Source organism: Amblyraja radiata, chromosome 4 (assembly GCF_010909765.2).
Source record: "Amblyraja radiata isolate CabotCenter1 chromosome 4, sAmbRad1.1.pri, whole genome shotgun sequence".
Lineage (NCBI taxonomy): Eukaryota > Metazoa > Chordata > Chondrichthyes > Rajiformes > Rajidae > Amblyraja > Amblyraja radiata.
This window is the reverse complement of record NC_045959.1, coordinates 51,300,397-51,422,292: the sequence shown is the minus strand read 5'-3', so window position 1 is coordinate 51,422,292 and position 121,896 is coordinate 51,300,397. Positions and strand designations below refer to the sequence as shown.

Below are 121,896 nucleotides of genomic sequence, written 5' to 3'. Positions count from 1 at the left end.
AAATTGTGGAATACAGAGGGAAATAAATAAATGATGGGTCTTTGTCCCAAACATTATGGAGGGCACCGTATCAGTCATATCAGGCCAAAAGCAGGATTTCCTTTTGAAATGCCCTTGTCCACCAGTCAGTATTCAACTTATCTGCTGCCTGTAGTACACATTTTCATATTTGTATGTTAGATGAGTATTGATATGCTCCAATTCAGTCAACATTTGTGAACACTATCAATAACAAAGTTTTTTGGCAACAAAAATACTATTTAAAAATATTTTTTTAATTAAAGACCAAATTCACACAAATAAAAACACAATATCTATTAGTACTTCTGGAAACTCATTTCTTACATAACCAAGTATGTGCTGCAACTGTAAGTTACTGAGCCTTTAGTGAACATCGCCCCTTCACATCATCATCTGTGAAAATAAGTCCTCAACGCAGAATTTAAAATCTTTCTGTCATGAAGCCACCATCGTTTTAAAGGGTAATCCACACTCAACTTGTTGGATCTGCAAGATCAGAAGAGCGCCGGTGGAATGCCACTGCCAAATAGTAATCGCCAAGAACTTGGAATCTTCCACTGCGGCTGAGACATGGGCTGCTGATCATTCTGAAGGGGAGAAGCATCATCATTAATGAAACAGTTCCATCCAATCAATATACAACAGAACAACAAATAATTCCCCATTTTGAATTTAAAAATGTTAAACCAATGTTAACTAACAATCCAAAGACCACTGACTCCAAGATTTTATCTGTTGAGGCAGATATTTTTTCCCACTGCTCATCCAACACAAGGAATGTTGTGCTCTTAGTTCTTAGAATTGAAAAGGCAGCATTAAATTTCCAAGCATTAGCAAAACAAATGCACTACCCAGTAGTGACAGGATAAGTTTGAGAGTTCACAATTAGGATGAAGCATTCTCAAAGAGTGGATGACAACGTGATTCATTTCAAATGAACAGAACTCAAATAAATAAATAAAGTTGGTGGGTTCAGTAACATTCAAGTTCTGAAAGAAACAGTTGCCAACAACTGGAAGTAGAAACGTTATCACATTCATCTCAAAACCTCAGCCAAAAAAACTGATATACCTAACCTGCATTAATTTTGCTGCATGTTATCTAGTAATGTATTTACCCCATCCCAACATCTTCTCAAGATAAGCAACTGTCATATAAATGAGATCCAACATTGAATGCAAGACAATGGAAAATAATGCAGATAGAAACATAGAAAATAGGTGCAGGAGTAGGTCATTCGGCCCTTCGAGCCTGTGCATTGATTGTGCATTCAATATGATCACGGCTGATCATCCATGATGTGAAAGTAGTATGCTCACGTATTATAATGAATGAATGAATACGTTTATTGGCCAAGTATTCACAAACAAGGAATTTGTGCAAGGCAAATTATAACAAAAGGAGAATAAAGAAAATATGCAAACGGCACAGATTTGCCTGAGAAAATAGCAATAAGACGAGTTCAACAACAGTTTAGATGGCTCCACTATTGGAAGTTTAAATCTATTTTACTTCAAAATGGAAAGATATGTTGAAAATGGTACAGGATTTGAAAGTGTTGAATTATGAGGACATGTTACATAAAATGGGCTTATACTTCAAAGTTAGAAGGGCAAAACAAAGACCCATATTAGTGAATAGTATGACAAGGGGCTGTCCCACTGTACGAGCTAATTCAAGAGCTCTTCCGAGTTAAAAAAAAAATTGAACTAGTAGTAAGGATAAGTAGCTTAAGGATAAGGGGGAAATCCTTTAAAACCGAGATGAGAAGAACTTTTTTCACACAGAGAGTGGTGAATCTCTGGAACTCCCTGCCACAGAGGGTAGTCGAGGCCAGTTCATTGGCTATATTTAAGAGGGAGTTAGATGTGGCCCTTGTGGCTAAGGGGATCAGAGGGTATGGAGAGAAGGCAGGTACGGGATACTGAGCTGGATGATCAGCCATGATCATATTGAATGGCGGTGCAGGCTCGAAGGGCCGAATGGCCTACTCCTGCACCTAATTTCTATGTTTCTATGTAAGCACGTAGAATGTACGGAGCGGGGACGCTCGGGACGTCTCTTAGCGGCTCGTAACGCTAACAGCAGGTACTCGGGAAATGTTCACGAGAACCCCGATTACCTACGAGCGGCCATTACTGTAATTCTCCGAGTTCGAATCAGGGGAAACTCGGGAGAACTCTTGAATTAGCTCGGACAGTGGGACAGCCCATAAGAGCATGTTACCAAATGGGTTTCAAATGGGTTCAGGAACAAGAGAAATGAAGTATAAGCAAGTTGAATTCATAATCAGGTTAAGACAGAGAAAAAATAAGACTGAGAAATGAACCAAAAAGAGTGAAAAAAATACTATTTTTAGAGGATTTTTAAATCTGTAATACTGCTGTAAGAACAGTTTAGAATGTTTTCTTTCTGGTCTGCAAAAATTGATTGTGCATGCATAAAAAAAGATTTCATGCGCCATTAATAAGCCACCAGCTTTCAGCATAATTTCATGACAATTGTGTGCAAATCCGGCAACTTTTAAAAGTAATGAAGTCAAGTTCAAGATGCTATTCATGCAGAGAAGCAAAATTTGCAATTTGCGCAGCATCTTCCATGCCCAGAGCCCAGAGCTAGCGTGAATATCTCCTTCATAAATGACACAAGCCACACCTCCATTATTGATTTCTTGGGATGTGGATATTGCTTGGAGACAAGCATAATTTACCCATCAAAATGATGATAATGAGGCACCTTCTTGAACGGCTAAAATCCTCCTTGAGAAGGTACTCCCAGTTTTAATGCGTAGAGCACTCCAAATTTTAAACCCAACAACAATGGAAGAATGTGATTTTATGCATTTCATACAAAGCACTCACTTCATACTCCAACCACATGTACTGGTGGTAAAACAAATTCAAATATCCTGCAAGCCATCAGGTTTGTTGGGGCTGATCTCAACTGTAGAGTGTTCTGTGTACGAACCTGTGTTTTTTGTATCATGGAAAGGCTTAGGTAGTGAATTAGCCCCCTACCTCTGACTTCCTCCTGTGGCCATGTTCTTAAGTTCTAGGAGCAAAATTAGGCCATTGGGCCCCATCAGGTCTACTCTGCCATTCAATCACAGTTGATCTATCTATCTTAACCCCAACACGTCTGCCTTTTCCCCATAACCCCTGACACTCGTACTAATCAAGAACCTACCAATCTACACCTTAAAACACAATTGACTTGGCCTCCACATCCTTCTGTGGCAATGAATTCCAGATTCATTACCGTGACTAAATAAATTCCTCATCTCCTTTCTAAAAGTTACGTCCTTTTATCCATGTAAATCTATTACTGGTCCAGTTGGGTTTCTGGTGAACAGGAACCCCAGTGAGTTGACGGTGGGGAACTTACTGATGGTAATGCCATTGAACATCAAAAGTTAGGTGGCTAGATGGGATTGGTCATCACTTGACATTTTTTCCAGGGACAATGTTATTTGCCACTTATCAGTCATGTTGTTAATGTTGTCTGCCTTGCTGTGGGCAGCCATAAACTGATTCCTATGCTGAAGAGTTGCAAATGCATCCCTGCACTTGAAAGGAAGGTCATTGAAGCAGCTAAACATGGCCCAGAATACTCTCCAGATGAATTCCTGCAGAGATACCCAAAAGCTGAAATGATTGACCGCTAACAACCATTGTGCAGAGAGTGACTCCAACCATTGCAGTATTTTCCTCTTGTCATACAGCATGGAAACAGGATCATTGGCCTACCTTGCCCACACCGACCAACATACCTCATTTATACTAATCCCACCTGCCTACGTTTGTCCCGTATCTCTCAACCTATCCTATCCATGTACCCATCTAAATGCTTCTTAAACATTGAGATAGTACCTGGCTTAACCACTTCCTCCGGCAGTTCTATATACCCATCACCCTTTGTGTAATAAAAGGTTACCCTTGAGTTCCCATTAAATGTTCCCCCCTCACCTTAAACCCATGTACTGTGGTTCTCGATTCCCCTACTCTTGATGCCATCAATTTCAGTTTTACTGTTGCAACATTTGGTCAAATATTGACCTCACCTTAGGAATTCAGCTCTTCATTTCACAATTAGACCCGATTGTGATGAGATCAGAATGCTAAAGGTCCAGGCAAAACACACTTTCCACCATCAAGCTGATGATCAGAGAGAAATTAGGATTGGCCCTACTTTTTCTAGTTGGGATACATATACAATCTACCACCCAGTTTTTGGGTAGATGCCAGTGTTGTGCCTATCAGGGAACATAAGATTTGAGCAAGAGTAGGTTGTCCTGACATTCAAAGAAGCCATGGCTGACCTGCCCCAGGCTTCATCTCCTCTTGTGCCCAAACCCTCCCGGAAGGATTTTTTTTTTACATGCAGTGGCCTTGTATGAGGGGACAGCATTCTTTAAACTTTAATATTTGTCTACACAAAAGTAACAAATAACACATTGCAATTGTTGATAATGTGCACACAATCTTGTGAGTCGTAACTTGCAGCTACACCACTTACTGGCTTTGCTATTAGCTGGATCCACTCATTCAGGAAATTGAGAAGCTTCAATGCATCTGGAATATTATCCCCTTCGGAACAGAAAATAAGCAGCACTGCCAATGGGATACCTTCAGCGCAACTGGATAACGAGAACAACCATGAAAATCAGCACAAGCTACAGGAATATTTCATCTTGCTGCAGATTTATTTGTTCTACCCTTTAATCATAATTAATACCATGTTTAGCAGGCCAAAGAGGCTATTTGGAACTGTCAATATTCCCTCTTGTAGGACTTTGAGTGTAGTCGTACCCTTAAAAGGTTTTGTAACAAAGGGCTCCCTCTGGTGATCCAGCTGGGAAGTGCCCCAAAACAATGGAGGCTTGAGCGCACATTACAGCACAGGAACCTTCAGTCTACCTTCAGTCCACAATGTCTATGCTGAACACAATGTCAATTATATTAATCTCCTCTGCTTACACGTGATCTACATCCCTCCATTTCTAAATAGAAGAGAGACCACCATTAACATCTTGCTTTCTATAAATTCCTGACCTGATGGTCAGGAGCTCTCGAAGGCCGAAAAACAAAATCTCGGAGGACCTCCGTTTCCACCAAACTTCTTGCCAAACTTAGCTTAATGGGAAAAGGAATGGGTGACGTTTCAGGTCGAGACAATTCTTCTTTCCTTCTCTCCAGAGATGATGCCAGTCCCGTTGAATTACTCCAGCATTTTGTATCTATCGACGGTGTAAAACCAGCATTTGCAGTTCCTTCCTACACATGAGAACATCCTGTCAGACAGAAGCCAAAACCTCTGACAATTGGCGAAAGAGACCAAAGTCACGACAAAAACGTAACCCCTTCTTCATTAACTGCGGCTACTCACATGGGCTGAATTAGGCTATAGTCCTAGTGCTCTTTTCAACTAAGTTTCAGACCACTGCAAGGATTACATGTTTCTAAAACATCAAAAGTCTTCAATCACTGAAAAAAGCTTTACCTCTCTCAAGTCAACTACCTCTGAAATATCCATTTTAGTGTCAAACATGTACAAATTCTAAATCATCCAAACCTGACCGGCACTAGACCCCCCACAGTGCACAAAGCACAAGCTACAGAATAACTCAGTGGGTCAGGCAGCATCTGTGGAAAGTCGATGAAACATGACCTGTACCAGACTCCTCTCCTAACTAAACGAACCCACAATGTAATTAAAATGTCACCTGTCCATTCCCTCCACAAACATTGCCGGACCCGCTGAGTTCCTCCAGCAGCACGTGCTTCGCTCAAGATTCCAGCATCTGTAGCTCCTCATGTCTCCCTCTCCTCATTATGTGGTAGCATTCCTTAACTGTGCCTACAAATCTGTTTGTCCATCTGTGGCATCCTTGCCCTTCAACCCATTGACTGGTATCCCAACCACCCTTCTCTCTCAGTTTGAGAGATAGGAATGGAGAACTTTATTGTCACATGTGACAAGGCACAGTGAAATTCTTTGCTTGCATTATGCAAATAGTCACCACATACAGTGCTGACATAGTTACAAAGTACCCCAGCCGGCTCCTCCTTTGTCCTGCCCCTCACGGCAGTCCCCCCCATGCCGGGTCCTCCATTGTTCTTCATATAGCAAGGAAGCAGTCCCTTTGGCCCTTCGAGTCGATACCGACCTTCGATCGCCCGCTCACTTTCCTTTGGTTAGCACACAACAAAAGCTTTTCACTGTACGTCTGTACACGTGACAATTAAACTCAGCTCAACACTCTCCGCGACAGCTTGAAGTTCCTTTCGTATTTGGAGATTTTGCACAAAATCCTTTTAATTCACTACTCTGTCTTTGCAAGTAGACACATTGTCACAATTAAGTTGTTGTTCACCTCTCCTAACCCTCCTGGCCAGATTCCCAGTTTTCTTCAAAAGACCCTCTGTGTAAAATAAACCTAGGAGTGTTGAGAATATCTTCAACAGCCAGAACACACTGCGCCTTTCCAAGTGTGAACGTCTCAAGAATGCAAGTTAATAACTTATGATTTACAATTTTACAAATGAATCTTTACAATCAGAAACGACAGAAGATTGTACCAGTCATTGGCATGAAGGAGATCAAAGATCAGTAAACATTTAGAGAGAGGCTGCCACACATTACCAGAGACCTGATTTAACCCTGATTTCGGGTGCTGTGTGGTGTTTGCATGTTCTCGCTGTTACCTCCGGGCTTTTCCTCCGGGCTCCCACATACCAGACTTTGTAGGTTAATTGGGCTCTGAACCTCTCTCAGTGAACACTATTAGAACTCAGTTTCAGCACTTTGAATTTATATCCCCCTACCTGTCAGTATAGAGTGACTTTGTGATCCCTCCGCCTGGGATAGAGAGCTCTTGTTCCACCTCGCTGATTCCCGGGAAGGCTGCCACCTTTTCCATTTCTTTCCATTTGAGGATCTGGAACTCATTTTCCATGATGTTCTGCAGAGCAGGCGTTGCTAAATATCGTAGTGGAGTGCTGTGAAGATGGAACAGGTTCTGAATGAAGAAGGGTCCCGAACCAAAACGTCACCTGTCCATGTTCTACTGAGATGCTACCTAACTCGCTGAGTTACTCCAGCACTTTGAGTCCTCCACAGATTTTGAAATATTTGATCCGCTCCATCCTCTCAGAGATTCCATTTTGACCTTTGCTTACCTGACTTTTTCTGCTACTTAAAACTTGTTCTACTTATAACTTCAAAGTTGTAATACAAGATCAGACAAAACATTAATTTTTGCTTATTCCTTTCATAGAAGTTGGAAGACAATTTTAAATTCTACTCAGCATGACAGCATTTTAAGTTTCACACAGATTTTTCATCTAAATTCAAGCAGCAATCAAATGCTAATCTTCATGACAGTGACAACTGATGATCTGCTGCCCCAGAGACCCAGGTTTGATCCTGACGTTGGGTGGTAGTGTGGAGTGTTTGCAGACTATCTCTGTCTCCGTTGCACGTTCACCCTGCGTAAGTGATAACATCTATCACTTGCCAGGCATTTACCCGCCCCACCTCTCGTCCAGCTTTCTCCCCCCCCCCCCCCCCCCATCTCTTCCCACAAGACAATCGACTGAAGAAGCATCCCGCTCTGAAATGTCATCTATCCATGTTCTCCAGTGATGTGGCCTAGCCCGCTGAGTTACTCCAGCACTGTCCTTTCCAAACAAAACATTTGGGGTTCACAGACAGGAAGGTTTTGGGAGATATGGGCCAGGGCCTATATGCCCTGCCACAGAGGGCAGTGGAGGCCAAATCACTGGTTGGATTTAAGAGGGGGTTAGAGTTCTAGGAGCTAGTGGAATCAAGGGATATGGGGAGAAGGCAGGCACAGATTATTGATTGGGGACGATCAGCCATGATCACAATGAATGGCGGTGCTGGCTCAAAGGGCCGAATGGCCTCCTCCTGCACCTATTTTCTATGTTTCTATGGGACTAGCTTGAATGAGAATTCTTGGTCAACGCGGACAAGTTGGGCCGAAGGGCCTGTTTCCATGCGGTGCGACTCTACTTGGGTTTACTTTCTTCAGATCCTGATCTAGGCCCTAGAACTCTGGCAGCTAGTCAAGCAACCTTGACTATTGGTTAAGATGTGGTAGTCTATACTACCACATCTTAACCCCTTAGCTGCATTGCAACCTCTCCCCACCATCACCTCTTCTGAAGGTTCGAAATTGATAAACTCTCTGAACACTTGTAATTGCAAAAGTTTCTTACTAAAAGCATTTCTATCCCCAGTTTGTTCTAAAAAAAAAAATCAGAACTGAGTAAGTCAACAAGCCATAAACATCGTTGCAAGGTCAGGTTTGTAGGATTAAATGTTTCTCATGAACTGTGACTGCAATAGCAAAGCAGAAATGTATTACTCAGAAAGTGACACCAGGGCACTGAGCAGATAACAGGAATGGGCAGAGCCAGCATGATTTACCAAAGATAAAATCACATTTGACAAATCTGTTGGAGTTTTGAGGTTATAACCAGAATAGATTTATGGAAAACAGGTGTTGCATATTTTTACAAGTGCTCACAAAAAAGAGTTCTCATCAATAAACAAAACTAGATATTATCTGAAAAATCATTGAGTGTTGCCGTATTAGCCTTCAGGGTTAAAACTGAACACCAAGAGTAATTGAAACGGTGCAAGAACTTAAAACTATGTTGGAGTTCCATAATAACATAGGCATAGATAGGGTAGACAGTCAGCACCTTCTTTCCCCAGGGTGGAATATCCAACATTAAAGGGCATGTCTAAAGTTAGTTTAGGTGTCTCCTATTGTGTCTTGTGTGGGGGGTGGAAGGGGGGATCCGCTTTCGGTCAGCTCCTCAACAGAGAGGTGACTTTTTCCATGTCGCCTCCATCGTGGCCTAACAGCATGGATTGGAGCGGCCTTTCCCGGAATCGGGCCTGGAGCATCAGCAGCAGCGTGACTTTTCCATCGCGGAGTGGGGCGAACCCTTGCCGGGGGTTGTCAGAGAGGAGTGCTCCGATCGCTGGCCCAGTGACTTTGACATCATGAGGCTGTGGTCTGCGGAGCTTCTAGCCGCGGGCGGGGCATGGACTTACCATCCGGAGTCTGGGATCCCTTGCCGGGGATCGCCAGAGAAGAGCTCCGACCGCCGGCCTATAACATTCTGAAGCCGCGGTCTCCGGTAGGAAAGTGCCAATTCGGGACCTCCAAGCCGCGGAGTGTGTTTCCGACGTTGGAGGTTTGATCATCCCGACGAGAGGGCCTGTACATCGGGCCGTCCGTAGCAGCGACTACGGAGGGGTTATGGCCCCGACCACCGGTGAACTAAAGAGGAGGACTGGCTAAACCTTGTTGCCTTCCACCACAGTGAAGAATGCTGTGGTGGATGTTTGTGTTAAATCTTATTATATATTGTGTGTTCTTTTTAAGTGTATCGTTGCTGGCAAATTCATTTCACTGCACCTTCGGATGCATGTGACGAATAAAATTCTACAGAAGGGAGAAATGTTTCATGGAGATGTCGGGGGCAAGTTTTTTTTAAACAAGTTCAAGTTCAACAGAGAGGTGAGGATCTGAAACACAATGCCAGGTGTGGTGATGGAGGTAGATAAGATAGTAGTATTTAAGAGGCTTTTAAAAGACACATGGAAGTGCAGGGAATGGAGGGATAAGCGTCACGTACAAGCAGATGAGATCAGTTTAACGGCATCATATTAGCACGAACATTGTGGGCCGAAGTAAAGCGCACAGGAACAGGCCCTGTTCTATGGTCTATGTTCAAAACCATTTTCCTATCCAGAAATCCAGACTTTTAAGTCCTTTTGGAAAGAATGTCACCCACACCCTTCAGAATCCAGCCGGAGATGTAGTGAAGCTGCCAAAGTCCTTGCTTGGATCAGAACTGAGCTCCAAGGCTCAGGATACTGTTCATCCACTGAACCTACTGAAGGTTAATGTTAGCGTTCTCAAGTGTTAAATGTTATGCAAGATGCCAAGCTTACCCAACGAGCTGCTGGTCAACACGGTGATGGGCAAAGCTGCTGGACAGGACGACAACCCGACTGAACTCATTCTCCTTAATCCACGATAGGATCTGCTGTCGGAATGAGCGCTGTTTCCCCTACAAAAGGCAGCAGAAACACTGGCTGCAACATCAACATTTCAAAAGGAAACAGGTCAATTTACACATGCACACTGGAGTTTTGTTTAGTTTGGAGATAGTGTGGGAACAGGCCTTTCAGCCCAGAGTTTGCATCGATCAACATTCATCCTGTTCACACTAATTGAATGTCATCCACTCCCTGCACACTAGGGGCAATTTACCGAAGCCAATTAACCTACAAACCTGCACGTCTTTCGAGTGTGGGAGGAAACCTGAGCTCCCGGAAAAACTCATGCAGTCACAAGGAAAATGTGCAAACTCTGTACAGATAGCACCGTAGCCAGGATCAAACCCAGGTTGATTTCTCCAATTTCAAGTACCTCCTCCATTCCCTCTCCCTCTCCCACCCAAGTTATCCTACTAGTTCCACTGTTCACGCCCTTGTATCCCTTCATTATCACCTCTTCCCAAGCCAACAATGCGTCATTATGGGCTCCACCTTTCTTTGATCATCAGTTGTCAATTTTGTGACTGACATATGATGAAAGAATGGGCCGACTGGGCTTGTATTCACTGTAATTTAGAAGGATGAGAGGTGTTCTTATAGAAATAGATAAACTTCTTAAGGAATTGGACAGGCTAGATGCAGGAAAAATGTTCCCAATGTTGGGGGCGTCCATAACCAGGGGTCACAGTTTAAGAATAAGGGGTAGGCCATTTAGGACTGAGATGAGGAAAAACTTTTTCACCCAGAGAGTTGTGCATCTGTGGAATTCTCTGGCCAATTCACTGGATTTGTTAGAGTTAGATAGAACTCTTAGGGCTAATGGAATCAAGGGATGTGGGAGAAAGCAGGAACAGGGTACTGATTTTGGATGATCAGCCATGATCATATTGAATGTCAGTACTGGCTTGAAGAGCTGAATAGCCTACTCCTGCACCTATTTTCTGTGTTTCTCATATTTCACAGTGTCATTCCTTCTCAGTGGGGTCCTGACTCTAAACATCACCTATCCATAGATAGACACAAAGTGCTGGAGTACCTCAGCGGGTCAGGCCTTTTCTTACCTCCAGTTCCCTCCCCTCTACTGTCAGTCTGAAGAAGGGACCAGATCCGACCTGAAACGTCACCCATCCTTTTTCTCCAGAGATGCTGCCTGACCCGTCAAATGTACCCTTCTTTGGGTCCAGCGATCAAAATTCAAGCACACTCTGAATTAAATGTACATCAAGTTCCTTCCTTTTGTATTGAATCCCTTCACTGTAAAGGCTAACACAGCATTTGCCTTTTTAATTTAAAAAAAGTTTAAGGTAATCAAATCAGTCAATGTGGTCTAATGAAAGGCAAATTATATTTGACAAATCTGCTGAAGTTCTTCGAAGGATGTTGGGAGCAGGGTCGATTGAGGGAAACCTGCATATGTGGATTTCCAGCAGATTAAAGAACAAGGTACCACGTAAAGGGCAGGTGCACAAGGTAAGAGTCCATGGTAGATCTCTTCTCAGAGAGGGTGGTGCATCTCTCAAAACCTCAACGGGAGAGGGGTGTGAATGCAAGATGACTGGAGTTATTCAAGAAGCTGTAAATTATTTTTTGTAAGATCAGGGCATTTAGCCCATGTTTCCCTAAACCTTTCCTATTTATGAACCTGTCCAAGTGTCTTTTAAATGCTGTTATAGTACCTGCCTCAGCTACCTCCATATATCTACCAAGAATGGATATTATTGACCCTCAGGTTGCTATTAAATCTTTCCCCTCTCGCCATAAACCTGATTCTTGATTCCCTTATCCTGAGTACAGGACAATGTGTTCACTAAGATTGTCCCTCAGCCTCCTGCACTCCAAGGAATAAAGCCCTAGCCTGCCCAACCTTTCGCTATAGCTCACACTTCCTATTCCTGCTTCTATTTTCTTGTGTTCTTGCTGACTCTACCTGAATGTTGAGATGCTGAGCCCCACAAACCACATTAGTTCTGTACCCCAACATTTACTAATTCCTCACCTCATTGTTTATTTAGCCTTTCTTTCAGCATGCAGCTAATTTTCACTGAACTTTGTATCCCAACACACCAATCATATTGTTAATTCAGATTATAATTTAAATCAGACAGAGCATCACTTAGAAGCAGTGGAAAAAAGAGAAATTATTGTAAATTCATCCACAAAGGGGAGACATTTCTCTATTATGGATTTCACAGATTGATAAATGACAATATTTTGGAATGACCTTTGCCAGACAACTGATTGCTTCGTTTTTCAGTTATTCTTAATGTGGAGCTTGGATCTCAAGACAAAAATTATAGAAAATAACTTGTGATTTATTGGTGTGAAAGGCTTCTGAAGTTTAATCAACTCCAATTAGTCACTCTGGTGTCCTTGGGTTTCAAAGACTTAGGTAAATGTATGAATGCCATGTTTCACTCGGTATACATTAAAACTAACCCTTTGAATCAAAACTACTTTTTTGTTCAAATAAGTCATTTGGGTGTCTCTCAGGCCCCAATTCCATATTGGTGAACAGTTTCCTGTAGATTTCAACAGATTGAATTCAGCAAAGACAAACAACCCTTCCGATTATATCAGAAGGGTCTCAACCCGAAACATGACCCATTCCTTTTATCTAGATATGCTGCCTGACCCGCTGAGTTATTCCAGCATTTTGTGTCTTTCTGATTTTATAGCTCTAAATACCTGAACAATTGGCGATCGGATCTGTAGGACAGCCAACTTCCGGTCTGCCGATGCATAAACTGTTAAATGAAAATAGCAACACATGAGGCTATCGTTTTTATAGTGAGGTTTTGAAATTATAATCAAATTATTTTCAAAAATAATTTATGCTCATAAAGTAATCTAATACATTTGAAAGAAATGACCAGTTATTACATTCAACTACCTCACAAATACACTATTTCTCAGCAGCAGACTTCCACATTCAGTAGTCTGGAAATCTAAATTTAAAAGAGAAAACGTTTAAAATACTCAGCAGGTCAAGCAGCATCTGTGGGGAGAGAAATGTTTTAGATAAACTTTCATAAGATTCAAGATATGCTTAGTTGTTCATTCAGATTTGTATTTTTATTATCACATGACATGTCACAGTGAAATTCTTTGTTTTGTACACAAGGTACGCAGAGTCGCTATGTATAGGGTGCCAACAAAGTTACAAAGCATTCAGGCCGCCCGGAGCGGCTACAGCGAAGGGCTCGGGAGGCCCTGACCACGGGTGAACATCAGGAACATTAGAGGAAGATGACTGACTTTGGTGCCTTCCCTCACAGTGGGAAACTTTGGATTCTGCTGGGTGGGGATGTTTTATGCTGAACTCTATCGTGTGTTGTGTTCTTTATTTTTATTGTATAGCTGTATGGTGATCACATATTTCACTGTGCCAACTGGCACATGTGACAAATAAATGTATCTTGTATCTTGAAGTCCCAATCAAAGTCATAGAGCAGAGCTGATCTTTGGTCCCAATGGGCCCTCTTTGTGCTCATCTAGAAATTTGCCCCAATGTCAGTCTACCTTTCATAATCTAAAAAATGTATTAAATATCCAGAATTTCCAGTTCTCCAGGCACATTACTCAAACTTTTACATTAAAATCGGCCACAATCTCTTTGCTTTTTTCAATGCAGAAAGTTACTCCACTCACCCTCACAGCTGGTGCACATTTCTGAAGAGTTCTCAGAAGTCGTTGCATACGGATCGTTTCCCACCACTGGTACAAGGCCATCACTGTGGATATAACCGACCCGTGGCAGACCAAGTGTGGAGATGATCAGATCCACTGATAATTGGCCAACATTTCCCACAGAAACAACTGGCTGCAACCACAAAAGATGAGTTCACCATAACTTAGAAAAATAGCGTATTATGCAATTACTTTGGAGCCAAATCCTAATTACTCCTTAACCTACACTGCCCCCTCACAAAATGATAGATATTGTTATGGATATCATTAGACTCAAGCCCAACGTATATGCCTCCATGAAAAGTGTGTGAGCAAAGACAAAGACTATAGGAACAAGCCATACAGCATGGAAACAGGCTCTTCCTCCCCACTTACCCACAGTGACCAACATGTCCCATCTACACTGGTCTCACCTACCAGCATTTGGCTCATATCCCTCTAAACCTGTCCTATCCATGTAACTGTCCAGGACAAGGGGTCACAGCTTAAGGATAAGGGGGAAATCCTTTAAAACCGAGATGAGAAGAACTTTTTTCACACAGAGAGTGGTGAATCTCTGGAACTCTCTGCCACAGAGGGTAGTCGAGGCCAGTTCATTGGCTATATTTAAGAGGGAGTTAGATGTGGCCCTTGTGGCTAAGGGGATCAGAGGGTATGGAGAGAAGGCAGGTACGGGATACTGAGTTGGATGATCAGCCATGATCATATTGAATGGCGGTGCAGGCTCGAAGGGCCGAATGGCCTACTCCTGCACCTAATTTCTATGTTTCTATGTTTCTATGTAACTGTCTAAATGTTTCTTAAATTTTGGCCCAGCAGTCACGGACTAGATGCTGGGGTCACACTTCCCAGGAACATCAGAAAGGCAGATCTGTCGGTGATGTTCCTGTGGCTGACATTCCTGTCCTCGCCTGCCCTCTCAGAATCCATGGCACTTGCTTGAAAAAGATAGTTCTCAGTGTCCTAACATCGTTTTTTCCCACCAATAAACAGCACAAGGTTATCAGGTGATCTTGGAGGCACGAGAGACTGCAAATGCCTGAATCTTGAAAAAAAGGTGCTGAAGGAGCTCAGCGGATCAGGCAACATATGTGGAGGGAAATGGATAGGTAATGTTCTTGGTGGAACCCTTTACTTTTTTCTAGATTAAAGATACTGCATAGAATCAGGCCTTCACTCTACACCAGCCATCAATCACACTAGTTCTGTTACTCCACGTTCGCATCCATTCCCCTCACACACGAGGCCAAGCTGCACTTCTTTGGAAGGACCAGGATGAAACCCACGCAGTTACAGAGAAACGTGCAAATTAACCATTAACGTTTCGTTAAACTAAACTACACTCCACACAGAACACACCCGAGATCACGATCAAACCCGGGTCTATTGCACTGAGGCGGTGGTTTTATCAGTTGCATCAATCCTTCTGTAGTCTAATCATATACAGCAAAGTAGTGTTTAGCTTGTAATTACATCTTTCCGAGCCTTGTGCACAATTCCAGTTGCTCAACAATAAAATGCGAGTGCAAACACAGTCCTCTTTGGCATATTAAACTGCACACTACATTACATGTGCTTCTTCTTTCCTCTTTAGTTCTCAGTTGTGGACAAAGAACCGAGTTTTACCAAGCTGCTCCTCTGTCATTTCCTCCACAGATGCTGCCCACCTGCTGAGTAGGTGAACTGGAGGAACAGCACCTCAATTTCGCTTGGGCAACTTACAACCCAGCTGTATGGTGATTTCACTCATTTCAAGTAACCCCTGCATCCCCTCTCTCTCTCTGTTCCTCTCCCATCTGGGTGGTCATACTAGTTTCAATGTCGTCCTGGTGAGCTTCATTGTCTGTATAACTCATTAACATGTACCCCACAGCCAACAATAGACTATTGTGGGCTCCACTTTTCCTTGATCATCTTACTTTTTTGCATATATTTCATTCATTCTATATCTCTCTACATCACCGACTATATCTTTCGTCTGCTCTCCCCTAACTCTCTGAAGAAGGATTTTCAATCCTAAACGTCACCTCTTCCTGAGTTACTCCAGCATTTTGTGTCTATCTTTCCTCGAGCTGTTGGTCTCTGCTGATGACCTCAAAAGGTGAGATCTTGCTGTGTAAAAGACCGCCAACCCTTTCCCACCGCGAGTGGGGATGCAACGGGCGCTACACAAACACGATCGTATCGAGGACGGGGTGAGGGGGAGAGGACGGGGTGAGGGAGAGAAGAGGGGTGAGGGGGAGAGGAGGGGTGGAACAATGGGTGAGGAAGGTTGGGTGAGGGGGGGGAGGAGGTGTGTGGGGTCAGGGTGTGTGGGGAGGGGGAGGCAGAGGTCCTCAGCAGGGGTATATATCGACCATGACCAGGAGGGGTGAGGGCCTGTGAGGTGGTGTTTCTCGGCCGGGGTGTGTTTGTGTGTATATAATGTATAAGTAAGAACTGCAGATGTTGGTTTAAATCAAAGGTAGACACAAAAGGCTGGAGTGAAGCAGCAGGTGAGGCAGCATCGCTGGAGATAAGGAATGGGCGACGTTTCAGATCGAGACCCTTCTTCAGGCTGATGTATATGACGATGACCAGGAGGGGGGGTTGGGGTGGGGTGAGAGGAGTGGTTGAGGGGGGTGAGGGTGTGTGGAGGGGGGGGAGGGGGAGAAGGTGCGGGTGCTATCGGGGGTGTGGAGGGAGTGAGGGGGAGGGGGGTGAGGGTGTGTGATGGGGGGGGGGAGGGGATTGAGGGGGGGGGGGGGGGGGGGTGGGGGGGGGGAGGGGGGGGGGGGGGGGGGGGGGGGGGGGGGGGGGGGGGGGGGGGGGGGGGGTGGGGGGGGGGGGGGGGGGGGGGGGGGGGGGGGTGGGGGGGGGGGGGGGGGGGGTGGGGGGGGGGGGGGGGGGGGGGGGGGGGGGGGGGGGGGGGGGGGGGGGGGGGGGGGGGGGGGGGGGGGGGGGGGGGGGGTGGGGGGGGGGGGGGGGGGGGGGGGGGGGGGGGGGGGTGGGGGGGGGGGGGGGGGGGGGGGGGGGGGGGGGGGGGGGGGGGGGGGGGGGGGGGGGGGGGGGGGGGGGGGGGGGGGGGGGGTGGGGGGGGGGGGGGGGGGGGGGGGGGGGGGGGGGGGGGGGGGGGGGGGGGGGGGGGGGGGGGGGGGGGGGGGGGGGGGGGTGGGGGGGGGGGGGGGGGGGGGGGGGGGGGTGGGGGGGGGGGGGGTGGGGGGGGGGGGGGGGGGGGGGGGGGGGGGGGGGGGTGGGGGGGGGGGGGGGGGGGGGGGGGGTGGGGGGGGGGGGGGGGGGGTGGGGGGGGGGGGGGGTGGGGGGGGGGGGGGGGGGGGGGGGGGGGGGGGGGGTGGGGGGGGGGGGGGGGTGGGGGGGGGGGGGGGGGTGGGGGGGGGGGGGGGGGGGGGGGGTGGGGGGGGGGGGGGGGGGGGGGGGGGGGGGGGGGGGTGGGGGGGGGGGTGGGGGTGGGGGGGGGGGGGGGGGGGGGGGGGGGGGGGGGGGGGGTTGGGGGGGCGGGGGGGGGGGTGGGGGGGGGGGGTGGTGGGGGGGTGGGTGGGGGGTTGGGGGGGGGGGGGGGGGGGGGGTGTGGGGGGGGGGTGGGTGTGTGGATGTGGGGGTGAGGGTGTGTGGAGGGGGGGGGGTGTGTGTGTGTGTGGGGGGGGTGATGATGTTACCGGGTACATGTATAATATAACGTATATTGACCATGACCAGCACGAGGCCCCGCAGGTTAACGGCGGCCCCGCGCGCCACGAACAGCGGCGACATCCTGGCGACCCGTCGCTCCCTGATGACGCGTCGCGGTCCTGTCATTGCACCCGGCGACCTCAGGCTATCCGGCGCCGCTCTGGGCCCCTACTCCCCCTGCCTGACGACATTTATTCAGGGACTGATATGCAGGTAAAATTCAGGGGGTGATTCTGTACGGATTTTATCCCGAAGGTGTATGTGGGTTAATTTAAACTAAACGAATCAATCAGTCGATGCAAGCGGCGGTTCCCGCCCGGTTTTGGCGCCAGTTTTGAACGCGGAGCGAGACCACGCGACGGTTGGGAGCGGCGGGTCCTGACGTCACGTGAGAGTGACGCACGGGGGGGCAGTGACGTTAGCGGAGGGGCGTGGCTTGTGCATCGGCGGGCGTTTGGGGGGATGGGCCTGATGACGTCTGACCGACGTGTAACTTCGGCAGAGGGGCGTGGTCTGGCACACCGTCGTGCGATTGGTGAAGGGGGTTATTGACGTCAAAGCGGAGGCCTGTCTTGGGGGTTATGGGCGGGGCATGCTGACGTAGGGCCGTGACGCGTGCGGAGGGCGTGGCCTCAGGGGTCGACGATGTCAGCGGGGGCGGGGCCTGTTGGCCGTGGAGACGCGGTGGAGCCGCCGCCTCTCCCGCCCAGAGCCGCCGCTACACCCGGGCAAAGGCCGAGGCTGGCATGGCGCTGCCGCCCGAGAAAGCCTCCGAGCTGAAGCAGATCATTCGCAACCAGCTGTCGCAGGTGAGCCCGTCCCCCGAAGCTGCTGTCGGCCGCCTGGCCGAGCCCGGGGTCCGCAAGAAAAGTGCCAGAGGGACTGGAGCAAAGTTCTGGAAACTCACTCACTTAGCGGCTCAGGCAGCATCTCTGGAGAATGAGGGCTGTCTGTCCCGCTGAGTTACTCCAACCTTCTCCAGATTTTGTCTAATCTTGTACATAACGATGTAACAAGTAGAATGTATAAGGGAGAGCCGGTGGATGTAGTGTATCTGGACTTTCAAAAAGCCTTTGACATGGTCCCACACAAGAGATTACTGTGCAAAATTAGAGCACTTGGCAGACAGGAAGCAAAGAGTAGGAATTTACGGGTCCTTTGCAGAATGGCAGGCAGTGACTAGTGGGGTGCCGCAAGGCTCGGTGCTGGGACACCAGTTATTTACAATATATGTTAACTATTTACACAAAGTAATTAAATGTAACATCTCCAAGTTTGCGGATGAAACAAATCTGGGTGGCAGTGTGAGCTGCGAGGAGGATGCTATGAGGTTACAGGGTGACTTGATTGGGTGAGTGGGCAGATAGATGCAATATAATGTGGATAAATGTGAGGTTATCCACTTTAGTGGCAAGAACAAGAAGACAGGTTATTATCTGAATTTTCTGTCAGATTAGGAAAAGGGCAGGTGCAACGAGACCTGAGTGTGCTTGTACACCAGTCCCTGACAGTAAGCATTCAAAAGGGAACTGCAGATGCTGGAATATCGAAGGTACACAAAATTGCTGGGGAAACTCAGCGGGTGCAGCAGCATCTATGGAGCGAAGGAAATAGGCGACGTTTCGGGCCGAAACCCTTCTTCAGACTGGAGATATGGAGAAGAAACCCTTCTTCAGACACCGAGTCTGAAGAAGGGTTTCGGCCCGAAACGTCGCCTATTTCCTTCGCTCCATAGATGCTGCTGCACCCGCTGAGTTTCCCCAGCAATTTTGTGTACCTTCCTGACAGTAAGCATGCAGGTACTGCAGGCAGTGAAGAAAGCAAATGGCATGTTGTCCTTCATAGCGAGAAGATTTGAGTATAGGAGCAAGGAGGTCCTGCTGCAGTTGTACATATGATGACCGAATGGGTCCACCGGGCTTGTATTCACTGGAATTTAGAAGGATGAGAGGATATCTTATAGAAACATATAAAATTCTTAAGAGATTGGACAGGCTAGATGCAGGAAAAATGTTTCCCATGTTGCGGGAGTCCAGAACCAGGGGTCACGGTTTAAGAATAAGATGTAGGCCATTTAGGACTGAGATGAGGAAAAACCTTTTCACCCAGAAAGTTGTAAATCTGTGGAATTCTCTGCCACAGAAGGCAGTGGAGGCCAATTCACTGGATGTTTTCAAGGGGAATTAGATTGAGCTCTTAGGGATAAAATCTCAATGTACAACAATATTTTGTTATCTTGCATAGTTTAAAAAGTAGAGACATGGGAACTGCAGATGCTAATTTACGAGGGGAAAAAATAAAGTGCTGGAGGAACGTCGGATCATGCAGCATCTCTGGAGAACATATTCTTTAGCGATACTGCCTGTCTTGCAGAGTCACTCCAGCGTTATATGTCCTTTCAGTTTTTAACCATATAACCATATAACAATTACAGCACGGAAACAGGCCATCTCGGACCTACAAGTCCGTGCCGAACAACTTTTTTCCCTTAGTCCCCTTAGTCCCACCTGCCTGCACTCATACCATAACCCTCCATTCCCTTCTCATCCATATGCCTATCCAATTTATTTTTAAATTATACCAACGAACCTGCCGCCACCACTTCCACTGGAAGCTCATTCCACACCGCTACCACTCTCTGAGTAAAGAGGTTCCCCCTCATGTTACCCCTAAACTTCTGTCCCTTAATTCTGAAGTCATGTCCTCTTGTTTGAATCTTCCCTATTCTCAAAGGGAAAAGCTTGATCACATCAACTCTGTCTATCCCTCTCATCATTTTAAAGACCTCTATCAAGTCCCCCCTTAACCTTCTGCGCTCCAGAGAATAAAGATCTAACTTATTCAACCTATCTCTGTAACTTAGTTGTTGAAACCCAGGCAACATTCTAGTAAATCTCCTCTGTACTCTCTCTATTTTGTTGACATCCTTCCTATAATTGGGCGACCAAAATTGTACACCATACTCCAGATTTGGTCTCACCAATGCCTTGTACAATTTTAACATTACATCCCAGCTTCTATACTCAATGCTCTGATTTATAAAGGCTAGCATACCAAAAGCTTTCTTTACCACCCTATCTATATGAGATTCCACCTTCAAGGAACTATGCACGGTTATTCCCAGATCCCTCTGTTCAACTGTATTCTTCAATTCCCTACCATTTATCATGTACGTCCTATTTTGATTTGTCCTGCCAAGGTGTAACACCTCACATTTATCAGCATTAAACTCCATCTGCCATCTTTCAGCCCATTTTTCCAAATGGCCTAAATCACTCTGTAGACTTTGGAAATCCTCTTCATTATCCACAACACCCCCTATCTTGGTATCATCTGCATACTTACTAATCCAATTTACCACCCCTTCATCCAGATCATTGATGTACATGACAAACAACAAAAGACCCAACACAGATCCCTGAGGCACCCCACTAGTCACCTGCCTCCAACCCGACAAACAGCCATCCACCATTAGCCTCTGGCTTCTCCCATTCAGCCACTGCTGAATCCATCTTGCTATTCCTGCATTTATACCCAACAGTTTAACCTTCTTAACCAACCTTCCATGAGGAACCTTGTCAAAGGCCTTACTAAAGTCCATATAGACAACATCCACTGCTTTACCCTCGTCAATTTCCCTAGTAATCTCTTCAAAAAATTCAAGAAGATTAGTCAAACATGACCTTCCAGGCACAAATCCATGTTGACTGTTCCTAATCAGACCCTGTTTATCCAGATGCTTATATATATTATCTCTAAGTATCTTTTCCATTAATTTGCCCACCACTGGTTAAACTAACAGGTCTATAATTGCTAGGTTTACTCTTAGAACCCTTTTTAAACAATGGAACAATATGCGCAGTACGCCAATCCTCGGGGACTATTCCCGTTTCTAATGACATTTGAAATATTTCTGTCATAGCCCCGGCTATTTCTACACTAACTTCCCTCAATGTCCTAGGGAATATCCTGTCAGGTCCTGGAGACTTATCCACTTTTATATTTTTCAAAAGTGTCAGTACTTCTTTTACTTTGAAACTCATAGTATCCATAACTACTCTACTCGTTTCCCTTACCTCACATAATTCAATATCCTTCTCCTTGGTGAATACCGAAGAAAATAAATTGTTCAATATCTCCCCCATCTCTTTTGGCTCTGCAGATAGCTGCCCACTCTGTTACTCCAATGGACCAATTTTATCCCTCGTTATCCTTTTGCTATTAATATAGCTGTAGAAACCCTTTGGATTTACTTTCACCTTACTTGCCAAAGCAACCTCATATCTTCTTTTAGCTTTTCTAATTTCTTTCTTAAGATTCTTTTTACATTCCTTATACTCCACAAGCACCTCATTTACTTCATGCTGCCTATAATTATTGTAGATCTCCCTCTTTTTCCGAACAAGATGTCCAATTTCCCTTGAAAACCAGGGCTCTTTCCAATTTTTACTGTTTCCTTTCAACCGAACAGGAACATAAAGATTCTGTACTCTTAAAATTTCCCCTTTAAATGTCCACCATTTCTCTTCTACATCTTTCCCATAAAACAAAATGTCCCAGTCCACTCCTTTTAAATCATCTCGCATCTCATCAAAGTTAGCCTTTCTCCAATCAAAAATCTCAACCCTAGGTTCAGTTCTGACCTTCTCCATAATTATATTGAAACTAATGGTATTGTGATCACTGGACCCGAAGTGCTCCCCAACGCATACCTCCGCCACCTGTCCCCGCCAGGATATTGGTCCCCCTCGGGTTCAAGTGCAACCCATCCTTTCTGTACAGGTCCCACCTTCCCCAAAAGAAGTCCCAATGATCCAGAAACTTGAATCCCTGCCCTCTGCACCAGTCTTTCAGCCACGCATTTATCCTCCACCTCGCTCCATTCCTACTCTCACTGTCGCGTGGTACAGGCAGTAATCCTGAGATTGTTACCTTTTTGGTCCTTTTCCTTAACTCTCCTCCCAACTCCCTAAATCCTCCCTTCAGGACCTCTTCACTTTTTTTACCTATGTCATTTGTACCAATATGTACCACGACCTCAGGCTCCTCTCCCTCTGATTTCAGGATATCTTGGATGCGTTGAGACACATCCGAGACCTTGGCACCAGGGAGGCAGACCACCATCCTGGTCTCCCGACTGCGTCCACAGAAACGCCTATCCGACCCCCTAACAATAGAGTCCCCAATTACTATTGCCCTCTTCTTTTTTTCCCTACCTTTCGGAGCAACAGGGCTGGTCTCTGTGCTGGAGGCCCGTCCGCTGTTGCTACCCCCGGGTAGGCTGTCATCCTCATCCGTACTCAAACAGGAGTACTTATTTGCAAGGTGTACCGAAATTGGAGTACTCCCTCGTTCCTGCCTCTGCCCCTTGCCCTTCCTTAGCGTGACCCATATGTCTCTCTCCCGTGGTTTTGGAGTGACCACCTCCCTATAACTCCCCTCTATGACCTCGTCACTCTCCCTGACCAGACAGAGGTCATCGAGCTGCTGCTCCAGGAACCTAATACGGTCCCTTAGGAGCCCCATCTCTCTGCACCTGGTGCAGATGTGGACGTCTGGAGGGCCATCCGACACCATGACCTCCCACATCTGAAGAAACTTTTTTAAATTGTTTTATTTTTCATTCTATCTTCCAAACTGAATAATTCCACATTTTTAGCCCATCATGGGTGTTGTAGCCCATCTGCTACATGTCCACCTACTAAAGCTATCCATGTCCCTTTGGATGTGTAATGTAAGCACTTTGCAAATATCTTCCTTCAGTATGATGATTCCTTCAGTATGTGATTTCAGTGCCTGTCACTTTAATTCTCTTTACACCTACTGTGACCTCTTATTGGCCTGAAATACTTCAATGATGCCCAACGTTGGCGCTGTTGGGATTTAATAAGATACAAAATAAAAGACGAAGCACGCTAGCCAGCCCACTAAACTCGCATTTCCATTCATTAAGATTGTGGTTGATTATCCACCTTGATGCCATTTTCCACCACTATTCTAGTTTAGTTGACTATTGTCACGTGTACTGGGGTACAGTGAAAATACTTTTGTTGCATGCCATCCAGTCAGCGAAAATACTATACATGATTACAATCAAGCTTTCCACAATGTACAGATACAGGACAAAGGGTACAATATTTAGTGCAAGATAAACTATTCTAAATGTAAAGTCTGATTAAAGGTAGTCCGAGGTTCTCCAATGAGGTAGATGGAACGTCAGGGTCACCCCCTAGTTGGTGATAGGACGTTTCAGATGTGAAAGAATAGACAGTGAAGCATCCACAAGGTGATTTTCAACATCAGTAACCTTGGGATTGAAACTTACTAGAAATAAGTTATTCTCTCGCTTCAACGGGCTGGTCAGGTTTTGAGGTCCATAGTAGAAGTACTGGCGCAGCGGTGGAGTTGCTGCCTTACAGCGCCAGAGACCCGGGTTTGAACCCGACTACAGGTGCTCCCTGTGCAGAGTTTGTATGTTCTCCCCGTGACTGCATGGACTGCTTCGATTTCCTCCCACATTCCAAAGGTGTGCAGACTTGTAGATTGATTGGCTATGGTAAATTGTTCCTAATGTGTAGGATAGTGCTAGTGTACGGTTGATGGCTGGTCGGCGCGGACTCGGTGGGCGGAAGGGCCTGTTTCCGCGCGGTATCTCTAAACTAAACTATGTATTTGCTTCCTTTGTGACATTTGTAAATACAAATACACAATACGCAGAGGGAGGCATTGGCACTTACTTGCCTTTCTAGTGCTTGTTTTTCAGTTTTTGTAGATTGGCAAGAGTATACTTGTCATGATATGACATTTTTGAAGAAGCTTTGAAAGATAACGTACTTCTTGTTCGTTCATTTTAATGTTAATTTTAAACTGGAAATCAGATTTGAAAATGTCCTATGGTAGTAGCTTGCTGAATATTTTTTCACCAGATGAACATCCATGGAAAAATCAGGGATATATTATCGGAGTCAGTCCGGGAGGAATTGGGCAAGAATTCGCAAGGTTTGTCTGAGGCAGATCTTATACAAGCTTTACAACGCCGGGGCATTGTAGATGATGTCATGAAGGAACTCAATTTCTTAACAGTAAGTATTTTACTGCAACCAATGGCATATTTAATCTGAGCAAAATATATGATGTTGTGAAGCTAGAAAGTGTACAGAAAATATTTCTACGTGTGTTCTACGCTATGATTTGAGGACCAAAGCGATAGGGAGGGTTGAGCAGGCTAGGACAGGAGGAGGAGAGGTGATCTTATAGAGGTGTACAAAATCATAAGAGCAATAGATGGGGTAAATGCATTGTATTTTACCCAGAGTTGGGGAATCTAGAACCAGTGGACTTAAGTTTGGGGTGAAGGGGGAAAGATCTAATAGGAACCCGAGGGACAACATTTTTTACACAAAGGGTGGCGGTTGCATGGAACAAGCTGCTAGAAGAGGTAGTTGAAACAGGTAATATCACAATGTTTAAAAATATTTAGACCGACACATGGATATAATAGGTTTAGAGGGATGTGGGCCAAACACAGGCTAGTGTCTAGTGTAGATGGGGCATGTTGGTCGACGTGGGTAAGTTGGGCCAAAGTGCTTGTTTATACAATGTATGAGTCTCTGACTTAAAAACTAAAATTTGAAAACATTGTTGATTTGTTGTCACTGCTATTAGTGTACAGTGTTTCTTTTAAATTATGACAAAGACCGCATTATTTTTTCATCACCTGTTGTGTCCTCTTAAGGGATATTTAATAGTTTTTGGTAGACAAAAATGCTGGAGAAACTCAGCGGGTGAGGCAGCATCTATGGAGCGAAGGAAATAGGTGACGTTTCGGGTCGAGACCCTTCTTCAGACTGATGGGGGGGGGGGGGGAGGGGGCCGGGAAGAAGAAAAGAAGAGGCGGAGGCTGTGGGAGAGCTGGGTTGGGGAGGAGGAGGAGGGAGAATGCAAGGACTACCTAAAATTGGAGAAGTCAATGTTCATAACGTTGGGGTGTAAACTGCCCAAGCGAAATATGAGGTGCTGCTCCTCCAATTTGCGGTGGGACTCACTCTGGAAATGGAGGAGGCCCAGGTCAGATTCAGAATGGGAGGTGGGGGTTGAAGTGCTGAGCCACCGGGAGATCAGGTTGGTTAATGCGAGCTGTGCAGAGGTGTTGGGCGAAGCGATCGCCAAGCCTGCGCTTGGTCTCACCGATGGAGAGCAGTTGACACCTAGAGCAGCGGATGCAATAGATGAGGTTGGTGGAGGTGCAAGTGAACCTCTGCCTCACCTGGAAAGACTAAGCTAGTCTTAGTTTTTGATTATTTTTAAGTTATTTAACTATTAGTTTAAACTATTTTGAGTAGTTTTAACAGTTTTTGATTATTTTTGGATAAATAAAGAGCAAATAGCATAATTGTTTTTAACAAAAAAGGTAGCTGCACAGGTAGATTGGGTGGTGAAGAAAGCCTCACTTGGCTGCGGCAGAGAATATAAAGATTGTGTTACAGCTTTATAAAACAAGTTAAACCACAGCAGGTGGACAACAGTTCTGTTCACCGCCCTAGTGGAACTTGCCATTGGACTGCAGAAGGTGCAGAGGAGGTTCACCAGGATGTTAACTGGATGGAACATTTCAGTTGAGGAGAGGATGGGTTGTTTCTCGAAGCAGTGGAGGCTGAGGTATTGGAGGGGGGGGCGGGGGGCAAAGGAGGAGAAAACATGAAAATGGTACACAAAACTGAGCAGAGATACAGTAGATGTATGGAAGATTTTTCCCAATTGCTGGGGTGTCTACAACTGGAGGACATGGGTTTAGTGTAAGACATATGAGGTGTTCTGACGAAGATATTTTCACTCAATGTTTTGCTTGAACTGGAATGCAGTAACGATGGGCTGGTGGAGACAGGCACTCTCATAACATTTATTGAGTACTTGGATGGCCACTTAAATCGCCACAGTATCGAACGCTTTTGCCCAAATTCTCAAAAACGAGATTAGTGTAGAATGTTAATGTTTGGCATGGAGATGCTGGGCTGAAGGGCCTATTTCTATGACCTTTTCATGAAAATGTAACCATATTGGTAATGGGAATGCTTTAGCAAAGATGAATTTGGGGGGGGGGGGGGGGGAATAGTAAAATGCTTCTTGGTGATCTGAAATTAAAGAGTGTGATATTAAAGGAAGTGTGACAACGTAAAAGTCAACAATAGGGAATTGAAAAGAATCATAATAATCATTGATCTTGTGTGGACTGGTGATAAATAATAGTGATGTCTCTGGAGAATCTGTGTTAGGATATTTGATCCTACCTTTTCTGAACTGGGCTGTACGAGTATAAAAGGACAGTGGTAATTATTGGTTAAACTATAGTTAGCATCTGCTATCTGTTAGTGTAGGAAGCATCCAAACACTGGAAGTATATTGCAAAAGGGATTCATGATAACAACAGATGTGCGAGGTTTTGACTGAACAGAGATTTAAGCGATAAAATGTGAAACGGCTGATTGTTTAGGACTACATTCAATTGGTCTGAAGAAGGGTCTCAAACCAAAATGTCGCCTATTTACTTTGCTCCATAGATGCTGCCTCACCCGCTGAGTTTCTCCAGCATTTTTGTCTACCTTCAATTGATCACAATTAGTTTAGTTTTGTTTTAGAGATGCTACGCGAAAGCAGGTCCTTCGGCCCATGGATTCCGCGCCAACCAGCGATTACCCCGCACAAGAGCACTATCCTGCACACTAGGGACAACATCATTTTACCAAAGCCAATTATCCTACAAACCTGTATGTCTTTGGAGTGTTGGAGGAAGCCGGAGATCCTGGAGAAAACCCAGGCAGGTCACGGGGAGGACGTACAAACTCCGTACACACAGCAAGCGTAGTCAGGATCGAACCTGGGTCTCTGTCGCTGTAAATTAATAAAACTTTCCTAAAATTCGGGTGTGGGAAAAGCGTTGATGAATGGCAGACAGTGATGAAAGAGGAAAGCGAAAAATAAGAAAAACGATGGTGATAATCGTATATCCTGAAGCTGATGGAAATCACTGTCAAATGTATTTGTGAAGCTCGCACGAGTGGTAGGTTAGGTAAATACTAGAAAGAGGAAATGTCAGAAATTGCAAGGAGAGGGCAGTGAATAAAATGGATGATTCTGTTAAGGGGTTCAATTTTATAATTCTACGGGATTCTAAAATACACCTTGAGTATTGCGGCAGTAAAACCGCAAGGTTGTTGTGAAATTGTTAAATCATAAGCAATTTTGATTGATTTTGCTTCCAAAAATGATCATGATAGAATGCCTGATTTTAAAGTGGATGACTGCTAAGTTAATTACATTATGATTTGGTTCCTTGCCAAGTTTTTGTAGTGCTATGATATTGATTTGTGAGGTATTTCAGTTTCTTAACACTTCTCTGTGATATGATGGCAAACTAAAAGTTGAAATACTAAAACTGAGATTGCTTAAGAGTCGGGATGTCAAAGGTACATAAACGAATGGATATTAAATCCTAGGTAGACACAAAATGCTGGAGTAACTCAGCGGGTCAGGCAGCATCTCTGGAGAGACGGAATGGGTGACATTTTGGGTCGAGACCCTTCAGACTATTCAGATATTAAATCCTGATATTGTAATCTCCCAACTGTAATGACCACAGTACAGTTTAACAAAATGAAAAAAAATTAAAATCGGTGTGAAGTTTGCACATTCTCTCTGACCCTCATTTGTTTTCTCCCACATCCCAAAGATGTATATTTAGGTTAGTTGGCCTCAGTAAATTGCCCCTAAATGGGTGAGAAAGTGGGACAACATAGAACCAGTGTGAACGTGATCGATAGTTGGCATGAGCCGAAGGCCTGTTTCCACGCTGTATCTCTAAACTAAACTAAACTATTTAAAAAGGAAAAGATTAGTTAAACATGGTGGACCTATTACAGCCTGAGACAAGTGAAATTATATTGTGGCAATGGCAAATAAATTAAACATTGTTTATTTGTCTTCACACAGCCACCACAAACATCCTGACATAGTGATGAAAACAGTGAATGAGAAGTGCAAAGAAATACACACTAGATAACAAAAAAAGTCAATAAATCCCCACCAAATGACTTTACTTCCAAAGCTTTGTAAGAATAGCTCTGGAGATAATGATGCATTACTTGTCAATTCTCAAAATACGAAATACTTTAGAATGGTTCCTACCGATTGGAAGTTTGCAAATGTAACCTTACTATTTAAGAAGGTAGAGAGAGAAATTGTGGGATTACAGATCAGTTGAACAAACATTAATCCCAACAAAATGGGTATTATTGATGAAATGGTAACAAAGAACTTGGGGAAATATAAATGAGATTAAGTGGCGTCAACATAGATTTACGAAAGGGAAATAATGCTTGACCAAGCTATTGGAATTTTTTGATGTAACTCATGGAAAAAACATAAAGAAAAACAGATTACGTGGTCTGTCTTCAGAAGGCTACCTTTAAGTGGGTGCCACAGCAGAATAAGCAGAATTTGAGCACAGGATTAGGGATAATATGCTGGTATATTGGTTGAACATAAAAACAAATTAGGAGCAAATTAGTCAAATTTATGTTGAGTATTAGTATTGGTTTATTATTGTCACATGTACCAACATACAATGAAAAGTTTTTGTTTGTGTGCTATGCAATTAAATCACTAATACTATACATTATAATACTATACATTAGTATAATCAAGCCATATACAAGTGCAAAGGAGTAGTATGAAGTATCATGTACATAACCAGAGTGCAGAATATAGTTTTGTAGCATTGTACCATTACAGTTCCAGAGGAAAAAGTCCAATGTCCACTATGTGGTAGGTTGGAGGATTGGGACTACACCCTAGCTGATAAGAGGGGAAGAAGCTGTCCCTGAGCCTGATGATGTATGCTTTCAAATGCCTGTATCTTCTGCCTGTAAAGAGAGGGGAGAAGAGGGAATGACTGGAGTAAAAAAGCATCTTGATTATGTTGGTTGTTTTTCTGAGGCAGCGTGAAGCGTCGATGATGGGATTATGATGGATCAGTGTTCAGAACAAGTCGTTCACACCTACATTATTGGCTTAGATGGGAGGATTAAGTAATAATATCTGTGTTTTACTGATGCTAATGGGCCTGTCCCACTTAGGCAATTTTTTTGGCGACTGACGGCGTCTATCATAGCCGTGGCAGGTCGCCAAAAAACCGGCGACTGGACTAATGGGCCTGTCCCTTTAGGCAATTTTTTTTAGGCGACTGCCGGCGAATATGACATTGAAATTCATCGAAGTCAGCAACGTCGACAACTGACGACATCCTAGCGACTGCCTACATTAACCTGGCGACAACCTACGATAGCACCTACGTCAAGCTATGCTCATTTGGCATCAAACCCAAGGTCGCCACTGTCGGCGAAAATCTCTCCACACGTTAAATCAAATTTGGCGACCAGAAAGACGCTACGACTCTGGGCGACTGAGTAGACTACTCGCGAGCATACAGGCAACATCCCGGCGACCATGTGGCGACCGCATAGTCTCCTGTAGTGACCTAAAAAGTCGCCTAAGTGGGACAGGCCCATAAGTATCAGCGGGGCGAGTGATGAGACGCGTCAAATCCAGGCTTAAAATATATATAGACAAGAATAGTGACAATTCAATGGATATAATTTAATGCAGAAAAAGATGGCTTTGAGAGGAAATGTGGACATGCAGTGTATTTTCAACGATTGCAAGGTGTTGCTCAGAGGCAGATGGAGATCCTTGTAAACAAAGCGCAGCGTCAATGTACAGGTGCGACAGGCAATTAAGACAAACCATTTGTTGGATTATTAGCAAGGATAAAAATGCCTTGCTTCGATTGTAAAGACTAATCATGAATATTGTGCACTGAACAGGTCTTTTATCTATGAAAGTTCACCAGATTCATTTCTGGGTTTGAGGATTTGTCTTTTGACCCTTGACATATTGGACCCTTGCTATCTCAATTTAGAAGAATGAGCATTCTCATTGAAAAGTACAAAATCCTTTCAGGGTTTCACAAAATTGATGTTTCCCCTTGCATGGGTATCTAGGATACTCTCACAACTTAAGGGGCTAGCAATTCATAATAGAAAAATTTCTTCTGAGGATAGTGAATCTTTTGCGTTTTCTACGCTATGATCTGGGGGCTCACTCACTATACATATTTATGACAGCTTTCGATAGACCTTTAGAGACTTGGGGAGTGCAAAATGGGATGAATGTAGGAAAATTGTGCAGAATGAAAAAATTCAACTATAGCCTTAACGGGCTGTCCCACTTGGGTGTCATTTGCGCGTCACGCAGGTGGCGCGCGAAGATTTTGTGAATTCCAAAATCCTGGGGCGGCGCAGGCGTCACTGCCTACGTCACCACGCACCATGCGCGCGTAATGCATGCCATGCGCGCATCACGTGTGCGTCGTGACGAGTAAATGATGTCGCGTAAGTGACGCCCAAGTGGGACAGGCCCTTTATTTAGTTGAGGAACAAGTTTAAATGGCCAAACTAAGCTTGTTTCAGCTCTCTGGAGAAACAGTGCTACATATTTTTTTGGGGGGTAACATGGGCTTTGGTGTCGGGATACTAGAATACACCAAAGACGAGGATATTGTAGTGTCTCTTTTTTTATATAAGCCATGTATTTTTTTCATACCCAAGTGAGGTATTTTATTTGAAAGAAAACAATTCAGTGAATGAATTTAATTCAAAACATTAACTGGAATGGCACATCTGTCTTAAGTAATTTGCCCCATGTCACCTGCCTGTGAAACCGAGTTATGCAAATTCAGAGTGGACAATTTTGAAACTTGGACATCTAATGTTTTTGCTAATTTATGTTCCATTATCCTTTTCGTATTGTGTACATCACATTCTCACTGATCTGTAATCTTTGTTGCCTTCTTTGTGTTTCGTACAGAAAAAGCAATTTCCAATTTAGAAGCTGGAAATCGTACAGTGCTGTTTCCTTTATGTGAAATTAATTGCATTGCAACTATTTTTAATTTCCAGGAGGTGCAGGACAAAGAAGCTACAACCAGTTCAAAGCCAGCCACACATTTTGTAGACAAAGAGCCAGCAGAATTAAAAAAAAGTGAGTGGTTCTGGTATTTTATTAATTTGAACACTTTACATTAAAAAAAAACTTTGTAATTAAAAATTTAATTTGATTGCTGTTTGAATTGGGAATAATGTTGAATTTTTGGTCATAGTGTCTGTCCCGAGACTTAAAGCAGTTCAGTCTAATATCACTGCGCAGCTTTCCCACTCTATACCCCTTAGAATTCCACGTTTTGAAGCATAAATCCAGTTTGATTTTGAAAGTTGTTGTGGAATTTATTTATTTTTCATGTTTTGGGTAGTGCAGCCGAAAATTTCACAGACTTACTGACTGACAAAATTCCACCTTGATTCCCATCTTGTTCTTTACTTGTTAATCTCTGACCTCTGGTTACCTGCCCATTTGCCATATTAAAACCCTAACCGTGTCTGCTAAATGTCTGTTAATACGGAATGGAAACATTAGTCTGTAGGAGGGCAAAATGGAGAGTAATTATCTGAAATTGGAGGAATGTGGGGTGAATGTGTTGATCTCCCTCTCCGGATGGAACAAGGACAGAGTTCCCCTGTTCCTCTCACCTTACACTCCACCAGCTTCTGTATCTAACACATCATTCTCCAACATTTCACCCATCTTCAACATGATCCCACCACCAGTCACAACTGCCCATCCACTCCCCTTTCCCCTTCCTCAGAGACCACTCCCTCCGCAACTCCTTAGTTCACTCATCACTTCCCACTCAAACCACTCCCCAAGTACTTTCTCCTGCAGCTGCAGGAGATGGAACACCTGTCCCAATGCCTCCTCCCTCATGTCCATCCAGGGACCCCAGAGTCCTTCCAGGTGTGATGGAGGTACACTTGCACCTCCTTGAACTTCACCTCCTGATGTGGTCTCTTTCACATCGACGAGACCAAACGTAGACTCAGCAAACATTTCGCCGAACACTTGCGCCTTGTCCGCCGACGCCTACAGGATCTCCCGGTTGCTAACTATTTTAAATCCTCTTCTCATTCCCTACTGACCAATCTTTCTGTCCTGGGCTGCCTCCTTTATCAGAATGAGGCCACAAGCAAACTGGTGGAACAGAGCCTCGTATTCCGCTTGGGGAGCTTACAAGTAGGTATGTTGCAAAGCCTACCTGAAGCGTCTTTCAAAATCTGCCGTTGCGGGTGTGCGTGATTTTGGCGCCGTTTAGAGGGGGCGGGTTTAAAACGCGATTTTCTCCAGGCTGTTCAAATCGAAGATGTTCAGCCTAGTTAATTATTAACGAAAAATCGCTGAAAGACCCCGTCGCAAAAGCTATTATTAGGTTTAAAGGCCTTGAATAATAGTTATAGTAGTTTAAAAATCAATCTCTAAACCCGCGAACGCCAGCAAACGCATGGTCTCATAAAGCAAATAGCAGAAGTTAGGTTGTATATTTTAACATTAAAAAGGGCTTCTGAAGATCCCTTTATACAAAATTTAATATTGCGAGTAGCTCATTTTGGGTCCATTATATCGCGCAGTATTTTTCTGGGCATTTGGGGGCACAAATCTACCGCAATGTGAACGTTCTAAACCAGCGCGTTCACAGGATCCCACTAGAAAGCTGATTTAAATGGGCATTTATTTACAGCAATTGAACACTGAATTCCTTCCATTTGGTCTATAAATTAATGTAAATGAGATTTAAAAATCATGTTTTATCGTGAATTATTTGTGAATATTATTTGGACATTTAGGCTATTTAAAAATGTTAATAATTTATTAAGAAATGGATAGATGTTTAGATCTAGTAATTGAAGTCTGAAATTAGCTACAATTAGGTAACTAACTAATTATATGCTTTAATTTCAGGTCATCCAAGTAAGATTATTTTATATTTGTTTCAGAATGCTTCAATCTATGATAACTGAAAATTTCATTCAGTTTTCTTAATTTTTAAGAAAGTTATGGGCTTTTGACTGTTCACGATCACAACTTTTTTGTTATGTCCATAGAAAATCAATAGGGAACAAGATGCTCATTTCCGAGTATGAAAATGGCCATAACTTTTTAAATACTTGAGATATGAAAGTGAATTAGGTGTCAAATTAAACTTATTTTTATGCTTTATCTGATGGGATAAATTACAGACTTGATTTTTAAAATCTCAAAATTTTGTAACATTGCTATTACAAGCTAATGGTATGAACATTGAATTCTCCAATATTTAGGTCAAGAAGCATCAAACCCCTTTCTCACTACCCCCTCCCCTTCCCCCCTTTCCTGTGCCTCACCTGGATGCGCACCTGTTTCTCTCCTCGGCCTTCCATTAAATCTACATTCCTTTTTCTCGCTTCATACTTCTTCTATCCTTATCTCACACCTTGTGCCTTTTCATTTTTGACCTTTGCCCAACCATGCGCCTATCAAAACCTCCCATCACCTGTATCCACCTATAACTCACCAGGCTTTGTCCTGCCCCTTCTCCTAAAATTTTCTCATATCATTTTATATACCATGTTTCCCGGCAATGAAGACGCTATTTTTTACCCAAAAATAAGGCACGAGAATTTACCTGCGTCTTGGAGGTTGTTAGTCAAGAAAGATAGACTGTGGACTCGACCTGGGACTGCAGCTAGGGATCTGGGAACTGAAGCCAGTCCTGGGGACATGAGGGATCTGGGAACTTCAGCTAGTCCCGGGGCACGCAGGCGATGTTGCCGACCCCTAGACTAAACCAAACCCTTGATCCTGTCCCGCCATCCTTTTCTCAAATTTTAGCAATTTAAATTGGAGGTGCGTCTTCATTGCCAGGAAATACGGTACTTCTTATTAGGTCTCCCCTCAGCCTCTGATTTGGATGCATTCTGACAGTTTCAACAGGGGCACTGAGAGAAGGTCTGTAATCTACTTTTCTAATGTTGCTAAGCGGATTCTAGAGCACTTTGAACTAGAGAACTAGAATCGGACTCTAGGACACGATCTAGAAGACAAAATTAGACCACTTTGAGTGCGGCAGAATTTGAGAACATTAAATCATTTGAAGTTACATCGTGAAAACAAGTCATTTATTGCAATTTAAAAGGAAGCACATTTTCAAGTGGTAGATTGAGGAGCTCTGAGATGGAATGGAGGAGGAGCTGTGAATCCTTGAGCATGGTTGATTTAAGGCTAGTCTGCAGGAGCAGCAAGTAATTAGTAAAGCTAATAGAATCTTATTGTCTATTACAAGGGTGGTGGTTTGCCTAGACGATTTGTGGAGTACTGTTACAGTATTGAATGCCTTATTTAAAGAAGGAAGCTAATGCATTAGTAACTATATCCCTGTCATTCCTGAAGTCTGAACATAACATCTATACTAGCTCTCTAGTGCAGTGCAGGTGAAGTGCTCCATTGTCTGAGGAGGCATCTTTACTATGAGGCATGAAACTGAATCATTGTCTGCTATATCAAATGGACAGAAAAGAATAGGAAAGATGTCCCACATATATTCTCAGCCATTATCTTTCAGCAAACCAACATTAGATTAAAAACAAAACATAAAAATGAGGGCAGCACTTGGCACACCGTAGTGCCACTGCCTCACAGAGCCATAGTCCCCGTTCGTACCTGACCTCTGTGTTGAATGTTTGGAATTTACACGTTCTCCCTGTAACCACATGGGTTTCCTCCCACATCCCACCTCTATAATGGTGGGATGTGAGATACCTCTATCACTGGCTTCCCATCTCCCACCGGATCACCTACAAAATCCTGGTCCTCACCTACAAAGCCCTCCACCATCTGGCCCCAACATATCTCATTGACATCCTCTCCCCCTACCAACCCTCACGGTCCCTCAGATCCACATCAGCCGGTCTCCTCTCCATCCACAAGTCCAACCTCCGCAGTTTTGGGGACAGAGCCTTCTCCAGGGCAGCTCCCAGGCTCTGGAACTCCCTCCCCCAACTGATCCGTAATTCCGTGTCCCTCCCCATCTTCCAGTCCCGCCTCAAGACCCATCTCTTCACCTCTGCCTATCCTTAGCCCCACATCCCCGTCCCTTTTCATCTGTGCATTAATTGCCTCATGCTGTGTTTTGTATTGAATTCTGTCTTTACTTTGTGTACTAGTCATGTCTCTACTATTTATTTCATTCCCCTTACATGTTTTTCCTATACATGCTCAATTTTTGTAAGGTGTCCTTGAGACTCTTGAAAGGCGCCCATAAATAAAATGTATTATTATTATTATTATTATTATAAATTTGCCCTAGTGTGTAGGGAGTGGATGTGAAAGTGGGATAACATAAAACTAGTGTGAACGAGTGATTGGTGGTCGGTGTGGACTCGGTGGGCTGAACGGCATACTGTATCTCCATGCTTTATCTTTAAAACAACAAAAAACTAACTGATCAAGCAGCATCTGTGGAAAGAAATAACATTTTAGGTAGATGATAGCAAATTAACTGCTTATTATCTCATTGCATTTTATGGTATCAGTCTATGCAATTTGACTGTAGTGGTTTGGATTACAAGGCAATACAATGACAGTTCACTTTGAGCTTAGATTATTGGCTGTGGAGCCCTTTGTGTCATTGTGAACTTGTGAATGGTAATAATTAAATGCAAATTCTTTAAGTAGAGCAGAGATGTTTATGTTTTGCCATTCATATTTTAGCAAAAATTGATCCCACGAGAAGAAACCTGTACCTTCAGGTTTTGGGTGGTCGAGCATTCCTGGAGCATTTACAGGAACCGCTGCCGCTACCAGGGCAAGTGTGCGCCACCTTTACACTTTACTTGCATTTCCGAAATCAGCGCTTCCGTTCCAAGCCTGCAGCATGTGCCTGTGAACCTGATCTGCAAGATGGGTTTCTGTTGGAAGTTCACAAAGACAGCTTGGGTGAGTGATACCAAAGGTTTATTTATATATATATATAGTTTTTATAATCTATTCAGGGAGTACACCCAAAAAAAATTAGTTGGGCTCCCTTCACTGGCTCGTGCTTTAATTGAGTTGAGAGATACAACATGGAAACAGGCCCTTCGGCCCACCGAGTCTGCGCCGACCAGTGATTGCCCGTACACTCTTATCCTACACACAAGGACAATTTGCAGAGTAAATTAACGTACAAACCAGTAGGGAGGAACTCCTGCAGTTGCTGGTTTGAACTGAAGGTAGACACAAAAAGCAGGCAGCATCTCTGGATAGAATTAATGGATGACGTTTCTTCAGACTGGAGAAGGGTCACCCATTCCTTCTATGCAGAGATGCTGCCTGTCACATTGAGTTACTCCAGCATTATGTGTTTAACCTACAAACCTGCACATCTTTGAAATGTGAGACGTGGCCGGAGCACCCGGTGGAACCCCACATGATAACAGGGGGCACATGTAAACTACAGACAGCACCCACAGTCAGGATCGAAACTGGGCCCTGTAAGGCAGCAGCTCTTCTGTGTGCCAGATGTTTAATGAATGGGCCTCTGATACTGAATTATGTAGGCATAAGATCCTGGGTACATTGCACAGTCTGTATGTTGTCAAGTATCTACAGGAGTAATAGTTAGCCTGTGAAAGGTTCGAGTGTCCCAAATTAGTCAAGAAGAAAGCTGGTTAGGGTTGCTGTTCTAACTGCCTGCTCTTCTTAACCAACAGCACCACTATGCGTCAGTGCTTTCTGAAAACATGATGATTTTGGATAGATAATGTTTCAGGTCAGGACCCTTCTTCATAATCATTTCTTCCAGAGATGCTGCCTGAGTCGCTGAGTTACTTCAGCACTTTGCGTTCCACACAAGATTTCTGCATCTGCTATTCCTGGGGTCAACTTTGTTTGACTAAAACCTGAAACGTCGCCTATCCATGGTGTCCAGAGATGCTACTTGTGTTCTACTAAAACAAAACTGATGCTTTTTCAATAACACTGTCCATAAAAATACAAACCGTGGTCCTCCAGCTCCTCGTGATATGTTTTCAATAATCCAGCTAACATTTCTGTTTCATAATTTCATGATCTGCAGCAATATTTCTTGATATGAAAAATTCCTCAATATCCAATTGTTTTGAAGATTTTTTCAGTCAAATAACACATTAAAGGAGGTGATAGTGGAAAGATTTAACAAGTAAAATTCTCTACTCTTGAAAGCACTATCTTATTTCTGGATTTGTATGAAAAGTGCTTTTAAACTGGGGAAACCATGTGAACCTATGTGAACATTGCCCCTTGTGTTTAGAATTCCATTGGTACTTCATTTTGGATCCAAAGAAACTGCTGGGAATTTCCTTAGGCTTTCCACCCTCTCCGATGCTGTAACTTGTAAACTTTGCTCTCTCTCAAAAGAGAGTACACTCCAAACTTTGAAGGAATGGCAGAAGCCTGAGGACAATAAAGATATTAATGGTGGAAAGTTTTATTAAGTTGTAGATTTCTTTATTAGATTTTAAAAGTTGTCTACATCCTACCTGTACTAAAAACAGATTTTACTTCACATTAATCACAATTCTTATTGCAGTAACACAGTGTCCCAGCTGGGCAGCAGGTAGTGCTGTTGCCTTGGCTCCTGCGGCCTAGGTTCAATGCTGACCTCTGGGACTGTCTGTGTGGAGTCTGCACATTTTCCCTGTGCTTGCTTGGGTTTCGCTGGATGTTCCATTTTCCTCTCAATTCCCAAAGATAAGGGGGTTGGTAGTGTAAGTCTCCCCTAATGTAGATGGCTGATGGGCGAATTGAGCATGTGGGAGTGAATAAATTACAGGGATATGTGGGGGAAAGTGGGATTGCTTTGAGTGCTGGCATACACTTGATGGGCCAAATGACCTGCACACTTTATGAAAATATGGCCTGCATTTATGTGATCCGACTTTTTATCTTGCTATCGGATCATGTCCAGGTGATGGCAGTAGGATGGCTGATGCAACAACTTTATTATCAATCTGTGATCCTGTGCACATGGTTCTTATAAAGACAGATACTTCTAGTGAGAAAACACTGATTGCATCGCACTACTTGGAATGGCGGTCTGTGCTGAGTTCGCCAGATGGAAAAATGAGCATATCTGTAGAGTTATTGGGTGTAGGTAAGATCTTTTTGTTACTTTGATTAAATATTTTAATTTAATATTTGATTGGCTTTTATCAGTGTCTAAATGGACCACTTGCTGTTGGATTGCACAATCTGTCCGGCTCTTTAGTCCAATTTCTGAACTGTGCACTTGCTCGCAGGATCTGCTTTGACAGGCACCCCGACATGTTGTTTCTGTGGAAGCTTGGTTAAAAATGGAGTGTGACACCACCAGATTTTACTATGTAGGTGCTTCATTGACCAGAGGAAAGGATATAGAACAGACAGAATATCACAGGATCAGACCTTTCAGCCCACAATTTCTGTGCCGAACATGATACCAAGGCTATCATCTATATACCTGCACATTACCCATATCCTTCCATTCCCTGCATATCCATGTGCCTATCCAATAGCCTTTTAAATGCCACTAACGTATCTGCTTCCACCACCAGCCCCCGCAGCATATTCCAGGCACTCACCACCCTCTGTGTAAAAAAAACTTGTCCTGCACATCTCTCTAAACTTTGTCTCTCCCATCAATGCCCGCTGGCATAAATTCCAACACGGGGATCACTGTATAAATAATTAACTACCGGAATATGGCTTTAACATTTTTTAAACATTTTTCTTGTATGGCATACAGGCAATAATTTCAATATGGTTGACAAAATAGCAGGAATGACACTAATTTTAAAAAGTTCTAACGTATCTTTTTTAGATTCCTTCCCCATGTATACCTATATACTTGGCCTGTGAAAAAAATTAGATTCATTTGAATATTCAAATCATATGTAAATCTATGAATTTACCATGGTTGAGGCATTAAAAGAAGAAATGTATTCCAATAACACCACCTTTCTACTCTGAACAGCTCCAACCAGCTTTGTAGCCTAAGAATTACTTTTGAAGTGTGGTTGCTGTTCACTATTTTAGGCAGAGTGCAATTAATTTACACACACAATACCACAAATGGTAATAGATAACCAATCAATATCCACACTGTCTTAAGACGAAGAATATATATTAACCTGGAGATCCTTCCTGTTGTAATTTAGACAACGACGTTTGAATTCTGTGTGCTCACTTCAGAGAGCAAATGGCAGTGAAACTTAATCTGCCCCCTTTGAAACAATGCCGCACTTCCTTAGTGGTGCAATGTAGTGTTAATCCAGTTAATGTGGTCAAATACTGGAGAGAGGCTTGAATCCACCTATGACCTTCTCACCCAAATGAATGAGCTACTATGAAGCCAAGCCTCCATTGGAATTATATCTTGTCATTAACCTACCGCCACAGGTGCTACTGCTCTGTGTTTTCTGCCAAGAAGGATAACCTCATTTTTCATTTCATATTTAATTTGTGTCTCCTCGTCCATTAGCTCTGACATCTCTCTGCATCCTCCTCACAAATCCCATTCCATTACTTGCACTGTCATTCCATACTTTGGTGTGCACGTTTAAACTTTCAGAAACGCAGAGTTTGCATTTTTGAGTTGTTATCTTTAATGAAAAAGTAAATAGATAAATAACAAAAGCAACAATTCTAGAGCTTGTGGGTTGATTTTTTACTGTCGATAGAGCTGGCACAGACTGCAATCAATTGGGATGACTCAGAAAAGTCAGTGTAAATGTGGCTTTGGATGACTTGCTGATCAATTACATTGTAGATTAATTCATTTTACATAATAAGTACACCGGGTTCTGGAAAAAATTGGGTAGCTATTTTATAAAGCCAGTTAAGGCTTGGCCGGTTGAATGGTTGCCACCTTTGTCTTGTGCGTCTATATCCCCAATAGTCTGATTATATATGTGAAAGAAAGTAATATAGGAGATATTTCCACTTTGGCTTTTTTTAATCTCCATCGTGGAACACATTTCACTAGTGACAAAAACATTCTTTGAATATGACATATATCATTATATAAATGAAGATATCTGCAACAAAAGAAAATGAAGGATGAATTTGCATTATCTTGTCTTTTAAATTAGCACAAAAAACACTGATCCTGGATGTGCTGTGAAGTGAAAATAGCCATGTTTTGTTTAACTGGCACATCGCGGGGGGGGGGGGGGGGGTCTCAAACCTAGCCTACACTCACCCCGTCTCGCACCCCACACCTATCCCACGCATCTTAATCTGTTTTTAGTCTCAGAGGCTTGATGATAACATTGTATGTTGTTTTTGTTACATTATGAATCCAAAGTTTAATTGGTATGAAGACCATAGCTTTGGAACACACTTATGACACCGTTTACTCACATTCTTTCAGGCACAGAGTCTAAAGTTCCAGTTGGAGTTTTAAATCTAAAACTTGAAATATATCCTCATCTGACTCAGCCACTGAGCAAAGAAATAGTTGACACTCAGGTAATGTATCTATTACAAACTTGGGTATAATTTCCTGATTTTACAATGAATTGGAAGAAAACTAACCCTGAAAAAAGAGCACGTGCAGAAGTGCTGTATATAAAAATCTGCTTATGCTGCTCTAATTATTTTCCAATCAGTGAAAATAGAAAGTTCAGAAAAGGCAGCTATTGTGCTGCTTGGTTCAACATTTTGGAGAAATTGTTATCCAGATTATTTCTGATTTTGTGGAAATATAAGCATTTGTCATATTTACAAATCTTATACCTAGTACTGGTTAAATATATTGTCCTATATAAACTCCCATTCCCAAATTACCCTTTCTGCCCTGGGCCTCCTCCATTGCCAAAGCGAGACCACATGCAAACTGGATGAACAGCACCTCACATTCCACTTTAGTTGCTTGGAGCACAACAGTATGAACATTGAGTTCTCCCATTTCTCCAAACTCCATAGAAACAACACCCGAGATCAGCATCGAACAGAGTCTCAGACACTGAGGTTCAGAAAAGGTTCGAACAGAGTCTCAGACACTGAGGTTCACAGCTGTGTGACCCTAATCATAGCCTGCCAATCTGAGAGAGACCTATTTACTTTGCTTTTTATTAATTAGTTCTGGGACAGAACCAATATATTGCTCCGATCCAGAAGGCTGATCCTTCCAAGTCTTAATAAAGGTGGTGATCCAGGGAAATAAAGCAGCAACGAGCAGAATCTCTAATTTCTCTAGATAATGAACAAGCTGAGATATTCCAAACTAATTTCCCCTTATCCTCAAAGACGCCATTAGATTGGTCAAATACAATTTCCCTTCATAATTCTATGGTGGCTCTGCTCTGTTATCTTTCTCGAGATGTTCTATAATTACTCTTTAATTATAGATTCCAGTATTTCTACTACCATCATTGCTGGGTTGAATAAATAGTAGATGCTCGTTTCCATCTTCCTCGTCTTAAATAGTTTGATCATGTTTGCTGGTCTCCAATTGCCACAATTTAGAATATCATGTTCTGGGGTGTAATTGGGCATCCAGCTTCTCTGGTAGATCCAATCAGCTGTGTGGAGTGAAGCTGAGTTAAGATTTCTGGTCAACATCCTTCATCGGTACCAGAGATCCCTTCACATTTACAGCACTTTGATTTCAGATTTGTAACCTCATTTCAACACTCTTATAGTTGGTTTGCATTAGTTCCCTTATAGTTGTTTGGTTTTTTTTGCAGGTCTTTCTGGACAGTCAAACTAAATTTTTGCATCCTCTCCTTGGATAGAATAAGCATCCTTATTATCCATTTTCTTGGTCAATGCAGGATGAAAAATAAATGACCAGGAGGATGTCCAAAGATCCAATTAAAGATGTTATAATAGTGATATAAATGCCTCCAGCACTAATAATAACTAGGACGATATAGCTGCGAGCTATGGTGTCGGGTGTGTGTGTGTGTGTATATATGTGTGTATATATATGTGTGTATATATGTATGTGTGTATATATGTATGCATATATGTATGTGTGTATATAGGCATGTGTGTGTGTGTATATATATGTGTATGTATGTGTATATATATGTGTATGTATGTGTGTGTATGCTTATATGTGTGTGTGTATGTGTATATATATTGCTGCCATACTATAAATAGTTTCAATGGCTTCCCAGTAGATGCCAGCAAGGGCTCAGAACCATTGCCTGACATTAGCAGGCTAATCTTTTCAGAATTGGATTATATAATCATCAACAAAATGTGTTCCATGATGTAGTCTGACCAAAAATTGATATTTGAATGTTCATCATCTCCCATAGACGGTAGGATGACAACCAACTATTAAATGATAGCACAGCCTGAGGCATTTGCCAAGATTGTCTGATTTTTATCTACATTTTGATTTTGCATTGGATTCTCTTGCTTGTCCAGAAGATGGAGCCAATTGCTTTCCAGTGAATTTAGCTGATTGTAAATTTTAAACAGATTTTTTTTGAAAGAATAAATGAATATTTTTTCCAGTGAGCTACTCCTTGTACAACAAAACAATATACCTATATTAGAAGCTAATCTCCCATGTTGGTGATCCTGGATTATTGAGAGTGACTGGATCACTGGACACCTTACTGGTCATATCACTTTCTTTAATCCTGCTTCACTGCCACAATGTAGACTCTATAAAGTGGCACAAGTCAAGACGACAAGTAATGTGTTTAGTTTATACAGCGCGGAATCCGGCCCTTCAACCCACCAAGTCCCCACCAGTCACCCGTCCCCAACCACTAACACTATCCTACACACTAGAGACAATTTACAATTATACCAAGCTAATCGGCCTACAAACCTATATGTCTTTGGAGTGTGGGAGGAAACTGGAGATCCCGGCGAAACCCCACGCAAGTCATGGTGAGAAAGTACTAACTCCGTACAGTCAGCACCCGTAGTCCAGATTGAACCCGAGTCTGTGGCGCTGTAAGGCAGCATCTCTATTCGTGCACCACCGTGCCACACTTCTTCACGGTATCCTAAGATTGTGAGTTTTTGCCCTGGTTTGGAATATCTCAGCCTGCTCATTAACTAGAAATTGAGAGAGCTTCTGCTTCTTACTGCCTGACAGTTCCTTGGACCCATCTCTACTGAGACTGGGAAAAAACAACTATTTGGATGAGGACTTAAACCAAGGCCCAAGTGATATTATATGAGAAGGAGACCAAGTAGTATTATATGAGAATAATTCCTCAGTGTCTTAGCTAATATTGGACTACTTAAAAAACAGATTATCCAAATGTAATTGTTTAAGAAAGAACTGCAGATGCTGGAAAATTCAAAGGTAGACAAAAATGCTGGAAAAACTTAGCCGGTGAGGTGGCATCTATGGAGAGAAGGAATAGGCGACGTTTCGGGTCGAGACCCTTCAGTCTGAAGAAGGGTCTCGACCGGAAACGTCGCCTATTCCTTCTCTCCATAGATGCTGCCTCACCCTCTGAGTTTCTCCAGCATTTTTGTCTACATCCAAATGTAATCAACTTGTTTGTGAGATCTTGCTGTCTTGTTTACTGTACAAGAACACTGATTACAGTTCAAAAATGCTTAATTTTGTGTAAATATGCAAAAGGAATTTCACTGTGCAGTTGCCCATTTGACGAATAAAACGCCATTGAACCATCAGTTGCGTGGTTCACTGCAACTTCACGATAGACAAATGTAAAGCGATCCTGAAGTCATGACATGTGACAAAGTCTTCCTCTTGTTAACCAATGGCAGCTTTCCATGTTTATCTGAAGTTTGAATTTTTCTGGGCAGAAGCTTGTGGCACCGATCTTGTCCATTAATTAAACATCGGTGGAATGTTGCTGCTGTACAAACGACGCAGCAAATGGCAACACATATCTACAGCTTCATTGCAACTGTTCCCAAAATGATCCCAAAACATAATTTCCATCCAGTTTGTATACCAGGTCATTTGTTAACCCAGCTTAAATATATGTTCTTGAATAATGGGTAGAATTCTGTAAACGAGGCACATGTGAGGCTTCACTACACCACTTGCAGCCGATTGTCACTTCAAAATGCTGGAGATGGCAGCAATGAACTCTTGCAACACAATCACATTGACAAGGAAGTGTGTATGATGGTGATCTTCTGCGGCAAGAATCGCTGCTTTTTTTAAAGAAATATAAAATTGCCATAATAAAAACACTCGTGACCCTACGAATACATTTAAAATCTGCCACATTGAAATCGCAATGATAGCACATAATACCTCTGCTCTGTAAGAATTTTGTCATGCCACGGTGTCCATATTTTGCTACATGTTTTTATCTTGAAATTTGCAGCTAATCTTAGAACGCCAAAAGACTGCAGAAAAAGAACGCTTGTACCTTATATATGCCAAACAGTGGTGGAGAGAGTATCTTCAGATCAGACCTTCACATAACACCAGACTTGTGAAAATCTTTGCACAGGTGTGTCTCTAAGGACAGGTCCCAAATTATTATTTAAAGTCATATTTCAGATACTGTACTGGTTTTGCAAGTAACTCCAACTTACATATGGTTTTGTACAATGCTATTACAATGTGTTTAATATACACTGTGCAATATAGTGCATGACTACATCTCAAATGTTTGTTGGAAAATGAGGCACAAATTGCTGGAGAATGACCCCGACCCAAAATGTCACCTATTCATCTTCTCCAGGGATGTTGCCTGACCCTCTGAGTTACTCCAGCACTTTGTGTCTTTTTTGCTAAAGAAGCATCCACAGTTCTTTGTGTCTCCATTTGATTGTTGGATGCTGGCAAACTGAGTTGATCTTTGTTTAGGAGCATTTCTTTTGAATTATTTAAATACATTAAAGTAAATTAGTGGGTTAATAAGGGAAGAGGAAAAAGTGTCCAAATTAAATATGAATGCAGCAAATGTTAGCAGATTATTTCATTGCAAAGATATTGAAACTGAAACTAAGTGTTCCATCTCAATAAATATCTGCAAACACGGCAGGGTGGTGCAGCGGTGGAGGATTCGATCCTACCTACAGGTGCAGCCTGTACAGAATTTGTACGTTCTCCCTGTGACCAGCATGGGTTTTCTCCAGGTGCTCTGTTTTCCCCTCTCAATTCAAAGACGTACAAATTTGTATGTTAATTTGCTTTGGTAAAATTGTAGGTTGTCCCTTGTGTGTGCAGGATAGTGTTAGTGTGCGAGGATCGGTGGTCGGCGCAGACTCAGTGGGGCGAAGGGCCTGTTTCCCCGCTGTATCTCTTAACTAAACACTGTCCAGTGAGGGTGAATGGATATGGAACAGACTTCTAACTGCTTAACTGAACACTTAAATAGGCAGGGCCTATAGGAGGATTAAGATTTATGTGGCAAATGGGATTAGCATAGGTGGGCAAAAGATTGGCATGGATGTGGTGGGTTGAAAGGGCCATTTCTGTTCTGAATGACTCTTTTCTGTACCTCATGGCCCTATAGTTGTTTTCCTGTAAAATCATTGATGACCAATTTTTTTTCCTCTTCCGCTACCTCCCACAATAGATATTGCTGTCCTAGTTGGAACTGGCTAAGTGCACAACGTGAGGGTGGATCCTTACTTTATCATTAAATGGCTGGACAGGTTGAGTGAGTGGGCAGATGCATGGCAGATGCAGTATAATATAGATAAATGTGAGGTTATCCACTTTGTCAGCAAAAACAAGGAGGCAGATTATTATTTCAATGGGGTTAGGTTTGGTATGGGGAAGGTGCAGCGAGACCTGGGTGTCCTTGTACACCAGTCATTGAAAGTTGGCGTGCAGGTACAGCAGGCAGTGAAGAAAGCTAATGGAATATTGGCCTTCATAACACGAGGATTTCAGTATAGGAGTAAAGAGGTTCTTCTGCAGTTGTATAGGGCTCTGGTAAGACCACATCTGGAGTATTGTGTACAGTATTGATCTCAAAATTTGAGGAAGGACATCTTTATGATTGAGGCAGTTTAGCGTAGGTTCATGAGATTGATCCCTGGGATGGTGGGACTGTCATATGAGAAAAGATTGAAAAGACTAGGCTTATATTCACTGGAGTTTAGAAGGATGAGGGGGCATCTTATAGAAACATATAAAATTATAAAAGGACTGGACAAGCTAGATACATGGAAAATGTTCCCAATGTTGGGCGAGTCCAGCACCAGGGGCCACAGCCTTAGAATAAAGGGGAGGCCATTTAAGACTGAGGTGAGAAAAAACTTTTTCACCAAGAGAGTTGTGAATTTGTGGAATTCCCTGCCACAGAGGGCAGTGTGGGCCAAATCACTGGATGGATTTAAGAGAGTGTTAGATAGAGCTATAGGGGCTAGTGGGAACAAGGGATATGGGGAAAAGGCAGGCACGGATTATTGATTGGGGACGATCAGCCATGATCACAATGAATGGCGGTGCTGGTTCGAACGGCCGAATGGCTTCCTCCACCTATTTTCTGTTTCTATGACTCAATTTATGTGCTACCTAAAACTGGAATGAACTGCCTGAGTGGACGGTGGTGCTTTAACAACAATTAAGTTACTCGACCAGCACTTAAATTACCAAGCCATAGAAGACTGCTCAATGAGATTTGTAAAACTATGTACTCGATGGTTAGCATGGACATTATGGGCTGAAGGGCTTATGTTGTTCTGTATTACTCTATAACTAACATTAAACTTTAAAGATACAGAACAGAAATAGGCAGTTCGACCCACCAAGTCTATGCCGACCAGCGATAACCCCGCACACTAGCACTATCCTACACTAGAGACAATTTACAATTTTACCAAAGCCAATTAACCTACAAACCTGTACGTCTGTGTGAGGAAACCGGAGCACCCAGAAAAAACTTACATGGTAACAGGGAAATCGTACAAACTCCGTACAGACAGCATCCATAGTCAGGATCAAACACGGGTGTTTGGCGCGGTGGGGGGGGGGGGGGGGGAGAGAATAGTTAGAGTGATACACTTTGCTAAAAAACTTCTGAAATAGAAACTGACTTGCTAAAGCAATTGACCATTTTCTCCTTTCCTCTCCTGTCTCAGGATGAAAACAGTGTAAATCATCCAGTATGCTCCTACGTAAGACCCTTGCGAGCTGGTAGGCTTCTGGACACACCGAGACAAGCTGCTAGATTTGTTAATGTTCTCGGCTATGAGAGAGCAGCCATGGTTGGAGGTGGATCCAAACAAGAGCAATGGTGCACTCTCTTGACTTTTCTATGCAGAGGCAAGGTACAGCCCTCGCATTACTTTTAATTTTCAGTTCTAACTTCATTAGGTGATTGATTAAAGATAAATTAGATATTTTAAATCAAATTTAGTCTGAAGAAGGATCTCGTCCCGAAATGCCACCCATTCCTTCTCTCCAGAGATGCTGCCTGTCCCGCTGAGTTACTCCAGCATTTTGTGTCTACATTAGAATGTTCTCATTTTTTTATGACATAGAGGAGTCAGTTTTAGCACATTGAGTTTGTTGGCTCTTAGAACAATCCCATTCCTCAATAAATCTCCCTATAACACATTCTCAACTGCTCAGATTCTACTACAGGTGCACAACCTTTTATCCGAAGATCCAAATAACGAAAACCTCCGAATAGCGGACATTTTTTCGGTCCTTGAAGAAAGGTCCTTGAAAACGTTCACCGAGGGCGGCCCGCAGAAGTGACAGCGGAACCTCCGCTCGGTCCTCGAAAGGGGAACTAAATCCCCATTTATAAAAGAGAAGGTGAGGGTATATTGCGCGGGAGGGTTAATAATTGACAATATGCTGCTGCCTGCCCGCTGAGTTTAAAAGTTCCCACGGTAGACTCACGATACACAGTGCAGATTGTCGCTCCCTTCAGTTTCACCCCACCTACGCCCCTCTGCTTCCCGGCCATGTATGTGACCCCTTCCCTCCCCTCTCCAGCTCCCCGCCCATTGCACCGGCGCGGGGGCTTTGCACTGTCTTCCCTTCAGCTCCAGTCCAGGGGGGTGGCCGGAGACGTCAGGACCAACGGGACACCAATACAATACAATAATAACCTGCAGCCATACAAAAAAAGAACCAAGACACACACCAACACAATTCAATTCACATAAACATCCATCACAGTGAGTCTCCTCCTCACTGTGATGGAAGGCAAAGACTTGTCTCTCCCCTGCTCTCCATTCCTCTCCCAAAGTCGAGGTCAAAGCCCCCGGCGGGCGCTAGCAAGTCCGCGGCAATTTACAGCCGCGCCGGGCGTTGTAAGGCCCCGCTCCAGGTCACTTTCAACCCCGTAATTCGGGCGGGAGAAGTCGCCGCTGCCGGTGCCCCGCGAAGCAGTCTCCCACCGTGGACCCGCGAGCTCCTGGTGTCACCATCCATCGGAGTCGGGTCGCAGCAGCTCGCCCCCGCAGCTCTCCACGCTCCGAAGCTGGCTAGCTCCACGGAGGTAGGTCCGTAGGTCCACAGCTCCACAGCTCCCACCGCCGCCCACCGACCCCCAGGCCCACTGCAAGCACGGAGATCCCAGAGACCCACAGCCAGCAGCAACTCCAGCCCAGCCCCGCTCCAACTCCAGAGGAACACGTAGGGGCAGAAGCTGATGGTGTGCAAGGTACGTCTTGTTCTTGGGGTGGCGGATGAGGGGGCGCAGCTCGGGCTGTGGGCAAACTGCCACTTGTCGCCGTAGCGGCCCATCGGGGAGCGGATTCCTCTGGAGTTGGAGGGGGAGGAGGGTATTGTGCTGTTTGATCGCCCCCTGCTATCCCAGGGACAGGGAGACACAGCGGCTTTTTAGACTGGTGGGCAATCACTTCCAAAGTTCTGCCCACACAGTCAGTACACCTCCCCTACACTGCATTTCATACAAACATTTATTCTGCAAGAAAAAACGACATTGAAGACTCAAACTCGCGATCGAGTAACTGCCAGGATCAAGGCGCAAACTCGCGACCTTGCGGATATGAGCCGAGCACTCTACCACTGAGCCAGCCATTAAAATCTACGCTAAAAAAAATCCATTCCGAAGACCGACAAATTCTGAATTACGAAAAGTGTCTGGTCCCAAGGCTTTCGGATAAAAGGTTGTGCACCTGTATTCCTTTGTAAAAGTTAGAAATTAAAAATATTTACTGAGGAGGGAATGAGAAAAGGAGAAAATGTTTGATAGGGTGGGTAATCTTCCAAGAATGGGTGACTTTTTTCCTCCTTCTTCCACACACCCAATCCTGCATGAAATGTACAGACGTGTCCATTATGCTCCTAATGTTTTGGACACATTAAGAAAAACGTGCATTCAGTCTCTCCCAATCCACACTCTTTCAAACAAATTCCCGTTGTTCTTTCCACCCTTCACCCTTGTTGTAACTTAAAACATCTTGTTTCCTGCTGCCTGTACCCCATCACTCATTGGGGTAACTCCCCCCCTCAAATTACTGTCCTTCCATGATATATCTGATTTTATTTTGTGTCAAGCCTGTTCATAACTCCCACATTTTGTCAAAATGACTCATCACCGACCCTTAATTGATTTTATAAGTTTGTTCTAATTTATATTTTGCTTGCAAATGTTATGCTTCAGACGAGGCATATGACAAGCTTCCACATAAACATAAAAAATTTTATGTCATGGATTAAGAGCATTTCAAGCATTTTTATTTCATTTCAGATTTCTGGTATTTTCCCAAGACTTTCATCTTCAAAGTTACCACTCTCTTCATACAAAATAGGCAACCGTGCAGTTATCTCTCTTGAGCTCATTTCCTAACTATTTGCCAATTTGGAAAGCCTTTTAAAACCTGTTCCATATGCCATAAGCACCGTCTGATTCACCTCTATCCCATTGCGAACATGTTTTATCGTGCTGCAATGCTGAAAACTATATACTGCACTATTTTTTCCTTTTCTCTACCTGTTGTAATTGAGTTTAATGTGATTGTATTCATGTATGGTATTATTTGATTTGGGTCGCATTCAAATCAAAGATTTTAGCTGTGCCTTGGTACACGTAACAATAATTAACCTAAACCTATAGTAATCTCTTACAGTTCTTGTCATTTTTTATCCTTTGCCATCTGTGCCCCGCCTCGCCCAATCTGCAACCACTTCAAGTTTAGGGTTTGCCACTTGGAAATTTGAATTCTAGATTTTAATCTAAATCATTCTCATAGCGTCACAGCGCCACAGACCTGGGTTCGATCCTGACCTCGGGTGCGACCTGTGTGGAGTTCGCACTTTCTCCCTATGACCACATGGGTTTCCTCCAGGTGTTCCGAATTCCCTCCACGTTCCAAAGACATGCGGGTTAATTGGCCTCTAAATTGCCCCTACTGTGTAAGGGAAGGATGAGAAAGTGGTATAACATAGAAATAGTGTGAACGGGTGATCGATGGTTGTGTGGACTTAGTGAGCCGAAGGGCCTGTTTCCACACTGTGTCTAAATCAAAACTAAAAAATTTTCCCCTTATTGTCCCGTGGCTAATTACCCTTTACTCTCAATCCAAGACAACAAATCTGTTTCTTCTTTTGCTGCTAATTTGTCACTTTTCCACCTTGCCGTGTTGTCTCTTCGTCATTTAAGCATTTCTACCTTCCACCCATTAGTTCTATCCCCACTCGCCCTCTGCATTCTTAAATTCCAAATCTCAAATTCCTCCCAGAAAGATCATAAACCTGAAAATTAATTGTTTCTCTTTCCACAGATACAGTCTGATTAGCTTAATGCTTCCAATATTCCCATTTTTCAGATGTCCAGTATCCAGTTTACTTCTAATTTATCACCATTAAGTATGTGGTTCATGTGATAGGAGAAGAATTAGGCCATTTGGCCCATCAAGTCTACTCCGCCATTCAATCATGGCTGATCTAACTCTCCCTCTCAACCCCATTCTCCTGCCTTCTCCCCATAACCCCTGACACCCATACTAATGAATCCATATATCTATCTCTGCCTTAAAAATATCCATCAACGGCCTCCACAGCCTTCTGTGGGAATTCTTATTCACACCAATTTTTATTCCAGAATTGCTTTATCTTGTTTTGGTCCCACAATATTTTTTTGAAAATGTTTGAATGAGAACTACTAAATGGGTTTATTGTTGTCATGTGTATCAAGATATAGTGGCAAAACATGAATGACGTGTTATCCAGTAAATTGTATTATACATGAGTACAATCAAGCCATACACATGTACAACAGTACAAAGAAAAATACCAAGAAGCAGAATATAATGTTATAAAATTATGGCATTATAATTACGGAGAAAATACAGATTTTTTTAAAAGCGCAAGGGCTGAAATGAGGTAGATTGGGAGATCGGGGGCAAACCCAAGCTTATGAGAGATTGTGATCTGATAAGTGTGGAAGCTTTTCCTGAATCTGGCAATTGCAACCTACTTCATTAAATATTTTACAGATTCATTAGTGACAAACTTCTGAGGGTATTTGTAAATTACAAGAAAGGTATTAGCACATGCTGCAGCTTAAGGATGGCATGGTGGTATTGCCATAAGCATTGCTTCCTCAGCTCCAGAATCTGGATTCAGTCCTGATTCTATTTGCTTTTGGTGAAGTTTGCATGTCTTTCACCTTCTGTGGCAGTTTCTGTTGAGTGCTCCAGTTTCTTTCCACATCTCAGAGAGATGCTGGTAGGTTAGTTACCCATTAGTGTAGATAAGTGCCAATAGAATCATATGAGGGTTGATGGGAAAATGAAGGAGCATATGTTGCTGGGCCCCAGGGAAGAGCAGATGGGAATTGGGTGGAGGGGATTGCTTGTGAGAGCTGGCATGGACCCAATGGAATGAATAACCTCCCCCTGTATTGTAATAAGTAAACAAGTTTATTATATTCTTGGGATGTTTGAAAATATTTTCTATATCCAAGCATTTACTTTTGTGGAATGAAGGAACAAGCACGAGGGACTCAATGGCTTGTGTGTCTTTCTATTTCTGATTGATCTTTGTTGTGTAGGCGGGCAAATTATTTTCTATTCTTCCATTAGTTTAATTTAGGTTAGAGATACAGCGTGGAAACAGGCCCCATCAAATCCGTACCGGCCAGTGATCACCCCATACACTAGTACTATCCTACACACTAGGGACAATTTACAGAAGCCAATTAACCTACAAACTGTGTTTGGATTTGGATTGTGGGAGGAAACTGGAGCACCCGGAGAAAGCCCATGTGGTCAGAGAGAGAGCCAACAAACTACATGCAGACAGCACCGGTAGTCAGGATCGAACCCGGGTCTCTGTTGCTGTAAGGCAGCAACTCTACCGCTGTGCCACCATGCTGTCCTTTGCTGATTAATTGATCAAAGGTGAGATGGTAAGTAAGGGAAGATAAAATTGGGCAAGAGACAAAAGAAAAACACTTTAGTGACATAAATGTTTTTACACTATGATGGGTTGAGGTGAGTGATTTTTCCATTGTCGAGAAACAGCATAATCAATTGTTGGTGACCCACAGGGAGACTGTGAAGACCATGCCACCTTGCTGTGCAGTTTGCTGCTGGGCTTTGGATTGGATGCTTATGTGTGTGTTGGAACAAAAGCAAGAAGGGTGCCGCACACTTGGGTGATGGCACATGGAACAAGTGGAGACGTCGTTTTCTGGGAGAGCTTAACTGGACACAGGTGAAAGCAATGTGTGTGCAATCTGAACAATGAACAAAATGCCTTGCATACAGCAGATCGATCCATCATTTAACTATGCAGTGTTACCAGTGTATTTTTCTACCGCAGTGTTCTATATCCTGATTCTCAGGTGCAATTCTGAGAGAGAGCTTAGGCAGTCTCCCTAACCAGATCCTCTTAAAGTTTTACCATCTTGGAACCATGCTCTAACTGGTTTAAGTCTTGTGTTCATCTATTTGTTTTGAGAAAATCATTAACTTTAAGCCAAGTTACAAATTTTGTAGACCATCAGAAATAGAAAGACACACAAGCCATTGAGTTCCTCGTGCTTGTTCCTTCATTCCACAGTATCATGACTGATCTCTAACTATAGTGCCATTTAATTGCACTAACCCATATCTCTCAATTCTATTACCCAAAAATCGGTTGTTGCTTTTCAAAAAAAACATGCTTCACAGCCCTCTAGGATAGAGAATTCCAAGGGATCACTCACTTCAGGAAGAAGAAAATTCAACCTTGGCTTATTTTGAAAGTGTGAGCACAGTTTCCATACACAGCCAGGTGAAACATCCCTACATCTATTCCTGTCATGGTTCATTTTGTACATTTTAAAGACATCCACAGCCTTTCTCTTAAATTTGACAGTATGGGGCCAGTCCTCACAAAATGAGTCAACTTTTGCCAATCTCTTGATCTCAAATGTACTCTTCATTTGGAAGGTAGGTCAGATATGTGACATTCATTCTGGATGTGCTATCAGCAAGCCTATATAATTGAGTAAGACATCTTTTGTACTCAAACCCTTTTGCTATAAAGGCCAACATACCATTTGCCTCCTAGTTGATGGCTTAATCTGTATGCTCATTCTCTGTTAGGTGTACAAGGACATCAAAGTTCCCATGAATACCCGACTCTCACCATTATAGATATTACTCCATCTTTCTATTTTTTTCCACTGAAAGAGATAACCATGCGATTTTCCCCACTGCCATGTCCTTGACTCTTCATTTACATCTTTCCTGAAATAACTCTGCAACCTTTACACAGTCTACACTTCCAGCTTTGCATCATCATCAAATTTGTATATGTTACTTATGTTCCTCTTATTCAAATCATTGATATAGCTTGTAAACAGCTGGTGCCCTTGAAAGTAAATATCAGTCACAACTTTCCAAATGGAAAATGATACATTTACTGGTTTTTGTTCAATAATCCCTGTGGAACCTTATAAAAGATGGAAACCAGCACCACTGCGTCGCTAATGTTTTCAACGATTTAATAATAATAATTATTATTTTTATTAGTATTATTTTAAAAGATTGTCTTGCTACTGCTTCCTATGGAATAGATAGGGTAAATGCACAGAGCCTTTTACCCAGAGCAGGGAATCAAAAACTGGACAACATAGCTTTAATGTGAAAGGGGCAGGATTTTATAGGAGCCTGAGGGGCAACTTTGCCAGTGGAGGTAGTTGAGGCAGGTACTAAAACATCATTTAAACGACACTTGGACTAGTACATGGATAGGAAATGTTGAGACAAATGGGACTAGCTTAGATGGGGCATCTTGGTCGGCATGGATGAGGTGAGCCTAAGGGCCTGTTTCCGTGCTGTATGACTCTGGTTATATTTCAGCATTTTCCGAGATGCCAGGCCAGTTTCTAACTTTGGTTTTCTCTCCCTCTTTTCTTAAATAGTGGGGTTAAATTAGCTGTATAAATCTTTGGGAATCAGTATAGAATCTATGGAAATTTGGAAGATTACATCAAATTCATCTCCATAAACATTTATTTCAAAATCTTAGAATGGAGGTATATTGGCTTTCAGTCTCATTACTTTCTCCAATACCTTTATTTTTATTAATGCCTAATACCTTTGAACTCATATTTACTTGGATATTTCCATTATTTCTTGGAAGTTTTATGTGATTTCTATGAAGATAGACCCAAAGGAGTTTAATTTATCTGCATTTTTCCTTTCTCAACATAATTTTACATCCCATCCTGAAAGGATTAGTATTAACTTTAATTAATATTTTTATTAACTAATATTGCTTTAATATTAATATTTTTCCTTTTTACAAGGCAATTGAGGTCTTGAGTATTTTATGTTTCATGCTAGACTATTCTATGTTTTCCTTTTCCTTTCAATTAAAAATAAATTGGATAGTTATATGGATGGGAAAGGAATGGAGGGTTATGGTCTGAGTGCAGGTATATGGGACTAGGGGAGATTATGTGTTCGGCACGGACTAGAGGGGTCGAGATGGCCTGTTTCCGTGCTGTAATTGTTATATGGTTATATGGTTAATGCTTTGTTGTCCTTTGCTGAACTTTAATACTTTCCAAATGAGCACAAGAGTCAGGAAATCATGTTGCATCTGCATGAAACTTTGGTTTGGTCATATTTGGAGTATAGATTCCAGTTCTTGACACCCCACAACAGGATGGATGTGGAGGCTTTGGAAAGGGTGTGGAAGAATTTTACCATAATGCTGCCTGGATTCAAGGGTATTAGTTATGAGAGGTTAGACAAACTTGGATTATTTTCATTAAGCATCTTGATTGAGGCTGAGTGGAAACCTGATAGGGTTTTAGATAGGCGGCACTTGGTATGACGCTCGGCACAGACATTGTGTGCCGAAGGGCCTGCTATTGTGTACTGTTTTGTGTTAACTGTAAAAAGTTACTGAGTGATAGATACAAAATGCTGGTGTAACTCAGCGGGTCAGGCAGCATCTCTGGAGAAATTGGATAGGTGAAGTTTCGGGTCGGGATGTTTCTTCAATCCTATCTGTTTTCTCCAGAGATGTTGCCTGACCTGCTGTGTTACTCCAGCATTTTGTGTCTATCTTTGGTATAAACCAGCCATTGCAGCTCATTTTTAATACAGGTTACTGCTTGAGTTAGGGCTCATTGGTTTAACGTGTTATGATTAGAGGATTGGTTTTCAGGCAGAAAACAATGAATATAGATAAACGGGTCATTTTCAAGCATTAACTAATCTGTTAGATTGGTGCAGTGGTCTCACTAATTGCAATGTACATTAATGACTCGTGACCGAATCAAGCTCATTATATCTCTGCTAGCTGATGTATTGTGATTGGTATCAATATACATTGTGGAGAGTGCACCATCTCTACAGAGGCTTTGTGTGTGGGCAGGAAGATGGCAGGTGATAATTTCCACTTTAGTATATGGAACAGAAAAATAATATTATTTAAATGGTGTGATACTGTTAAACTGTGTTCAGGGACTGACACAGCTTGTAAATTAAACAAAGTTTATAATTTTTGGAATATTGGTCATCATTCATTGCAACAGGGATCAAGTACAACGATGGGGAAGTTTGGCTACAATTGTACAGGACTTTGATAAGACCATGCCTGGAGTACTGCATGTAGTTTTGCAGCTAATGTGTACCAGGTTGATTGCTGCGATCAGTTGTAGAAGCCAGGAACTACAGATGCTGGTTTATACCAAAGGTAGATACAAGGTGCTGGAGTAACTCAGTGGGTCAGGCAGCATCTTTCAGGTTGGATCCCTTCTCAGACTGCATTGTGAGAAAAAATTAGTCAGAATTACCCAACATTTACTCCCTGGAGTTTGGATTGCTGATGTGATCTTATTGATGATTACGAGGAAGGTTGTTGGGGTAGATGTGGGGTAACATATTCCCTGGAGATCAATGTCTCTAACTAAGGGCCATGGAATTAGTCGACCACTTAAGATCGAGGTGAGGGGGAATTTCTTCTGATTTTTGATATGTTGGAATTCTTTACTCCCGAGAGCTGTGGATACCGATTCATTAAACATACTCAAGGCTAGGATACATTGTTGAACACAAGTGATTGAGAATTCTGTACCCTGCACTAAAGTAAACTTGAAGCCAAGTATCAGAACTGCCATAATCCTAAAAGATGGAACAAGCTTGAGGGACTTAATTGCCTTTCCTTGTTTTTAATGCTTATGCTCTTTGTTGCTGTGGGAAGTAACTGTTTAAGAATTCGTCAACTTACTATTCAAATTCTGAGAATGTGGTTGATGCATAATTTTTCCATTTAGATTAAGAGAAACATTAGATTCTGTCAATGTTTAATTTGACTTCATTTGTTTAAATTAATCATTGGCTGAATATATCTACTGCTTCTCTTAATTGCACATCGACCATTTTGTCACAAAGTATAACATAAATTTAGTCAATGTTTGATGCATTTAACACAAAGCTGATATTGAGAATCCTTTTCTAAACCAAGAGATGTTTCTAAAGTAGACTTTGTTCCTGTTTTTGTATAGATACATTCACAGGCCAGTTAACCCTGATGACCCACCATTAGTAGAGCAACCGAAGAGAGCGTACCCATATTGTTCAATCGGCTGTCTCTTCAATCACCAGAGCTTTTATGCAAATTGTCAGCCATCTGACACAGTTGAACTGAGCCACTTTGACCTGAATGACGAATCGAAGTGGAAACCCATGAGTACCGAGGCCATAAAATCTGTGTGCGCTCCTGGCTCATCGACTTCATTACCACCATTTCCACCTTTGTGTGCTCCAGTGATTGATGCAGCAGCTGCAAGCAATGAGATTGAACTGGTTTTGAGGGGTCTGATTTCTGAGCATAGGAAGGTAAGGAAATGAATGGAGGTAATGTGTTTTGTTTAGGAAACAGGCCGTTCATCTCACTGAGTCCAAGCTGACCACTGATCACCCACCCACCCACATTCGTTCTGTGTTATCCCACTTTCTTATCTACTCCCCACATGCCAGGAACAATTTAAGAGAGGGAGTGTTTTTGGGATACGAGAGGAATGCGCAGCTCCCACGCGGTCACAGGGAGAACGTGCAAACTCCTCAAAGACAGTTCCTGAGGTCAGGATTGAATTCGGGTCTCTGGTGGTGTGAGGCAACAGCTCCATCAGCTACACCACTGCCCCCCCCCCCCCTTTTTTTTGGAGATCTCAAAAAAGAGTAATGTGACCATATTTCTGTCAATTCGCGCACACACACACACTATAATTGAATGGCACTATTTTATGGAGGTCAAGTCAAGTTTATTCGTCACATACACATACGAGATGAAAAGTGAAATAAAGTGGCAATGCTCGTGGACATTGTGCAAAAAACAAACAAACAAACAAATAAACTACAAACAGAATCACATATTCTTTTACATATTACATATTGTGGGAGGAAGGAAAAAGGGGAAAAAAACAGGAGAGTGGTACAGTAAAGTTAGTCCCTGGTGAGGTAGGAGTTTACAGTCCTAATGGCCTCTGGGAAGAAACTCCTTCTCAACCTCTCCGTTCTCACAGCATGGTCACGGAGGCGTTTGCCTGATCGTAGCAGCTGGAACAGTCCGTTGCAGGGGTGGAAGGTGTCTCCCATGATCTTATTGGCTCTGGAGTTGCACCTTCTGATGTACAGCATGGAACAGTACAGGGGCAGGCCTTTCGGCTCACAATGTCTGTGCTGAACATAATGTCGATAATCTGCCTGCACGTGATCAAAATCCCTCTGTTCCGTTAATATACATTTGCCTATCTAAAAGCCTCTTAAACGGAGTTCTATAAAAGGAGATGGAAATGTTTTATTCAAATAAACTTTTCTTTATTTAATAAAAAGATATGCAAATTTTGTTGCCTATAATTTGATAGCACGAGGCAAGGAACAACCTTGAAACCGATCAAAGCCTCACAATTTGCTATGAACCACAGTGGAAAGTTTTCTGTGATGTTGATTACTCGTAAGAAGAATTGCCTTTGTGGGCTACAAGGTAAAAAAAGCAAATTGATCCTCCCACAGATCCCGCCTGCTGAGTTCCTCCAGCAGTTTTTCTGTTCAAGCTGCCTTAAAGGGTTGCAATTGTCATAAAGTTAAAAATTGGTATATATACATGATAACCGGAGCTCCTGGAGAAAACACACACCGGTCATGGGGTGACCATACAAACTCCATACAGGATCAAACCCAGGTCTCTGGAGCTGCACCACTGTACCCATATATGCAGTGCCCTCCATAATGTTTGGGACAAAGACCCATCATTTATTTATTTGCCTCTGTACTCCACAATTTTAGATTTGTAATAGAAAAATATCACATGTGGTTAAAGTGCACATTGTCCGATTTTAATAAAGCCATTTTAATACATTTTGGGTTCACCATGTAGAAGTGTTTATACATAGTCCCTGTTTCCCCTTGAGCAGGTAGGATGTGTCTATACACTTCAGAATTAATTATGCTACTACCATCAGCAGTTGTATCATCAATGAAGATAAGTGAGCCAGTACCTTCAGCAGCTATACATGCCCAGGCCATAACACCCCCACCACCGTGTTTCACAGATGAGGTGGCATGCTTTGGATCTTGGGCAGTTCCTTCTCTTCTCCATAATTTACTCTTGCCATCACTCTGATATGTTAATCTTCATCTCATCTGTCCACAAGACCTTTTTCCAGAACTGTAGTAGCTCTTTAAGTACTTCTAGGCAAACTGTAACCTGGCCATCCTATTTTTGCGGCTAACCAGTGGTTTGCATCTTGTAGTGTAGCCTCTGTATTTCTGTTCATGAGGTGTTCTGCGGACAGTGGTCATTGACAAATCCACTCCTGAAGAGTGTTTCTGATCTGTCGGACATGTGTTTGGGGATTTTTCTTTATTAGAGATAATTTTTCTGTCATCAGCTGTGGAGGTCTTCCTTGGCCTGCTAGTCCCTTTGCGATTAGTAAGCTCACCAGTGCTCTCTTTCTTCTTAATGATATTCCAAACAGTTGATTTTGGTAAGCCTAAGGTTTGACGGATGTATATAACAGTTTTATTCTTGTTTCTCAGTTTCATAATGGCTTCTTTGACATTCATTGACACAACTTTGGTCCTCATGTTGATAAACAGCAATAAAAGTTTCCAACTGTGATGGGAAGACTGGAGGAAAGACAAGGTGCTGAGAGCTCTCTTATACCTGCATTAAGGAAACAATTAAACACACCTGAGCAATTACAAACATCTGTGAAGCCATGTGTCCCAAACATTATGGTTCCCTGAAATGGGGGGACTATGTATAAACACAGCTGTAATTTCTACATGGTGAAACCAAAATGTATAACAATGGCCTTTAATAAAATCTGACAATGTGCACTTTAACCATATGTGATTTTTTTTTTTAATTACAAATCTTAAATTGTGGCGTACAGAGGCAAAGAAATAAATGATGTGTCTTTGTCCCAAACATTATAGAGGGCACTGTATATATGGGTACAGTGGTGCAGCTCCAGAGACCTGGGTTTGATCCTGTATGGAGTTTGTATGTTCACCCCGTGACCGGTGTGTGTTTTCTCCAGGAGCTCCGGTTTCCTCCTACACTGCGAAGACATACAGATTTGTAAGTTAATTGGCTTGAAAATATTGTAAATTGTCCCTAGTGTGTGTAGGATAGTGTTAAGGGCCTGTTTCCGTGTTTGTCACGTGTTGCACATCACGGCATTTATTGAAACTGAATAATAACTCTCAGAAGTATTAAATTTGCCAATAACATTGCTTTGCTGTTTAAGGTCTTATTACTAGCACAAATATTTTTTTTCAGTTGCAGACCTCTGGGCAGTTTCCCCAGTGCATTCACCCTGATCGCTGATGAATCTTTGACGTTACTCCTGTAGAACTGCACACAAAGCCAGTGTCATTGACTGCCTCTGTCCATAAAATTGCCTCAAAAAAATGATCAAATCTAAAATCTGACCACTAATTCCTGAGGGCTCTATTGTAATAAATAACATATTATTCACATATTATATGTTATTTACTGTAACAGGCCAATTTGTCACTGCTGACATTTATCTTCATGTGCTTCCTCCCATCCTCCTCCAACAGATCGTATCTAAAGGTCCCTTTAGCCTTTGACCTCAATACTCTGTCATTGTGATAGTTTCCTCACAGTAATGTCTAAGCTTTTTTTCATAATTCACATTAGAAATCTCCATCAGTACATCTCTGGACAAATGTATTTCTGATTATATCTAGCAACCATCTTCCCTATAACGTTCCCTATGGGACGACAGATGGCACAATGGGCTAAGTGTTCGGCTGGCAACCGGAAGGTAGCCGGTTCGCATCCCGCTTGGAGTGCATACTGTCGTTGTGTCCTTGGGCAAGACACTTCACCCACCTTTGCCTGTGTGTGAGTGATTGGTGGTGGTCGGAGGGGCCGTAGGCGCAGATTGGCAGCCACGCTTCCGTCAGTCTGCCCCAGGGCAGCTGTGGCTACAGAAGTAGCTTACCACCACCGAGTGTGACTGAGGAGTGAATGAATAATGCGATGTAAAGCGCCTTGAGTATTAGAAAGGCGCTATATAAATCCCATCCATTATTATTATTATTATAACACCTCAAGCTAAAATGCCTGCCGTTTACCAGTTGCCCTTTTAAATAATGCCATCCCATTAGCCTTTCTGCAGCCCTTATGGACAATCTAAGGGAACTGAAAGGGACTTGCCGAAGATAACTCATTTAGAAGATACAGAGTGCTGGACTAGATTAGCGGGTCACCGAGCCCGCACTGCCCAGCGTTCCCAGCACACTAACACGAGGGACAATTTTACATTTATACCAAGCCAATTGGCCTAAAATCCAGTACTGTCTTTGGAGTGTGGGAGGAAACCAAAGATCTTGGAGAAAACCCAGGTAGGTCACGGGGAGAACGTACAAATTCCGTGCAGACGACGTCTGTAGTCAGGATCGAACCCGGGTCTCTGGCGCTGTATGGCAGCACCTCTACTACTGTGCCACCGTTTGTTCTTTGGCAGTACAGCTAGGAAAATGCTAAACTTTTTTGTTACAATCAGTTTAAATATCAGTAAATTATGATGTTAAGAATGTCCTGTCCTGAGATCTTAATCAATAATAGGATTGTTGCCATTTGCCATTTAATATATCGGTGACCTTTCATCAGTCCTGATTCCACCTCAACAGGATCTCAGCCTGGCCACTGTGTGGGATGATCATCTGTCTTACTTGCTATCGCCGGCACTTGCTGCGTATGAGATTGAGCGCACAACTGGGGTGTCCACGGGCAATGAGGAGTTCCAAGATGCCATCAAGCGAGCCGTGCCCGACGGACATACCTTCAAAGGTTTCCCAATTCACTTTGTGCATCGAAATCCTAGGAGAGCTTTTGCAACGTGCTTAAGGTAAACATATGCACATGGCCATCTCTGAATTCAGATCTGTTTCTTGGTGCAGGGAGGGCATTAAACAATGTTAAGTGTCTACCCCTGCCCAAGCTTAGCACCGGTGTTAATGTTTTATGCACTCTGACACGCATCTGTAAAGTGAGAGTAGACGAGACTGTGGCAGAAAGCTTTGAAATTTGAGGTCTTACAATTCCAAGAAACTATAAAACATTTTTTTAAACATAATATAAAAGGGTTGAGAAAGACCATGGAGTTGAGGTACAGAATCTGCCATGATATTGAATGGCAGACACAGGGACTCCATGGTCTATCCCTACTTTCAATATTTGGTATCATCATATACATACTAAGTGTTGTGACTAGAAACAAAATCACATGCTGTGGATTGAAGGATCTCGACCCAAAATGTCACCTATCCATGTTCTCCAGAGATAGACACAAAGTGCTGGAGTAACTCAGCCTGTCAGGCGGCATCTCTAGAAACATCATGCGTGAGGTTTTGGGTCGGGACTCTTCAGACTGAAAGTGGTGGGGGGGGGGGGGGGGGGGGACACTGGAAGTAGGTTCGGAACATCTCCAGAGATGCTGCCTGACCTGCTGAGTCACTCCATCACTTTGTCCTTAAGTGTTGGGATTCATTGCTACGTTTTACATGCTCACCTAACTAACCCAAACCCTAGATTCTAGTGACTTGTATCATGCGATCCCTTTGTCCCATTGATTATCCGCTGACCTTCACTTTAACCCATTTGTTTGATTTATTTCTGGCATTTTTGAATAAAGGGGTTGTACTGTTGTTCAGGGTGCTCTTGAGCTGACTTTTAAGATTAATGTGATTGCGGTAAAATGAATAAATACAATTGGAGATAAAGCAGCAAAAAATGTTTAATGTGATGCCCATATGCAAAAACTGGCACAACAGTAGCTTGTTCATGGAGTAAGACTGCAATATTTAATTACTAGATAAAAATTCTAAAAATGGTAATTCGCATGACCAATCCTGGAACATTAATTCAATCAATCTGACAGCCTGTGAACTGAAAGTTGTTTCCAAACTGTTGCAGTGTTGTCTGAAGATCAGTATATTAGACTCTTTTCACAGGGCCGAGTGCCAATCCTCATTTCTAAAGTAGTTTAAATTCTGAACTCGAACAAGAGAAAGGAAAGTCACCAGGCAAACCATGTATAAATCAATATTACTGACTGGGCTCAAGGGAAAGGGCCTTTTCTATGAGTTCGAAGAAACTGCAGATGTTGGTTTACACCGATAGACACAAAATGCTTGAGTAAGTCAGCGGGTCAGGCAACATCTCTGGAGAAACAGAATATTCTTTCCTATAGGAATATCCTATTTCGCTCCAGAGATGCTGCCTGACCCGCTGACTTACTCCAGCATTTTGTGTCTATCTTTGGCCTTTTCTATGAGCTGCCATCGAGATAAAGAGAAGGAGCAGAAATATCGATCTTGTCCTTCAAGCATTCTGCACCATTCATTCATGGCTCATGAACAAAATATGGTCATTACCAAATAATCTACATTACATTGGTTGGCCAAGGCACCTAGAGGAGCTCTGCAATCATACCCTACAATCTCTCAGAAGGTTTTAATACCGCACCTGAAAGATGTTACACAATGCAGCACTCTACAATCACTGGAATTGGAGCATTAGCCTAGATTTGGTACACAAGGGGGCGGCGCAGTGGCGCAGCTGGCAGACCTGTTGTCTCTCAGCACCAGAGACCCAGGTTTGATCCTAGCCTTGAGTGCTGTCTGTGTGGAGTTTGCAAGTTCTCCCTGTGACTGCATGGGTTTTACTCCGGATGCTCCAGTTTCCTCCCAAAGAGGTGGGTTGATAGATTAACTGGCTTCCGTAAATCACCCCTAATGCGTAGGGAGAAAATGCGAACTAATGTGAATGGGTGATCAATGGTCGGCATGGGCTGAAAGGCTGTTTCCATACTGAATCTTTCAATCAATCAATCAAAACAAGGTTTGCACTGTACCTCAGTGTATGTGACAAGCTAATCCATCAGCTTGAATGTGACTTGAACACAAGCTAACTTATAGGTAAGAGGTGCTACTCATTGAGTCTTCTTGCGTATGGCGTGCACAGCCTAAAGTTGTAGGTCACCTTGTTCTATTTGATCTATTTGTTTGTGCACGCCGGGTTGATTGCATTAGTTGAAACATTCGTAAAGGTTGCAATCTCCCACCCCACTCATTGAGTGACTCTAATCCTTTCTCCCCCTTTCCATTTCAGATCTCCGTTCTGTGATGAAATAATTTGCTGTCGGGGAGACCAGGTGCGACTTGCTGTCCGAGTGCGAGTGTATCCGTACCCGGAGTCTGCTTGTGCAGTCTGGATAATGTTTGCATGCAAGTACCGTTCAGTTCTCTGATGCACGGCGCTGTCAGATGGTGCTGCTTTCACTGGTGGTGGATGCCAGCAATGGAACTGGTTCCTTGTTGCTCCTCCCTAATGGGCACCTGCTGGATGGTATCTTTTCAAACCAATCCAATTCTCACCGAACAAGACGCTGAAATCCTATTGTACATCTTTCTCGTTAGATGTGTGTATTTATTAAAACATAATCTATGGAGATTGTTTTATAATTTTTTTTTACAATATATAAAATATTTTGCTACAAAATAAAGCTTATATTTACAAACCCTTGATATTTTATTCATAGTCAAAGTTAATGTCTTCAGAAAAGTTCCTGTAGATTCTGGAAATCAGAAGTAAAGAGAATGCTGGTAAGTACTCGGCATCTGTGGAGGGAAAATTAGCGTATTATTTTTAAAGTGAAATCCTTAAAGATGTGGGAGCAATGAGAGATTGAAAGAAAAGTTTAAAGTTGTAGAGAAAGGTTTGATGGTTCTTTATTGTCACTTATGCACAGCATTGTGAAATTCATTTTCACAATCCACAAATGCATAGTCGCCATATTTTGCTGCTGTTTACAAGTAAAAAGTCCAAAGTTCAGTCCGCATGTTAGAAGTAGTGGGGCTCCCCCGATCCATCTAAACCCAGGTAATCCCCAGGCTGCTACAGGCCCACGGCCTGACGTCCATCTCCTCTCCAGACCACCTCTGTATCCCGGTGGGGGGGGTGGGGGGTGGTCATTGAGTTTCAGCCTACAGGGAGGGGTCCGCCGGGCCTTCTTCGCAGCGATGAACCAGGTCCGCTGCCGCACGTGGCTGTAGGCGGCCCACCAGGTCTTTGTCCTCTGCGGCCAGCTGGGTCGGTCCTTGTTCTCAGCGGCCCCCTGGGCCCGTCATCGTACGGCCTCGCAGATCCTCGCGGAAGCTTCCCTTCCGGCTTTGAGAAAGGTGGGCGGCTGGATGAGAAAGAATGGCGGTCAGGAATAATGGAATGACACGGTGGCAATTATAGTTGGGTGAAAGAGAGTGGTGAAGTTGGTGAATGACAAAGGCTGTGGCTGGGATAGGTAGAAATAAAAAAAGAGAAAGAAGTTGAAAGTGCCAGAGACTTCAGGGGGAGGGAGGAAAACAATATTGGAAATAAAAACCACTTGAAGTATGGTTGATTAGCGGAACGTGTTGATTTCCACCTTGAGTCTCTAAGGTTGTGCGTAGAATGGTATGAACACTGAAAAAAATAGGCCCTGAAGCCCACAGTACTGTGCCAAACATGATCTTAAATGAATGAATGAATAGGTTTATTGGCCAAATATGTACACACAAGGAATTTGCCCTGGTGCTTCGTTCGTAAGTAACAACACGACATACAGTTACAATTAAGAATAATTAATAATAAAACAATACAGTTTAAATATGTGAAAGAAATAAAATACCAGAGCAAAATGAGGCTACAGACTTTTGGTTATTGAGTAGAGCTACTGCTCGTGGAACAAAGCTGTTTTTATGTCTGGCTGTGGCGGTTTTGACAGTCTGCAGTCGCCTTCCAGAGGGAAGTGCTTCAAAGAGTTTGTGGTCAGGGTGAGGGGTCAGAGATGATCTTACCTGCTCGCTTCCTGGCCCTTGCAGTGTACAGTTCATCAATTTGGGGAAGGTTGCAACCAACAACCATCTCAGCTGATCAAATGATTCGTTGCAGCCTCCAGGTGTCGTGTTTGGTGGCTGAGCCAAACCAGACCATGATGGAGAAGGTGAGGACAGACTACAATGACAGTATAGAATTGGACCATCATTGCCTGTGGCAGATTGTTTTCTCAGCTGCTGCAGGAAGTACATCCTCTGTTGGGCCTTTTTGATTGTGGAGTCGATGATGTCCTATGATGCTAATCTTCTCTGCCTGCACCTGATCCATATCCATCGATTCCTTGCATATTTATGTGTCTGTCTTAACTCTGCCATTATTGTATCTGTTTCCACTGCCACTTGTGGCAGCGCTTTCCACACCTCTGTGTAACAAAAAAAACTTGTCCCACACATCTTTAAAATTTTGCTCTTGGACCTTAAAGCTATACTGTCAAGTCTTTGAGATTTCACCCTGCGGAAAAAGTTTCTGACAAAATATCCTATCTTTCCTTTATATACTTGTATATACTTACACCAGGTTTCCCCTCAGCCTCCAGCACTCCAGAGAAACAATCCAAATGTATTCAAATTCTCCTGGTATCTAATACCCTCTGATCCTGGCCACATTCTGGGAAACCTCTTTTGCACTTCTTCAAAACTTCCACAATCTTCCTGTCATAGGGTGACCAGAACTGCACATTATACTCCAAATGAAGCCTTACCAAAGTTTTATAAAGCTGCAACGTGATTTCCTGACTCGTACTCGATGACCTAACACGTAAAGTCAACCCTATAATACGCTTCCTTTACCATTCTATCTACTTGTGTTGCCCCTTTCAGTGACAATGGATTTAGACCTCAAGATCTCTCTGCAAATCGCTGTTGTTTAGGGCTTGCCATTTACTGTACACTTTCCCCTGAAACAATGTTGTAATGTGTTTGAAATTCTCCAAGCAACTGACCTAGTTTAGATTGCTTTGGTGCACCTTGCATTCCTATTCGCGTGTGACATTGACCAAGTTCATTGGCATGGTACAATAACATGCAGAGGGGAGCGTTCAATGATTCTCGAAGTTGTACGTTTGTTCATTCATTTATCCACCTTAAGCAAATAATGGAAGCGGAAGGTTGTAAAATAGTCCTTACTTGTCTTAGCTTTTTATACTGTGGGTGTGAGCAGAACATCTGATTCCATATAGTCTTAGATTCTATGTAAATATATAAAAGTATGAGAGGCATAATGACGGTAGACTGTCAAATCTTTTTTTCCCCCAGCGTGGAAATGTCAAAAGACCAGAGGGCATTGCTTTAAGGTGAGAGGGGCAATGTTTAAAGGAGATTTGTGGGGCAAGTTTTTCTACACAGAGTGGTGGGTGCCCAGAATGCACTGCCAGGGGTGGTGATATGATGGTGGCATTTAAGAAGCTTTTAGTTAGGTACATGGCTTTAGGCTTTACGCAGGATCACGCTCTTTGGCCTACTGACTCTGCACCAATCACCTTGTAAGCTAACACTATCCTACAAACTAGGGACAATTTACACGTTTACCAAACCAATTAACCTACAAAACTATGTCTTTGGAGTGTGGGAGGAAACCGGAGCACCCAGAGAACTCACACAGACACAGGGAGAATGTTCAAACTCTGTACAGACAGCACCTGTAGTCATGATTGAACCCGAGTCTCTGGCTTTGTAAGGCAGCGGCTCTGCTGCTGCACCACTGTGCTGCCCAGGATGTGCAGGGAAGGTTCGGTACACTGTGTGAACTTCATGTGAACTAGAAATTTTCATTGTACCCTAGTGTATTGGACAATAAACTTATCTAAACCTGAAAGTGCTAAAGTTTGTCTTTGGTTGCTATTTATGTTTTGCTGGTCAGCATTTGTAATGAAATCCTGAGAGCAGTTTTGATGTTAATGTTACAGTAATGCTGTCAAATGACTCCCACTGCAGGATTCGAGACACTTACTAAAATTCCCCTTCAAAATTGCAACAGAAAAATTCAAGTATCTGGGTATTCAAATTACGAGAAGACACAAATCATTATTTAGTGCCAATTTTATGCCACTATTAAATAAACTGAATGATATGATTAAATTTTGGAAAACGCTCCCGCTCTCATTGATAGGTAGAATTAACGCTATAAAAATGACTTTCTTACCACAATTAATATATTTGTTTCAAGCGATCCCAATATATATTCCAAAATACTTTTTCAAAAAACTAGATTCTACTATCACTAATTTTATATGGGATTACAGAGCACACAGAACTCAACGAAAGCATTTGTGTAAACCTAAAGAAGTTGGGGGTTTATCATTACCTAACTTTACGTATTACTACTGGGCAGTGCATATTAAGAACATAAATGGCGGCGCGGCTCTGGCTGCAGCGGCTCTCCAGCAGTCCTGTTTGTTTTGTGTTTTTTGTGTTATTTATTTTCGTTTTGGTTAGTCTAGTTTTGGTTTTTAGTTTGTGTTTGGGGGGGGGGGTTGAAACGGGGCTTGCTGTCTCTCCCTGCGGGGGAATGCGACTTTTTGTCGTATTCCCCTTCTCTGCCTCCGTCTGCGCTGAGGCCTAATGGCGGAGCTGGCGACCTCGAGGCTCAGGAGGCAGAGCCCGCCAGGACTCGCCCTGAGCTCGCTCCCGTGAGGACGGCCCGGCTCGGGGCTGGAACAGTGCTTCCGTGAGGGGCTGTGACGCTCCCTGGAGGGCGGCCGGCCCGAGGGAGGAGCGGTGCTCCCGTCGGAGTGGCTGAGCTCGGGGAGGTACGGCGTTCCCAGCCCGAGGGAGGAGCGGTGCCCATGTCGGGGCGGCCCAGCCCGAGTGAGGTACGGCGCCCATGTCGGGGTGGCCCAGCCCGAGGGAGGAGCGGCGCCCATGTCGGGGCGGCCCAGCCCGAGGGATGAGCGGCGCCCATGTCGGGGCGGCCCAGCCCGAGTGAGGTACGGCGCCCATGTCGGGGCGGCCCAGCCCGAGTGAGGTACGGCGCCCATGTCGGGGCGGCCCTGCCCGAGTGAGGTACGGCGCCCATGTCGGGGCGGCCCAGCCCGAGGGAGGAGCGGCGCCCATGTCGGGGCGGCCTAGCGCGAGGCTGAGACGGTAACGGTACTCACGTGAGGGCGATCCGGCTCGGGGCTGGAACGGTGCTCCGGTGGCTGGGACAGTGGTCTGGCGGTGGTGGCCTGAGTCCGGGGTTCGGCCGCGGGCCAGCGGCTGCGTCAGCAGGACTGGTGGGCGGCAGCTTCGACCACCCCAGGCCGCGGTGTTTGAGCCGCGGGACAGTTGTAACATCGCCCGGGGGTATCGCCTCAGTGCAGAGGGATAAGAGGAGGGAAGAGACTGGAGACCTAAGACTTTTGCCTCCATCACAGTGAGGAGATGCTGGGTGGACTCACTGTGGTGGATGTTAATATGTGTTTATTGTTGTTTTTTATTGTATTGTATTGTATGTATGACTGCTTCAATTTCGTTCAGTCTTCGGTCTGAATGACAATAAAGGCTATCTAATCTAATAATGTACTGGTTGGATAGTTCCACTCAGCAGTTGGAGTGGATAAGAATGGAGAAAGAGGAGTGCTATACGTACGATATAGGAACGATCTTGCTCTCACCGATAAAATTGAATAGTATAATATATAAGAAGAATCCAATTATTCACAATACAATAAGAATTTGGAAACAAATAAAAGTATCTTTGAAATTAAATAATTTATCAGTACTAACCCCACTATTGAACAATCCCGCATTCAAACCTTCTCTCATCGACAAAACATATCAACAATGGGATAGACTGGGGATTAGGAAAGTAGGGGATATGTATGAATTGGGCAAACTGTTATCATTTCAACAATTAAAATTAAAATTTAAACTGAAGGATAATCAATATTTTAAATATATACAGATATGTGACTATGAAGAAATATACACATAGATTTCAAACTATATTTTTAGACCCTTTAGAAGAAGCAATGAATATTAAGGCTGATTCACAAAAACTAATATCATACTTTTATAATAATATATTAAATAGAGAATTACCCTCAACAGAAGCACTAAGAGAAGATTGGGAACATGAGCTAATGATAAAGATCTCGAAGGATAGATGGGAAAAGTATCTGATGAACACACATAATTGTTCCATTAATGTAAGACATAATTTAATTCATTTCAAATTATTACATAGACTATATTATTCAAAAACGAGTTTGAATAAATTTTACCCAAACGTCTCTCCCAGATGCGATAAATGTTTGTTTCAAAACGCTAATATAACACATTCATTTGTAGGATGTATAAAGTTGAATAAATTTTGGAGTGATATATTTGATGTATTTACAAAGCTTTTCAAGTCAAGAATAGAACCTAAACCGGAATGGATTATATTTGGAATAATAGTAGAAGATATCAATTTAAATAAAGACCAAAACGTTTTTTTTTATTACGGGTTAATAATTGGAAAGAAATTGATACTTAAATTTTGGAAAAATACAGCTATACCAACTGTTAAAATGTGGATTAGGAATATGATGGACATAGAAACATAGAAACATAGAAATTAGGTGCAGGAGTAGGCCATTCAATATGATCATGGCTGATCATCCAACTCAGTATCCCGTACCTGCCTTCTCTCCATACCCTCTGATCCCCTTAGCCACAAGGGCCACATCTAACTCCCTCTTAAATATAGCCAATGAACTGGCCTCGACTACCCTCTGTGGCAGGGAGTTCCAGAGATTCACCACTCTCTGTGTGAAAAAAGTTCTTCTCATCTCGGTTTTAAAGGATTTCCCCCTTATCCTTAAGCTGTGACCCCTTGTCCTGGACTTCCCCAACATCGGGAGCAATCTTCCTGCATCTAGCCTGTCCAACCCCTTAAGAATTTTGTAAGTTTCTATAAGATCCCCTCTCAATCTCCTAAATTCTAGAGAGTATAAACCAAGTCTATCCAGTCTTTCTTCATAAGACAGTCCTGACATCCCAGGAATCAGTCTGGTGAACCTTCTCTGCACTCCCTCTATGGCAATAATGTCCTTCCTCAGATTTGGAGACCAAAACTGTGCCCAATACTCCAGGTGTGGTCTCACCAAGACCCTGTACAACTGCAGTAGAACCTCCCTGCTCCTATACTCAAATCCTTTTGCTATGAAAGCTAACATACCATTCGCTTTCTTCACTGCCTGCTGCACCTGCATGCCCACTTTCAATGACTGGTGTACCATGACACCCAGGTCTCGCTGCATCTCCCCTTTTCCTAGTCGGCCACCATTTAGATAATAGTCTGCTTTCCTGTTTTTGCCACCAAAATGGATAACCTCACATTTATCCACATTATACTGCATCTGCCAAACATTTGCCCACTCACCCAGCCTATCCAAGTCACCTTGCAGTCTCCTAGCATCCTCCTCACAGCTAACACTGCCCCCCAAGCAATAGCACACCTTGAAGAAATGAGACTCCGACTAATAGATAAATATGACCAATTCTTAAGGAGTTGGTCTCCTTTCATCGACTTTTTGGAATCATGTGATGCAGCGGTACCATAAGGATTGCTGATTTCAGTTCATGCCGCGGATAGATCTACATCTCCGAATACAGATTTGAAAATTTCTCTTTTAAGGGGCCTTCTCTTCTATTTCTACTTTCCACTTTTTCTTTTTTTATATACACACTTCACGTTTTTCTATTCTCTACCATCTATTTTTCCTCTTTTCCCCCTTTCCATTGTTTTCTTTTTCTTGTCTTGCTTACTTCCTTTTCAAAACATAAAACTAGAGGTTGTACATAGAATGGATTACGGTATGACATAGTTGGCACCTAAAATTAGGTTCCACTGTACTGTTTTGTACTGTATTAACTTCTAATAAAATAAACAAAACAAAAAAATAACTGCTCTTTCTAATTCTATGTTTTACTGGATTGTCGCTTGGAAAGTTTGGATAAGTGTCTTTAATATTTGTCCTTCATGAATTTTGCTCTTGATGGGAATCCCAACTCTTAATGATGTTCTTGTTACCCCTCACCTGAGGACATAGTTAAGGAACTTTACGTTTACGGACACCAGTCAGACCAGGTAAGAACATAGTTAGTGTTGCTTCAGCATGCCAAGGGGAGGGTCCTTTAAAGGCCAATGTTGTGAGCCTGCCATGGAACTGGGACAGGGAAGCCGCCAATCTCAGCCCCAAAGACTGGGAACCAGAGAAGGGGGTGGAGGGAGTTGGCGGCAGTGGATGCTGGACAAAGAGTTGGTCTTACCTTCCACGCCTTCAAGGCCAGCTGCGGGAGGTGCCCCCGAGACAAAGGTTGAAGATGTTTGTTCAATAATTATAGAAGTAGAATTAGGCCATCGAATCGACTGCCATTCAATCATGGCTAATTTCTATCTCCTAATCCCATTATCCTGCCTTCTCCCACTAACACTTGACACTCATTTTAATCAAGTATTTTTCTACCTCTGCCTTAAAAATATCCACTGACAAGGCCTCCACAGTCCTCTGTGGAAATGTTCCACAGATTAACTACCCTCTGACTAAAGAAGTTCCTCCTCACCATCCTTCTAAACGAGCGCCCTTTAATTCTGAGGTTATGACCTCTGGTCCTATACTCTCACACCAGTGAAAACATCCTTTCCACATCCACTCGTTGTCTATGCCTTTCATTATTCTGTAAGTTTCAATGAGGTTCCCCCTCAACCTTCTAAACTCCGAGTACAGGCCCAGTGCTGTCGAGCGCTCATCATATGTAACCCACTCATTCCTGGAATCTCCTCTGGACCCTCTCTAGGGTCAGCACCACCTTTGTCAGATGTGGGGCCCAAATTTGCTCACAGTACTCCAATTCCAGTCTGACCAGTGCCTTATAGAGCCTCAGCATTACATATTCTTTGTATTCCAGTCCTGTTGATATAAATGCCAGCATTGAATTTGCCTTCCTGTGTGAGGAGAGGGACGACAGTTCACTGGATGACTGGACAAGGCGACGGCTACAACGGGCCTTTACGGCCGGCTGCAGCTGCGATTTGAAAATGGTGCCAAAACTTGGCGACTCGTGTATATGGTCTCGGTGGGCTGTTTCTATACATTCTGTACTTAACTGGGGATTGTACCTACAGTGCATTCAGAAAGTATTCAGACTCCTTCACTTTATCCACATTTTGTTATGTTACAGCTTAATTTTAAAATGGATTAAATTGTTTATTTTTTCATCAATCTACACACAATACCCCAGAATGAAGAAACAAAAATAGTTGTTGAGAATTTTTTTGCAAAGTAATTAAAAAGAAATAACTGAAATATCACATTTACATAAGTATCCAGATCCTTTGCTATGACACTCAAAATTGAGCTTAGGTTCTTCCTGTTTCCATTGATTTTCCTTGAGATGTTTCTACAACATGATTGGAGTCCACCAGTGGTAAATTAAATTGATTGGACATGATTTGGATAGACACATACCCGTCTATATAAGGTCCCACAGTTGTCAGTGCACGTCAGAGCAAAAACCAAGCCATGAAGACGAAGGAATTGTCCGTAGACCTCCGAGACAGGATTGTGTCGAGACACAGATCTGGGGAAGGGTATGAAACAATTTGTGCAGCATTGCAGGTCCTGAAGTGGCCTCCGTCATTCTTAAATGGAAGAACTTTGGAACCACCAGGACTCTTCAGAAAGCTGGCCGACCGGCCAAACTGGGCAATTGGGGGAGAAGGGCTTTTGTTAGGGAGGTGACTAAGAACCCGATGGTCACTCTGAGCTCCAGAGTTCCCCTGTGGAGATGAGAGAACCTTCCAGAAGGACAACTATATCTGCAGCACTCCACCAATCAGGCCTTTATGGTAGAGTGGCCAGACAGAAGCCACTCCTCAGTAAAGGGCACCCGACAGCCTACTTGGAGTTTGCCAAAAGGCATGAGAAACAAGATTCTCTGGTCTGATGAAACCAAGATTGAACTCTTTGGCCTGATTGCCAAGCGTCACGTCTGGAGGAAACCAGGCACCGCTCATCACCTGGCCAATACCATACCTACGGTGAAGCATGGTGGTGGCAGTATCATGCTGTGGGGATGTTTTCCAGCGGCAGGAACTGGGAGTCTAGTCAGGATCGAGGGAAAGATGAACGGAGCAAAGTGCAGAGAGATCCTTGATGAAAACCTGCTCCAGAGCATTCTGGACCTCAGACTGGAGCGGAAGCTCACCTTCCAACAGGACAACGACCCTAAGCACACAGCCAATAGACAACGCAGGAGTGGCTTCGAGACAAGTCTGTGAATGTCCTTGAGTGGCCCAGCCAGGGCCTCGGTCTTGAACCCGATCGAACATCTCTGGAGACCTGAAAATAGCTGTGCATCGACGCTCCCCATCCAACCTGACAGAGCTTGAGAGGATCTGCAGAGAAGAATGGGAGAAATTATCCAAATACAGGTGTGCCAAGCTTGTAGTGTCGTAACCAAGAAGACTTGAGGCTGTAATAGCTGCCAATGGTGCCTCAACAAAAATGGTCTGAATACTTATGTAAATGTGATATTTCAGTTATTTATTTTTAATTACTTTGCAAAAATTTCTAAACACCTGTTTTTGCTTTTTTATTGTGGGCTATTGTGTGTAGATTGATGATAACAAAATGAATTTAATCAATTTTAGAATAAGGCTGTAACGCAACAAAATGCGTATGTATGGCAATAATCTTATTATAATAATAATAATAATAATAAACTTTATTACGGACTCGAGGTCCAGACAATTACATTAAAAATGCATTGCATATTAAAAAATATCATAAAGTACATATAAAATCATGGTATATCACTTATAAAAGCATCATAAATTATATATTTTTAAAACCACAATACATAAGTTAAAAATCCAGATAAAAAGAATGATCAATGTCCTACAACGAGACAACGATACCAGTGTCTCCACAGCTGGGATTCGTAGCGTGTAGTGCTAACCCTTATGTTTGACAAGGCCACAATAATTACATTTTTAGAGTCATTTATCCTGCAAATGAATTTATACAAGTGATTTCTTAGGATAGCTTCTAAAGTACTGACTCCTGCAGCCACAAACATATTACTGGCACTACGCCATCTAGGTTTCCTTAGCAGTGTTCTCATGGCATCGTTATATGCCACCTTTAGTCTCTGCAAACTTGTCTTTAAATAGTTCGACCACAGGTGCGCAGTGTAGAGTGGTGTGCAGTATGCTCTAAATAGCGACATCTTCACCACATCTGCACACGCACCAAATTTACACAAGAGAATATTCGCCTGTACATACAGCATGCGTCATTGCCTATAAATATCCTCATCATCTGTCATTTGTTCTGTAATAATATGCCCTAGATATTTTACCGTATTACAGACATTAAGATTGTTGTCAGACAATTTAAAATCAGGAAATTTTAGACATTTATCCTCTTTGGTTCTACAGATCATAACAGCACTCTTACTAGCATTATATTTAATGTCATGTTCCACACCATACACAGAACATATAGTAAGGAGCTGCTGGAGACCAGCGCTAGATGGACTAAAGACCACAAGATCATCTGCATACATAATATGGTTCACTAAAATATTACCAATCACGCACCCAGTATAACAGGCTTTCAATTGTTTGGACAGATCATCAATATATAGATTAAAAGGGACTGGGGACAAAATTCCCCCTTGTCTAACACCATTGCTAACCCAAAATGGGGCTGAGACCCTATTACCCCATTTTATTTGCATAGTCTGGTGGGCATACCAGTAGGCCAGAATTCTCACAATGTATTCAGGCACCCCTCTTTGACTCATTTTACTAAACAGCTTTCTGTGATTAACACGATCAAAGGCTTTGGAAGCATCAATAAAGCACATAAGGATTGAAGAGTTTTTGCCTCTATATTTGTTTACAATCTCCTTTAGGGCATATATGCATAAGTCAGTGCTATGTTTAGCTTTAAAGCCAAACTGGTTGTCTGTGGAGTTAACAAACTCATTTATTCTATCCAGCAGAACTCTTTCTAAAAAGATCTGTATGGGGAGAAAATGTCACTGTAGCTTGGTACCAATGATAATAAAGAGCCATTGAAATGATTGAACTATTGAGAAAAAATAATCCATTCACAGGGCACATTGTATTTGAGCAATATTTTAGATTCCATTACTGAGAATAGACACAAAAAGCTAGAGTAATTCAACGGGACAGGCAGCATCTCTGGAGAGAAGGAAAGGGTGACCTTTCGGGTCGAGACCCTTACTGAGTCTAGCTTTTAATTTCCAGAATTAAGCAAATTTGATTGAATTTAAATTCCTTTGCTGCCAAAGTGTGATTTGAGCTTGTTCCCGGATCACTGAAACAGGGGACTGTTTATGGGGACTGATTGGTGGGGTACAATTGGATTGAGGTAAGTCATCTTATTGGTTTTGCAGGTATGAGATTGGAAAGGAATCTGTGACTGTTTAAATGTCACCTTACATCTGAAGCCAAATTGCACAGAATCCATTGTGTCATTGGTCACTCAGTCACAGCCTATGTTCTGCATGAGTATGGACCATCTCCCAGTAACTTACCAGTGCTTAATACAATTTATACGTTCAAGTTATAGGAGCTGAATTAAGCCTTTCGGCCCATCAAGTCTACTCTGCCATTCAATCATGGCTGATCTATCTTTCCCTCTCAACCCCATTCTCCAGCCTTCTCCCCGTAACCCCCTATAATGCAGTCTTGCCAATTTACAGGGGGCACAAGGCCACAGATGCTGGAATCTTGAGCAAAATGTAAAATGCTGGAGGAACTCAGCGGGTCAGACTGTCTGACGTGCTGAGTTTCTCTAGCACTTTGTTTATTGTCAATTTACTATTTCCACTCATTCAATAAGCAAGATGATATGATCCTTCTATTTGGCCAACTTAATTATAATGCTAGTACTTCTTTCTCACATAATCAGCTCAAACCTATAACTGGCATCACCATGTGCTTTTACTTAATGGAGTTATATCTGATTCTATAATTCTATATATATCTGAATTGAGATATATCTGAAAAATAGTCTAAACCATTCAATCTTGTCTTGGAGCAAGAACGACCAATTATGTAATTAAATTAAAATTAAGAGAATTATGAAAGCCAGTTTTGAAAAATTGAGACACAGGGTCCCGATCCGAAACAATTTATTCATGGCCCACTGAGTTAATCCATTTTTTTTTTTAGAAATTTTTTTTTTTTCTTTCCCACTGATAAAATCCTGTGCCAAAATTAATTCAACCATTCAGAACGTGAAATTTCTTTTTTTTTAAGAATGCGGCACATCTTTTCGTTAAATGCGTGTATAGACCACTGATCACTCATTTTTGGAATGCACTGATGATTACAGTGATGGTAATGACCTAGTTAATGATGGTAACGTTTAATACAGTAATGGGACGTTGAGTATGAATGTATTATCATTAATTTCCATTGTGGCTGCATTTGATAGATACTAATGGGTCTTTGAACTGTAATAAACAATTCTACTGAAAACAAATCAAAACTGGAAAAAAGTAACTCCTGAACTGTACCAAAAATAACATAGAACAGTACAGCACAGGAAAGGGCCTTTCAGCCCCCAATGTTTGCACTAAACATGATGCCAAATGAATGATCTCACACGATCCACATCCCTCTATTCCTTGCACTTCCACGTGTCTATCCAAAAGCCTCTTAAATACCTTTATTTTTAATGAAAAATTCAAACTCTGTCAATACAAAGATGAGGAACATTATATTAACTTAAATTATTCATGTAATTATCAAGATGAACCAATTATGGAAGAAGGTTAATAATATGATATTCTCTCCTGTTTACTTTTGGCTTTTTCCGGCAATCTCAGTTTCTGTTTGAAAGCTAAAAATGTCTGCTTCCACTGCTACTGAAAAGCAAGGACAGGACTTTTGGCAGCAGAGTCGAGTACAAGCCTTCTTTGTTCAAAAGGTGCCGTATTCGCCATGGGTCTTGTAGCTGTGGGATAATGGCACCGCCCATTCGATAAGTTGCATCCAAGATGACTAACTCTCTTTGGAAACTGAGAAACTTAGTCAAATAATAGCTACATTAGCTCGTGCCTTGTTATTCAAAGTGTTTAATCTATATTACTAAAAGTCTGATCTTGACCACTTCCTGTTGTTCTGTATATTGATTTTAGAAAAAAACGCTGCCACTTACGGCTGTGATTTTTGGCTATCTTACTCAGAGACCCCTCCGCTGCGCAGGACAAGAGGGTTTTTCCCATTGATCAAAAATAAAAGAGTTATCAGTGTTTAAAAAATGTTGAGATTCTCTCTCCTGAAGGCCACGCCCCTTCCGGAGGGACTATAAAACCCGAAAGTGTTGAGTGCCTCAGTCAGTCTCTGCAAATGGGGGAGCGAGAGGGTCACGTCTCTCAGTCTGAGCTGTGAATAACACTGAATACTAAACTGTGAATGGTTTTACTGACCTTTACTGTCAGTGCCCTTAATGTGGTTTGAAAATATAGTTTGGAAATGCTAAAGCTGTGTTGCCTTTGGTTTGGAAATGCTAAAGCTGTGTTGCCTTTGGTTTGGAAATGCTAAAGCTGTGTTGCCTTTGGTTTGGAAATGTTAAAGCTGTGTTGCCTTTGGTTTGGAAATGTTAAAGCTGTGTTGCCTTTGGTTTGGAAATGCTAAATCTGTGTTGCCTAATTAAAGTTGCCTTGCCTAATTAAAGTTGCCTTGCCTTCTATACAATTAAAAGGATAATCTTGACACTTCCTGTTTGCACTTTATATTGATTTTAGAATAAACTCTATCCCGTATGGTTGTGATTTTTGGCCACCTCCCTCTGCTCATCAGGTGGCGAGGATTTTTCCCATCGATGAAAAATAAAAGAGTTATTAGTGTTTAAAAAATGTTGAGATTCTCTCTCCTGTCAATCATGCCATGAAGGCCACACCCCTTCTTGTGGGAGGGGGGGACTATAAAACCCAGAAGTGTGGGCGTGGCGCAGTCTCTGCAAGATGGAGGAAGGAGAGGTCATGACTTGCTGTTTTTAGTGGCCTTGCACCCTGCTTGAAAGGGTTTGAAACTGCACTTGAATTTGGTGGCCTTGCACCCTGATGAAGTGGTAAGAAACTGCACTTGAATTTGGTGGCCTTGCACCCTCCTTGAAATGGAATTTCAAGGAATAGCCGTGAGTTAACTGACAGCCCACCAGCCATGAGTGAGTGAGCTACCAGCACAACAGGCTTGAGTGACTGAGCCGCTAGCCCAAGAATCCATTCGGCCCACAATGTCCATACTAGCCCTCTGGAAACTAGTCTCTTCAGCCCATAACACCCATACTAGCGCTCCAGAAAGCCCCCTCACTGACCACAAATATTGGAATTGGTGGAGAGGTGGCATATTGCGTTGGGGGGCCGCCCTCCCAAGTGATACTGGGACCCAACGGGTCCCACTTTGCCTATAAATTTATATATCTCTGCAAGAGGGCCACGTCTCTCAGTCTGAGCTGTGAATAACACTGAATACTAAACTGTGAATGGTTTTACTGACCTTTACTGTCAGTGCCCTTAATGTGGTTTGAAAATATAGTTTGGAAATGCTAAAGCTGTGTTGCCTTTGGTTTGGAAATGCTAAAGCTGTGTTGCCTTTGGTTTGGAAATGCTAAAGCTGTGTTGCCTTTGGTTTGGAAATGCTAAAGTTGCCTTGCCTAATTAACGGTGCCTTGCCTAATTAACGGTGCCTTGCCTAATTAACGGTGCCTTGCCTAATTAATGGTGCCTTGCCTAATTAATGGTGCCTTGCCTAATTAATGGTGCCTTGCCCAATTAATGTTGCCTTGCCTAATTAACGTTGCCTTGCCTTCTATATAATTAAAAGTCTAATCTTGACCACTTCCTGTTTGCACTTTATATTGATTTTAGAAAAAACGCTACCATGTCCGGCTGTGATTTTTGGCCATCTTATTCAGAGTCCCCCTCCACTCATCAGGTGCCTAGGATTTTTCCCATAGATGAAAGATAAAAGAGTGTTTAAAAAGTATTAGTGTTTAAAAAATGTTGAGATTCTCTCTCCTGTCAATCACGCTATGAAGGCCACACCCCTTCTGGTGGGGACGGGGACGGACGGACTATAAAACAGAAGTGTGGGCGTGGCGCAGTCTCTGCAAGATGGAGGAGGGAGAGGTCACGACTCGCTGTCTTTAGTGGCCTTGCACCCTGCTTGAAATGGTATGAAACTGCACTTGAATTTGGTGGCCTTGCGCCCAGCTTGAAGTGGTAAGAAACTGCACTTGAATTTGGTGGCCTTGCACCCTGCTTGAAATGGAATTTCAAGGAATAACTGTGCATCAACTGCCAGCCCACCAGCCGTGAGTGAGTGAGCTGCCAGCACAACAGGCTTGAGTGACTGAGCTGCCAGCCCAAGAATCCATTCGGCCCCCAATGTCCACACTAGCCCTCTGGAGACCAGTCCCTTCAGCCCACAACACCCATACTAGCGCTCCAGAAAGCCCACCCCCACTGGCCACCAATATTGGAATTGGTGGAGAGGTGGAATATTGCGTTGGGGACCAGCCCTCCCATGTGATGCTGGGACCCAACTAGGTCCCACTTAGTCTAGTAATACTTAAAATTATCTCCTATTGAATATTTGTTTTACTGCTCGGCTAAAGAGAAGAAGTGAGAATGGTTAATGTTAAAGCTAAAGACAGTGGCGAAGCAGTAGTTGGTGCCTTTCAGCACCAGAGACGCAGGTTCGATCCTGACTACGGGTGCTGTCTGTGTGGAGTTTGCACCTTCTCCCTGCAACCGGGTGGGTTTTCTCCAGGTTCACTGGTTTCCTCCCACATTCCAAAGACGTGCGGGTTTGTAGGCTAATTGGCTTCAGCAAATTGTCCCTAGTGTGTAAGGGAGAGCTTATATAAGGAGTGATCTTTGGTCCCTATGGACCCGGTGGGCCAAACTAATAACTAATATGGATAATTATTCATTAATTATAAACTAAACTAATATGGATAATTGGATGTAGTGAGCAAATAGGCAGTTATTTGGGCTTAACCAGTTCTCCCAATCAACTTTCATTTCAACCTACATTTAATGTTATATAAACATCAAAAATAAATATTTTTAGATACTTTAATTTTTCTCTCACTTCAGGTAGCCCAGCATTCCCTCTCTCTCTATCCCTCCTCCACCCAAGTCGCACTAGCTTCTCATTTTCAACCTACAAACAGCTAACAATGGCCTGTTCCCATTATCTTTGTTACTTTTTTGCATATCTTTCAATCATTGTTCTTTATCTCTCCACATCACCGCCTATATCTCTCGTTAATCTTATCCCTAACCAGTCTCGACCCAAAACTTTCCCATTCCTTCTCTCCAGAGATGCTGCCTGTCCCGTTGAGTTACTCCAGCTTTTTGTGTCTATCTTCGGTTTAAACCAGCATCTGCAGTTCCTATTTACACTATTATTTTGATGGCAGTCATAATTTTTTTCCCCAGGGTGAGGAGACGTGCATAGCTTTAAGGGAAGGGTGAGATATGGCTCACATGCTAGCAGAGGAGATTACTTTGGCTTGGCATTAAGTTCATATGAACATTTTGTGATGAAGGTCCTGTTTCTCTATTGTCCTGTTCTACGTTCTATGTTGTTCTACAGTAGGAGCGAGATTTCTTGAACATTTATTCCCTATTAATTTTCTGGAAGATGAACGTACGAAATAAGAACAGGAGTAGGATCATTGGGTGTTCAAGCCTCCCCCACATACATTAAACAAGATCACAGCTGATCAACTCAATGTCATTTTCTAATACTATACCCATATCCCTTGTCTCCCTTAATGCTCAGAAATGCGTTGACCTCTCTTTTAAATAAACACATGGATGGAAGGATAACAATTGTCCAAGTTAGAAATTTCCAAAAGTTCACCTCGTTGGGAGTGAAGATATTTCTCCTTATCTCAGTCCTAGACTCCTTGGTCAGGTAACTCCCTGCATCAAGCTTGTAAAGCCCTTAACGAGCAATGTAGGTTTCAGTGAGATAACTTTTTTTTTAAACTTTGAAGAAACAAAAGCATTTCCAGTCTACTCAAATCACAAGATGCTGGAGGAACTCGGCGAGTCAGGCAGCAAACGTGGAGGGAATGGACGGATGTTTTTTCAGGTTGGGAGCCTACTTTAGACTAATGGAATATGATGTACTTCAAGAGTCAAGAGTGTTTTATTGTCATATGTCCCGGATGGGACAATGAAATACTTCAATGCTGAGAACTATATTCGGCGCTATGTATCTTCCCTTTTGCTCTATCTATAATATTTGAGTTTGATTTGATTAGATTTATGTTTGGTATTATCTGATCTTTTTTGATGACATGCAAAGCAAAGCTTTTCACTGTACCTCGGTACACAAGACAATAATAAACCTAATGCTAAAAAACAGCTGCAAGAAAAGCCGACAAAAGGGTGTCAGATGAGGAAAGAAGAGGAAAAATGTCATGAAAAACAGGAGGAAGGGGTGTGGTGGGAGGGGACAGGGAGAGATCAAGGCTCCTTGACATCTTCCAGTTATGCTTATACTCTTGTCTTAGCATTAATAAGTTGACTTAATTGTAAAGGAGTGGAGTCTGACACACTGTAACCTTTACTGAGTCTTTAATCAAGGCACATTTTTTTTTTTTTTTTAATTTCAAAATATACTTTATTCAATTGGAAAATATATACAATTTCTGAACCATTCCAACAAAATTCATCCGACATTTTCGGAGACTATACAAACTTTTTCCAGTACAATTTTTTACATTTGTCAAATTTCACCAAACAGTCCCCCACCAGTGCCACTCTGTGGCCCCTGTTCAAGTAATAAATATATACAATGTGTACACAGTGCGAAAATTTCCATCTGACATTTCAAGTTCCACAAAAGATGTCCCCCACCCGTGCCACTCATGTGGCCCCCTGGTGTGGGATACCTTCCCTTAATTTAATTTGAGGGGCATCTCCACCATACTGTGCCCCCCATGTCCAGCAGCGGAAGGACCCTAGACTGTGGCCCTCCCCCACCGAGCCTTGGCGTTGGCTGCACCAAGCTTCAGCGAGTCCCTTAGCACGTACTCCTGCAGTCTGCAGTGGGCCAGTCGGCAACATTCCCTGACGGACATCTCGCTCTGCTGGGTGGTGAGCAACGCTCGGGCAGACCAAAGAGCGTCTTTCACCGAGTTGATGACCCTCCAGCAGCACTCGATGTCAGTCTCTGAATGTGTCCCTGGGAACAGTCCGTAAATCACAGAGTCCTCTGTGACGGAGCTGTTCGGGATAAATCGTTCCAGGGACCCTTTCATACCTCTCCAGACTCGTTTTGCAAATCCACACTCTGCAAAGAGGTGGGCAACCGTCTCCTCTCCATAGCAACCGTCCCAGGCACATGTTACACACGTCCCAGTACTGACTGCATCTAGTCTTCAGACGTACTGGAACAAAAGGGAGGAACAAGGGGAGGATATCACAGTTATACTGATATGGCTGGGCGAGGTTAGTGGTGTTGAGGTAGCTACATTATAGGTTGCATGCATAAACCATCTACATCCTTTCCCTTGGAAATTTAAAATTGAAGTTATAACAATGGCAGGGTGGTTATACAACACATGCAAATCTAAACGAAATCACCGTAACGGACAGGGTGTTTGACAACCCGACCCGAGCGAGTGCGCATGGCACCCTCACCCTCCCCACCCGAAAGAAGAGGAGGAGGCGCAATATCAGCCGGGAAGGAGAAAGGCGGGGGAGACCCAGCCGGGAATGCGGAAGGAGACCCGACTGGCACAGGCGAGCCAGGGGAAGGAGACGAGGGAGAAGGAGGAGATGGAGAGCGGGCAGGGGAGGAGAACCCCGGAAGGGCAGAGGGAGGAGAACGCGGCAAGCGGACTGACCGGAGCATGCAGGGAGCTGAGGGGTAGTTAGTAGTGGGAGGCTCGAAACGCAACGGAGGAGCATAGGGGGCCGCAGGAGGAGGCTGAGGCTCGTTAACGGCCAACACGTGCTGGCGGCTACGGCGGTAGATAGTTCCTTCAAAGTCCACCAAGTAGGATCTGGGTGAATTGTCCACCCCAACCACGGTTGCGAGTCGGGAGAATCCGGTGGCTGTCTGCATGCGGACGACCTGGCCAGGCAGTAGTGGTGAGAGAGGGAGGCAGGACTTGTCGTGAGAGCGGCGCTGTACTTCATGCCTTTGAGCAATCCGTTGCTGGACGGCAGCAGGCTGGAGGACCTTGGGCACTAGGGGTTGCTGGGCGATCGGCATCGGTGGGCGAAGAACGCGGGACATCAGACGTTGGGCAGGGGATCGCATGGTAGTGTCCCTGGAAATGTTACGAAGGTTTAAGTGACCCTGGTAGAAGTCACCATTGGAGAGACGAGACTGCTCGAGCAAATTCTTGGCACTGCGGACAGCTCGCTCGGCCAGGCCATTGCTCTGCGGGTATTCAGGGCTGCTGGTGTAGTGAGTGAAGTTCCACTTCACAGCGAAAGCTTTAAATTCTGCACTGGTGAATTGACGGCCGTTGTCGGTCTGCAAGCGGACCGGGGACCCAAAAGTGGCGAAGTGACGGCGCAGCTTACTGATGACCATTTCAGAGGTGATAGCAGGGAGAAGGTCCACTTCGAAACAGCTCGAGTAGGAGTCGACCAACACTAGGTATTGCTTTCCACGCCATTCGAATATGTCGGCAGCCAGCGATGACCAGGGCATGGCAGGGGTGGGCTGCTGCAGAAGTGGCTGGCGCTGCTGATGTGGGGCAAGAGTGTTACAATCAGGACAGGAGGCTACTCGGGCCTTAATGTACTTTTCCATGCCGGGCCAATAGTATTGTTCTTGGGCATGTGAGACAGTGGCATCGGCTCCGGGATGCCCCATGTGGGCAGCGTTGTAGTACAAGTCGTACAGGGAGGCAGGGACGACCACCTTGTGACCCTTGATGATGATCCCGTCCCGGAGCACAAGCTCGTCGCGGACCAGAAAGAAAGGGTGGGCGACCGCAGGCAGTGAGGTGCGTCTGCTGGGCCACCCCCGCTTGATGACAGCAGCGAGCTGTTGCAGGTCTGGGTCGTTGGCAGTGTGCTCAACCAGGCACTGCAGCTGCTTAGAGGGAACAAAGTTGACATTGAGTACCTGCAGATCCCCCTGTTCGTAGGGATGTCTGTCGCAGGAGGACCGGGGGGGCCCTGGACAGCGCGTCAGCCACATGCATCTCAGTGCCCCTCTTGTAAACGATCTGAAAGTCGAACCGCTGGAGCTGTAGCATCAGGAGAGGGGTAGGGGGAGTGATGGAAGAGGGACAGAGGGATAGGGGGAAGGGGTGGGGGAGAGAGGGGAAGGGGGTGGGGGAGAGAGGGAAGGGGGGTGGGGGAGGGAGGGATGGGAGAGGGAGAGGGGTGAGGAGAGGGAGAAGGGGGAGAGAAGTGGAAGAGTGGGGAGGGAGGGAGGGGTAGAGGGGTAGCGGGAGTGGAGGAAGAGAGCGGGGGAGTGGTGGAAGAGGGACAGAGGGGTAGGGGAAGGGGTGGGGGAGAGAGGGGAATGGAGGGGAAGAGAGAGGGGTGGGGGTGGGAGAGGCGTGGGGTAAGGGGATAGAAGTGGATGAGTGGGGAGGGAGGGGTAGGGGGAGTGGTGAAAGAGGGACAAAGGGGTAGGGGGGAGGGGGTGGTGGTAGAGAGGGAAGGGGGGTGGGGGAGAGGGGTGACAAGAGGGAAACATAGAAGCATAGAAATTAAGTGCAGGAGTAGGCCATTCGGCCCTTCGAGCCTGCACCACCATTCAATATGATCATGGCTGATCATCCAACTCAGTATCCTATACCTGCCTTCTCTCCATACCCCCTGATCCCTTTAGCCACAAGGGCCACATCTAACTCCCTCTTAAATATAAACAATGAACTGGCCTCAACTACCTTCTGCGGCAGAGAGTTCCAGAGACTCACCACTATCTGTGTGAAAAATGTTTTCCTCATCTCAGTACTAAAGGATTTCCCCTTTATCCTTAAACTGTGACCCGCTTGTCCTGGACTTCCCCAACATCGGGAACAATCTTCCTGCATCAGACAAATGCAATTCAGGACTTTTCACTTCACAAGCAAAGTCAGAATGACGGTTAGTGAAGAATTCGAATATTCGCTGAGCGTTCAGATGCTGCGCGCGCCTCCTGCACCAAAGGGGGTGGGGGGGGGGAGCGTGTGTCGTCACACACAAAGATCTTGTAGCGGAGAGCTCCGCTATAAGATCTTTGGTCACATACTAAGCACGCGCATTCACAAACAGATGAGCGTCTTCTTGAATGGAGAGCGCGTGGCCGCCTCCACAAACAGTCACACACACTGAGGACCCGCCCCCACAAAAAATATTTTGTGAGGAAGGGGAGGAGGAGGGTGGAGAGGGGGAGGGGGAGGGGGGGGAGAAGAGGATGGGGAGAGAGGTGAAGGGGGGGGGAGGGGTTGGAGCGGGCGTGCATGAGTCGAGAGAAGAGAAAAGGGCAGAGAGAGAGAGAGAGGTTGGTACAACATCAAAAAAGCTGGATAAACTCAGCGGGTGCAGCAGCATCTATGGACCGAAGGAAAAGGACAATGTTTTTGGCCGAAACCCTTCTTCCGGGTTTCGGCCAAAAACGTTGACCATTCAATTCGCTCCATAGATGCTGCCGCACCCGCTGAGTTTATCCAGCTTTTTTTATGTCTACCTTCGATTTTCCAGCATCTGTAGTTCCTTCTTAAAGACAGAGACTGTGCACGGTAAGGGAATGAGGAGGGAGAGAGTGGGATTGGAGGGGGAGAGGGGTGGGGGGAGAGAGGTGGAAGAGAGGGGAGGGAGGGGGAGAGGGTAGCAGGAGTGGTGGAAGAGGGGTAGGGGGAGTGGTGGAAGAGGGACAGAGGTGTAGGGGAAGGGGTGGGGGAGAGAGGGGAAGGGAAGGGGGGTGAGGGAGGGAGAGGGGTGGGGTAAGGGAAGAGAAGTGGGAGAGGGAGGGGTAGGGGGAGTGGTGGAAGAGGGACAGAGTGGAAGGGGGTGGGGGAGAGAGGGAAGGGGGTGGGGTAGAGAGGAAAGGGGTGGGGGAGAGAGGGATGGAGGAGGGGGAGAGGAGGAGGAGGAGAGAAGGGGAGAGAAGTGGAAGAGTGGGGAGGGAGGGAGGGGTAGCGGGAGTGGTGGAAGAGGGACGGGGGACTGGTGGAAGAGGGACAGAGGGGTAGGGGAAGGGGGCGGGGGGAGAGGGGGAAGGGGGTGGGGTAGAGAGGGAAGGGGGGTGGGGGAGAAAGGGATGGGTGGGAGAGGGAGAGGGGTGAGGAGAGGGAAACATTGAAACAGAAATTAAGTGCAGGAGTGGGCCATTCGGCCCTTCTAGCCTGCACCACCATTCAATATGATCATGGCTGATCATCCAACTCAGTATCCTGTACCTGCCTTCTCTCCATACCCCCTGATCCCTTTAGCCACAAGGGCCACATCTAACTCCCTCTTAAATATAGCCAATGAACTGACCTCAACTACCTTCTGTGGCAGAGAATTCCAGAGATTCACCACTCTCTGTGTGAAAAATGTTTTTCTCATCTCTGTCCTAAAGGATTTCCCCCTTATCCTTAAACTGTGACCCCTTGTTCTGGTCTTCCCCAACATCCGGAACAATCTTCCTGCATCTAGCCTGTCCAACCCCTTAAGAATGTTATACGTTTCTATAAGAAACCCCCTCAATCTTCTAAAATCTAGCGAGTACAAGGCAAGTCTATCCAGTCTTTCTTCATTTGAAAGTCCTGACATCCCAGGAATCAGTCTGGTGAACCTTCTCTGTACTCCCTCTATGGCAAGAATGTCTTTGAGCATTGGGCATTGTGACATCACACGATGGAACGTTCACCAGGGGCTGGGGCTGGTGCTGCTTCTATGGGTGAGAAGCCAGTTTATTTTTGAAATATTGGGGGGGGGGTGGGGGGGGAAGGATTTGATTAAAAACGTGTACTTAAACACGAGGAAATGTAATGAGGAGCGGATACTTAGAAAGAAAAGTGAAATCTCTACCAAAATGGAAAAGATGTCGGCGATTCTGCATCTGGTTTCGGAGTTGCAGTGAATCAAAGGAAGAAATGCAGCCGGCAGCCGTTCATGTAAATGGATCCATTCCGAATGGACATCTGCGAGCATTGGGCATTGTGATTGGACATCTGCGAGCATTGGGCATTGTGACATCACACGATGGGAACGAATCAAAAGGCAGAAAAGCAGCCGGACGGACGGCAGGCGACAGGCACAGACTTTTATATATTAGATAGATAGATAGATAGATAGATAGATAGATAGATAGATAGATAGATAGATAGATAGATAGATAGATAGATAGATAGATAGATAGATAGATAGATAGATAGATAGATAGATAGATAGATAGATAGATAGATAGATAGATAGATAGATAGTCACCAAGGGTTGGTGATCCGTCTCGACGGTGAACTTGGTACCGAAAAGGAAGTCCTTGAACTTGGAGCAGGCGAACACAACCGCAAGAAGCTCCTTCTCGATTTGTGCATAGTGCTGCTCAGTGTCCATCATGGTTCGCGAGGCATAAGAAATGGGCTGCAACGAGCCATCATCAAAGAGCTGCAGGCAGGCAGCACCTAGTCCGAAACGGGAAGCATCACACGTAACCACAATTGGGCGCTGCAGATCGAAAAACTTGAGAGTCGGCGTGCTGATCAGCTTCGTTTTGAGGAAGTCGAAAGCCTGCTGGTGTTGGGGAAACCAGGACCAGGCAATGTCTTTTTTCGTCAGTTGCCTCAGGGGTGTGCCCAACTCGCTGAGGTCGGGGATAAACTTCCCCAAATAGTTGACCATGCCCAGGAAGCGCTGCAGGCTGGCAACATCTGTCGGGGCAGGCAGCTCGGATATAGCGTTGGTCTTCTGCGGATCAGGTTCCAGCCCGTGGGCCGTGAAGATGTGGCCAACATAGGGTACTTCAGCTACACGGAACCTGCACTTTGTCAGGTTAAGCTTTAAGTTGATCTGGCGAGCGCGGTCGGAGATGGTGGTCATGCTCAGCAGCATCTTTCCCATAGACCAGGATATCATCCACAATAATGGCACACGGCAGACCAGCAAACAGTTGCTCCATGGAACGTTGAAACACTTCACTAGCAGAGTTGATGCCGAATGGCATCCGCAAAAATTTGAACCTTCCGAAGGGGGTGCCAAAAGTGGTTAAGTCTGAGGAGCGTTTGTCTAGGGGTATTTGCCAGAACGAGCTCCTGGCATCAAGGACAGAAAACACCATGGCCTGACTGACCTGGGCAGCAACATCTTCTACAGTCCTCGTAGGGTAGTGGGGACGTTTTATTGCCAGATTTAAGTCTTTGGGGTTTATGCACACCCGTATTTCGTTCTTACCCTTCTTCATGGTGGCGACCATGGTGGAGACCCACTCGGTGGGATCGCTGACAGCTTCAAGCACTCCCATGTCAACCATGTTCTTCAGCATGGCCTCGACCTTGCCCTTCATGGCAAACGACACCCTGTGTGGAGCACGGACCACTGGTACAACCGATGGGTCAGTTGCGATCTTGTATCCAAGTGGCAGCTTCCCCAGCTTATCATCGAAGAGGTCAGGGTACTCGGAGAGTGGATTCAGCATCACCCGCACTTCGTGGACCGTACGGTCGAAAGACACCAGACCGAGATCCTGACAGGCCTGATTGCTCAACAGAGTCACACAGTCACAGTCAAGAATGAAAAACGACAGGTCACGCGAAGATTTCTGCAGCACACAGTGGAAGGTGGCCCTCCCCACAGGTGTTAGCTCCTCTCTCCCATAAGCACGCAATATGGAGCGATCAGCAGTCAACACCTCATTATTTCTTATCGGTGGGATCGCTGACAGCTTCAAGCACTCCCATGTCAACCATGGAAAGTGGCGAAATCATTGGACAAAGTCAGCATGGATTTACAAAAGGTAAATCATGTCTGACGAATCTTATAGATTTTTTCGAGGATGTAACTAGTAGCGTGGATAGGGGAGAACCAGTGGATGTGGTGTATCTGGATAGGCTGGGTGAGTGGGCAAATGTTTGGCAGATGCAGTATAATGTGGATAAATGTGAGGTTATCCATTTTGGTGGCAAAAACAGGAAAGCAGACTATTATCTAAATGGTGGCCGACTAGGAAAAGGGGAGATGCAGCGAGACCTGGGTGTCATGGTACACCAGTCATTGAAAGTGGGCATGCAGGTGCAGCAGGCAGTGAAGAAAGCGAATGGTATGTTAGCTTTCATAGCAAAAGGATTTGAGTATAGGAGCAGGGAGGTTCTAATGCAGTTGTACAGGGTCTTGGTGAGACCACACCTGGAGTATTGCGTACAGTTTTGGTCTCCAAATCTGAGGAAGGACATTATTGCCATAGAGGGAGTGCAGAGAAGGTTCACCAGACTGATTCCTGGGATGTCAGGACTGTCTTATGAAGAAAGACTGGATAGACTTGGTTTATACTCTCTAGAATTTAGGAGATTGAGAGGGGATCTTATAGAAACTTACAAAATTCTTAAGGGGTTGGACAGGCTAGATGCAGGAAGATTGCTCCCGATGTTGGGGAAGTCCAGGACAAGGGGTCACAGCTTAAGGATAAGGGGGAAATCCTTTAAAACCGAGATGAGAAGAACTTTTTTCACACAGAGAGTGGTGAATCTCTGGAACTCCCTGCCACAGAGGGTAGTCGAGGCCAGTTCATTGGCTATATTTAAGAGGGACTTAGATGTGGCTCTTGTGGCTAAGGGGATCAGAGGGTATGGAGAGAAGGCAGGTACGGGATACTGAGTTGGATGATCAGCCATGATCATATTGAATGGCGGTGCAGGCTCGAAGGGCCGAATGGCCTACTCCTGCACCTAATTTCTATGTTTCTATGTTTCTATCTGTTTGAATAGGGATGTTGACATAACATTCGCCTTCGCCCCCGTGTCGAGCTTAGCAGTGAAGGACTTGTTGTTGACAGAAATGAGCACAGAAGGATCGGGGAGGCGAGATCGGCCATGAAGGAGAGTGTAAACACTGGCATCTCCCATGGAATTGCTGGGCTCAGAGTCGAGGGCAGTGTCGATAGAAAACTGGGAATCGAATTCGTTATCAACTTGCTGAAGGTTGTTTAAAACTTGTCTAGGAGCTGAGGGAACGTTCCCACGGGAGCGACAGGCAGCTGAAAAATGGTTCATCTTCCTACAGAAATTACAAGCTTTGCCAAATGCTGGGCACTGCGACTGCATGGAGTGGATATAATTGCAGTTGGGACACTTCTTGACAAGCGGGACCCGAGGTGCATAAGTCGGCCGCGGCGTAGGGCGAAAGTTGTCTTGCTTGCGACGGGGCATAGCAACACCAGTCAGATTAATAGCCCGATTGTCAGATCCCCTCTGCCCATGTGGCGGGGCAACTACTTCAGCTATGCGGCATGCATGCATTGCCTGAGTCAGGGTGAGGTCTGGTCTTTGCAGCAGATCAGCACGTAGCTTCTGATCTAGCATGCCGGTGACAAGGATATCTCTGGTGAGCTGATCACGTATGGTCTCGAAACGGCACCGCTGAGCAAGGTAGCGCAGGTCGGCGATAAAATATTCAACAGGCTCATCAGGCTGCTGTTTCCGTGTGAAAAATCTAGCCCGCTCCAATATGCGGTTGGAGGGCAAGTCACAAATCTCCGCAAACTTGCGTAAGAGACATACCGGGTCATTGGCAGATTCCGCCGGCTCGACGACCTGGTCGTTGTCATCCAGGACCGCTGGATTATAGTTGAAAGCCTGGGCTCGTTTCATAGCATCGGGACCGGCAAGGTTCAGCAGGAGCGAGGCTTTGACCGCATCAGGGTCATTTCGGTGCATGATGTTGATGAAGTGGTTGTAGTCCATCACGAAAATAGCCCAGCGTTCCGCAATGTCAGCGTCAAAGACAATGGGAGAGGGCTTTCGGCATGAGAATGCCATGATGAATAGGGAATTAAACACTAGTTGGACTAGGGACAAATAAAACCCGATAAACAGGAGGTGTGCGTTTAACTTGCTGACACCATGTAAAGGAGTCAAGTCTGACACACTGTAACCTTTACTGAGTCTTTAATTAAGGCACATGTTACACACGTCCCAGTACTGACTGCATCTAGTCTTCAGACGTACTGGAACCAAAGGGAGGAACAAGGGGAGGATATCACAGTTATACTGAGATGACTGGGCGTGGTTAGTGGTGTTGAGGTAGCTACATTATAGGTTGCATGCATAAACCATCTACATTAATGTTATCATCAAAATGGTTATTTAAGAACAAGTACTAAAATATCCCAAAGTCGGACACTAAAGGCTGGAGTAACAGCGGGTCAGGCATCATCTCTGGAGAAAAAGAATAGGTGACATTTCAGGTCGAGACCATTCTTCAGACACCGGGTCTCAACCCGAAACATCACCTATTCCTTTTCTCCAGAGATGCTGCCTGACCAGCTGAGTTATCTGAGCATCTGCAATTCCTCCCTACACTAAAATACCCAAAGTGGCTAACTGAAGGAGGGTCCCGACCCAAACGTTGCCTATCCATTCTCTTCACTGATGCTAGCTGCCTACAGACAGGAATCTGCCTACAGACAGGAAGTGTCACAGCTGGCGTCCTGGTGCCATCGCAACAACCTAGAGCTCAATGCTCTTAAGACAGTGGAATTGATTGTAGACTTTAGGAGAGCTCCCCCTCCCCTCACCCCACTCACCATCAACAACACCACAGTCACATCTGTGGAGTCTTTTAAGTTCCTGGGAACCATCATCTCCAAGGACCTTAAGTGGGGGGCCATCATCGACTCCACAGTCAAAAAGGCACAACAGAGGATGTACTTCTGTGGAAGCACAATCTGCCACAGGCAATGATGGTCCAATTCTATAGGGCCATCGTAGAGTCTGTTCTCACCACCTCCATCATGGTCTGGTTTGGCTCAGCCACCAAGTACGACTTCCGGAGGCTGCAATGAATCGTCCGATCAGCTGAGAAGGTTCTTGGCTGCAACCTTTCCTCCATTGACGAACTGTACACCACAAGATTCAGATTCAGATTCAATTTTAATTGTCATTGTCAGTGTACAGTACAGAGACAACTAAATGCATTTAGCATCTCCCTGGAAGAGCGACATAGCAAATGATTTGAATAAATAATAATAAGTGATAATAAGTGTCCGGGGGGTGGGGGGGTGATTTGCAGTCACCGAGGTACGTTGTTGAGTAGAGTGACAGCAGCCGGGAAGAAGCTGTTCCTGGACCTGCTGGTTCGGCAACGGAGAGACCTGTAGCGCCTCCCGGATGGTAGGAGGGTAAACAGTCCATGGTTGGGGTGAGAGCAGTCCTTGGCGATGCTGAGCGCCCTCCGCAGACAACGCTTGCTTTGGACAGACTCAATGGAGGGGAGCGAGGAACCGGTGATGCGTTGGGCAATTTTCACCACCCTCTGCAATGCCTTCCGGTCGGAGACAGAGCAGTTGCCATACCATACTGTGATGCAGTTGGTAAGGATGCTCTCGATGGTGCAGCGGTAGAAGTTCACCAGGATCTGAGGAGACAGATGGACCTTCTTCAGTCTCCTCAGGAAGAAGAGACGCTGGTGAGCCTTCTTGATCAGAGTTGAGGTATTGTGGGTCCAAGAGAGGTCATCGGAGATGTTGACTCCCAGGAACCTGAAGCTAGAAACACGTTCCACCTCCGTCCCGTTAATGTGGATGGGGGTGTGCGTGCCGCCCCTGGACTTCCTGAAGTCTACAATGAGCTCCTTGGTCTTCTTGGAGTTAAGGGCCAGGTTGTTGTCAGCGCACCATGCTGCTAAGTGCTGGACCTCCTCCCTGTAGGCCGACTCATCGTTGTTGCTGATGAGGCCAATCGCAATTGTATCATCTGCATACTTGATGATGGTGTTAGTACCATGTACAGGTGTGCAGTCATAGGTGAAGAGGGAGTAGAGGAGGGGGCTCAGCACACAGCCCTGTGGAACGCCGGTGTTCAGGGTGAGGGTTGAAGAGGTGTGCTTGTCTAACCTAACAGACTGGGGTCTGTTGGTTAGAAAGTCCAGTATCCAGTTGCAGAGGGAGGGGTCGATGCCCAGGTTACCGAGTTTGGTGATCAGTTTTGATGGTATAATGGTGTTGAATGCTGAGCTGTAATCGATGAACAGCATTCTTACGTAAGTGTCTCTGTTGTCGAGGTGGGAGAGGGCGGAGTGAAGTGCCGTTGAGATGGCATCCTCCGTACTCCTGTTCTTGCGGTAGGCAAACTGATAGGGATCCAGTGTGGGGGGTAGGCAGCTTTTGAGGTGTGCCAGGACCAGCCTCTCGAAGCACTTGGTGATGATGGGGGTAAGTGCAACTGGGCGGAAGTCGTTGAGGCTTGCCGCAGTGGAGTGTTTTGGCACTGGCACGATGGAGGTGGTTTTAAGGCACGTGGGAACAACTGCTTGGGCAAGTGACAGGTTGAAGATGTCAGTCCAGACGTCTGTCAGCTGCGCAGCACAGGCCCTGAGCACGCGCCCGGGGATGCCGTCAGGGCCAGCAGCTTTACGTGCATTAGTCCTACTCAGTGCCACGAATACGTCGTAGGGGGTGAGTGTGAGGGGTTGGTGATCGGCAGGTAGCACAGCCTTGATGGCTGTCTCTAGATTGTCCCTGTCGAAGCGGCCATAGAAGTGGTTAAGCTCCTCAAGGAAGGAGGCGTCGCTGGATGTGGGGGTGGTGTTGGTGGGTCTATAGTCCGTGATGGCCTGGATGCCTTGCCACATGCGTCGGGGGTCGGAGTTGTTGTTGAAGTACTCCTCAATCCTGAGCTTATGGCAGTGCTTGGCCTTCTTGACCAAGGACACAAGGACCAGGAAGCGAGCGGGTAAGATCATCTCTGACCTCTCTCACCCTGGCCACAAACTCTTTGAATCACTTCCCTCTGGAAGGCGACTCCGGACTGTCAAAGCTGCCACAGCCAGACACAAAAACAGCTTTTTTCCACGAGTAGTAGCTCTACTCAATAACCAAAAACCATGTAGCCTCCTTTTGCGCTGGTATTTTAATTAACTCACATGTTTAATCAATAATGTTTTATTATTAATGTTTAATGTTTTATGTGTCATTCTTAACTGTCACTGTATGTCATGTTATCACTTGTGGGCGGAGCACCAATGCAAATTCCCTGTATGTGAATACTTGGCCAATAAACCTATTCATTCAGCTGACCACGTAATCCCTTCAGCACTGCGTCCAGTCAAGAGTCAAGAGTGTTTTATTGTCATGTCCCAGATAGAACAATGAAATTCTTACTTGCTGCAGCACAACAGAATATGTAATCATAATAAATAATATAACAAAATCTCAGGAAAAAAAAGAACAAACAATAACAGTGCAATAATATTAATAATAAGTCTATTGTAGTTCGTAGTTTATGAGGTTGTAGTGTTTAATAGCCTGATGGCTGTAGGGAAGAAGCTGTTCCTGAACCTGGACGTTACAGTTCTCAGGCTCCTGTACCTTCTTCCCAATGGCAGGAGTGAAATGAGTGTGTGGCCAGGATGGTGTGGGTCTCTGATGATGTTGGCTGCGTTTTTGAGGCAGCGACTATGATAGATCCTTTCGATGGTGGGGAGGTCAGAGCCGGTGATGGACTGGGCAGTGTTTACAACTTTTTGCAGTCTTTTCCGCTCCTGGACGTTCAAGTTGCCGAACCAGGCCGTGATGCAACCAGTCAATATCTCATGCAAGATTCCATCATCTGCTGTTCCTTCCGTCTCCATAAGCCTAACTTGCAGTTATGCCTTTACATTCAGACATGCTTAACAAAGTGTGAAAATATCATTAGTTCAATTGCTTCTCATCAATATGAAGCAGTTTTATTTTGCTCTGATGCTGGTATCTATTAATAGGCTGTTTATTATAGACGTCTCTGAATCCAATGACATTTCCTCTTGGAAAATCCACATGTATAACTAACTAGGCTTATTTAGCAATTTGTTATTTATCCCAAAATGTTGAGACAGAGCAATAAAAAATATGCTGAAGGAATTCAGCGGATCGATCTGTGTGTGGGGATGAGAGAAGGGAGGATATAAGGAATTGTAGATGTTTCAGGTCAAAATCTAAAAAGTCGACCTTTCCTTTCCGCTCCACGGATGCTGCTCGACGCATTCTATTATGTTGCCATTGCAGTCTCCTATGTGTTTTACTGTATTTTGCTATTTTGCGATTATTATTGATAATAGCATTGAATGTCATTTTCACCATAATGATACATTATTGTTACGATTCAGGCAAACAAGAAAAGCGAGGAAGTCTGAAGAAGGGCCTCGACCCGATAAGTCATCTATTCCTTTTCTCCAGAGATGCTGCCTGACGTGCTGAGTTACTCCAGCATTGTGTGTCTGCCTTTGGTTTAAACCAAATACAAAAAAGAACAAACAATTACAGTGCAATAATATTAATAACAGACTATTGTAGTTCGTAGCTTATGAGGTTGTAGTGTTTAATAGCCTGATGGCTGTAGGGAAGAAGCTGTTCCTGAGCCTGGACATTACAGTTCTCAGGCTCCTGTACCTCTGAAGATAATGGATAATGGATGGGTGCCAGTTTGGGTTGGGACCCTTCTTCAGTGGTTTTAGTGAGGGGGAGAAAGCTGGAGAGAGACGCGGACTGGACAAAGCCAAGCAAGTGATAGTTGGATACAGGTGAGGCGAGGGAGTTTGATTGGCAGATGGGTGGACAATGGCCAGAGATGAATAGACAAGAGGCTGTGAGTTTAGGAGTGAAGAGGCCAGAGGAAGGGATGTAGGTGGAAGAGAACAAGGGAAAGGGGGGTGAGAGCAGGATTGTGGGAGCGATAGGTACACATTCCCGCCCCTCCCGTCCCTTTCCACGTACATCCCTCCCTCTGGCTTTTCATTTCACTCCTCATTCCCTCCCCTTATCCAACATCCTTTTTGTCTCCCTTCCACCTCTGATCATTATCGCTTACTCCATCACCTGCCAATCAACCCCCCTCACCTGCATCCACCCATCACTTGCCAAGTGGGGCACAGGGATGAGAATAGATAAAGGGGGGAGGGGTGTTTGTTCAATATTTACCGAACTTTTGAGAATTCGGTGTTGTAGGAATGACTATGATTATAAAGTTAAAAATAGGAAATGTAGGAATGTATAGATTAAGTGGAGGCTTTAAGGAGGCAATGGGAAATGGTGACAACACATGAGTTTATTGTGGAAGCAAAGATTTAAACATATATTCCTTACACAGCCGCCATCGACATAAGTAGCAGAGCCAGGATGACTAACACACAGGGGCAGTAAATGATCCATTGTCATGATACAGCATGTTAAATCATATTCTCCAACCATAATCGGGAGTGACATAGGGTGCACTGAACTGTGACGTACCGAGAAACCAGCTGGAATGTTAATTCGTTGTCAGGCCTTCATTTCAGAGGAGTAAGTCATTCTTTGAAATGAGGCTTACTTCCCGTAACCAGTGTAGCAGATGGGTAAATGCAACGTGCAATCCAACATCGTCTTTGCCACACACTGCAACACCCTCTTTCCCCACCCTCACTCCCTCCCGCCCCTTCCATGTATCTCTCCCTCCAGCTTTACATTTCACTCCTCCCTCCTTATCTGACACCTATCAGCCTCATTGGAGACCCTCGGACACCACTGGCTTTATCTTGCACTTCACATTATTCACGTTATGCCTTTATCCTGTATCTGTACACAGTGAATGGCTCAATTGTAATCATGTATCATCTATCCGATCACTGGTTAGCACGTAACGAGCTTTCCACAGTACCTCGGTACATGTGACAATAAACTAAACTAAACTCTTTAGTCTCATTTCCTCCTCTAACCTTTCTTGCTTACTACACCACCTGCCGATCAATCCCCCCCGCTCTTCACCTCTATCCACCTATCACTCACCAGGCTTTGTCCTGCCTTCACCTTTCTTCCACCTTTTTATTCCCTAAACCCCCCCCCCCCCCCATCAGTGAAACCCTCCAATATGGGCAACATCCTGGTGAGGAAGGGTCCCAACCTGAAACGTTGCCCATCCATTCCTTCCACAGATGCTGCCTCACTCACTTTCATGTTTGTACGTTCTCCCTGTGACCGTGTGGGTTTTCACCGGGTGCTCTGGAGATTCCTCCCACACCTCCCACACTCCAAAGATGTACAGATTTGTAGGTTAATTGGCTTAGGTAAAAGTAGTAAAAATTGTCTCTCGTGTCCAAGATAGATCTAGTGTGATCGCTGGTGGGCGTAGACTCGGTGGGCCGAAGGACCTGTTTCCACCTTGTATTTCTAAAGTCGAAAGTCTAAAAGCTGTTCCCGAACCCAATCTGTTTAAAATCCTGGATTATCTGGATTAATACTGGATTTAAGGTGGATTGGGGCCATGGGACTCACTTCACGATTGTGAGCAGTGCCTGTCCCAGTGGGGCTTCAGCATTTTGGGAAGATATCCCGCCTTCACTTGGGCAATATGGGATGGCCATTGAATGGTGACTGTCACCCTGAATAAAATAATGATGCTGATAAAAGAGTATTGACAGAATGTGACGAAAATACACAGAAAAGGTAGGTGCATCTGAAGATGGGCCCCGACCCAAAATGTTGTCTTTCCATTCCTTCCACAGATGCTGCCTGACCTGCTGAGTTGCTCCAGCATTTTGTATCTGTCTACAATTTATGATAGTTACGTGATAATATAATAAATGTAAAGTATTGAAAATAAATGATGAGGCGTTGTGGACAATAAAACTGCAAAGAGGAAGTACTATATGGGATTGTGAGGGTCATACCTGAAATATTAGGGTGACACAAAAGGCAGTTAGTTGAGTTGCTACCTTACAACAATGACCCAGGTTCAATCGTGACCTCCGGTGCTGTGTATGTGGTGTTTGCAATTTAAGACTCATAACTTGGCCATAAACGTCTGTTGGCTTGGGACAGCACTGGGTCAGAGTTGCAGGGGTCCACCTGGTCAAAGGATGTGTCCATGTGATTTCCTCACACATACCATAGACCTGGGTTTTGTGGTTAATTGGCCACCGTAAATTGCTCCGCGTTTCAATTTGCGACCCTTCTTGCTGTGCAGATTAGAGTGACTGGGTTCTTGATGGTGGGAAGAGAGACATATATTTCTGGAGTAACTGAGCTGGTCAGGCAACATCTCCGGAGCAAAAGGATGGGTGATGTTACGGGTCTGGACCCTTCTTCTGACCTGAAACGTCTCCAGAAATGCAGCCTGACCCGCTGAGTTACTCCAGCACTTTTTGTCTATGTATGGTGTAAACCAGCATCTGCAGTTAGCTGTTTCCATTCCTGACGGTCAGCAGGGACTTGATGGACTGAAGAAAATATGCATGACTATAAATGTGTAGGAAAGAACTGCAGATGCTGGTTTAAATCGAAAGTAGACACAAAATGCTGGAGTAACTCAGCGGGACAGGCAGCATCTCTGGGGAGTAGGAATGGGTGATGTTTTGGGTCTACCTGCATGATTGTAAAATTGAGTCTTACAATAAAGTAGTCCAATTACACATTGTGGATGTAGAGAGGGTGTTTCCACTAGTGGGAGAGTCGAGGACAAGGGGCCATAGAATAAAAGGACATACCTTCAGAAAGAGATGAGGAGGAATTTCTATAATCAGAGGGTGGTGAATGTGCAATTTATAGACACAGACGGGTTTGGAGGCCAAGTCAATTGATATTTTTATGGTGGAGATTGATAGGTTCTTGATTATTAAGGGTGTCCAGGTTTATGGGGAGAAGGCAGGAGAATTGAGTTGAGAGGGAAAGATAGATCTGCCGTGATTGAATGACGGAGAGGACTTGATGGGACCAATGACCTAATTCCGTTTCTACAAATTATGTAACAATTCATGGTGTAACAAATGTTAAAATTGCAACAAATCAGACGAGAGATGTAGCAAATGGTACAAGGAAACAACTTAGACGGGCATTTGGACCATGTAGTGAACTGTCTCTCTGTCTGTCTCTCAGGAACGAGTCATATGATTGGATTCAATGAGAAACCGCTGAGAGAGTGTGAGAGGGAGAGGAATTTTGCAGCGTGGCGGCGATGATGCTGTTTGTGCGGGCGCGGCCGGGGAAGATGTTGCTGCTGCTGCTTTTGCCGCCGCCGGTATTATTTCTTCGGGTGATCTAAAGGCTCAACCAGTCGTCCGTTCCTCCTGATACCTTGTGGTAGCGACAGCGGTGGCGATGGCAGAGCGAGGAGCCGAGAGCCTGGCGGTGGCAGCTTCAGCTTCAGCGACACGGGCAGCAGCAGCAGCAGCCGAGCCGCAGGAGCTGTCGCTGGAGCAGATCCTCCGGCTGTACAACCAGCCGCTGAACGAGGAGCAGGCGTGGGCCGTGTGTTACCAGTGTTGCCGAGCTCTCCGCCGCTGCCGGAGCCCAAGCCGCAGCCTGGCCGCTGACGGGCACCTACCCTGGAGCAGGCTGTGCGGGGCTGGCGCCGTCCTCTTGCACCGGGACGGCAACATCAGCATCCGAGGCGACTCAGGTAAGAACTCCCCGCCTCAAGAATTATTGTTAATAATTATAATAATAATAATAATAATAATAATAATAATAATAGGAGAGAGACTGAGACAAAACAGATGCTCAACGCGCTGACACAAACCACCCATTTTTTAAATATCAAAACTAAATGTATTCCATCATATTCAATAATATGTACAAAACAAACATTAACAAATATTCACAAGTCACGCATTTTAAAATATTAAAACTCAATTTATTCCATTATTTACAATAATATTAAAAAAAATATTAGCATTATTAGCATTATAGTATTTATTAAAATATTTTTATGAAAAATCCAAAAACGTTCCTAGAAATGTTTTATTAATGTACTGCTTCAGAACACTAGATATTATTCACAATAAGATTATTTACAAAATAAACAGTAAAATGTATTAGAATAAAATATGATTAGTAAAAAAGAACCTCAGACTGCTCCTGGAAGTTTTATTAATGTATTGTATCAGGGCTGTAGTTGTTTACAATAATAATATTTACAAATCAAACAATTTAAAAAATGTAAATATACAGTTTTCTGAATCCATGTATTGATAAAACATTCCAGGAGCAGTCTGTTTTTTTGTTTCAAAAGCAGAAATTGGCGACAAAAGTGTTGCAAGTTAAATTTAGCTAATTTTAAATGGATTGGATCCTGCTCGCACAGTGTTTTTGTTTCTGTTACCTGTGTTTCCATTTCTAAATGGCGAGCGGACGGCAGGATTTCTGCGAATGCTAAGAGTCAGAGGGGTGAGGGCTTGTCTGGCGTTGGTGGGGATAATGGGGAGGGGAGCCGGGTGTGAGGGTGACATTTCCAAGAACAAAAAATATTTCCCTTGTTTAAAAAGAAAAGTGAGATATTGAGGGCGAAAGCAGACCCAAAACATGGATAAACAACGCACAAAAACATGCAACGCACAAATACAAGGCCAAAGGGAGCTTCATTGTGGCACCAAGATCACTGATGAAGGAGCTGGAAACGTGAGAGGGGAGAGTGCGAGACACCACAACAATAATCCCTAAAGATGGGCATATCACTAGTCCAATGATAACTACTGGGGGGGGGGGGCAATGACATGAAGAAAACTGTGGGGGAGGAGGGAGTGATCAATCTATATAAAAACACCATTCAGTTTATGAAACAAACAGACATTCATCAATTATCCTGCTGCCACATAACAATGCCCTTGTGTATTGTGCACAAAGCCATTCATTTTCCTGAAGAGGAACGGCAGATTCAAGCTTTGGTTTTCCTGGAAACGCAGGAATTCCCTTTTAATAAAATTAGAATTAGGCTTGTTTGGTTAATGACTGGTTATTGACAGTGGACCACTGAGTGGAAATGAATCATTGCAGCCCATGAGTTAATGGGCTTTATCCGTTCACAGGCTCTGGGAATCGGTGGCAACAAGAATCTTTTATTGCCATATGTCTCAGACAGAACATTGAAAATCTTACTTGCAGCAGCACATAGAGTAAACATAGTACTCTGTAAACAATATAATAAACAAGAAAAATATGAATATATTTATCTATCTATCTATCTATCTGTGTGTATATATGTATATGTACATGTGTGTGTGTATATATGTGTGTGTGTATGTATGTGTATATGTATGTATATATATTTGTATGTATGTGTGTGTGTGTGTGTATATGTATGTATATATATTTATATGTGTGTGTGTGTATATATATACACACACACACACACACACACACACACACACACACACACACACACACACTTGCACACATAAACAAATAATAATAGTGCAAAAAGACAAAACCAATGTTTGATAACCTGATGGCTGTTCCTGAGCCTGGACATCAGTTTTCAGGCTCCTATACCCTACTTCCCAATGGCAGGAGTGAAATGAGAGCGTGGTCAGGGTGATGTGGGTCCATCTCTCATAGTCCTGGAGAGGCTGAGACCGTGTGTTGTGAGAAGCCACTGTATCATTCGGACAGCCTCTGCACACCCACTTCGAATCTTCGCCATCCTCCTATCTGTCTGTTCTTGCTTTTGTATGGTAGCTCGTTGTTCAGAGTTTGCAGGCTGTCAAATGGCACTCGTCTGATCGATAGTTCAGGACAGGTGTGACTAGTATAGATGGGGCATGTTAGTCGGCATGAGCAAGTTGGGCCGAAGGGCCTGTTTCCATGTTTTATGGCCCTATCCTGCATCTGGTGCACTACAATGATGAGAACTATATCCTGCACTCTGTATCTTTCCCTTCACTCTAACTATTGTACTTAAGTTTGCCTTAATTGTATTAATGTATAGTATTATTTGATTAGAGAATAGTGGATGTAGCCCAGTCCATCACAAAGGCCTGACTTCCCCCATTAACTCCATCTACATTTCACACAGCCAAAATAATCAAAGACTTGTCCCACCCTGGTTTAGTTTAGTTTAGAGATACAGCGCGGAAACAGGCCCTTCGGCCCACCGAGTCCTCACTGACCAGCGATCCCCCGCACATTAACACTGTACTACACAAACCAGGGACAATTTGCACGTATAGCAAGCCAATTAACCTACAAACTTGGACGTCTTTGGACTGTGGGAGGAAACTGAAGATCTCGTAGAAAACCCACACGGTCACGGGGAGAACATATATACTCCTTACAGACAGCACCCGTAGTCAGGATCGAACCCGGGTCTCCGACGCTGCAAGTGCTGTGAGGCAGCAACTCTACTGCTGTGCCACCGTGCAGCCCCTCCTGGTCTGCCCTTCCCTGCCCTCCTTTTCCCTGCTCCCGTCCAGCAGAAGGAACAGAAGCTTGAAAGTCCACATCACCAGAGTCGGGAACAGTTTCTTACCTTCTGTTATCAGGTTTCTGAATGGTCCTTGCATAAGCTTGGGTAATGTTCGATTCACCTCTACCCCATTGCGGAATATTGGACTCTATCCATGGAATTAATGCGCTACAATGCTGAGAAATATATTCTGTACTTGTCTCTTCCCCTTTGCTCTACCTATTATACTTGAGTCATAGTCACACAGCGTGGAAACCGGCCCTTCGGCCCAAGCTGAACTGATTGTATCCATGTCTGGTATATCTGATTTGTTTGGATAGCATTCAAAACAAAGCTTTTCTCTGTACCTTGGTACACGTGACAATAATAAACCTAAACTATCTGATTGATAGGTTCAGGACCCCAACACTCTGATGTGCCACCAATGGAGTCGAGCACAGTCAAAAGGTTCTTTATTTTGGGTGGACATTAAACTGAGGACCAGCTTGCCCTCTTAGTAAACTTGGATCATCTTGTTTTAGTATTTGAGTGGACGTTTGAGACTTGTTTCAGTGTCAGCACCGATGCTACTCACTCCACTAACGTCTTTGTGGATTATCATGACCCTGTCATGTTCTGTCTGTGGGAGCTTACTGTGCATAAATTGGCTGCTGTGTTGGCAATATTTCAATCACGGCTGTACTTCTGGAGCCCATCGTTGGTTGTAAAAGATGTTGGAACTTTTCTGAAAAGTGCTTCAAAAATGTTGCCATGGTGATTCAGTGGTAAAGATGCTGCCTTACAGCACCAGGCACATGTGGTTTTTTTTTGTGTGTAAATTATTATTTTATTCTGTGTCCAAGATGGCTGCCAGAAGGGAGAGTGGACGCTGGTGCGCTTTAGCTGCCGCTGCTCTCTCTTCATATTGTGTTTTTGATTTTTGTCTTTGGATTGAATTCTGTCTTTAATTTGTGTACTGGTGATGTCTTTACTATTTATTTCATTCCGCTTACATGTTTTTACTCTATTTGCTAAATTTTGTAAGGTGTCCTTGAGACTCTTGAAAGGCGCCCATAAATAAAATTTATTATTATTATTATGTGTTTGATCCAGACTATGGGTGCTGTATGTACTGAGTTTATACCTTCTCCATGTGACTATGTGGGTTTCCTCCGGGTGTTCAGATTCTCCCCCCCACACTCCAAAGACGTGCAGGTTTGTAGGTTAATTGGTTTCTGTAAATTGTTCCTAGTGTGTAGAGTAGAGGTAGCGTACAGGTGATTGGTGGTCGGCATGGTCTCGGTGGGCCAAAGGACCTGTTTCCGCGCTGTATCTCTAAACTAAACTAAATGTCAATCTTCCTTTTCCGTCTCATTAACTAACTTGCAATCACAGTTCACTCCAACAGGTTAATTAACATTACCTGGTGTTTTGGGGTGTGCCCCAATCCTGGGAGTTTCATCAGTAAACATCGGGTTGGATTTCTGCCTCAACAATGAGCTGGAATGTGCTGGTGAAATCTGGTAGATGCGTTGTGTTGACATCGCAGGAGCTCAGTGTCACCTGTGGTGTGACGCTTGTAAAATCTGCCTTATGGAGAAACAAGAAACTGCATGTGTAAGGAGGAACTGAAGAAGGGTCTTGACCCTTTTTCTCCAGAGGTGCTGCCTGACCTGCTGAGTTACTTCAGCTTTTATGTGTCTAACAAGGAACTGCAGTTGTTTGTTTACAAAAAAAGACACAAAGTGCTGGAGTAACTTCGCAGGTCGGGCATCATCTCTGGAGAACATCGATAGGTGATGTTTCGAGTCAGGACCCTGCTTCAGACTGAATCCAACTGGAAATATCACCTATACATGTTCTCCAGAGTATCAGTCTTATGTTTTAAGGTAGATAAAAATGCTGGAGAAACTCAGCGGGTGAGGCAGCTTCTATGGTGCGAAGGAAACTGTGACGTTTCGGGTCGAGACCCTTCTTCAGCCTTATGTTTGGGATGACTCAACTTGCATGCCTGAGAAGGAGAGCCAATTGTACCTTCCGATCCTGGTGTCTTGTATTTAAACTAGACTAGAGATACAGCATGGAAGCAGGCCATTTGGCCCACCGATTCTGCGCAGACCAGGGATCCCCATACACTAACACTATCCCACACACTAGGGACAATTTACAATTACACCAAGCCAATTAACCAACAAACCTGTACGTCTTTGGAGTTTGGGAGTAAACTGGAGAAAACCCACGCAGGTCACTGGGAGAACGTACAAATTCTGTACAGACAGCACCCGTAGTCAGGATCGAACCCGGATCTCTGGCGCTGAAGGCAGCAACTCAACCGCTACACCGCCATCTTCAGACTGAACCCAATCCGAAATGCCACCTATCCATGTTCTCAAGAAGGTCTGCCTTGGGTTTGGGGCATCTTTTGCTGTATCTCCATAGTCTGGTCTTAATACAAAGACTCACCTTGCCCTATAGAGTGGGAGACAAATGTGCCTTCTGACTTCTGGTGTCTGTATTCCATTGTGAGATTTTAATTCAGGTTTACTGATGACCTCCTCTAAAGAAAGAAGGGGACAAATCATGTTGCAAATGTGCAGTGACTTTCGGGACCCTCTGGGGAATTTGCAGCCAATGAGAACATAGAACATAGTTGGGAGGTCATGTTGCAGTTGTGAAAGACGTTGGTGAGACCGCATCTAGAATATTGTGTTCAGTTCTGGGCACCGTGTTACAGGAAAGATATTGTCAAGCTTGAAAGCGGTCAGAAAAGATTTACGAGGATGTTGCAGGACTAGACGGTGTGAGCTATAGGGTGAGGTTGAGCAGGCTGGGTCTCTATTTCATGGAGCGCAGGAGGATGAGAGGTGATCTTATAGAGGTGTACAAAAATCATGGGATGAATAGATCGGGTAGACGCACAGAGTCTCTTGCCTAGAGTAGGGGAATCGAGGACCAGAGGACATGGGTTCAGGGTGAGGGGGAAAAGATTTAATAGGAATCCAAGGGGTAACTTTTTTATACAAAGGGTGGTGGGTGTATAGAACAAGCTGCCAGAGGAGGTAGTTGAGGCTGGGACTATCCCATTGTTTAAGAAAGTTAGACCGGTACATGGGTAGGATAGGCTTGGAGGGATATGGATCAATCACAGGCAAGTGGGACTAGTGTCGCTGGGACATTGTTGGCCAGCGTGGGCAAGTTGGGCTGAAGGGCCTGTTTCCACACAGTATCACTCTATGACTAACAGTACAGCACAGGAACAGGCCCTTTGGCCAACAATGTCCGTGCTAAACATGAAGCCAAGATAAACTAATCTCTGCCTGCACGCGATCCATATCCCTCCATTCCCAGTACATCCAAGTGCTGTTTCATTAAATGCCCCTATCATATCTGCCTCAACCATCATCCTCGGCAGCATTTCCCTGGCACTCGTTGTGTGTGTGTAAAATAAATAAATAATAACATGCCCAACACTAACTCCTCTAATATTTGCCCCTCTCACCTTAAAGCTGTGCCCACTAGTCTTTGATATTTCCATCCTGAGACAAAGATTCTGTCTTCCCTCCCAATGCCCCTCATAATTTTATAAACAAAGGCCTTGAAACTTATAGTGTAGGAAGGAACTGCAGATGCTGGTTTAAACTGAGGATAGACATAAAAAGCTGGAGTAATTCAGTGGGTCAGACAGCATCTCTGGAGAAAAGGAATAGATGATGTTTTGGGTCGAGACCCTTCTTCAGACGTTTCTCGACCCAAAACGTCACCTATTGCTTTTCTCCAGAGATGTTGTCTGACGTGCTGAGTTACTCCAGCTTTTTGTGTTTATCTTCGGCCTTGAAACGTAGTTGATTTGTGAGGGATTCTGAGGACATTTTTTGTGCACCACAAGGTTTCGGTAAAACGTTAGAAACATTCAGGTATATTTTTAGCCATGTAGAAATCATTTATAGTAAATCTTAACCGCCCCCCCCCCCGAATTAATTGGCCACCCAGCTTGAGAATCCTAAATATTTTGGACAAGGTGATTTTGAGAGTTTGCAATGGTGGCAATAGGCCTTGCTTGGAGATGTAGCCTTGTGAATCTGCTGTCTGTGATTTCCCACTTATTCATTTTAACTAGCGCATCCTTGGACACTTGGCTGAAGCCTTTGCCGTTAGTGTCTGGCGCGTGGATACAGCTAACTAGCAAAATCAGCTCTAATTTATCTCTTTGCTTCCTTTGTGTGAAAATATTTAACTTTTTTAATATCATGCTTCAACAACACTTATCATAAAATCTTAAGAACCCCACCAGTGTTTTCTTGAGAACAATGCAGATAAGATGTGGGTTCAGTGTTTTATGATCCAATTTTTAAGATCAATTTTGTTGAATTTTCTGAGCACCAGTCCTCTGATTCCTAATAACTCCATTTTCATATCCCCTGTGTAAATGTTGCTCTAGTATTCAGGGCCTAATATGGGGACTGTAAAATATTAAGCACTCCAGCAAGGAATGTTTATTATTAAATATATTTAAGTCTGCCTCTTTGTCTATCATCTGTTTGGTGTAGTGTGGAGATCTTAGTAAAGATGAGTTGAGTTTAGTTTATTGTCACGTGTACCGAGGTACAGTGAAAAGCTTTTGTTGCGTATGAACCAGTCAGTGGAAAGACAATACATGATTAAAAATGAGCCATCCACAGTGCACAGATACAGAATAAAGGGAATAACGTTTAGTGCAAGATAAAGTTCAGTAAAGCCCGATCAAAGATAATCCGAGGGTCTCCAATGAAATTCTGAACTGCCCTAATTAGTTGCTTTCATTTTCCTCCTTCAACTAAGGAAATGATTCCAGCGAATGAGAGTAGATTAGACAAAAGTTAGCACACATCAGAAGAAAAGAAACAAAAAATCTCTCAAAACATAATTTAAAGATTGGACGAGGTCAGTCTCGGAGGAAAAGAGAAAGTTGTTGGAAGACTGAATTGTGTCGGAAGGGAATGCCAGTGTATAGAGACTAGATTCCTTAATACACAGTCATCAATGATTGGGGAATGCAAGTATAGGTTGCATGTCAAGAATTATGATGGGGCCATGTTGTCCTTGTTGTAATCCATGTTGTCTACATGGATTTTAAAAAGGCATTTGATAAAACTCCCCCATGGTAGGCTGATCCAAAAGGTTAAGATGCAACAGAGACTTGGTTGTTTGGATTCAGAACTGTCTAACTGATAATGCTAATGGAATCAAGGGATATGGGAAAAAGCAGGAACGGGGTACTGATTTTGGATGATCAGCCATGATCATATTGGGTGATGGTACTGGCTCGAACGGCCAAATGGCCTTCTCCTGCACCTATTTTCTATTTTTCTATGTTAAAAGACAGAGGGTTGTGGTGGAGGGACAATATTCAGGCAGGAGGTCTGTGGCCAGTGGAGTTCTGCAGAGATCTGTGCTGGAACAACTCCTGTTTGAGATTATATAAGTGACTTGGATGTAAACAGGTTGGTTGGTAAGTTTGCAGATGACACCAAGAATGCTGGGTTCATGGACTGTGAAGAAGGCTGTCCAGGTATACAATGGGATATAGATCAGCTACAGGAATGTGGTATGCTTGCCTTCATTGGTTAGGGCATTAAATGTAAAAGCTGGGACAAAGTTTAGATGGGGAGGATTTTCTTTTGTCAGAGGGTAGGGAGTGCCTTGAATGCACTTCCGGGGGGTGGTTGTGGCAGATACAATAATGGCGTTTCAGAGGCTTTTTGATAGGCACTTGGATATGCTGGGAGGGATATGGATTACGTGCAGGCAGATAAGACCTGGTCTTGGCATTATGTTCGACACAGACATTGTGAGCCAAAGGGGCTGTTCCTATGCTGTAGTGTTCTATGTGTAGGAAGGAACTGCAAATGCTGGTGTATACCGAAGATAGCCACAAAGTTCTGGAGTAACTCAGCGGGTCTTGCAGCATCTCTGGAGAAAAAGGATGGGCAACATCTCGGGTCAGAACCCTTTTTCAGACGTTCTGTACTATGTTCTACTTGAAGAATTCTCTGAAGTGTGTCTATGGCTGGAATGGGAGCAGAAGGGGAGAGGTGAAGAGTGACGTGCAATGGGTGGGAATTTTAAGATGGCCTGCAGGATTCAGAAAAGTCCCAGGTACCGTCAACAGACTTTCCTTCAAAACCTCTTGTGCTGCTATTTACAAACAGCATCTTGCAGAGTTTATCTGCAGAATGAACTGCAGATGCTGGTTTAATTCGAAGATAGACACAAAATGCTGGAGTAACTCAGCGGGACGGGCAGCATCTCTGGAGAGAAGGAATGGGTGACATTTCCGGAGAAGACCTTCAGGCTCGGAAACTCTTGCTCTTGTAAGGTTTAGTTTAGTTTAGAAACAGGCCCTTCGACGCACTGAGTCCGCAGCGACCAGCAATCCCCACAGACCAACACTATCCAACACACTAGGGACAATTTTACAATTTTGACCGAAGCCAATTAACCTGCAAACCTGTACGTCTTTGGAACGTGGGAGGAAACCAGAGCACCCGGAGAAACCCATGTGATCATGGGGAGAACGTTCAAACTCCATACAGACAGCACCCGTAATCAGGATTGGACCCAGGTCTCTGGCGCTGTGTGACAGCAACTCTACCGCTGCCCTGCTGCGGTTTAGGGTTGTAAGAGTGAAGAAGAATGCACAGGTGGAGGGCTCACAGAGAGATTACAACACAAGAATCTCAAATTAGAAGAGGAAGGGGATTGTTTTATGAATGGCAGTAAATTCTGGGAAGGAACAAGTGCCAGAGCAGAAGATGAGTTGGAGTTTATTGTTGCGCGCTCAGCTGAGTTATTGCAACAATTAAGGAATGGTACCTCTGGAAAATGGGCAACCAAAACCACCTCTATCATTCTCAATGCAAACAAGATGCAAACAGGTGATGGATGGGCAGACCAGTGGCAAATGCAGTATAATGGGCATAAGCATTTAATAATGATTTAAAAATAAATAGAATGGCGATATTCCCATAATAGAAGTTTAAGGGTAAAAATATTAGATGTTCACATGCATAACTTCCTAAAAACATGAGTGCAGGCAGATAAAGTCATTAAAAACCCCCACAAATGTTTATGTTTTTTTATAAATAGAGGATGTGAGCTTGCAAAATAGTAAATCTGTACCAAATGTTAAGCTGCTCTCAAATTGATAGTTGAAGATTTAGACCTGACTTCAGTGTAGGGAAATCTAGACTCACCAGGGTGATGTTAGAGGTAGAGTCAAACCTCCCATGCTGAGGGAACTGAGAAAGGGTCTCGACCCGAAACTTCGCTCATTCCTTCTCTCCAGAGATGCTGCCTCACTCGCTGAGTTACTCCAGCATCTGCAGCTCTTTCTTACATATTTTCCCCTGAGTACAACACACAACTGCAACTGCTGACAATTGATGTCCTGTGCTGCTTTAGTTAATTTTAGCCAATCCAGTGTATTTACACCCACTTTGCAGCGTTGAAAATTTAACAGTATAATGATGTTTAGCCAAGGCACGTTATTACCCGCTCCGGATTCAGGGACAGTTTCTACCCAAGGTACACAAAATAGCTGGGGAAACTCAGCGGGTGCAGCAGCATCTATGGAGCGAAGGAAATAGGCGACGTTTCGGGCCGAAACCCTTCTTCAGACTGATGGGGGGTGGGAGAAAGGAGGAAAAGGGGAGGAGGGGGAGGAGCCCGAGGGCGGGAGGGTGGGAGGAGACAGCTAGAGGGTTAAGGAAGGGGAGGAGACAGCAAGGGCTAGCAAAATTGGGAGAATTCAATGTTAATGCCATAAGGACGCAAGGTCCCCAGACGGAATATGAGGTGCTGTTCCTCCAATTTCCGCTGTTGCTCACTCTGGCAATGGAGGAGACCCAGGACAGAGAGGTCGGATTGGGAATGGGAGGGGGAGTTGAAGTGCTGAGCCACCGGGAGTTCAGGTAGGTTTTTGCGGACTGAGCGGAGGTGTTCGGCGAAACGATCGCCCAACCTACGCTTGGTCTCCCCGATGCATGTCAGCTGATTTACATCGGGGAGACCAAGCGTAGGTTGGGCGATCGTTTCGCCGAACACCTCCGCTCAGTCCGCAAAAACCTACCTGAACTCCCGGTGGCTCAGCACTTCAACTCCCCCTCCCATTCCCAATCCGACCTCTCTGTCCTGGGTCTCCTCCATTGCCAGAGTGAGCAACAGCGGAAATTGGAGGAACAGCACCTCATATTCCGTCTGTGGACCTTGCGTCCTTATGGCATTAACATTGAATTCTCCCAATTTTGCTAGCCCTTGCTGTCTCCTCCCCTTCCTTAACCCTCTAGCTGTCTCCTCCCACCCTCCCATCCGCCCGCCCTCGGGCTCCTCCCCTCCTCCCCTTTTCCTTCTTTCTCCCACCCCCCATCAGTCTGAAGAAGGGTTTCGGCCCGAAACGTCGCCTATTTCCTTCGCTCCATAGATGCTGCTGCACCCGCTGAGTTTCCCCAGCAATTTTGTGTACCTTCGATATTCCAGCATCTGCAGTTCCCTTTTGAACACAGTTTCTACCCAGCTCTCATCAGGCAACTGCACCATTCTATCAACAACTAGAGAGCGGTCCTGAGGTACCATCTACCTCATTCGAGACCCTCGGACTATCTGTAGTCGGACTTCACAGGATTTTACCTTGCACTAAATATTATTCCCTTTATCATATATCTGTGGAGGGCTCGATTGCAATCTTTCTGTATACAATCTGTATAGTCTTTCCGCCTCGGTACACATGATAATAAACGAAACTAAAATAAAGTGAATTCAATTTTGACTTTTAAAAGACATTTGCACAAATATATAGAAACTAAACTACCGTCCACACATGGAATTGACGCCAGTGATCTCTGCATGGTATCTCAGGTGGTTGGGAAGTGACGGGTCGTTGAGAAGCGAGATGCCTGAACCTGGACTGTCCTGATGGAGCTAAGCAGACCAAACACCTCACGCACGTTGCAGCCTCGGGTTCCACACACTGGGCACTGAATGAGTAAAGGGCAGCACGGTGGTGCAGCGGTAGAACTTCTGCCTCACTGCGCCAGAGATCCGTGTTCGATCCTGATCATGGATAGGTGATATTTCCAAAGGGAAGATGCAGAGTGCAGAGTGTAGCTTGTGTGAATGACTCATCCTGGTGGATGTTGGTGTGGCCTCTGGTATTTCCCATCCTGCCCACGTTACACCACATTAGCTGAGGAATTTGCCCAGTGGACACTGACACACAGCCTTCCCATCACAATTTAGGCAGGCACAAGTTTTGACACGGCGTGTGGCACTGTGTCTTGTCAAGTGAATGTGCTGGACCTTTCCATGTAGATGTGGGAAGTACAACTTGAATCACATGGATAAAATCATGGATAAAATAGATCGGGTAGAGGCACAGAGTCTCTTGCCCAGAGTAGAGGAATCGAGGACCAGAGGGCATGGGTTTAAGGTGAGGGGGAAAAGACTTAATAGGAATCTGAGGGGTAACTTTTTCACACAAAGGGTGGCGGGTGTATGGAACGAGCTGCCAGAGGAGGTAGTTGTGGCAAGGACTTTAAAAAAACAATTAGACACGTACATGGATCGGACCGGTTTAGAAGGATATGGGCCAAATGCAGGCAGGTGGGACCAGTGGAGTTGGGGCATGTTGGCTGGCATGACCAAGTTGGGCCGAAGGGCCTGCTTCCACACTGTATGACTATGATATGGATAATTGCTCTGGAGGTAACGTTTTTCCTATTGTTAGAGAAAATCACCTCCAGAAGGTTTGGGACCAGCTCCAATTCCCTGTTTTTTTTTTTTTTGCGGTCTTGAATGGAGCTGTTCCCAAACCAAGCTGTGATGCACTTCTGCAGAATTTGGTGAGGTTGTTGGGAACATGCCAAACTTCCTAAGCTTGTACGGAAGTAGAGGTGTAGGTGTGCATTAGGGTGAATGCACAGTCTTTGATGGGAGTAGGGGAATCAAGAACCAGAGGATATAGGTTTCAGGTGAGAGAAAAGATTTAATGGGAACATCAAAGGCAACTTTTACACTCCAAGGGTGTTGGGTATATGGAACAAGGTACTGGAGGAGGTAGTTGTGGCAGGTACTATAACAATATTTAAAAGACATTTGGATAGGTACATGGATAGGAAAGGTTTAGAGGGATAGAGGTCAAACGTGGGCAGGTGGGACTAGTGTAGATGGAGCATCTTGGTCGGCAAAGGCAAGTTGGGCCAAAGGGCCTTTTCCCGTGCTGAATGACTCGAAGATTCTGTGTATAATTTAATACTTCCAATATTTGATGCCTTGATTTATTAGATTAACTATAACTTCCATTCATTTTGTGCCCGTGTGCAGATGCTTCTACAGGTGTGACTTGCAATACATGCACCACAAAGTCATTGAATTAGGCAGCATAGAAGCTGCTCCTTCGACTTACTCCAGTTCCTATGTTTCTAACTCATCCATGCTGACCAAGGTGCCCTAACTGTTAGTCCAATTTGCCTTAAATCCCTTAAACTTTCCGATCCATGTATCTGTCCAAATGTCTTGAATGTTGAGCACAAAATGCTGGAGTAACTCAATAGGTCAGACTTCAGTCTGGAGAAGGGTCTCGATTCGAAACGTCACCTGTCCATGTTCTCCAGAGATACTACCTGACCCGTTGAGTTACTCCAACATTTTGTATCTATCTTTGGTATAAACCAGCATCTGCAGTTCCTTTTTATTACATTTTGTCTTTTAAATGTTGTTATTGTACCTGCCTCAATTACTTCCTATGGCAGGTTGTTCCATATACCTACACTCTCTGTGAATAAGCTCCTTATAAACCTTTCCCCTCTCAGCATAAACACATGCACTCTAGTTTTTGTATTTCCCCTTCCCTGGGAAAGATTGTGTGCGTTTGTTTCATTATGTGCATAATTCAAAACCTATTATCATATGGGCCAACTGTTTAATTATTCAGCATTGTTGGTTGGCATAGAACTTTAAAGACCAGCTTTAGTAAGACCTGTGCACTGAAGTGTGGAGGCATGATTGCGTAAGACAGCCTTCGGCTGTAGAGAATCGCTCCCTGGTTTTCGCGCACTGTTTCAGCAGCAGCCCAAAACTATTTATCTGCTCCATTGATAAGTTTGGACTAATGAGAAGCAATGTGTAGGTAGGAACTGCAGATACACACAAAAAGCTGGAGTAACTCAGTGGGTCAGACAGCATCTCTGGAGAAAAAGAATAGGTGATGTTTCAGGTCGAGACCCTTCTTCAAACCCATCTACTGTGTCTATCTAATGAGACACAAGTCTGAGTCCCACAATGATAACTGCAGAATTAAAACTGAATTAATCAAGAGTCAAGACTGTTTAACTGTTATCTGTATCAACATTCGAACAATTAAATTCTTACTTGCTCCCAGCTTGTTTTAATTTAGAAAAAAAGCATGGAAACAGGCCCTTCGGCCCACTATGAACGGGCTGACCAATGATCACCCTGTACTCTAGTTCTATGTTATCCAACTAGGGACAGTTTACAGAACCTAGAAAGCTGCACATCTTTGAAATGTAGGAGGAAACGAGAGTAAACCCTTGCGGTCACATTGAGAATGTGCAAACTTCACACAGACAGCACCCGTCGTCAGGATCGAACTCTGGTCTCTAACACTAAGACAGCAACTCTACAAGCCGGCACAGCCAGGCAAAGGTAAACACAGTCCTGATAGATAACATAAGAAAAAAAAAAATCAATAAATTATAAACCTAAATATTAGTGCAAAAGGCCTGAGTACAAACAGGATAATTCATAGTCTAGTTAATGTTTGTAGTGTTCAAGAGCCTGATGATAGTTGTTGGGAAGAAGCTGTTCCTGAACCTGGAGGCCATGCTTTTCAGTCCTCTGTACCTTCTTCCCGATGGCAGGAGTAAAAATGAGAGTGTGGCCAGGGTGGTGTGGGTCCCTGATGATGCAGGCTGCTATTTTGGAGGCAGTGTCTCATGTAGATCTCTTTGACGGTGGGGAGGTCAGTATCTGTGATCGACTGGGTGCAGTCCTCCACTTTTCTGTGATCTGAAGTTAAGAAAGGATTAGTGATCCCAAATTAATAATAAAGTTCAGACAGATAGTTGCTACAAAAAAAACCTTTTAACTCACTAATAAACTTTCAAAGCATGAAAGATATTTTTTGGAAGAGCACAGTGGCCTCTCCTTCAGTGATCCAGGTTCAATCCTGATCTCCAGTGTTGTTGGTGTAGTTTGCACATTCCCCCTGTGACTGGTGAGTTCTCCTCCTCCTGCATCCCAAAGATGTGTGCGTTGGAAGGTTTATTGGCCACTGTACGTTGCCCCTGGTGTGCAGGTGATTGGTAGAATCTTTGGGAAGTTGATGGAAATGTGAGGAGAAATAAGTGGGATTATTGCAAATGGATACTTGATAATCATTGTGGACTTAGTTTAGATCAGAGATACTGCAAGGAAACAGCCCCTTTGGCCCACCGAGTCCACGCCGACCAGTAGGGTTGCCAGCTGTCCCATATTAGCCGGGACATCCCGTATATTGGGCTAAATTGGTTTGTCCCATAAGGGACCGCCCTTGTCTGCTACTATTCAAGTCGAGGGGACTGTCGGGTTGGAGCGTCGCATCTGGCCCTGCCTCAACCGTCCCGACGTAGTGCAGCCCATGGAGTGCAACAGCAGCACCTCGCCCGTGGCCCCGTCGGTTGGCAGCCCGGCCAGCTGTCGGACCTTCGCTTACCGCCGACACCACCACCCCTCCTTCTCATGGCCGATCATCAGTTCATTAAAAAAATTAAAAAATGTCTTTATTTATATAGCACATTTTTAGTCAACTTGCATTGACCCCAAAGTGCTTCACATAATTACATTCACACACACAGGCAAAGGTGGGTGAAGTGTCTTGCCCAAGGACACACACAGGCAAAGGTGGGTGAAGTGTCTTGCCCAAGGACACAACGACAGTATGCACTCCAAGCGGGATTCGAACCAGCTACCTTCTGGTTGCCAGCCGAACACTTAGCCCATTGTGCCATCTGTCGTCCATGAGATGGATAGGATGCCTGACTTTGCGAGCGACGTCGCGCGGGCCAAAACTCCTCAGCTGGCCCGCCGGCTGGGCTTTGTGTGCAGTCCAGCACCCGGGCCAACTCATCATTCACCCAGCCATGGCCGAGTCGGTCAAAGAATTGCCGTCAGGAATTTGTCCCTTATTTTGACCTTTTGTCCCTTATTTGGGAATGAGAAAGTTGGCAACCCTACCGACCAGTGATCCTGGCACATTAACACTATTCTACACACACACACTAGGAACAATTTATACCGAAGCCAATTAACATTCAAATCTGTACGTCTTTGGAGTGTGGGAGGAATCCGGAGCACACAGGGAAAACCCCCGTGGTCATGGACAGAACGCACAAACTTCGTACAGACAGCACCCATAGTCAGGATTGAATCCTGGTCTCTGGCACTGTAAGGCAGTAAAGCCCCTGTCCCACTTAGGAAACCTGAACGGAAACCTCTGGAGACTTTGTGCCCCACCCAAGGTTTCCATGCGGTTCACGGAGGTTGCAGGTGGTTGCCGGAAGTTGCAGGTAGTGGAAGCAGGTCGGGAGACTGACAAAAACCTCCGGTAATCTCCGGGAACCGCACGCAAACCTTGGGTGGGGAGCAAAGTCTCCAGAGGTTTCCGTTCAGGTTTCCTAAGTGGGACAGGGGCATTACTCTAGAAACTCAGCGGGTGCAGCAGCATCTATGGAGCGAAGGAAAAAGGCAACGTTTCGGCCCGAAACGTTGCCTTTTTCCTTCGCTCCATAGATGCTGCTGCACCCGCTGAGTTTCTCCAGCTTTTTTGTGTACCTTCGATTTTCCAGCATCTGCAGTTCTTTCTTAAACAGGGGCATTACTCTACCGCTTTGCCACTGTGCTGCTTGGTGCCATTAAGGGTCTATGACATGTGATGTGGTTCTGGAAAGCGTTGTAAAACAGAGACCTAGGGGTACAGGTACATAGTTCCCTAAAAGCAACATCACGGGCAGGCAGGGTGGCGAAGAAATCTTACCTTCATTGGTCAGGGCACCGAGTCCAGGAATTGAGGCCTGGTTGTAACTACACAAGTTAATGAGACCATATTTTATAGCATTGCCTGCAGTCCTGGTTGCCTGCTATCGGAAGGATGTCATTCAGCTGGTAAAGGATGCAGAAAGGATTCATGAGGATGTCACCAGGACAAGAGGCTTTGAGTTATAAGGAGAGGCTAGAATTATTTTTCCTTGCCGCACAGGAGGCTGAGGTGTGAACTTTCAGAGGTAAAGATAGCCCATGTTACAATGGACCACGGAGGGGGTCCATTATTGCCGGTTGTACACTATGACCAAGTAAGGGATTTGCTGCAACTACACAGTGATCACTCTGACACGAGTTGTTTTCAAATACAAAATTATTTTTAAACTGCTACATATGTATATTTGTTTCTGCAAGCTAAAAGTACTAAAGGCTGTTTGTTACATTGTTTAACTGAGTATCATTTCACAAGTGTTGATCAAAGCAATTGCTTGTCAATATCTACCACCTCCCGCAGTGTAACCAGCAGCCTATGTTCTTAAAGAAACAGCGATGTCTGATTACTCTGGGGGCACTCTGTATGCTATCACCAAAAGCCGTTATAATGAGGTTTGTATCATGAGTTGAATAGACATGGTGAAAGATCAGCCATTTTCCCCACATACAGAGTCTAAAACTAGAGGGCGTAGATTTAAGGTGAAGGGTGAAAAAAATATAAAGAGGGCCTGAGAGATAGCTTTTCACCTTAGCGGGTGGTGGGTGCATGGAACAAGATGACAGAAGAACCTGTGGAGCAACGTTTAAAAGACATTTAGAACGGTATATGGATAGAAAGGATTTAGAGGGATATGGGCCAAATACAGGCAGGTAGGACTAGTTTGGATACACATCTTGGTTGGCAAGGATGAGTTGGGCCAAAGGGCCAGTTTCCATGCTGTCTGACTCTGACTATAAATCTCTGTCCTTGTCCAGTATGGCCTGCATGTGCTAAGTTCTTAGTTTAGTTTAGAGATACAGCGTGGAAACACGCCCTACAGCCCACAGAGTCCTATGCCGAACATCGATCACCCGTACACTAGTTCTATCCCGCACACGGGACAGTGTAGCCAATTAGCATACAATCCTGCTCATCTTTGGAATGTGGGACGAAAACAAAGTATCTGGAGGAAACCCACGCGGTCACGGGGAGAAACGTACAAACTCCAAACAGACGGCACCCTTGGTCAGGAGTGAACCCGGGTCTCTGGCGCTGTAAGGAAGCAACTCTACCGCTGCGCCACCGTGTTGCCCTCTTGACTGTAATTTTAAATAAAACTGTTATCTGAATACATATCATGGTTGTACTGGTCATTGAATAATAATTGTATAATAATTGTACTGGCTATTGCAAAATAATTGGTGCGATTAATATATAAATAAGGAATACCATTGTACATGTGCAAAGATGTAGAGTTTTATTGTGTAGCATTCCTTTATGTTGTGTCCAGTGTTACTGAAACATGGATTTATAGAAAAATCCATAATTGAATATTATTTTTAAAAGAATCTTCCTTTTTGTCTTCTAGGTAAAGGAGAATCCATGGGGTGTACAGAATTAGAGGTAAGCTTTTGATGAAATGCTTAAGGGGCCACTGGTCATTGCATATTATTGCTCACCAAGTTCAATCAGGTTGTCCATTGCAAGCGGACAGGAGTTGAACTGTTAGCTGCTGAAGCCTTTTCTTAACTTAATGGCTGATCTGATTACCTTGTCTGGTATTATGCAGTCTCTTCACCTACTTTAGCATCAGTAGTCCTGATAATCCAGTGGATCTGTGGTGCAGTACATTCCTTCCAAGGGCGGCATGGTGGTGCAGCGGTAGAGTTGCTGCCTTACAGAGACCCGGGTTCAATCCTGACTATGGGTGCTGTCCGTACAGAGTTTGTACAGTCTCCCCGTGACCGCGTGGGTTTTCTCCGGGTGCTCCCGTTTTCTCCCACGTTGCTATGAATCTGTAGACCCACATTTAAATCCCGCCTTAGCTGCTGTAGTATTTATGGTTGATTAATAGTCCTGGGCCTCCTCCACTGTCAGAGTGAGGCCACATGCAGATTGTTGGACAGAATCTCGTATTTCACTTGGGGCACTTACAGCGGTATGAACATTGATTACTCTAATTTCAAGTAACCTCTGCATTCCCTCTCTCTCGCCGTCCCCCACCCTAGTTGTCCTGCTAGTTCCACTGCTCGCATCCCATATCCTTTTGTTATCACCTCTTCCCCAGCCAACAATGGACCATTGTGGGCTCCACCCTTCCTTGGTCATCTGTTGCCGGCCCTGATTTGTTCTGGTCTTTTCCACCTTCCCCACCCCCCCCCCCCCCCCCCCACCCCCTACTTTCAGTCTGAAGAAGGGTCCCAACCCGAAACATCCCCTATCAATTTTCTCCAGTGATGCTGACTGACCCGCTGTTACTCCAGCACTTTGTGTAATTCTATGATTAATAGTCAATGTGTTTTTTAAAAGGAAAAGCAGCTAGTCTTGGTTATAATGACCACGTTACTTTAAAAACCCTCAGCTGGTTCATTGCCACTGCTGTAGGGCATGCGATTTATCATCCTGCCCTGCTCTGACCTGCATGTGTCTCTGGAGAAGCGGCAGTCTGGTTGACTCTGACACAGCCAGCAAGTCCCTCTATTCAGATGCCGCCAGGGTTTGGGTAATTAACGGTGGCCTTCTCAGCAGTACCACATCTTAGGAGGAAAGAATGCCCTATTTCCCCTCCCTGGGGCTTGTCTGACTGCTGGTGGGAGGGTGAAGAGTCGAGAGTGTTGTATTGTCATATGTCTCGAAACACAACCATGAAATTCCAACCTGCAGCAGCGCAACAGACTATGTAATTGTCGACCTGAAACGTCACCCACTCCATCCTTCCAGAGATGCTGCCTGTCCCGCTGAGTTACTCCAGCATTTTGTGTCTATCTTTGGTGTAAACCAGCATTTGCAGTTCCTTCCTACACATGTAAACAGAGTACTGTGTAACATCGATCATAGAATGGTACCGCAATGGAGCATTTGGAGTAACGCGTGTAGTTCTGGTCGCCCCATTATAGGGAGGACGAGGAGGCTTTGGAAAGGGTGCAGGAGTGGTTTGCCAGGATATTCCCGAGTTTAGAGAATATTTGCTAGAAAGAGAGGTTGAACAGACTTGCATTGTTTTTTCAGGGGCTTTAGAAACTAAGGGGAGACCTGATAGAAGGTTGTTATATTATGAGAGGGATAGATTCAAAGCTGGTGCATGGGTGTGGAAATGGTGTGCAGACTTGCTGTGAAGCAAGAGACTTGCAGGAAGCTGCACGACATTGGAGAGAAAGGTTCAGTCATTTGACAATAGACAATAGGTGCTGGAGTAGGCCATTCGGCCCTTCGAGCCCACACCGCCATTCACTGTGATCATGGCTGATCATCCACAATCAGTACCCCGTTCCTGCCTTCTCCCCATATCCCCTGACTCCGCTATTTGGAGAGAACAGTGGGGGGCCCTCTGCACACTATTTAGAGTAATTGAGTCATAAGGCAAGAAAACAGGCCCTTCGGCCCAACTTGCCTATGCTGACCAAGATGCCCCATCTACCCTAGAGTTTAGAGAACAGGCCCTTCAGCCCACTGAGTCCGCGCCGCCCAGCGATCACCCTGCATACTGACACTGTCCTACACACTTGGGGCAACATCATTTTACCAAAGTCAATTAGCTTACAGACCTACACGTGTTTGGAGTGTGGAAGGAAACCGGAGCACCCAGAGAAAACCACGCGGTCACGTGGAGAATGTACAAACAACACCCTTGGCAGGATTGAACCCATGTCTCTGGCGCTGTGAGGCAGCAACTCTGCTGCTGCACCACCGTGCTGCCCACTAATCACTCCTTCCTAGGCTAGACTCGTATCCCTCAATTTTTCCTATCCATTTATCTGTCCGAATGCCTTTTAAATGTTATAGTAAATGTTGTTATAGTTGTCTGGACACATGAAAGAGCACCACTCCTTTCGCCTGGATGAGACACAACTTGATTCCACAGCCCATCTCCCAGATCAATCACTGCAGACCAATCAACCTTAAATAGAACGAGAAAATGCCTTGAATACTTCATAAGTTCGTGGAGCAAAATTAGGCCATTCGGCCCATCAAGGCTACTCTGCCCTTTGATCATGGCTGATCTATCTTTCCCTCTCAACCCCATTCTCCTGCCTTCTGCCCATAACCCTGACACCCATACTAATCAAGAATCTATCTCTGTCTTAAAAATACCTACTTGGCCTCATCAGACATCTGTGGCAATGAATT

The 121,896-nt window shown here is 44.3% G+C and overlaps 3 protein-coding genes across 8 annotated transcripts in view; 2 read left to right on the top strand and 1 right to left on the bottom strand.

The window, feature by feature from the left end:
- Positions 1 to 259: 259 nt before the first annotated feature.
- psmg2 (proteasome assembly chaperone 2) lies at positions 260 to 17,617 on the bottom strand. 2 transcript variants are annotated; one of them, XM_033019423.1, is made up of 7 exons: positions 17,497 to 17,617; positions 13,771 to 13,942; positions 12,808 to 12,866; positions 10,015 to 10,133; positions 6,846 to 7,019; positions 4,537 to 4,657; positions 260 to 608 (listed from the first exon to the last, which is right to left on the bottom strand). In XM_033019423.1, the coding sequence occupies exons 1-7, from the start codon at positions 17,602 to 17,604 to the stop codon at positions 516 to 518; spliced, it is 846 nt and encodes a 281-aa protein (XP_032875314.1). In that variant the 5' UTR covers positions 17,605 to 17,617; the 3' UTR covers positions 260 to 515. The 2 variants fall into 2 exon arrangements, with proteins under 2 accessions (XP_032875314.1, XP_032875315.1); XM_033019424.1 differs by lacking the exon at positions 6,846 to 7,019.
- Positions 17,618 to 17,629: 12 nt separating this feature from the next.
- On the top strand, positions 17,630 to 64,870 carry cep76 (centrosomal protein 76). Of its 3 annotated transcripts, none has more exons than XM_033019421.1 (12): positions 17,630 to 17,713; positions 24,405 to 24,560; positions 31,491 to 31,572; positions 36,169 to 36,393; positions 38,384 to 38,569; positions 40,826 to 40,923; positions 44,739 to 44,867; positions 47,455 to 47,643; positions 52,848 to 53,014; positions 57,309 to 57,642; positions 61,975 to 62,192; positions 64,457 to 64,870. In XM_033019421.1, exons 2-12 carry the CDS (start codon positions 24,405 to 24,407, stop codon positions 64,593 to 64,595), a joined length of 1,923 nt encoding a protein of 640 aa, XP_032875312.1. In that variant the 5' UTR covers positions 17,630 to 17,713; the 3' UTR covers positions 64,596 to 64,870. The 3 variants fall into 3 exon arrangements, with proteins under 3 accessions (XP_032875312.1, XP_032875311.1, XP_032875313.1); XM_033019420.1 differs by lacking the exon at positions 17,630 to 17,713 and adding an exon at positions 18,071 to 18,287; XM_033019422.1 differs by lacking the exons at positions 17,630 to 17,713; positions 47,455 to 47,643 and adding an exon at positions 18,144 to 18,287.
- Positions 64,871 to 100,239: 35,369 nt separating this feature from the next.
- Positions 100,240 to 121,896, top strand: part of spire1 (spire type actin nucleation factor 1) — a 149,569-nt gene continuing 127,912 nt past the window's right edge. For 2 of the 3 annotated variants that reach the window (XM_033019417.1, XM_033019415.1), the window contains exons 1-2: positions 100,241 to 100,745; positions 119,138 to 119,172. In XM_033019417.1, coding sequence (XP_032875308.1) covers positions 100,445 to 100,745; positions 119,138 to 119,172 — 336 coding nt within the window. In that variant the 5' untranslated portion in view covers positions 100,241 to 100,444. Of the gene's footprint in view, positions 100,746 to 119,137; positions 119,173 to 121,896 lie in introns of all 3 variants that reach the window. The other variant, XM_033019416.1, reaches the window with a different exon arrangement.

Bases quoted from the DNA above. Each gene is read 5' to 3' on its own strand.
- cep76 (XM_033019420.1), top strand. From the start codon at position 18,225: ATGGCGCTGCCGCCCGAGAAAGCCTCCGAGCTGAAGCAGATCATTCGC. The intron at 18,288-24,404 runs GTGAGCCCGTCC...TTTTTTCACCAG, and splicing joins TTCGCAACCAGCTGTCGCAG to ATGAACATCCATGGAAAAAT. The intron at 31,573-36,168 runs GTGAGTGGTTCT...TTCATATTTTAG, and splicing joins GCCAGCAGAATTAAAAAAAA to CAAAAATTGATCCCACGAGA.
- psmg2 (XM_033019423.1), bottom strand. From the start codon at position 17,604: ATGACAGGACCGCGACGCGTCATCAGGGAGCGACGGGTCGCCAGGATG. The intron at 13,943-17,496 runs GTCAATATACGT...TTGTGGTTGCAG, and splicing joins GGGGCCTCGTGCTGGTCATG to CCAGTTGTTTCTGTGGGAAA. The intron at 609-4,536 runs GTAAGTGGTGTA...TCTCCCCTTCAG, and splicing joins TCCAGCTAATAGCAAAGCCA to AATGATCAGCAGCCCATGTC.